The sequence below is a fragment of the Lithobates pipiens genome, unplaced genomic scaffold, assembly GCF_037356315.1.
Source record: "Lithobates pipiens isolate NorthernLeopardFrog02 unplaced genomic scaffold, aLitPip1_a1.2 Scaffold_1, whole genome shotgun sequence".
Taxonomy (NCBI): Eukaryota; Metazoa; Chordata; class Amphibia; order Anura; family Ranidae; genus Lithobates; species Lithobates pipiens.
In genome coordinates, this window is record NW_027507685.1 from 80,289,683 (window position 1) to 80,433,861 (window position 144,179).

Sequence of the window (144,179 nt, forward strand, 5' to 3'; positions counted from 1 at the left end):
AGTTGTGGATTGTCCACTTGCCACGTCACTTGCCACATCACCTGCCACGTCACTTGCCACATCACCTGCCACAAGTTGTGGATTGTCTACTTGCCACGTCACTTGCCACATCACCTGCCACGTCACTTGCCACGTCACCTGCCACGTCACCTGCCACAAGTTGTGGATTGTCCACTTGCCACGTCACTTGCCACGTCACCTGCCACAAGTTGGGGATTGTCCACATCACCTGCCACGTCACTTGCCACATCACCTGCCACAAGTTCTGGATTGTCCACTTGCCACGTCACTTGCCACATCACCTGCCACGTCACTTGCCACAAGATGTGGATTGTCCACTTTCCATGTCACCTGTCATGCCACCTGCCACAAGTTGTGGATTGTCCACTTGCCACGTCACCAGCCACATCACCTGCCACAAGTTGTGGATTTCCACTTGCCACGTGACTTGCCACATCACCTGCCACATCACTTGCCACGTCACCTGTCACAAGTTGTGGATTGTCCACTTGCCACATCACTTGCCACCTGCCATGTCACTTGCCACAAGCTGTGGATTGTCCACTTGCCACGTCACTTGCCATGTCACCTGCCACGTCACTTGCCACGTCACCTGCCACAAGTTTTGGATTGTCCACTTGCCACGTCACTTGCCACGTCAGCTGCCACGTCACTTGCCACAAGATGTGGATTGTCCACTTGTCACATCACCTGCCACATCACTTGCCACATCACCTGCCACGTCACCTGCCACAAGTTGTGGATTGTCCACTTGCCACGTCACTTGCCACATCACCTGCCACGTCACTTGCCACAAGCTGTGGATTGTCCACTTTCCACGTCATCTGCCATGCCACCTCCCACAAGCTGTGGATTGTCCACTTGCCACGTCACCAGCCACATCACCTGCCACAAGTTGTGGATTGTCCACTTGCCACGTTACTTGCCACATCACCTGCCACATCACTTGCCAAATCACCTGCCACAAGTTGTGGATTGTCTACTTGCCACGTCACTTGCCACATCACCTGCCACGTCACTTGCCACAAGATGTGGATTGTCCACTTTCCACGTCACCTGCCATGCCACCTGCCACAAGTTGTGGATTGTCCACTTGCCACGTCACCAGCCACATCACCTGCCACAAGTTGTGGATTGTCCACTTGCCACACCACTTTCCACGTCACCTGCCATGTCACCTGCCACAAGATGTGGATTGTCCACTTGCCACGTCACCAGCCACATCACCTGCCACAAGTTGTGGATTGTCCACTTGCCACGTCACTTGCCACATCACCTGCCACGTCACTTGCCACATCACCTGCCACAAGTTGTGGATTGTCTACTTGCCACGTCACTTGCCACATCACCTGCCACGTCACTTGCCACGTCACCTGCCACGTCACCTGCCACAAGTTGTGGATTGTCCACTTGCCACGTCACTTGCCACGTCACCTGCCACAAGTTGGGGATTGTCCACATCACCTGCCACGTCACTTGCCACATCACCTGCCACAAGTTGTGGATTGTCCACTTGCCACGTCACTTGCCACATCACCTGCCACGTCACTTGCCACAAGATGTGGATTGTCCACTTTCCATGTCACCTGTCATGCCACCTGCCACAAGTTGTGGATTGTCCACTTGCCACGTCACCAGCCACATCACTTGCCACAAGTTGTGGATTGTCCACTTGCAATTGCAATTGTTTAAAATATTTTTCTAATGGTTTTTCATCATTTGCAATAATTTTTGAGATTTTTAATGAAAAAAAAAGGTCACCTTTAAAAACGCATATAAACGCAAACGCGGCTAAACGCGGTAGCGGCGGTTTGCCGCGTTTTGCCGCGTTTTGCGTCTGAAGCGTGGAAATTTTTGCTTCTGAACGCATTTTTTTGCTTCTGGAAAAACGAGATTAAACGCAACTGCAAAAAAACGGAAAAAAACGAGACTGTGTGCATGGACACATAGGATAACATTGAATGAGTTCAGGGGCAGTTGAAAAAACTGTCCAACTGCATCTGAACGCGCGTTTAACTGCGTCTCGTGTGCATGAGGCCTAATACCATAAATAATATTATATTATTTTTTTTATTCCAGGACTGCATAATGCGTTTTGAAATTCTAGAGAAATGCTTAAATAATGCATTATTTAACTAAACACATTTGATTTTAGTCGACTTAAATGATTTGAGTCGATTAAAATGTACTATAGATTTTAATCTACTGAAATGTACTGGAGATTTAGTCGACTAAATCCAACTAAAACTAAAACAATTACAGAAGACTAATGCCATTTTAGTCCTAAGACTAAAACTAAATCGAAAATTTGTTGCCAAAATTAACACTGGGGCCAAGAGGTGGCATTTTCCCTTAAAGCAGCAGCAGAAAAATATCATATGTGCTTGAATAAGATGGATGGACCATTTGAGCCATCCATCTCCTGGGGCAATGTTTTTATGGACATTTTATCTACAGCTGATCACTGATTTTTACAAACTGTCTGTGAATATACTGACGGTTGGCAACACTGCCGGAAACCTACAGATTTACAGCATCTGTGCCACTGCCCTGCCTCTTTCTTGCTCTGTGGGCTCTTTGCCAGCATCAAGACATTGACGACTGAGGGCAATGGAACCAGTGACAAGCTCAGGTACATTCTGCAGCTTTGCTTCCCTGCTCAAGACATTCATTTCTGAGGCAACATTTGCAAACAACATACAGTATATCATAACTTGCACGTAAGTTCAATTCACAGTTTTTAACTTAAAATAATAGTTAACTTTTTTGAAAAAAAAATGAAATCCCCGCTCTTCTTCCTTTTATTTCTGGAGGGCTTTTGGATGGATCAGAGTGATTCTAATTGGTCAAAGTAGTCACAGGTTGGCACTGACCAATGAGTATCACTCTGATCCATTCAAGACTTTCTACAGAAAGAAGGGAAGGAACAGCTGGGATTTTAGATCCCTGGAGCTCTACACCGGCTGCACGGGGACTGACGGCTCATCACTCACAGAAATAAATACAGCAAGGACCAAAGGGGGTGGGAAGGATGTACAGTGTTAGTTCACCTTTTCATTTTTACTGAAAAGGTAAACTTACACTTTAATTATAAACATGCCATGCAAAACAAACATTATATCTTGGTGGCCTACTGTTGACAGACAGTGTTTAACTGGAAATAAGTTTTGTGACACATATTTATACTTGCTCTTGTATGATTTTTTAAAATAAATTTAAACATTTGAAGCTATGCAAATAGAGTGTTCTCAGTGACTCTGTGCTATCATGCTGTTTCTTGCTTAACTGCTGTTGTGATAATATACTGCAGTGGTCCACAAACTTTTTGGCACCAGGGATCGCTTTCATGGAAGCCAATTTTTACAGGTACCAGGGGAGGTGCACAGAGTCAGTCCTCAGACCCTCTTAACAACATCACAACCCCCCCCCCCCTTTACATCACAGTTCCCCCTTTAAAGCAGTTCCATGGTGTTCTCAGTTCCTCTTCACATCAAGCCCTCCTTTGAATTAGAGTGTCCCTTTACAGTGCAGTCCCCTTTACATTACAGTGCATAGCAGTGCCAACCCACTACAGATGGCCTGTGCGGTGGATGCGAGTGAAATGATAAAGGCAGCATTAAGGGGGGGGGAGGTTGGTTGAGTTCCTGCACCTATTCTCTGAGATTATATATATATATATATATATATATACACTCACACAGTATATAGACGACTTGACAGCAACGGTTATCTCTTGTACTGTTAGGTAGCCACTTCAAGAGTTATAAGGGAAGTGTGTGGTTTCTTATGAAATACACTGACTCTTTGCATAAGTGGCACATGGAAGAATGGGGAAATGGTGGTGGGACAACTACTAGAGCTGTATAGTTACTGACAACTAGAGTTGTATAGTAGCTAAAGTTTTAGGCAGCTCTCAGCAGACTCATATCTACAGATACCAGCCATATTCCTGCTTCAGTAAAGGACAAGTCCAGTCAAACAGACGCTGTGTCACCTGCCAAAAGATTTGTAAAATAATGCACATCCCCCCACCTATTGTGCTACAGGCATGCTTATCATTAAAAGGGAAGAAACACATCCAAGAGCCTGCAGATTTACAGCAGCTGTGCCACTGCCCCACCTCTTTCTTGCTTTGTGGTCTCTTTGCAAGCACCAAGACACTGATGACTGAGGACATAAGAATCAGTGGCAAGCTCAGGTACATTCTGTAGCTCTGCTTCCCTGCTCAAGACATTGGTAGGGCAAGAAACTTTGATTAACGGGGTGAGATTTGCAAACATTTATCTTAACAGGCATGCAAGCTCAGTTCCCACTTTTTAACTTAAAAGGTCAGTTTCCTTTTTTTGTAAAAAAATATAAAATACTGACTCTTCTTTCTGGAGGGCTTTTATATGGATCAGAGTAATTCTGATTGGTGAACTCGGTCACATGTTGACACTGACCAATCATAATCACTCAGATCTGTTCAAGAAGCTCTACAGAAAAGAGGGGGAAGAACAGCTGGGATTACGGATCCCTGGAGCTCTACACCGGCTGCGTGGGCACTTTAACAACAAGGGCAGAAGTTTTAATAAATGGAAAGATGAAAAAATGACTGAAGTTTCGCTTTTACTGAGTTGCTTGAGCCTAGGATGGGTATCCAGAAACCTTATGAATGTGAGTAGATACCAGGGGCAGCCCATCCATTAAGTCCGCATGGGCGCTGCCCCCTGTCCATCACCCCCCCATCCATGCTTCTGGCCTCTTTCAGAACACAGGCACATAGATTCATGCTTCTGGCCTCTTTCAGAACACAGGCACATAGATTCCAATGCAGGGGAGGGGGTGTTTTTTTGAAGCACCGATTAGAGCCAGAGGCTCTAATAGGCTTCAATATAGGGTGGGCTTGGGTCGCAGGGACTACGCTCCGATTCCACCCAGAATATTCGCTGTTGCAACACTGATCTTCCTACCGTCCAATCAGGAAGCCGGTTTTGACAATGGTTACCTGATTGCCTGAAAGGACAGGATGTCTAGGAGGAGGAGGGGAGGAGCTGAAAGCTGCCATGGGGGAGAGGACACAGAGCCGCTGCACCACACCGGCTGCCACCTGCCGCCAAGTGCCAGACGGCGGGGGGTGGGTGCCACTCGGGTTTGATTTGCAACCCCCCATGAAAAAAAAACACAAACCGTCACTGGTAGTGATGGGCGAACTTCCGACGGGACGTTTCGCGAACGCGGACCGCGAACGCGGCCAATAGTTCGCGAACCGGAACGTTTGCGGCGGGCCCCATTGACTTCAACTTTGCAAACCTACAGGTCAAATTCGCAGCCACAAAATAATTAATAGCTGTGCAAACATAGTCCCACCACATGGCCAATGACATACCACATGTATGAGGTGAATATGGGATCGACAACTACAAGCATTCTTTTTTTATATGGGAAATTGTTGTGACAATTCAGGACTGTGGAGCGCATAAAGGCAATGGAGGAGAGGGAAGGTCAGGGTAGGCAAAGAGGGTGCAGGAGATGATCACCAGCAGCGTGACATACAGCAATGACACCTGCACCGTGATAGAGTCATCTGACAGCAGCACCGTGATAGAGAGCACTGACATCAGCAGCGTGACATACAGCAATGACACCTGCACCGTGATAGAGAGCACTGACATCATCAGCGTGACATAAAGCACTAACACCAGCACCGTGATATACAGCACTGACAGCAGCACCGTGATAGAGAGTACTGACATCAGCACCGTGATATACAGCACTGACATCTGCACCGTAAGCAGCCCCAGGAGGAAGTCAGCATAGCACAGGGATGGTGGGAGCCCCTCATAATGAGCATAGCACAGGGATGGTGGGAGCCCCTCATAATGAGCATAGCACAGGGATGATGGGAGCCCCTCATAATGAGCATAGCACAGGGATGGTGGGAGCCCCTCATAATTTGCACAGCAGAGGTACAGCCCCAGGAGGAAGTCAGCACAGCACAGGGATGGTGGGAGCCCCTCATAATAAGCATAGCACAGGGATGGTGGGAGCCCATCATAATGAGCATAGCACAGGGATGGTGGGAGCCCCTCATAATGAGCATAGCACAGGGATGGTGGGAACCCCTCATAATGAGCATAGCACAGGGATGGTGGGAGCCCCTCATAATGAGCATAGCACAGGGATGGTGGGAGCCCCTCATAATAAGCAGCCTCAGGAGGAAGTCAGCACAGCACAGGGATGGTGGGAGCCCCTCATAATAAGCATAGCACAGGTATGGTGGGAGCCCCTCATAATATGCACAGCAGAGGTACAGCCCCAGGAGGAAGTCAGCACAGCACAGGGATGGTGGGAGCCCCTCATAATAAGCAGGCCCAGGAGGAAGTCAGCACAGCACAGGGATGGTAGGAGCCCCTCATAATAAGCAGCCCCAGTAGAAATATGACACCGCTCAACCTCTTCAAACAGGAGGGTACGGGCATATAGTACGGTGTGCTTTTTTTGGACAAGGAAGTGAGCCAAATGAAGAAAGAAGGTGTGTGTGCTCGAATAAAAAAAATTGTTTATCGACATATACATGGTCTACTGGTCACATGTGTTGAATTCCTCCGAGATCCATGCCTCATTCATTTTTAGAAATGTGAGGTAGTTAACACTGTCGTGAGCTAGGCGAGTACACTTATCGGTCACGATCCCCCCTGCTGCGCTGAACGTCCTTTCGGACAGGACACTGGACGAGGGGCAAGCCAACAGTTCCATTGCAAATTGGGCAAGCTCTGGCCAGAGGTCAAGCCTGCCCACCCAGTAGTCCAGGGGTTCATCACTCCTCAGAGCGTCCACATCGGCCGTTAACCCGATGTAGTCGGACACCTGACGGTCTAGGCGTTCCCTGATGCTGGATCCGGATGACACCTGTCGATGGGTCGGCTGAAAGAATGACCTCATATCCGAAGTCACCAACACATCTTCAAACCGGCCTCTTCTTGCAGGCGCTGTTGGATTGGTACCCCCAACTCCTTCTCTGGGAGTGGGAATTGCTCCTCTGCCAGCGCACGCAAAAGCAGAATGCAGCATTTCTCGAAGCAAGGCCTGGAAGTGCTCCATTCTGCCAGCCCTCTGTGACGGCGGTAACATTTCCGCCATTTTGTGTTTGTACCGGGGGTCTAAGTACGTTGCCACCCAGTACTGGTCCTTAACCCTTATGCTTTTTATACGGGGGTCCCTATTAAAACACTGGAGCATGAAGGCCCCCATTTGCACTAAACTGGAAGCGGTGTGGTGGCCTGGCTCCTTCTCATCATCCAGGATAATGTCATCCTCTTCATTCTCCTCTCCCCATCCATGCACAACAGGAATCCCAGAAAGGTTTAAAGCATGCTCTTCTTGCTCCTCCTCATCCGCCCCCAGCACCATCCTCCTCTGACTCCTCTTCAGACTCCTGTTGTTCACTTGTCTCAGATAGAGTAGCCCCCCTGGGAATTCATCCAGCATTGCGACTTCCTCATCTTCCCGCTCCTGCTCCTCCACAGCTTGATCAATGACACGACGCAATGCACGCTCCATAATGAAGGCATAAGGTACCATTTCACTGATGGCGCCATGGCTGCGACTGACCAGTTTGGAGATCTCCTCAAATGGGCGCAGAAGTCTGCATGCGTCGCGCATAAGCAGCCACTGGCACGGTGAAAGAAAAAAACAGCTCCCCAGAACCTGTTCTGCCGCAGAGTTCATACAGGTAGACGTTAACTGCACGTTTCTGCTGGAGCAGCCTATCAAGCATATAGAAGGTTGAGTTCCATCGCATCGGGAAATCGCAAATAAGACGTCTGACCGGCAGATTGTGTCGCCGCTGAATGTCAGCAAGGCGAGCCATGGCCGTGTAAGAACTTCTGAAATGGGCCGAGATTTTCCTTGCCTGCCGCAAGATGTCCTGGACCCCAGGGTATTTGACAACGAATCGCTGCACGACCAAGTTTAAGACGTGTGCCATGCATGGCGCGTGCGTGATTTTGCCCTGTTTCAATGCGCTAAGCAGATTGGCACCGTTGTCACACACCACTTTACCAACTGTCGAATTGAGCGGTGTTAGCCACTGATCTGCCTGTGAACGCAAAGCTGAAAGGAGTGCCGGGCCAGTGTGGCTCTTGGCTTCCAGGCACAACAGACACAGCACGGCATGGCAACGTCTCACCTGGCATGTCGAATAGGTTCTGGGGAGCTTGGGCGGTGCAGCGGAAGAGACGCTAGCAGCGGAAAAGGAGGAGTCAACCGAGGAGGATGGAGTAGGAGGAGGAGGAGAAGAAGGGCCAGGCCTGCATGCAATCCGTGGCGGTAAAACCAAATCTACATGGGTGCCATGGGTTACATGCTTGACAGCCGTCAGAAGGTTCACCCAGTGGGCAGTAAAAGTGATATACCTTCCCTTTCCGTGTTTGCTAGACCACGTGTCTGTGGTCAGATGTATCTTGGCACCGACACTGTGTGCCAGAGATACATTCACTTGCCGCTGAACATGGCCATATAGCTCTGGGATGCCCTTCTCTGAGAAATACTTCCTTCCTGGGACCTTCCATTGTGGTGTTAAAATGGCCACAAATTTGCGAAAAGGCCTCCGAGTCCACCAGTTTATATGGCAGTAGTTGGCGGGCTAGGAGTTCTGACAAGCCAGCCGTCAACCGTTGGGCAAGAGGGTTATCCGGCGTCATCATTTTTTTACGCTCGAACATTAGGCCCACGGAAGCCTGCATTTTTCCAGAAAAACGTGAGCTTGGCGTGATGGAAGGTGGAGTGGAGGACAATTGTGAGGAGAGAGGAGAAGGAGAAGTAGAAGACGAGGCTGGACGGTGAGAGCCTGGAGTGTGGCTTTGTGTGTTCCGTTGCTCCCACTGGGCTCGGTGATGGCTGCTCATGTGCCTTCTTAAGGCGGTCGTCCCTAGGTGAGTGTTGGGCTTACCGCGACTAATGCGTTGACTGCAAAGATTGCAGATGGCAACACTATTGTGAGCAGCGGACACGTTAAAAAAAGCCCACACTGCGGAGCCATGTGCCAGTGTCCTGGGAGCGCCAGATGTGACCGTACATGGTCGATGACTCTCTCCTGATACGTTTGCAGTCTGCTTTGGCCCTCCTGTGCAATGCAAGTTATTCCTGCTTCTCCTCCCTATCTGCTGATCCATATCTCCCTCTGAACTCCCCTCCTCTTCCTCTCTTGTGGGCACCCACTTGACATCACTAGACACGTCATCATCGATGTCACCTTCCCCACGCTATAAGTAGAGATCTCGAAGTAGGCAGCAACACCGGGGACCAACCTCCTCCTTGGGCTGATCTGGGTACTGTCGCCAGACTGCTGAGTAGCGGTTGTTGCTACCTCCTCTTCCTGATCCAATACCAAGAGTGGCTGCGCATCAGAAATGTCTTGATATGGATCGGAAAATAATTCCTGTGACTCAAGTGAAAGGTATGTGGTGGTGGTGGTGTTGTTGGTGGTAGTGTCTTTGGGGGTGCATATAGCAGAGAGTGAAGAAGAGGGTGCAGATCGAAAGGATGAGGAGGGTGCAGAAGAGTAAGGCTGAGTGAGCCACTCAACCAAGTCTGGTGCGTCCTTTAAATGAATTGAACGCACCTGCGGAAGGGCCTGCCTCTTCCTCTGCCTGTCATTTTTTAAATGACCCTGTGACAAAACTCTCAGTCCCTATACTGATAAAGAACAGCTGCAGTATAGGGCAGAGGTCAGCAGTAGTGCACCTCAACCCTATGTATTGTGGACCTATACCAGTCCTTATAGAATAGCAGACTGTACCTCACTCAACCCTATGTATTATAGCACCCTACACCAGGTTACCAGTCCTTATAAGGACCTTTGTGGAACAAGTAGGTTGTGTGTGACTGATTAGCAGACTGTACGTCAGTCCCTATACCGATGAAGGACTGCTGCAGTATAGGGCAGAGGTCAGCAGTAGTGCACCTCAACCCTATGTATTGTGGACCTATACTAGTCCTTATAGAATAGCAGACTGTACCTCACTCAACCCTATGTACTATAGCACCCTACACCAGGTTACCAGTCCTTATAAGGACCTTTGTGGAACAAGTAGGTTGTGTGTGACTGATTAGCAGACTGTACGTCAGTCCCTATACCGATGAAGGACTGCTGCAGTACAGGGCAGAGGTCAGCAGTAGTGCACCTCAACCCTATGTATTGTGGACCTATACCAGTCCTTATAGAATAGCAGACTGTACCTCACTCAACCCTATGTACTATAGCACCCTACACCAGGTTACCAGTCCTTATAAGGACCTTTGTGGAACAAGTAGGTTGTGTGTGACTGATTAGCAGACTGTACGTCAGTCCCTATACCGATGAAGGACTGCTGCAGTATAGGGCAGCGGTCAGCAGTAGTGCACCTCAACCCTATGTATTGTGGACCTATGCCAGTCCTTATAGAATAGAAGACTGTACCTCACTCAACCCTATGTACTATAGCACCCTACACCAGGTTACCAGTCCTTATAAGGACCTTTGTGGAACAAGTAGGTTGTGTGTGACTGATTAGCAGACTGTACGTCAGTCCCTATACCGATGAAGGACTGCTGCAGTATAGGGCAGCGGTCAGCAGTAGTGCACCTCAACCCTATGTATTGTGGACCTATGCCAGTCCTTATAGAATAGAAGACTGTACCTCACTCAACCCTATGTACTATAGCACCCTACATCAGGTTACCAGTCCTTAGAAGGACCTTTGTGGAACAAGTAGGTTGTGTGTGACTGATTAGCAGACTGTACGTCAGTCCCTATACCGATGAAGGACTGCTGCAGTATAGGGCAGCGGTCAGCAGTAGTGCACCTCAACCCTATGTATTGTGGACCTATACCAGTCCTTATAGAATAACAGACTGTACCTCACTCAACCCTATGTACTATAGCACTGTACACCAGGTTACCAGTCCTTATAAGGACCTTTGTGGAACAAGTAGGTTGTGTGTGACTGATTAGCAGACTGTACGTCAGTCCCTATACCGATGAAGGACTGCTGCAGTATAGGGCAGCGGTCAGCAGTAGTGCACCTCAACCCTATGTATTGTGGACCTATACCAGTCCTTATAGAATAGCAGACTGTACCTCACTCAACCCTATGTACTATAGCACCCTACACCAGGTTACCAGTCCTTATAAGGACCTTTGTGGAACAAGTAGGTTGTGACTGATTAGCAGACTGTAGCAGAAGGGCAGCAGTCAAGTATAATATTCTTTCTATATTTGGAAGAAAGAATATTATACGTGTACAAGCCTATTACCATACCACTGATACCAGTCCTGAAAAGAACCTTTGTGGACCTAATATAGTAACAGCTACTGATTAAACTGACCCTCACTGCCTCACACACAGCTTCCTGCCTGTCCCTATATAAACTGACAAAACAGAGGCTACTGGAACAATAACTTGAATAGCACTTTTGTGGACCTGATAGTAACAGCTAATGACTAAACTGACTGTCCCTGCAGCACACACCGTCCTGTCCCTTTCTCTAAACTGACAAAAGACACTCAGGCTGCTGCAACAATCAGTAGCACAGCAGTGCCTCAAACCTATATCCTGAACTACACCTAACACCTAAACCAGTCCTGAAAATAACTTTTGTGTAACAAATAGCTAGCGATTTGGCTCACTGCAATCTCTCCCTGCTCCACACAGCAACCTCTCCCTATAGTGACAGAAGAAAGAATGTAAAATGGCCGCCGGATCGGGTCTATTTATAAGTTAGGGGGAATGTCCAAGTGTCCATGTGCTGTAATGTCTCAATTGGCTGTCCTGTACCCCATGATGGATGTGTCATCATAGGTCAAAGTTCTTTTACACAGTAAACACGGAAGTCCGCCGGGCAAACGGCGGCAATAGTCCGCCGATCGAGCGGACCGCGAACAGCCGAAATTCGCTGCGAAACGACCGCCGGGCGAACCGTTTGGCCATCACTAGTCACTGGTATGGTTACTAAATATTTTGGTGTACTTTCCATGTACCTACAGCTAAACAGTACTCTCGCTGCCTTTTATCCCTCTTTTTCTCTTTGCCTCTACTCACCCGGAGCACCATTAGGACAAGTTAGAGGCAGGATAGATTAGCAGGGAGCATATTGTTTAAAGTGAATAAGCTGACACATAAACGTTCTCACAAACTAAATAATATAAACTTTTTTTTTCCAAAGAAATGTAGCAGAATACATTTGAGCATACACTTATGAAGAAAGATTATTTATTTGATATGTTTTATAACAGCATGTAAGAGAAACAGTTTTCTTTTCAACATTTTCAGTCTTTTTTATATATTAAAAGTGAAAAAAGCACAGTGGTGATTAAATACCACTAAGAGAAAGAAAGAAAGAGAAAAGATATATAATGAATTTTGGGTACAGTGTTATGTGATCGAGTAATTGTCAGTCAACCTATCACAGAACTGACTACTGAAATAAAAAACAAGAGTGTAATATGCTGGTATTGATGTGGTTAACATTTTCCCACTCTTACAAAATGTACAGGATACCCTCTCTCACATGTTACACATATAACATTATTTTCCTCTTTGGAGTTATACGGACAGGGGGGGGTTACATCTGATCTACGAATGCAATTAATGAGCTGGAACCTTGTGCTACTTGTAATATCACTATGGCCTGGCACCCCGCTACAGATGGCCCGCACGGTGGCTGTGGGTGAAGCGATGAAAGTGTTCAGTTTCTTGCAGTCACCTCGTATGATGAATAAACTCTTGTTCATGACGTGACCACAGTCGATGCTCGGTGTGTCTACAATGTGCTTCTCCTGAAAAGTTTTCCAGGTCTGACACGAGGACAGATGGGAGAGACCCAGGACAATCCCAAATACCAAGAGAAGAGATTTTGCACACATTCTGGCCAATGTTCCTGAAAAGAAAAATATAATAAAAATGTATCACTGTTAAAAAACACCCCAAGCCACTTTAACTTCTCTTTCATTATTGACTTCCAACGCATTTGGCCAGAATGGTGATACATTTCAAAGTCTCCAAATTTTCACCAAAATTCCAGGGAAATGTAAATTCTTAATTTTGTGCATCCCTAAATTATATTAAAATTAGATATTTATGGATAAACAGCTATGGAGGCCACATAGATTAGTCATTAGAGTTATTCTGCCCAACATATATACTACGGCTGAGTGGCCCGGCTGCACGAAATCACGTACCTGTAAGTGATTTCATTCACGAGGTCTGGGGACGTGCGTGTCCCGCCGGCAACCTACTCCTGCTGTGATTGGTGTGCCGGGAACCCACTGATCGTTTTTAGAGAGGCAGAATGGCGGTCTACCTATGTAAACAAGGCAGATCTCTGTTCTGTGAGAGGGAAAGAGACAGATCTTGTGTTTCTGCTAAGCCAGTCAAAGCACCCCCACAGTTAGAAAGCAGCTCCTAGGGACACACTTAACCCCTTGATCGCCCCGATGTTAACCCCTTCCCTGTTAGTGTCATAAGCACAATGACAGTGTATATTTTTTAGCACTGATTGTTGCATTGGTGTCACTGATCCTCAAAAGTCTTAAGCAGACATCATCTGGACCCCAAACGCGTCGGGACTTCACTGCAGCCTGAGATTTTATTGAAAAAGCGCTTATGTTCTTTGTACACGTGAGTTTGATAATTTTTAATTAAATTACTTGAAACGAAAAACGGAGTTACACTATTGTGGTCCCTGCTTCCTTCCTTTATATCTATCCCATTACCTATGATGATTTATGTGGATGGAGACATACTGGAGAGGAAATAGCCACACTTGAAAGTCTTCCAGAAAAGGACAACACCGAAAAAGCCTATGTATATCTACAAGCATATATGATCCTCCAAATATAATTTTGAGTAGGATCCATTAAATCTGGTAAGCCCCCATTTCATGTGGTGGAGGGTTCACGCGGTGATTGTGCGATCATTCCTTGGAGAAGGTGTAGGACTGTTTACACTTCATCGTATCATACACAGAAAATTTGGAGAACTTTTCACTTGTTTTCACGTTGTTTTCCTATTTTTGATATATATATATATTTTTTTATATATTTGTTTGGACATCCAGCTTTGTTTATCATATACAGCAAAGAGTGTTTAAATGTATTTATTTGTTTGCACAGTTTAATGTATGCACTGATTACATTGGTCACATTGTAATGTGGTAAAAACAAATAAGCGCTACACTGTTTTCCACAAAATTTATTATGCCACATTTGTACACCTAGATGTTGTGTTAGCTGCTGTTTGTATACCGTCTACACATTTGAATAGCGCAGTGTTTTTGGTTCTTTTAGCAAAAACATGTAGCAGAAATGAATTTTTTTTTTTCGCCATTTTTATGCTTATAATGCAAGAAATAAAAACTGCAGAGGTAATCAAATACCACCAAAAGAAAGGTTTATTTGTGGAAAAAAAGGAAATTCATTTTATTTGGGTATGGCATTGCATGACCGCGCAATTGTCAGTTAAAGTAACGCAGTGCTGTATCGCAAAAAACTGTCTGGTCATTAAGGGGGCAAATCCTTTCAGGGCTGAAGTGGTTAATGTAAATCTTGCATAGTGGTTTTCTCTAAATTTATGTGGTTGTAGAAAAAATGAGAAGTGGAAAACAATTTTGTCCGTTTTTTTTTTAAACTCCGACCAGAAAGCTGCAGAACCGGGAGCTATGTACACTGAAAAAAAAAAAAAAAAACAGCCCAACTAATTAACTTTAACATTATTCATGGACTCCACCAGACTTGTCATATTATTTGACTGTGATATAGTAGTAAATTGCTGTAAATCCAGTATATTAGTACAACAACTTTACTGGCGCTGGATATACTGGTAATGGCCAACTGCAGCCCAAATAGATTTTTTTTACTTTCAGTAGATCATATCTCTCCCATGAAATAAAATCAATGTTAATAGATTCTAGAAGGAGCTAGAACCATGCTAGAAATCCAGAACATGAATTGTAAAAGTTCATTAAACAGTCAGCGCAAAAGTCCCACACATCATATAACTGCAAATAGCTGTGTTCCAATCGTGCAACAAAGATGATGTGATTATCCCACTCTACACACAAACACAATTTTTCACAGCACGATATTATTAAAGTTTTATTACTGTATATGGTAGAACATAAGCAGAACAAGCAATTCATCATTTAAGGTATGGACCTTAACATCAATACAGTCTATTGTGGTGTGTCAGAGGCATATCTAGAACCTTTAGAGTCCCTGTGCAAGAAACCATGAATGTCCCCCCTGACCGCTTGTTTTCTTCCGATCCCAGGGGCCCCCATCACTGATCCCGGGGCCCTTAACTCCCATCACAGCACCCTTTTTTACAGTCTTGCAGTGGGGCCCTTTCACATGTTCTGCAACGGGGCCCCTCACTCCTGCTGTCTTGAATAGGGTTGCCACCCTTTTCGTCAAGCCAAACCCAAACATTTCGAATTATGGATTTAAACTCAAGAGTCCGCCCCACATCGGAGTCCACAAAGTTCCCCTTTACATTTGAAACCACAGAGTCTTCCGCTACCTCTGCAGTGAGAAATGAGCAATCAAACACAGCTGATCGCTCAGTTCTCCCCTCATCATGCCCTCCATGTCTCCTTCCTTGTTGGGTGCCAAGCAAGGGTCACATGAGAGGCCTTGAAAGGCCTTGAGAGGCCTACCCTAAGGTGGGTTCTTCTGGGTTACTCTAGGCACCTTGTACAGGGTCATGTGACTACACATTGGGAATATTCAACTTTAAGGTGGGCCTCTACTCTAAGAGATGAACATACATCTGAACCTGTTGCAGGGCCCCCCCCGTTCACACAACAACTATAACAACTCTCTGTACCACTGTCTACTGCACCTCTTATATAACACAGGACCAGTGGGCCAGATCCAGATAAGAACCCCCCCCCAGAAACCAAAGAACAAAAGGTGTTAACTTCTACCCTCCTGGCCGGGACAGAGCTGTGTGAAGTTGGCACCCCATGTTTGTAAAACCTGAATAAAAACATACCATTCGTTTGTGCCGCGTTTGTGCTGATTTGTGCCGCAAAAATTAGCGTTTGTGCCGGTTCGGTTTCTGAGATATTAAACATTCAATTTAATGCAAGCCCCGCCCACTTTGCACCCCACGTTGCTGAATTTGAAAAACAAACGTGCCATTTGTTTGTGCCACGTTTGTGCTGGTTTGTGCTGCAAAAATAAACGTTTGTGCCGCTTTGGTTGCGGAGATATTGTACGTTATAGTTGCTGAAACCCCGCCCACTTTGCACCCCACGTTACCGAATTTGAAAAACAAACGCGCCATTCGTTTGTGCCACGTTTGTGCTGGTTTGTGCTGCAAAAATAAACATTTGTGCCGCTTTGGTTGCAGAGATATTGTGCGTTATATGTTGTGAAACCCCGCCCACTTTACACCCCACGTTACCGAATTTGAAAAACAAACGCGCCATTCGTTTGTGCCGCGTTTGTGCTGGTTTGTGCTGTAAAAATAAACGTTTGTGCCGCTTTGGTTGCGGAGATATTGTGTGTTATATGTTGTGAAACCCCGCCCACTTTACACCCCACGTTACCGAATTTGAAAAACAAACGCGCCATTCGTTTGTGCCGCGTTTGTGCTGGTTTGTGCTGCAAAAATAAACGTTTGTGCCGCTTTGGTTGCGGAGATATTGTGTGTTATATGTTGTGAAACCCCGCCCACTTTACACTCCACGTTACCGAATTTGAAAAACAAACGCGCCATTCGTTTGTGCCGCGTTTGTGCTGGTTTGTGCTGCAAAAATAAACGTTTGTGCCGCTTTGGTTGCAGAGATATTGTGCGTTATATGTTGTGAAACCCCGCCCACTTCGCACCCCACGTTACTAAATTTGAAAAACAAACGCGCCTTTTCGTTTGTGCCGCGTTTGTGCTGGTTTGTGCTGCAAAAATAAACGTTTGTGCCGCTTTGGTTGCGGAGATATTGTGTGTTATATGTTGTGAAACCCCGCCAACTTTGCACCACACGTTACCGAATTTGAAAAACAAACGCGCCATTCGTTTGTGCCGCGTTTGTGCTGGTTTGTGCTGCAAAAATAAACATTTGTGCCGCTTTGGTTGCAGAGATATTGTGCGTTATATGTTGTGAAACCCCGCCCACTTTACACCCCACGTTACCGAATTTGAAAAACAAACGCGCCATTCGTTTGTGCCGCGTTTGTGCTGGTTTGTGCTGTAAAAATAAACGTTTGTGCCGCTTTGGTTGCGGAGATATTGTGTGTTATATGTTGTGAAACCCCGCCCACTTTACACCCCACGTTACCGAATTTGAAAAACAAAAGCGCCATTCATTTGTGCCGCGTTTGTGCTGGTTTGTGCTGCAAAAATAAACGTGTGTGTCGCTTTGGTTGCGGAGATATTGTGTGTTATATGTTGTGAAACCCCGCCCACTTTACACCCCACGTTACCGAATTTGAAAAACAAACGCGCCATTCGTTTGTGTCGCGTTTGTGCTGGTTTGTGCTGCAAAAATAAACGTTTGTGCAGCTTTGGTTGCGGAGATATTGTGTGTTATATGTTGTGAAACCCCGCCCACTTTACACTCCACGTTACCGAATTTGAAAAACAAACGCGCCATTCGTTTGTGCTGGTTTGTGCTGCAAAAATAAACGTTTGTGCCGCTTTGGTTGCAGAGATATTGTGCGTTATATGTTGTGAAACCCCGCCCACTTCACACCCCACGTTACTAAATTTGAAAAACAAACGCGCCATTCGTTTGTGCCGCGTTTGTGCTGGTTTGTGCTGCAAAAATAAACGTTTGTGCCGCTTTGGTTGCGGAGATATTGTGTGTTATATGTTGTGAAACCCCGCCAACTTTACACCCCACGTTACCGAATTTGAAAAACAAACGTGCCATTCGTTTGTGCCGCGTTTGTGCTGCAAAAATAAACATTTGTGCCGCTTTGGTTGCGGAGATATTGTGTGTTATATGTTGTGAAACCCCGCCCACTTTACACTCCACGTTACCGAATTTGAAAAACAAACGCGCCATTCGTTTGTGCTGGTTTGTGCTGCAAAAATAAACGTTTGTGCCGCTTTGGTTGCAGAGATATTGTGCGTTATATGTTGTGAAACCCCGCCCACTTCACACCCCACGTTACTAAATTTGAAAAACAAACGCGCCATTCGTTTGTGCCGCGTTTGTGCTGGTTTGTGCTGCAAAAATAAACGTTTGTGCAGCTTTGGTTGCGGAGATATTGTGTGTTATATGTTGTGAAACCCCGCCCACTTTACACTCCACGTTACCGAATTTGAAAAACAAACGCGCCATTCGTTTGTGCTGGTTTGTGCTGCAAAAATAAACGTTTGTGCCGCTTTGGTTGCAGAGATATTGTGCGTTATATGTTGTGAAACCCCGCCCACTTCACACCCCACGTTACTAAATTTGAAAAACAAACGCGCCATTCGTTTGTGCCGCGTTTGTGCTGGTTTGTGCTGCAAAAATAAACGTTTGTGCCGCTTTGGTTGCGGAGATATTGTGTGTTATATGTTGTGAAACCCCGCCAACTTTACACCCCACGTTACCGAATTTGAAAAACAAACGTGCCATTCGTTTGTGCCGCGTTTGTGCTGCAAAAATAAACATTTGTGCCGCTTTGGTTGCGGAGATATTGTGTGTTATATGTTGTGAAACCCCGCCCACTTTACACCCCACGTTACCGAATTTGAAAAACAAAAGCGCCATTCGTTTGTGCCACGTTTGTGCTGGTTTGTGCTGCAAAAATAAAGTTTGTGCCGCTTTGGTTGCGGAGATATTGTGTGTTATATGTTTTGAAACGCCGCCCACTTTACACTCCATGTTACCGAATTTGAAAAACAAACGCCCCATTCGTTTGTGCCGCGTTTGTGCTGGTTTGTGCTGCAAAAATAAACGTTTGTGCCGCTTTGGTTGCGGAGATATTGTGTGTTATATGTTGTGAAACCCCGCCCACTTTACACCCCACGTTACCGAATTTGAAAAACAAACGCGCCATTCGTTTGTGCCGCGTTTGTGCTGGTTTGTGCTGTAAAAATAAACGTTTGTGCCGCTTTGGTTGCGGAGATATTGTGTGTTATATGTTGTGAAACCCCGCCCACTTTACACCCCACGTTACCGAATTTGAAAAACAAACGCGCCATTCGTTTGTGCCGCGTTTGTGCTGGTTTGTGCTGTAAAAATAAACGTTTGTGCCGCTTTGGTTGCGGAGATATTGTGTGTTATATGTTGTGAAACCCCGCCCACTTTACACCCCACGTTACCGAATTTGAAAAACAAACGCGCCATTCGTTTGTGCCGCGTTTGTGCTGGCTTGTGCTGCAAAAATAAACATTTGTGCTGCTTTGGTTGCGGAGATATTGTGTGTTATATGTTGTGAAACCACACTGACTTTACACCTTGTTACTACATCTTACATACAGAACTTACAGAACCTATACTCAGCTTGGGTTTCCTTAATGTAAAGCTCCTCCCACTGTGCCGAGCACTGCACTTCATACTGTACCCTGGAAAAGGCAGCATTGGAGCTCGAACAACTTTTTGCTTGATGGTTTCATTCTAGCTCAGGGAATCCAGGGTAAATTAATTTTTAACATCTTTAATTTTACTTATTATTAATAATTATGCAATGTATTCAATTGCAGTGAAAATAATACATTTGGAATAGGTGATCGTGTGTTTGCTGTGTGTATACAAACAATTTTTTTTGCAATACTAGCACATCAATCTAATATAGTGGTCAGGTGGCAACACTAGTTGTGTTAATAACTGATGTCCCTATGTACTGTATACATCCTTTGTTCAGGGGTAGCCAGAATGTAAAATCATTGTAGTAACATACAGAAATGCTTTAAACTAGGGATGAGCCGAACACCCCCCAGTTCGGTTCGCATCAGAACTTTCGAACGGACCGCAAATTCGAACGAACGTTAGAACCCCATTGAAGTCTATGGGACTCAAACGTTTGAAATAAAAAGTGCTCATTTTAATGGCTAATATGCAAGATACTGTCCTAAAAAGGGTTTGGGGACCTGGCTCCTGCCCCAGGGGACATGGGTCAATGCCTAAAATGTTTTTAAAAATGGCCGTTTTGGCGGGAGCACTGATTTTAATGACGATTAAAGTGAAAAAAAAAGTGAAATATTCGTTTAAATATGGTGCCTGGGGGGTGTCTGTAGTATGCCTGTGAAGTGCCACGTGTTTCCCGTGTTTAGAACAGTCCCTGCACAAAATGACATTAAACGGAAATAACATCATTTAAAACTGCTTGCGGTTTTAATGTTATATCTGGTTCCGGCAATATGGATGAAAATCATTGCGAAAAATGGCATGGGTAGCCCCCTCCGCCCATTACCAGCCCCTTTGGATCTTGTACGGATATTAAGGGGAACCACGTACCCATATTACAAAAAGGAAAGACGTGGGGACACCAGGCCCTATATACTCAGAACAGCAGTATACAGGTGATGCAAACAAGACAGGGACTGTGTAGGTTTGTTGTGTTAAGTAGAATCTGTTTGTAATTTTCAACTGGTACATTTTTAAAGTGTAGCTCCAGTCAAAAAATCTATTTTTAAGCTTTTTGGAAAACATAGGGAAGGGTTATCACCCCTGTATAATTTGTTTTGTCGTCCATCTTTTTTCATCTCACTTGCTGTTGTCTCCTTCCGTTTGCAAGTAGCAGATGTTTGTAAGTTTGATGTTTGAAAGTAGGGGCCTGCCCTATATGCTCTGCAGAAATGGCGGAACAAGGTGTTGGTGTTGTCACAACATTGTAAGCCCTCAAAGTGACTCTTGGTGGGCGCTGGAGCGCCCTGCTGTGAACGATTATATCAAGAATTGTAATTACATGCCATTGTTGAACAGTGGTAGAAAAATTGACCTTTGGTGGTTGTGGTGCTGGTGCCACAACACTATAAGTCCTCACAGTTACTCTGGGTGGGCACAGGAACGGGCCCTCCTGTGAACTATTATATCAAGAATTGTAATTACATGCCCCTGTTAAACAGGGGCTGAAAAATTAGGCCTTAGGCACTGGTGCTGGTGCCACGACACTGCAACCTCTCCCATGTACTCTAGTTGTGGTGCAGGAATGAGCCCTGCTGCAAAGCATTGCATCAAAAATTGTAATTAAACGCCCCTGTTAAACAGGGGCTGTAAAATTGGGCTGGTGGCATCACCCAGAACCAAAAATGTTCTTCCAACATATCAGCGGAGGAGGAAGAGGATAGACAATCAACATAACAGGACAGTCACTCAGCATCAGCATAGGTAGTCTTGAAGGGATGTGATATTTCAAAAAAAATTATTCGGTTACATCAGCTTCAGGTGCTTGGTAGCTGTGGGTGATCCAAGACTGATTCATCTTGATGAAGGTCAGTCGATCAACTGAGTCGGTGGACAGGCGCACCCTGTGATCGGTAACAAAGCGATCCATCCTCAAGACCCAGTAAGCCAGAGGATTTTCGGTGGGAAAGGTGTCCAAGTCTGACCTTGCCCCTAGGTATTCCTGCACCATGTAAATCAGACGCTGGCGATGGTTGCTGGAACCGATCATACCTTGGGGCTGCGGACTAAAAAATTGTCTGAACGCATCGGTCAGACGGCCACCTTCTCCACCGCTCCTTCTGACCGATGCCTCAGCAACACGTTGTCCAGGACCAGGAGTTTGTAACCTCCCAGTCTCTGGGAACGCGTTGCACAGACCTTTCTGCAAGGCCTCCCGGAGATGTCTCATCCTCTGCTCCCTCTGCGACGGCAAGATAAGGTCGGCAACCCTACCCTTGTACCGTGGATCAAGGAGAGTGGCCAGCCAGTAATGGTCCCTCTCCTTGATCCGAAGAATACGAGGATCCTTCCGCAGGCTTTGCAAGATCAGGGAGGCCATGCAGCATAGGGTAGCTGAGGCATTCGGTCCGGAGTCCTCTGGGTCACTAATGACAACATGATCTGCAGCTACCTCCTCCCAGCCACATACAAGTCCACGGGTTTCTTGGGACTGTAAATCATCCCTACAAGACTGCTGCTGCTGCTGATGCTGAGTGCCAGCATCCACCTCCATGCTGACACAATCATCCTCCTCCTCCTCCTCCTCATCCTCTTCCTGTGTGATGGGTGGCACAGCAGGAACACTGTCCTGATAAAGGGGGCCTTGAGAGGCAAGGAAGTCCTCCTCTTCCTGCCTCTGTTCTGCCTCAAGTGCCCTGTCCATTATTCCATGCAGCGTATGCTCCAAGAGGTGGACAAGAGGTACAGTGTCACTGATGCATGCACTGTCACGGCTCACCATCCTTGTGGCCTCCTAAAACGGTGACAGGACAGTGCATGCATCCCTTATCATGCCCCACTGGCGTGGTGAGAAAAAACCGAGCTCCCCTGACCCTGTCCTGGTGCCATAGTCGCACAGATACTCATTGATGGCCCTCTGCTGCGTGTGCAGCCACTGCAGCATGGCCAACATTGAGTTCCACCTGGTGGGCATGTCACATATAAGTCGGTTCTTGGGCAGGTTCAACTCCTTTTGGAGCTCAGCCAGCCGAGCACAGGCATTAAATGATCGGCGGAAATGCACACAGACTTTCCTGGCCTGCTTCAGGACATCCTGTAAGCCCGGGTACCTGCCCAAGAACCGCTGCACCACCAGGTTAAGGACGTGAGCCACACAGGGCACATGTGTCAGTTGTCTTTGTCGGAGGGCGGAGAGCAGGTTGGTGCCATTGTCGAAAACCACCATTCCTGGCTTAAGCTGGTGTGGCGTCAACCACCTCTCGGCCTGCCCCTGCAGAGCTCACAAAACATCTGCCCCAGTGTGGCTCCTGTCCCCCAAACTAACCAGCGCAAGCACGGCATGGCATCGTATTGCCTGCGTACTTGCGTAGCCCCTGGAACGTCTACGGAGCACCGCTGGTTCTGAGGACAGAGCACTGGAAGAGGCCATGGAGGAAGAAGAAGAGGAGGGGGTGGAGGAGAGAGGTGTGTCACAACCAGTAGTAGCATTTTGGAGGCGTGGTGGCGGAACAACCTCCAACACTACTGCACCTTGTCCTGCATCCTTCCCAGCTGCCAGAAGAGTGACCCAATGGGCCGTGAAAGACAGGTAACGTCCCTGTCCATGCCTGCTGGACCATGAGTCAGCGGTAATATGCACCTTACCGCTGACCGCCTTGTCTAGCGAGGCAAGGACATTGCCTTCCACATGCCGGTAGAGAGCCTGAATCGCCTTCCGTGAGAAAAAGTGGCGTTTGGGGACCTGCCACTGAGGGACCGCACATTGTACAAACTCACGGAAGGTGGCAGAGTCTACCAACTGAAAAGGCAGCAGTTGAAGTGCTAGCAATTTAGCCAAGCTAGCATTCAACCGCTGGGCATGTGGATGGCTGGGAGTGAACTTCTTTCGACGGTCCAGCAGCTGGGGCAGGGACATTTGCCTGCTATAATCGGACGTGGGTGTACTGCTAGCAGAGTGCCCGGAAGCACTTGGCTGTGACACACCTAATTCTACACCTTCATTCCTCTCAGAGCAGGTTTCAGAGAGGACTGAAGGTCTAGTGGGGTTGGAGATGCCAGCTGATGAGGAGCAAGGAGAGGTCCGCTTTGTTCTTTGGTGTGGGTCTTTGAGGTACGCTTGCCAACGAGCTGCATGGCAGGTCAACATATGTCTCTTCAAGCATATGGTGCCCAAGCGGCTGATGTTTTGGCCACGCGAGATACGCTTGAGACATATGTTGCAAATAGCAGCAGTGTGATCTGATGCACTCGTCTCAAAAAAGGCCCACACCAAAGAACTTTTAGAATAACGCGCAGAGGCAGCGCCCTGCACAGGCGGAGCTCTGCGGTGTAATTCAGTCGGTGTGCTGCCCCTAAGCTGGCCCCCGGAGGGCATCCTGCCTCGTTGGACATGTGCCTCCTCCTCCTCCCTCCTATCAGGCACCCACGTGGAGTCAGTGCCCTCATCATCCCCTCCCTCTTCATCGCTGGAGCAAACCTGGCAGTATGCTGCAGCTTGTGGAACATGACTGCCAGATTGCTGTCCTTCTTGAGCATCCCCTCTCTCTGCGCTCACGCTACTGCCTTCCTCTAGCTGAGTATCATCATCAGAGCCTACAAAACACTGGGCATCCTCCTGGAGCATGTACCCAACACTGTGCTCAAAGAGTTCAGGAGACTCCTCAGGGGGACGTGGTGGGTCAAGGGAAGGAGTCACTGATGATGACATTGAGAGGCGGGAAGACGATGGGTTGGCAGCTTCTTTGCTAGTACCCTGAGCCTGGGTGAGAGAGGATGAGGAGGATGAAGAGGGCTTGGTCATCCACTCTACCAAGTCTTCGGCATGTTGCGGCTTAACATGTCCAGCTGCCGAAAAGAAGGACAAGTGTGTCCCATGGCCACGTGCTGATGATGACGATGTCTCTAGACACAGAGCCTGCTTGCCCTCTTTTATCGGCTCGTGTCTGTCTGCCTCTCCTTGTTGGCCTTCCAGACATGGTAATGGCCTGAAGAGAGATGGGAAAACCAGCATTCGGCATTCGGGTAGTGTATATTGTGCTGGAGGCACACACAACTTCCACTAACTCCTACAGATGGCTCAGTTAGAGAAGAGCTATGTAGGTGGATATAACGGTGTATACTGCGTTCAGGGCACGCAGACAGCACGCACAATCTCCTACAACTGACTGCAAGTTTTATTTAAAAAGAGCAAGATAGCTAGCTATATAGGTGGATATAACCGTGTATACTGCGGTCAGGGCACGCAGACAGCACGCACAATCTCCTACAACTGACTGCAAGCTCTATTAAAAAAAGAGAAATATAGCTAGCTATATAGGTGGATATAATGGTGTATACTGCGGGCACGCAGACAACAACCACTACAGAAGAGCAAGAACGAAAAATCGGCCGATAATAAAAGGTGTATACTGTGTTGAAGGTACACAGAACACCCACTAACTCCTACAGACGCCAATACACTACACAAGGCCACCGCGCTGGCGGCCTTATATAGTGTGGGGCGTGTACTACACAGCCTGAGCTATGATTGGCCACAGGCATCCTGCCTGTGGCCAATCATGGCTCTCCTTGCTGTCGGCGCTGTGATTGGCCAAGCATGCGGGGTCACAGTGCATGCTTGGCCAATCATGAGCCAGCAATGCACTGCGGTGGCGCAGTGCATTGTGGGCCGTGAGCGCCACACGAATTTGGCGCGAACAGCCCATAACATTTGGTATTCGCCGAACGGACGAACAGCCAATGTTCGAGTTGAATGTATGTTCGACTCGAACACGAAGCTCATCCCTAGTGAACAGTGTAGTGGACAGTATAGTGTAGTGATCAGTGTAGTGGTCAGTATAGTGTAGCGGACAGTATAGTGGTCAGTGTAGTGGACAGTATAGTAGTCAGTATAGTGGACAGTGTAGTGGTCAGTGTAATGTAGGACAGTATAGTATAGTGGTCAGTGTAGTGGACAGTGTAGTGCAGTGGACAGTATAGTGGTCAGTGTAGTGTAGTGGTCAGTATAGTACAGTGGTCAGTATAGTATAGTGGTCAGTGTAGTTCTCAGTGTAGTGGACAGTATAGTATAGTGGTCAGTGTAGTGTGTAATGGTCAGTAAAGGAATTAATCAAGTAGGTTAGTGTAGTGGTCAGTATAGGAATCAGGTAGGTCACTGCTATTGTATTTGAAGGGACTCGGGGAATGCTAAAAGTCTGCAGGTTAGGGGGTGCAAATTACTTGCCTTGACCCGGGTGCTGACAACCCATGCTACTCCACTGCCGCCCAGTAGATGGCTCACTGCGGGTCGATCAACCAGGGACAGTGTGGAGACAGACGACTGACCAGCTGAGATCCGGAAACTGGGTAGGTAGCAGGTGGATAGCAGCACGTAACAGACCGATAAGCAGCTACCATGGTGAGGGCACAAATCAGCTTTAACACGGAAATTCAGGCTCACTTAGCATATTCGCTCGGGGGGAATGCCTAGGAGGTCACAGCATCACGCTGCTGCTTGGCGCCATGTAGTAACTCCGCCCCTCCATCATCTGCACTTCTTTCTGATGAATATGTGCAGCTGGAAATATCCCCTACTTTGAGACATATGAAGGGTGGTACAGAGGATTCACTTGGAGGAACAAATCAAATATCTGCACTGTATCTCCCACCTGCAAGCTTAGTTCTTCATTTTTTTTGCTTGAAAGTTGTAGATGGCCACTCCGAACCTCTCTCTCCTGCTGGAGTGCTGTTTTTCTTGGTTAACGTCTGGTTTAAACTTATGTTAAAAGAGAACTATGTCCCAACCTTTTTTTGGCCTTAGTTCTCTTTTTGTTCACAAGGTGACATATAGTATGTTCTCCTGTGACAAAAAAACTCATGTGCATGTGGCGGGCCATTGCCCACTATATGTTGCCAGTGCAGATCAATGCTGCAACCGGTACAGATCCTGACAATACTGTCGAGATCCACCCTGCCGCCTGATTGACAACTGCTCTGGCTCACTAGAGCCAGAGCCATCTGTGCCCGCCCCCTCCCTGTCTGTTCTTCCATTCAGCACTAGAGAATCGGAAAGGGGGGGACACCTGTGGGGGTGGCAAAACTATGCATATGAAGTAAAACATGTATAATATCCACCAAATCTGCACAAACCATTAACAAATAAATCTAGTTGTATGTATGATTTAATAACGAGGTGCTAAGTTGTTGTGGTTTGACAATATATACTGCTCAATATCTCTGCAACTATACCAGCAAAAACCCGGCAGAAGCAAATGGTGTGTTTGTTTTTAAGATTCAGCAATGTGGGGTGGAAAGTGGGCGGGGTTTCAGCAACTATAACGCACAATATCTCCGCAACCAAAGCAGCACAAACGTTTATTTTTGCAGCACAAACCAGCACAAACGCGGAACAAACGAATCGCGTGTTTTTTTTGAAATTCGGTAACATGGGGTACAAAGTGGGCGGGGTTTCACAACATATAACACACAATATCTCCGCAACCAAAGCGGCACAAACATTTATTTGTGCAGCACAAACCAGCACAAACGCGGCACAAACGAATGGCGCGTTTGTTTTTCAAATTCGGTAACGTGGGGTGTAAAGTGGGCGGGGTTTCGCAACATATAACACACAATATCTCCGCAACCAAAGCGGCACAAACGTTTATTTTTGCAGCACAAACCAGCACAAACACGGCACAAACGAATGGCGCTTTTGTTTTTCAAATTCGGTAACGTGGGGTGTAAAGTGGGCGGGGTTTCACAACATATAACACACAATATCTCCGCAACCAAAGCTGCACAAACGTTTATTTTTGCAGCACAAACCAGCACAAACGCAGCACAAACGAATGGCGCATTTGTTTTTCAAATTCGGTAACATGGGGTGTAAAGTGGGCGGGGTTTCACAACATATAACACACAATATCTCCGCAACCAAAGCGGCACAAACGTTTATTTTTGCAGCACAAACACGGCACAAACGAATGGCTCGTTTGTTTTTCAAATTCGGCAACATGGGGTGTAAAGTGGGCGGGGTTTCACAACATATAACGCACAATATCTCCGCAACCAAAGCGGCACAAACGTTTATTTTTGCAGCACAAACCAGCACAAACGCGGCACAAACGAATGGCGCATTTGTTTTTCAAATTTGGTAACATGGGGTGTAAAGTGGGCGGGGTTTCACAACATATAACGCACAATATCTCCGCAACCAAAGCGGCACAAACGTTTATTTTTGCAGCACAAACCAGCACAAACGCGGCACAAACGAATGGCGCGTTTGTTTTTCAAATTCAGTAACGTGGGGTGTAAAGTGGGCGGGGTTTCACAACATATAACACACAATATCTCCGCAACCAAAGCGGCACAAACGTTTATTTTTGCAGCACAAACCAGCACAAACGCGGCACAAACGAATGGCGCATTTGTTTTTCAAATTTGGTAACGTAGGGTGTAAAGTGGGCGGGGTTTCACAACATATAACGCACAATATCTCCGCAACCAAAGCGGCACAAACGTTTATTTTTGCAGCACAAACCAGCACAAACGCGGCACAAACGAATGGCGCGTTTGTTTTTCAAATTCAGTAACGTGGGGTGTAAAGTGGGCGGGGTTTCACAACATATAACACACAATATCTCCGCAACCAAAGCGGCACAAACGTTTATTTTTGCAGCACAAACCAGCACAAACGTGGCACAAACGAATGGCTCGTTTTTTTTTCAAATTCGGTAACGTGGGGTGTAAAGTGGGCGGGGTTTCACAACATATAACGCACAATATCTCCGCAACCAAAGTGGCACAAACGTTTATTTTTGCAGCACAAACCAGCACAAACACGGCACAAATGAATGGCGCATTTGTTTTTCAAATTCGGTAACGTGGGGTGTAAAGTGGGCGGGGTTTCACAACATATAACGCACAATATCTCCGCAACCAAAGCGGCACAAACGTTTATTTTTGCAGCACAAACCAGCACAAACGCGGCACAAACGAATGGCACGTTTGTTTTTCAAATTCAGTAACGTGGGGTGCAAAGTGGGTGGGGTTTCACAACATATAACGCACAATATCTCTGCAACCAAAGCGGCACAAACGTTTATTTTTGCAGCACAAACCAGCACAAACGCGGCACAAACGAATGGCGCGTTTGTTTTTCAAATTCGGTAACGTGGGGTGCAAAGTGGGCGGGGTTTCAGCAACTATAACACACAATATCTCCGCAACCAAAGTGGCACAAACGTTTATTTTTGCAGCACAAACCAGCACAAACGTGGCACAAACGAATGGCGCGTTTGTTTTTCAAATTCTGTAACGTGGGGTGCAAAGTGGGCGGGGTTTCAGCAACTATAACGCACAATATCTCCGCAACCAAAGCGGCACAGACTTTTATTTTTGCAGCACAAACCAGCACAAACGCGGCACAAACAAATGGCGCGTTTGTTTTTCAAATTCAGCAACGTGGGGTGCAAAGTGGGCGGGGCTTGCATTAAATTGAATGTTTAATATTTCAGAAACTGAACCGGCACAAACACTAATTTTTGCGGCACAAATCAGCACAAACGCGGCACAAACGAATGGTATATTTTTATTCAGGTTTTACAAACATGGGGTGCCAACTTCACACAGCTCCGGGACAGTGCCTAACTGGCTATTCTGTCCTGCTTACACATAAACACAAGTACACCCAAAAAAGCTTTGGCTGTACTTCTCTCCACTTAAGCCCCGGAACATTCTGCTGGCCAAATACCAGAGCACTTTTTGTGATTTGGCACTCCGTTGATTTAACCACTTGACCACTGGGCACTTAAACACCCTTAATAACCAGACCAATTTTCAGCTTTCTGTGCTCTCACATTTTGAATGACAATTACTCAGTCATGCAACACTGGACCTATATGAAATTTTTCTCCTTTTTTTCACACAAATAGAGCTTTCTTTTGGTGGTATTTAATCACCGCTCGTTTTTTTATTTTTTGTGCTATAAAAGAAAAAATATCGAAAATTCGGTAAAAAAATGAATTTTTCTTTGTTTCTGTTATAAAATTTAGCATATTAGTAATTTTTTCTTCATAAATTTTGGCCAAAATTTATACTACTACATATCTTTGGTAAAAATAAGTACAAATTGGTGGATATTATTTGGTCTTTGTGAAAGTTATAGAGTCCACAAGCTATGGTGCCAATATCTGAAAATTGATCACACCTGAAGTACTGACGGCCTATTTCAATTCTTGAGACCCTAACATGCCAGAAAAGTACAAATACCCCCCAAATGACCCCTTTTTGGAAAGAAGACATTCCAATGTATTTAGTAAGAGGCATGATGAGTTTTTTGAAGTTGTCATTTTTTCCCACAATTCTTTGCAAAATCAAGATTTTTTTTACTTTTTTATTTTTTCACAAAATTGTCATATTATCAGGTTATTTCTCACACACAGCATATGTATACCACAAATTACACCCCAAAACACATTCTGCTATTACTCCCGAGTACGGCAATACCACATGTGTGAGACTTTTACACAGTGTGGCCACATACAGAGGCCCAACATGCAGGGAGTGCCATCAGGCGTTCTGGAGCACCCAGGACAATTCTGACATTTCTCTCCTACATGTAAAAATCATCATTTATTTGCTCGAAAATTACATAGAATCCCAAAACATTATATATGTTTTTTTAGCAAATACTCTGGAGAATACAATGGTGGTCATTGCACTTTTTATCTCGCACGGTATTTGCTCAGCAATTTTTCGAATGCTTTTTTTGGAAAAAAAACAGTTTTGTGCTTTAAAAAAAAAAAAAACTGTAAAGTTAGCCCAATATTTGCACAATGTGAAAGATGAAGTTATGCTGAGTAAATAGATACCTAACATGTCGCTCTTCAACATTGCACACGCTCGTGGAATGGTGCCAAACGTCGCTGCTTAAAAATCACCATAGGCGACGCATTACATTTTTTTTACTGGTTATATGTTTTGAGTTACAGAGGAGGTCTAGGGCTAGAATTAACGTTTGCTCTAACGTTCGCAGCGATACCTCACATGTGTGGTTTGAACACCGTTTTCATATGTGGGCGGGACTTACGTATGCGTTCGCTTCTGCATGCGAGCACATGGGGACAGGGGTGCTTTAAAAAAAAATTTTTTTTATTGTTCATTTTACTTTATTTATTTTAGTTTGACATTTTTTTCCCCAAAAATAAATTTTTTGATCACTTTTATTCCTATTACAAGGAATGTAAACATCCCTTGTAATAGGAATATGGCATGACAGGTCCTCTTTACAGTGAGATATGGGGTCAATAAGACCCCACATCTCACCTCTAGGCTGAAAAGCCTGAAATAAAAAATAAAAAAAGATTCTGGCTTTGATCGTATTGGCGAGTCGGTAGAAGCACCGGAGGGGGGGGGGGTGACTATGGCTGGGTATTGCAGGGTATCACCGACTATGGCTGGGTATTGCAGGGTATCACCGACTATGTCTGGGTATCTCCAAGTATGGCTGGGTATCTCAGAGTATGGCAATTTATGGCAGGGTATTGCAGAGTATTGGCGGGTGTTGCAGAGTATTGGCGGGTGTTGCAGAGTATTGGTGGGTGTTGCAGAGTATTGGCGGGTGTTGCAGAGTATTTGCGGCTATTGCAGAGTATTTTCTGGTACTGCAGAGTATTGCAGAGTTTTTGCTGGTACTGCAGAGTATTGCAGAGTATTTGCTGGTACTGCACAGTATTGGGGGGTATTGCAGAGTATTTGCTGGTACTGCAGAGTATTGCAGGGTATTGCAGATTAATGGCAGGGAATTGAGGGGTTAAATTTCTGTGAGCAGCGATGTGGGCACTGCAGATGCAGCCCACAGCGCTGCTGACACCGATCTCTTCCCCCTCCGCTGTACCGATCGGTGTCAGCAGCGCCGGTTTGTATACAAGTGATCACTCCGTCATTTGACGGAGCGATCACGTGGTAAACGGCCGCGATGAGCGCCCATTTACCGTGATCCGTGATGCGCCAGGTCCAGTCACGGATGCTCTCGAGTGCGCGCCCCAGGGGGCGTGCGAGAGCGGAATTCTGGGAGGACGTCATATGACGGCCTCCCAGAGTTAAACAACCGCCCTGTAGTTGTCATTCGGCTATGGGCCGGTTGTTAAGTGGTTAATTGACAATTGTGTGGTCATACTGCGTGGCTCCAAAACAAAATTGATGTCCTTTTTTTCCCACAAATAGAGCTTTCTTTTGGTGGTATTTGATCACCTCTGCAGTTTTTATTTTTTGCACTATAAACAAAAATAGAGCGACCATTTTGAAAGAAAAACACATTATTTTGCAGTTTTTGCTATAATAAATATCCCCAAAAATATATAAAAAAACTATTTATTTCCTCAGTTTAGGCCAATATGTATTCTTCTACATATTTTTGGTAAAAAAATCGCAATAAGCGTTTATTGATTGGTTTGCGCAAAATGTAAAGAGTCTACAAAATAGGGGTTAGTTTTATGGCATTTTTATTCTTTTTTTTTACTAGTAATGGCGGCGATCTTCGATTTTTATTGTGACTGTGACATTATGGCGGACACATCAGACAATTTTTACACATTTTTGGGACCATTGTCATTTTTATAGCGATCAGTGTTATACAATTGCATTGATTACTGTAAAAATGACACTGGCAGTGAAGGGGTTAACCACTAGGGGGCTAGAGAGGGGTTAAGTGTGTCCGGGGGAGTGTTTCTAACTGTTAGGGGGATGGGCTACGAACGACACTTCACTGATCATAGCTCCCGATCACAGGGAGCTATGATCAGTGACAGTGTCACTATGCAGAACAGGGAGATGCTTGTTTACATTAGCATCTCCCTGTTCTTCAGCTCCATGAGACGATTGTGGGTATCTCCGACTGTGACTGAGTCTGCGGAACCCGTGATCTGACTCATATAGCTCCCGGCAGGTTCGCGCGCCGGCGGCGCGCACATGACCACACAGCTGCAAATTCAGAGGGACGTACCTGTACGCTCTTTTACCCAGCGGTGTCATTCTGCCACTGTAAATGTACATGCAGTGGTTGGCAAGTGGTATATTAGAGGATATTGGAGGTCATGGTACTATTGGACCCATGGATTTACAATGTATCGGTTAACACTTGTGAGATAATACCCTTGCTGGCTGTGTATCACAGGAGTGCAGTTCGTTCTGCACTCCTGTGACCCATTTTCAGCAGACAGAGGGCTGAAGCCTGCTGTTGGCTGACCTCACAGAGCCGGTCCAGGCTCTGGAAAGGTCACGACCATATGGTTGAGATCCGCCCACATGCCTGGACTGGCATGCAGCTCAACCTCTCACCCAGCTTCTCCCTTTTCCATAGCCCAGTGCTCCAGTGAGCGAAGGAGGGGCAGAGCAGACAGCGGTGACCGACAGTCCCCAGCTCTCTGCTCGCAGAGCTCTGATAACCAAACGATCAGTGTTTGATCTCAGCCTTAGAGCCGGCAGGGGACAGATGCAGCATCAGCAGGGCCAGATTAAGAACATCATGGGCCTGGTGCTGAGGATTTTGATGGGGCCTTTTATAAACAATAAATAAATAAAAATGCAAACTATTTTTTGTTATAACAAATTAAATTAAAGAGAGAGAGGGAGGAAGAGAGAGAGAGAAAGGGGATGAAAGAGGTGTGAGGGGTAAGGGAGGGAGGATGAGAGAGAAAGGGGGGGATGGGAGAAAGAGGGAATGACATCAACGCAGCCTGGCCAAGGCAAATGACGGAAGGCACAGAACCCAGAAGGAAGACCGGGTAAAGATGGCCCGCCTGACTGATCACAGCACAGCACTGGAGGTCTGACAGGTAAGTGTACCCTAATGTGCTAATATGCTGGGCACACTTGTACATTATGGCATAACCTCCCCCAGGGCCTCTAAAAAGTAGTAATGTTAGAAAAGTTTACTACCGCTTTACTATCACCGGAGCATCTGGAGCACTACTGACCCTGTGGCCCTTGGGCAGTGCCTAAGTACATGGTTGTCAACATTTCAACTATATTTTTTTTACAAGTGCTATATTTAGAGTAGCTGACATCCCCCGTGTTCCTCTATACATGACAATAGTAATTACAAAATAAAATAAGTACTAATAATGGGGCAGAACAAATATGAGGACTGTGAGATTTCCTTTAGTTGAACTGACAAAAGTGCCTATTCTAGAGCTGGTAACATTGAGGAACATATAATTTTAACATATAATTTTAACATATAATTTTAACATAATTTTAAAGAACAGTTTTTGTGGGTAAGAGGCATAGGGGAGGAGTGTGGATGGTATAAAAGTGTGAAGTATGTGCAGGTGAGGGAGAGGAATGTGGAGGGTCTAACAGTGGGCACTATGTACATGAGAGGAGTGCAGAGGGTATGGCAGAAGGCACTATGTACAGGAGAGGAGTGTGAAGGGTAAGACAGTGGGCAGTATGCACAGCAGAGGAGTGTAGAGGGTATGAAATTGGGCACTATGTATAAGAGAAGAGTGTGGAGGGTATGACAGTGGGCACTATGTACAGGAGAGTAGGACAGTAAGCAGTAATTACAGGAGAGGAGTGTGAAGGGAGGGTAAGACGGTGGGCACTATGTATAGGAGAGGAGTATGGAGGGTATGAAAGTTAGTAGTATGTACAGGAGTGGAGGGTATGACAGTGGGCACTATGTATAGGAGAGAAGTGTTGGAGGTATGGCAGTGGGCACTATGTATAGGAGAGAAGTGTTGGAGGTATGACAGTGGGCACTATGTATAGGAGAGGAGTGTGGAGGGTATGACAGTGAGTAGTATGTACAGGAGAGGAGTATGGAGGGTATAGCGGTGGGCACTATGTATAGGAGAGGAGTATGGAGGGTATGGCGGTGGGCACTATGTATAGGAGAGGAGTATGGAGGGTATGTCGGTGGGCACTGTATAGGAGAGGAGTGTGAAGGGTACGACAGTGGACACTATGTACAGGAGAGAAGTGTATGACAGCGGGCACTATGTACAGGTGAGGAGAGTGTAGGATATGACAGCGGGCGTTATGTATAGAAGAAAAGTGTGGAGGGTATGACAGTGAGCAGTATGTACAGGAGAGAAGTGTGGAGAGTATGACAGTGGGCACTATGTATAGGAGAGAAGTGTGGAGAGTATGACAGTGGGCACTATGTATAGGAGAGAAGTGTGGAGAGTATGACAGTGTGCACTATATATAGGAGAGGAGGATGAAGTAATCTGGGAAGGAAAAATGTAGAGGTGTGTGGAAGGATGTTTAGGGACTGAGTAGTGGTTAAGCAGGCCAGACATGGATTGAAATTACACCAATTAAGCAGAGACTAGTCATAGTCGATCTATGTATGGGCTAGCTGGTTTTACACAAGTCAACCTATTAAGCAACTTGAGTGCAACCAGCCTGTCAGGTTTTCCCCAAAACAATCAGTGCTGCCAGCTATAGTTAGCAACACTAATTATTGTATTCACTGGCAGAACACAATAACACTGCGGGAGTGATTGCCCCATTCACAGGTCAGCAGGTGAGAGGGTGTGTGGGGACAGGCTGGGGAGAGATACTAGTCAGTCCCTGGGTAGGTACTGGTTAGTATCAGAGCCAGATACACACAGGTTACATACGCCAAGATCATTAGAGCGAGAGCAATAATTCTAGCACTAGACCTCCTCTGTAACTCTAAACATGTAACCTGTAAAAAAATGTAAAGCATCGCTTAGTACACAACAAAAAATCATGATAACTTTAGTGGTTTTTTTTTATGAATGAAACAGTTTCTTTCCAACATAAAAAGTTGCAAAAACCACCATTTTATTCCATAGGGTGTCGGCTAAAACAATATATAATGCTTGAGGGTTCTGAGTAATTTTCTAGCATAAAAAAATGATGATTTTTACATGTAGGAGAGAAGTCTCAGAATGGGCCTGGGTGGCGAGGGGTTAATTATCATAAGTATTATAAGCACTGTGAGTTCATCCTCTCAGTCTGCTGCAGAGTGTTCCAGCTTGTATTTATACTACCGCTCTGTATGTAACTTCTGACAGGCTGCGCAAGGAGACCTGTATCTCCGGAACCATATATGATAGCAGCCCCATATTTTAACCAGTGCTGGGGTGTGTCTTTAGTCTTTAGTCGATCTTTTTTTATTTTTTTTTATTTTTTTTTTGGGCAAATGGGCCTATCTTGAGAAAGGGGCCTGGAGCTGCAGCTCCAATTGCCCCTATGTTAATCCGGCCCTGAGCATCAGACCCATACTACACCCACCTAGGTAAGTTTAATTCTAAAATTAAAAAAAAATTCCCATACTTCTCTTTTAAATGTATTTGTTGAATATGATTAGTATAAATTCATGAAATTGACTTGGTATTGAAGTGGTTCTCAAGTCAGATGTTATTTTATATCTTAATGCATTGTATTGTAAGATAAAACACCTTCTGTGTGCAGCAGCCCCCCTAATACTTATCTAAGCCCCATCTCGATCCAACGATTTTGCACGAGAGTCTCTCTCCTCATTGGCTTCCGCTGCTGTCAGTCAAAATCAGTGAGCCAATGAGGAGAGAGAGGGGGCGGGCTGAGTCTGAATGGACACACAGAGCAGCCAGTTAGCTTATGTGTCCCCATAGCAAGCTGCTTGTTGTGGGGGCATTCTGCAAGAGGGAGGGGCCAGGAGCACCCGCGAAGGACCCCGAGAAGAGGAGGATCCAGGCTGCTCTCTGCAAACCCACTACTCATGGGAGGTGGGTATAACATGTTTGTGATTTTTAAGGAAAAAAAAAACCAAGCCTTTAGTATCACTTTAATCACCTATACAACAGCACTCAGGCTGCATTCACACCTGAGCGTAGCGTTTTCAAGCAGAAAATCGCGTGAATTTACAGCAATTTTGCTGCGTTTTTTTGTGACGTTTTTTACCGCGATTTGCAGCGTTTTTGCCGCAATTTTGTGCAGGGCAAAAGGTCACCAATGTTAAAAGAAGAAAAACGCCCAAATCTGATCAACTCGAGCGACAAAAAAGGGTCCGGAACTTGTTTGAGCTTCAGGCGACATGGAGTGGAGATGTGAACCATCTCCATTGAGAATCATAGATTTTTTCCCCTCTAGCGTTTTGTAGCTTCAGGTTTCAAGCTACAAAACGCTCAGGTGTGAATGGAGTCTCAGACTGGGAAAGAACTGGGAGCTAGTCAGGTGATTTGCATGCTTATAAGGAACATCCAACAAGTGCCCTCAAACCACCTGTCAATGCTCTTCTACTGTCCAGTGAGCAATAGCTCTCATATATGTAGATGTTTGCCTGGAGTTCAGATTTAAGATATAAGAAAGAATCCTTAAAAATTATGAAGTTACTCACCACCTTTGTATCGTATCTTGTATCCTGTTAGGTAGTAGGAGAGGCACAATAAATACCTATAAAATGATAGTAAGCTATGAGTGACTGACACCCACTGGAATTATAACATGAAACACAAAGACATGACAATATTACAATACATTATAGTATGTCCCTCTCCAGCCCCCGTACCTGATATGTAGACGGACTTTACTATGCCGAGGAATCTTCACAAACTGGCTTTTGTTTCACTTTGACTGAGTTTCATATAACAAGGAAGTAAAAAATACTGACCATAGGGGGGCGTGGTCTGGACATGGCCGTGTAGAGACGCATCTGTACAGAGCTCCCGGCCGCCTGTACTCACGCCGGCACTAGCGTCTATTGTACCGCAGGATGCACGCTTCCAAGAAGAAGAACGGGAAGCGGAACAGATTACAGACCAGCCCGGCGGCTCTGACGCCGGCTGGAGGTGACATACAGCGGCTTTTCAGGACACCTAGCGCGGACACCCGGAGATCCAAAATGGCGGACCCGCGTGGTGAGTGCTCGGAGCCTCCTGTGGATATGCCTGCACCCTCGGAGGGGTCCCGGAGTCCCCTCATCTTCCCCAGCTCGCCCATCCCTCCGGACCTAGAATCAGGGGGTCCCTCACAGCTACCACTCACCTTCAGAGCAGATGCGGAGCTGCGAGCAATTCTGCAATCATTGCCTACTAAGGCAGACATAGAGGGACTGGTGGGGAGAGTGGAGGCTGCTCACAGGAAGGAAATTCAGGCAGTGAAACAGGACGTGCGGGCTCTGGATGACAGACTTATATCTGAGGAAACCAGACTGGCAGCATTGACACAAAGGGTCATCGCTCTGGAATCCCAGCATAAAGCCCAGGCGGATACGGCTACTGAGCTTCAGCTCCGCATGGAGGAGATTGAGGACCGCAGTAGACGGAACAATCTTCGGATACGGGGCTTGCCGGAGGCTACAGGCTCTGCGGACTTACTTGCCACGGTGACGGACATCTTTAAAAGACTTGCGGGTGCCCAGCTCCCGGAACGCTTTGAGATTGACCGGGTCCATAGGGCCCTTGGCCCCCGCTCCCCGGACCCTGCCAGACCGCGAGACATTATCTGCCGCCTGCATCACTACACCCATAAGGAGGCCATAACTCGCAGGGCTTGGGAGGTTGGGGAGGTCGTTTTTGACGGGGCGCCCGTGAAGATACTGCCAGATGTTTCCAGGCCTACACTTTACCGCCGAGCCCTGTTGAGGCCCCTTCTGGAGCTGGCGAGACGGTGCGGGGCGACCTACCGCTGGGGGTTCCCCCTGTCGGTCACCTTCGTCAAAGACCAGAGGACATTCCTGCTGAGATCCCGAGAAACACTCCCGGCCCTCTTCCACTTCCTTGGCACGGATCCGATCACTGTTCCAGACTGGCTTGGCTACCTACCGAGATTCCAGGGTCGTCCGGATGCGACAAGAGCTCCCGGCCCGCAACCACAGAGAATGCCACGTTCCAGACGCCGGCGGCTCGTGAGATGTGAGTAGCTCCTATTTCCCTGGCCCACCCTGACCCCTATGTTCGTGCGGCCACCAGCGCGCTTTCACCCTCACTGTCCCCATATATGCAACCGTGGGGCCGTGGCCCGGTCCCTTTCCCTTCCAGCACGAGATATTTGGGTCTGTAGGGGTTGTTGGGATGCCTCTGCCGGACGTTGTTGCCTGCTGTACTCTCTATACCCCCTTTTTTATTATTAGCGGGCTATTGGTCGGACATTACCATCCGCTCAGATGTACAACCGGGAGGGGGCTCCAGTTTTTTGAGCCAACATAGTCTACCTGGGACTCCTGCTTGGGGGGTGTCTGCCCTCTCCGGGACCCTTTACCTCACAGACCCAGAGATGTATACGCTACTATGGAGAGCCCTTCCCTCCCCCCCTTTTTTTTTTTTTTTTTTTTTTTTTTTTTTTTTTTTTTTTTTTTTTGGAACGCCCCCATGCATTATGGACCTGGACCCCTGTTGGCCCGTACAAGTGACCGTGACTCGTGATGGGGGGGGGGTGGGCCAGCAGAAGTCCTCGGGGGTCGGGTTGGAGCCCAAGGGCCTGGTGGAGGTCTCTTTTACTTCTCGGTGGCCACAGTAGACACCTTGATAATGTGGTTGGAGTCGTTGCTGGGGAGATGGAACGCCGCTGCGTTCTCTGCTGCGCTATTGGAATCCTTTCTGTTATTTGATGTTTAGTTATGTCACTCTGTTTACATGTTTTAACCTTCCTTATGGTTTTCTTGACTGTTTTCGCTTGATTAAGTTACTAATGGTGCGTTTGATATTCTGCTTCCAGGACCACCTATATTTGGATGTTGCCGGTGGGGGTTGGTGGCCGGGGCTTTGGTTCCCAGGCTCTGTCCACCCACTCTCCACCTAGATCAGTGCGCGACCAGTTTAGGTCACGCGCGTTTCAAGTGTTAAAAGCTTGGTTAATTAGCTACCCCTATACGGGGCTGTGGGGTGTGGGGATATCTCCGACTGGTCGGGACCTCCTCCCACCCCCCCATTATTTCATTTCTTTCCTTTCTTTTTCTTTTACACCCTTCCCCCCCTCCTACCCCCCGCTCCTCTCTCCCGGTAACAGAGAGTCCCATTACCCCCCCCCCTCTGTTCGCTATCTCTTCCTTCTCCCTCAATCTCTTCCCTGAGACATGGTGGTGGATTCCATCAAGGTGACCTCTCTCAATGCTAGAGGCCTCAACACGCCCGAGAAGAGGCGTATGCTACTTCACGATCTTAAAAAATTTCGCTCGGATGTGGCCTTCATCCAGGAGACACACTTCAAGAGTGCCAAATTGCCATTCCTACAGAACAGATCCTTCCCCCGGGCATATCATTCCACATACCATGCGTCCAAGACTCGGGGGGTCTCGATATTGCTCTCAGGTAGATTGTCGTGGCAGCTAACGGACAGTTTGGCCGACCCTGAGGGACGCTACCTGTTCCTCAAGGGGCAGATATGTGGGGTGCGTTTTACGCTGGCTACGTTGTACGCCCCTAACGACCGCCAAGATAGGTTTCTCAGCCAGGCGCTGAGCAAGTTGCTGGCATTTAGAGAGGGACAGGTTTTGCTGGGCGGCGATTTTAATGTCCCATTGTTACCCGCCTCAGATACTTCATCGGGCACCTCATCCATATCTTCGGCTTGTGGGAAACGAGTGGCACATATGCTCCACGAAGCACAACTGCGCGACGTGTGGCGTCTACAGCATTCTGGTGAAAGGGATTATACCTTTTATTCGGCCCCCCACAAGTTGTACTCAAGGATAGACCTTTTTCTAATCCCCCATGACCAATTACACCTAGTGCACACCACAAATATAGGCCAGATAACCTGGTCGGACCATGCTCCAATCCACCTGACGTATACTCTCACCGACCGACCCTCACCCAGATCCTTATTCTGGCGCCTGAATGAGAGCCTCCTTCAGATGCCAGAAGTGTTGTCAGACGTGTCCAAACAACTGGACCTATATTTCAGAGAGAACGAAATCGGGGACTGTGACCCCGGGGTGCTGTGGGAGGCTCATAAGCCCGTTATACGAGGCGTTCTCATAAAACATGGGGCAAGGATTAAAAGGGATCGGAATGCAATTTTGACCACTTTACTCGACAAACTGTCTTTGGTGGAAGCTCAACATAAACATGCCCCCACACAGGCCGTGGAGTCCGAGCTGAAGACTCTCCGGTCCCAAATAGCGGACCTGCTTCAGTTCAGGGCGAAGGCAGCCCTGCAGTTTTGCCGCAGGTTGTCATACGAAATGGGGGATAAGTGTGGGAGGAGGTTGGCCCAGTCGGTTAGAGAGGTTAAGGCGGCGTCCTACATCCCACAGATAACACGACCGGATGGGTCGGTGGCCACTGCTCCGACACACATCTCGGACGTATTCGCCGAATTCTATTCTGGCTTGTATAACCTACCGAGCCCCACCCTCACCCAGCTAGCTATAACTAAATACGTTGTTGACTCGCAAATGCCGACACTCTCTTCGGAGACGAGCACCTCCCTGGAGGAACCCATAACTTTGACCGAAGTACAGGAAACGGTTGACTCCTTGAAGATTGGCAAAGCCCCGGGACCGGACGGCTTTACCGCTCAGTACTACAAGTCCCTGTTCCCTATTTTGGGCCCACGTATGGTGACACTCTTTAATGCTTTGGGTTCGGGGACTGTTTTCCAAAGGGACACTCTTAGGGCCCATATTGCGGTAATCCAGAAGGAGGGGAAGGACCCGAACCAATGTGGCAGTTATAGGCCCATCTCCCTACTGAACCTGGATTTGAAGATCTTCTCAAAGATCTTAGCCAGGAGACTGACACAACACATGCAAGACGTGATACACTTGGACCAGGTGGGGTTCATACCTTATAGGGAGGCCAGAGACAATACCATCAAGGTACTCAATCTACTTCGGGTAGCGCACACTACTAAGACACCATGTGTCTTTGTGAGTACCGATGCCGAGAAGGCATTTGATAGAGTGAGCTGGGAGTATATGTTCTCTGTCCTCCGTCACCTGGGCCTGGGTAACAAGATGCTACGTTGGATAGGCAGCCTGTACTCTAACCCCTCAGCTCAAGTAAAAGCTAACGGGGTCCTCTCGGGGGCATTTTCTATCGGGAACGGAACAAGGCAGGGATGCCCGCTATCCCCCCTTCTTTTTGCCATTTCCCTAGAACCATTTCTAAACACTGTCAGGTTGAACCCGGACGTCTCGGGCCTTGTGGTCGGGGATGTTGGCTACAAGATATCGGCGTACGCTGACGACCTTCTCTTCTCCCTGACCAACCCCAGAATCTCTCTGCCGAACCTGCTCCGAGAATTTAAGATATATGGCGCATTGTCCCATCTTAAAATAAACTTCTCGAAGTCAACGGCTATGTGTGTAGCAACCTCTCCCCAAACGCAACGTGATTTGCGGGACAACTTTGGTTTCCAATGGACTGACACGGCTCTACCGTATCTGGGCACACGACTACCTCCTGATCTGAACCGTACATTTGACCTCAATTTCCCACCCCTTTTGACAAAGACCCGAGAATTGCTAGAGAAATGGCATTCGGGATTTCACTCCTGGTTTGGTAGATGCAACCTTATCAAAATGAGCATACTTCCCAAGTTCATCTACCTTTTTCAAGCATTACCCGTTCAGATTCCGCCCTCCTTCTTTAAGCAAATCCAAGCCCTTTTTACCAGGTTTGTGTGGGCCCACAAAAAACCCAGATTACGGCGATCGCAACTGACGCTCCCCAAACATTGCGGGGGTCTGGCACTGCCCGACATCCGCCGATACTACCTGGCCTCACATTTGGGGCGCATTCTGGACTGGAGACGCAATGGGTCTACCAAACTGTGGACGAAGGTTGAGCAAGCCCAATCCCAAATACCGCTGAAGGGAGCGCTGTGGTGTTATGACGACCTCCCACATGACCTGAAACTGCACCCGTTACTGGGGGTTACTTTGAGACACGGCCACCGGGTTGCTATTCAGACGTCCCTGACATCGGGGCGTTCCCCACTGTTTCCCATCTTGGGCAATCCAAAATTTCTACCAGGTCTGCGGCCCACGGCTTACCCTACCCTCGGGGAGGGTGGACTTGACTGTGCGGGCGGGTTCGTGGAGGACGGACGGTGGCCACCCCTATCGAGACTGACCGACCCCGCGGGGCCCTTTTGTCTACCTTTCTGGAAGGCACTGCAACTGCACCATTTCCTGCATTCACTTCCCGCACCCCAGGACTTTGCCCGACAACCAACGACGTTCGAGGTCATGTGCGCGGACGAAGGCCCTCTGACCCACGTTCTGTCTCACACCTATTCTTTGCTTAATACACCGAAAGAACAGCCTCACTTGCCGTGCCTCGCCAACTGGGAGAAGGACTTATCATGTAAATTCACACCAACGCAGACGCAGCGTATTATTTCATTTGCCCTAAAGTCTTCGCGATGCACGAAGACACAGGAAACAAATTTCAAGCTGCTTACACGCTGGTATTTAACCCCGGTCAGGCTGCAGCGGTGCTTTCCCTCGGCCTCGAATCGGTGCTGGCGCTGTGACGAGGAGGAGGGAACGCTGCTCCATGTTTTCTGGTCCTGCCCTAGGTTGAGGGAGTTTTGGGGGGAGGTCCGTCGCATCTCCCAGCAATTCACGGAATACATTATACCTGATGACGCGGCTTTCTTCCTCCTGCACCATTCCACAATCTCTGCTAACATCTACAAAAAGTCGCTATTGCGACATTTGCTCAACGCAGCTAAAGCCTGCGTCCCCTTGCGATGGAAGCAACGGGCTCCCCCAACAGTGGTACATTGGCTGCGGAAGGTGGAGGAGGTAAAGAAAATGGAGGACTTGGTCCTCACCTCACAGCATAAGCAGGAAACCCACAAACAGACTTGGGACATCTGGAATGCCTTCATCTACTCAGCAGAGGGTCAGCGACTGCTGGGGCGATGACGGGACCCCCCCCCGTTAGGATCTTTCTTTGCCCATGTGCCCTCTGTCAATCTTCTGTTTTATGATTGATTTCCACCGCCGTACCTCAGCCTCATCCCCCCCTGTCTGTTCCTTTCTCTCCTCTCGTCTGTACTTTGCTATCCTTTTCCTTCTTTGTCTTCCCCCTCCCAACCCTCCTTCTCCCCCCCACTTGTCTTCTTCCCCCTCATGGTACTTCCCAATATGTCCTCTTTGTGGGCCCACGCCCACCCACCTTTGGGAGGGGGTGGAGGTGGGGGGGGGGGGTGGGCCCCGGAATCTCATTCTCCAAGCAGAGAGTTTTCTCTCCTTCACGCGATATGACCGCCCTGCTTGTGGGTACATGTGACACAGGAGATTGTTAATGACAGTTATGCTGTACTCTGCAAAGTACTTACCTTGCATATGTGATTTGACCTGCATTTGTTCGGTCTTGCTTTTTGTTGATAACTGTTCCACTGTCTGTATCGCGGGGTTCCCACCCCAGGTTTTGGGAGAATAATAATAAAGATTTATATTTGAAAAAAAAAAAAAATACTGACCATAAACCAACTACTCCGTGTGCACACACTCTCAGTATATCTGATCTTTTCTGTTAAAGCGGTAGTAAACCCGCATTTTTTTTTTTTTTTTTTTAAAAACCTGCAAAGCAAAAGGCATAATGAGCTAGTATGCACCGCATACTAGCTCATTATGAAATACTTACCTTAGAACGAGGCCCCGACATCTCGCCCGATCCACGCCGAGGAAGCCGACATGCTCCCTCGGCGTCTCTTCCGGGTATCGCGGCTCCGGCGCTGTGAGTGGCCGGAGCCGCGATATCGTCACTCCCGCGCATGCGCGCGGGAGATTTAAATCCGGCCGGACGAGCGCTGCCGGATTTTCGCGGAGAGAACCCCCTTGTGCGCATGCGCCGCTGCAGTCAGCGGCGCATACCGAGGGGAATATCTCCTAAACCGTACAGGTTTAGGAGATATTTTTTTTACCTACAGGTAAGCCTTATTATAGGCTTTCCTGTAGGTAAAAGTTAAAAAAGTGGGTTTACTTCCACTTTAAGCCTAAAGATGAAATTTAATATGCCTTTCTTGATTTCCTTCTTTCACCCCTCATCAACATGCTTATGGCATTTTAACATCATCACTGGGACGCTATGCTTCACTATGCAATGCAGGAATATCATGGTTGGTAGTTTATATCCATGTGAAAACGTTACAGAACCTGGCCTCGGCACTCTATTTCGGAGCCCTCAATACGTAAGGCATACCTCCCAACATTTTGAGATGCGAATGAGGGACACCTACTAGCAAATGTATGTAGGCATAGGACACGTCCCCTGCCACACCCCCTTAAAGGTGAATTAACCAAAAAAAAAGGTTAACTAAATCCACAATGTTTTTTTTTTAACTACTAGTATTCGTTTATATTGGCTTTCCTGTCGCATCATGGCAGCATACACTCTGGGTTGTGACTCCACCCCTCACAACCTGATAGGACCACATAGCTATAAGATGATGATACGCCCCCCCGCCCCATTATTTTCTTACTTTTCCTCACCTGTTGGGACCGCACGGATCATCACCCTCTTAGTACTTCGCCCCAGCCAGGTTCTAGCCTCTCCTGGGTGGAAGTCCTTACCGGTACAGCCTCTAAAGGAAGCTAAATGGAAGGAGTCCCACTCTGGTGATCTCAGGGGTATGAATACTTTTTCTCTGCAGCCTTGCAACAGGACAAGAGTTGCCTTTACAGCCACTGGAAGTAAGCCTTAAATAGGCTGAAGGCATACAATAAAAACTTAATCTATAAGCCTTAAATAGGCTTAGTACCTGCGGTGGTCTCTGGCAATTCCTCTTCTCGGTATCATTCTGTCCTCCATTATCTGCTTCCTTAGATGCCTTTCATAATTTCTTGCCTCATTCATTTTTTTTTCTATGTTTTTTTTCCCCTCTCTGCTGGGCTCTGTAGTCCCACAGAGCATCTGTGCTGTCTCCCGGGCGTTCTGCCGCTCTGCATATGCTCAGTGTACAGTTTGGGTGTCCTGTGCCTCTCTTTTCAATTTCCAAAATGGCGCCAGCCGCTGCTACTGTGCATGCAAGGGGAAATGTCATTTTTTTTCGCTGCTAATGCCTTTTTTTGTGTTAGCTAAGTTTCTTTGACTGCTGTGCCTCTGAATATCTGCCCCGGTGTTACCACTCTGCCTTGGTAAGTATCTTCCCCTTTCCTTCTCTTTATTCTCTCTGTCTTTCTCTGCCTGTGGCTTTATCCTCCTTCCCCTTTTGTGTTACCTGTCTCCTTAGGCTTCCTCTGTTCCCTATCTATGGAGACCACTGCTCCAGCAGATCACCGCCAGCCTAATAGGTAAGAGGGGAGGAGTTTGGTAAGTAGAGAAGATCGAAAAAGAGAGCAGGACACCACTAATGCAACCTAAATGGTTAGCCCCATCAGGTCCGCAAGATCATCTGGATCAGGACGCAGAGATTCCTCTCACAGAAGAAGCCGCTCTGGCCATAGGTGGAGCCACTCGGGCGGAAGAAGGAAAGGGAGTCGCAGAAGAAGTCGCTCCAGGTCTTGATCAAGACGCAGCCACTCCCGCCGAAGAAGACCCCCTGACCAGAGGCGTCATTTGCCAGCACACCACTCCCATCCATCCAAAAATGCCTGCTGGGTATGCGGGGCCATAGCCCTTCCAGACAAATTAGCATGCCGCAGATGCTTTGAGGAAGCCACCAGGGAGAAAGGGCAAGAACACAGAGAGCTCACGGAGTCCTCTGCCCCACGTATCGTTCCAGAATTATCTCTACGGAGTGCTTCGCCCCCCCCCCCCCCCAAGTACATCCAGAGAGCATGATTCCCCTTCAGATGAAGAAGAACTAGAGGCATCAGCAGGCTTTGACTTCTCCTTAATAGAGCCCTTCGTTAAGTCAGTGAAGGAGGCCATCAACTGGGAGGAACCCCAGGAGGCCCAACAAAAACTGAGAAAATATTTCCCGAATCTGAAAAGAGAACCCAAAGCCTTCCCCTTCATTGATGAGCTAGAGGAGCTTATCAAGGACGAGTGGCAGAGATCCGAGAGAAAAGCAAGTCTTAACAACCGGCTTGCCAAGTTATACCCCCTAAAAGAGCCTAAAATGTAATCTCTCGTTTCTCCGCCAGTTGTGGATGTATCCCTCATGCGTCTGGCCAGGCACGTTACACTCCCTATCGAGGACGCCGTGTCATTCAAGGACGTCCTAGATAGGAAGATTTGATACAGATCTCAAGAGAGCTTACCTAGCAGCAGGAGGAGCATGCAGGCCGGCCGTGGTACTTGCAGCTGTGGGTAAGGCTATTGCCAGTTGGTCAGCAAGCACGTAAAAACAAGCTTGTGTCCAAGGGCACAGACCAAGACCAGATAGTTAGAGCCCTGCAGGAGCTAAGCCTTGCAGGGGATTTTGTGGCAGAGGCATCTATGGATGCAATTAAGTCCGCATCCAGAGCTATGTTGTCCTCAGTGATGGCCAGACGAGCTCTCTGGCTAAAACCCTGGGTGGCAGACCCTGCTTCCAAGTCCAATTGGTGCCGCATCCCGTATGATGGCGAGAAACTTTTCGGCGTCAAATTGAACTCTACTATTTCAAAAGTTACTGGCGGGAATTCAGGGCTTATCCCCTCGGATAGGAAGCCAAAGCTTCAGAGGCCTCCTCCCTTTAAGCGTAACCTGCCGGATAGGTACAGGGATGCTAAGTCCTACAGGCCTGGTAGGGAGTACAGGAGGAACTGGAAGGCCCCTCAGACGTCCTTCCTAAAGTTCCAGAAGCCCAGGACCCCGGCATCTACTGACCAGAAGTCCTTTTGAAGGTGCGTCCGCCCCGCCAGCATTTATGGGGGCCAGACTCTCAAGGTTCACGCTGGTCTGGGCGGAAACAATAAGAGACCCCTGGACGTTAGCCACCGTTCGTGTCGGGAACAGATGATCATTCAGGGGACATCCCTCGGGGGACCATTTTTGCCCAACGAACCTCCCGTCATCCCGGCAAAAGAGGTTAGCCTTGACCGAATACGTCCAGGATCTGCTCCAAAAGGGAAGCAATTATGGAAGTACCCCTATCTCAAAGAGGTCGGGGGCTCTATTCCCCTCTATTCCTAGTAAAAAAGAAGTCAGGGGACCTGCGTCCGGTCCTGGATCTAAAAAACCTAAACCGCTCTATCCGGGTAGAAGCATTCAAGATGGAAAGTCTCCAGTCTATCCTCCAGGCCATAAACCAGGGGGACTGGATGCTTTCCATAGATCTACATGACGCTTACCTTCACATTCCTATCCATTCAGAATTCCAAAAGTTCCTCCGTTTTTTGGTAAACCACGAACACTTCCAATTCCGAAGCCTCCCGTTCGGAATTTCTACGGCTCCCAGGACCTTTACAAAGGTCCTTCTTCCCGTCATTGCGCATCTGAGGGAGAGGGGGCTGCGAGTCCACCATTATTTGGACGACATTCTCCTCCTCTCAGACAGCCAGGAGTCGCTGTTACAACACCAGAAAATCTTTGTCTCCACTATGCAGAATCTGGGATGGCTAATAAACTGGGGGAAGAGCAATGCTCAGTCTACCCAGAGAATGATCTTCCTAGGAGCCGAATTAGATACCCGGATGAATACAGTACAGCTGCCTCCGGAGAAGTTTTCCCTGTTCATCCGGAAAAGGGAAGAAAGCCATTTTAGCAAAATCCCTATCAGCCAGGGTATGCCTCAACCTTCTAGGCTCCCTGTCAGCGACCATCCCAATGGTCCGTTGGGCGCAGTGGAACACCAGACCTCTACAGAACTCCTTCCTACATGAGTGGGACTGATCATCTATGACCCAAACGATCCGAATCTCAGAGAGAGTCAAGCGGTCATTGCGTTGGTGGACTCGTCCCCACAACTTAAATAATTGCAAATATATAGTCACCCCTCCTCAGGAGATAGTAACCACGGACGCCAGTCTAGAAGGATGGGGGCGCATTACCAGTCCCATGCAGCGCAGGGCCATTGGCCTTTCGAAGTACGGGACTCGGTCTCGAACCTGTTGGAGATGAAGGCAGCCTTCAAAGCTCTCCCGGCCTTCAGCTCCCTTTTAAGGGGGAAGCAAGTCCTCTTGAAGATGGACAACAAGGTTGCTGTCGCATACATAAACAGACAAGGGGGGACCAGGAGCCCCTCCATGATGCAGGAAGTTCTCCCTGTGATGGAATGGGCACAGTTGAACCTGTCAGACCTGAGGGCAGCTTACATCCCGGGTGTCGAGAATATCTTAGCCGACACGCTCAGCAGGGAGTTCGCCTCCAACAATGAGTGGTCCCTGAGCCATCAAGCCTTCTCCCTCATCTGTCAGACCTGGGGTCATCCGGACATAGACCTTGCTGCGACTCTGGCAAATTCAAAGTGCCAGAGATTCCTGTCGAGGTTCCCCTTCCCCTCAGCAGAGGGGACAGATTGCCTCCAACACCCCTGGAACTTCCATCTTGGGTATATCTTCCCTCCAACTCCCCCAATAGCGAGATTCCTCTTAAGGCTCAAGAGATCGGCATCGTTGGTAGTAGCGGTGATTCCCTTTTGGCCCAGGAGGCCATGGTTCACCATAGGGATGGCCGAACGGTTCACCCGGCGGTTGTCTTGCGGCGAATTTCGGCTGTTCGCCGTCCGCCCGATCGGCGGACCATTGCCGCCGTTCGCCCTGCGGACTTACGTGTTTACTGTGAAAAAGAACTTTGACCTATGATGACAGATTCATCAGGGGGTACAGGACAGCCAATTGAGACATTACAGCACATGGACACTTGGACATTCCCCCTAACTTATAAATAGACCCGATCCGGCGGCCATTTTACATTCTTTCGTATGTCACTATAGGGAGAGGTTGCTGTGTGGAGCAGGGAGAGACTTCAGTGACCCAAATCGCTAGCTATTAGGTCCACAAAAGTTCTTTTAAGGACTGGTATCATGGTATAGGTGTTAGGTGTAGTTCAGAATACAGGTTTGAGGCACTGCTGTGCTAGTGATTGTTGCAGCAGCCTGTCTTTTGTCAGTGTAGAGAAAGGGACAGGACGCTGTGTGCAGCAGGGACAGTCAGTTTAATCATTAGCTGTTACTATTAGGTCCACAAAAGTTTTCAGGACTGGTATGGTAAAGTAGTACAGGATATAGTTTTGAGTGCTATTCAAGTTATTGTTCCAGCAGCCTGTGTTTTGTCAGTTTAAATAGGGACAGGCAGGAAGCTGTGTGTGGCAGTGAGGGACAGTCAGTTTAATCAGTAGCTGTTACTATTAGGTCGACAAAGGTTATTTTCAGGACTGGTATGGTAATAGGCTTGTACACGTATAATATTCTTTCTTCCAAATATAGAAAGAATAATATACTTTCTGCTGCAGTAGTCCTTTATCAGTATAGGGACTGAGGTACAGTCTGCTAATCATTCACAACCTACTAGTTCCACAAAGGTCCTTATAAGGACTGGTAAAGTATAGGGTACTACAGTACATAGGGTTGAGTGAGGAACAGTCTGCTATTCCTTAACCTCCTCCCACCCGCCCTATAGCCGAATGACGGCCTTAGAGCGGGCGGGTTCCTTCGCCTGGCCGTCCCTGGACGGCCTGGTGTTTACTTCCGCAATGCGCGCCGCCGGGGGCGCGCATCGCGGAAGTATTGTATTCGCCGTGTCTCCCGGAGACAGGCAAATACAGATCGCCGTGAACGGCCAATCAAAGCGGCCGTTCACAGCGCGATCGCAGCTGCCAATGGGAGATGATCTCATATGTAAACATATGAGATCATCTCCCATTGCCGTGTCTCTCCCTCCTCACACAGAGACAGCGTGTGAGGAGGGAGAGCGATCTGTGTGTCAGCCCCAGTGCCAGTGTCAGCCCCAGTGTCAGCCGCAGTGCCAGTGTCAGCCCCAGTGCCAGTGCCATCTGTCAGCCCAGTGCCATCTGTCAGCCCCAGTGCCAGTGCCATCTGTCAGCCCAGTGCCATCTGTCAGCCCAGTGCCATCTGCCAGTAGTGCCAGTGCCGCCAGTGCCACCTGCCAGCGCCAGTGCCTGCCGTCAGCCCCAGTGCCGTCAGCCCCAGTGCCGTCAGCCCCAGTGCCACCAGCGCCAGTGCCACCAGCGCCAGTGCCACCTGCCAGTGCCACCTGCCAGCGCCACCTGCCAGCGCCAGCACCACCCGTCAGCCCCAGTGCCGCCCGTCAGCCCCAGTTCCGTCCGTCAGCCCCAGTGCCGTCCGTCAGCCCCAGTGCCGCCAGTGCCGTCAGCCCCAGTGCCACCTGCCAGTGCCACCTGCCAGTGCCACCTGCCAGCGCCAGTGCCATCTGCCAGTAGTGCCAGTGCCGCCAGTGCCACCTGCCAGCGCCAGTGCCTGCCGTCAGCCCCAGTGCTGTCAGCCCCAGTGCCACCAGCGCCAGTGCCACCAGCGCCAGTGCCACCTGCCAGTGCCACCTGCCAGCGCCACCTGCCAGTGCCAGCACCACCCGTCAGCCCCAGTGCCGCCCGTCAGCCCCAGTTCCGTCCGTCAGCCCCAGTGCCGTCCGTCAGCCCCAGTGCCGCCAGTGCCGTCAGCCCCAGTGCCACCTGCCAGTGCCACCTGCCAGTGGCACCTGCCAGCACCAGTGCCACCTGCCAGCGCCAGTGCCATCCGCCAGCCCCAGTGCCGTCAGCCCCAGTGCCGTCAGCCCCAGTGCCGTCAGTGCCGCCAGTGCCAGTGCCACCTGCCAGTGCCACCTGCCAGCGCCACCTGCCAGTGCCAGCGCCAGTGCCATCCGTCAGCCCCAGTGCCAGTGCCACCTGCCAGTGCCACCTGCCACCACTAGTGCCGCCAGTGCCAGTGCCGCCAGTGCCACTTGCTAGTGCCACCTGCCAGCGCCAGTGCCACCTGCCAGCGCCAGTGCCATCCGTCAGCCCCAGTGCCGCCAGCCCCAGTGCCGCCAGCCCCAGTGCCGCCAGTGCCACGTGCCAGTGCCACCTGCCAGTGCCACCTGCCAGCGCCAGTGCCACCTGCCAGCGACAGTGCCACCTGCCAGCGCAAGTGCCATCTGTCAGCCCCAGTGCCGTCAGCCCCAGTGCCGTCAGCCCCAGTGCCGCCAGTGCCAGTGCCACCTGCCAGTGCCACCTGCCAGCGCCACCTGCCAGTGCCAGTGCCATCTGCCAGCCCCATTTGCCAGAGCAATTAGCCAGAGCAAATAGCCAGCACCATCTGCCAGTGCCATCTGCCAGTGCCAGCCCCAGTGCCAGCCCCAGCCCCATCTGCCAGCGACATCTGCTAGCCCCATCTGCCAGCCCCATCTGTCAGCCCCATCTGCCTCCAGTGCCATCTGCCTCCAGTGCCATCTGTCAGTGCCACGTGTCGTCAGTGCCACGTGGGGTCACTTTGTGGGCATTTCCATTGTCCTGGTGCTCCAGGGCCTTCAAAACTGTAATAGGGGGTTGAGAAATAAGATGTGTAATTTATGCTCCTAGAACGCCTGATGGTGCTATTTCAATATTGGGCCTCTGTATGTGGTCAGGCTGTGTAAAAGTCTCACACATTTGGTATCGTTATACTCAGGAGGAGTAGTAGAACGTATTTTGGGGTGTCATTTTTGCTATGTACATGCTATGTGTTGGAAATATCTTATAAATGGACAACTTTGCGTAAAAAAAATGCGTTTTCATTTTTTTTCCACATTTTCCCAAAACTTCTGGAAAAAAAATGAACCATTCAAACGACTCATTATGCCTCATAGATTATACGTTGGGGTGTTAGCTTTCCAAAATGGGGTCACTTTGTGGGCATTTCCATTGTTCTGGTGCTCCAGGGCCTTCAAAAATGTAATAGGTGGTTGAGAAATGAAATGTGTAATTTATGCTCCTAGAACGCCTGATGGTGCTATTTCAATATTGGGCCTCTGTATGTGGCCAGGCTGTGTAAAAGTCTCACACATTTGGTATCGTAATACTCAGAAGGAGTAGCAGAACGTATTTTGGGGTGTCATTTGTGGTATACACATGCCATGTGAGAGAAATAACCTATTACATTGAAAATTTTGTGAGAAAAAAAAAAAAAAAAATCTTCATTTTGCAAAGAATTGTGGGAAAAAGATGACAACATCAAAAACCTCACCATGCATCTTAGTAAATACCTTGGAATGTCTACTTTCAAAAAAGGGGTCATTTGGGGGGTATTTGTACTTTCCTGACTTGTTCGGGTCGCAAGAAATGAGATAGGCCACCAGTACATCAGATGTGATCAATTTTGTGCGATTCGCACCACAGCTTGTAGACTCTCTAACTTTCACAAAGACCAAATAATATCCACTAATTTGGGTTATTTTTACCAAAGATATGTAGCAGTATAAATTGTGGCCAAAATTTATGAAAAAAAAATTATAATTTGCAAAATTTTATCACAGAAACAAAGAAATATGCGTTTTTTTTCAAAATTTTCGGTCTTTTTTCATTTATAGCGCAAAAAATAAAAACCCCAGAGGTGATCAAATACCACCAAAAGAAATCTTTATTTGTGGGAAAAAAAGGACACAAAATTCATTTGGGTACAGTGTTGCATGACTGAGTAATTGTCATTCAAAGTGTGAGAGCACCAAAAGCTGAAAATTGGTCTGGTCAGGAAGGGTGTTTAAGTGCCCAGTAAGCAAGTGGTTAAGGACTGGTATAGGTCCACAATATATAGGGTTGAGGTTCACTACTGCTGACTGCTGCCCTTCTGCTGCAGCAGTCATTTATCCGTATAGGGACTGAGGTACAGTCTGCTAATCATTCACAACCTACTAGTTCCACAAAGGTCCTTATAAGGACTGGTAAGGTATAGGGTACTACAGCACATAGGGTTGAGGGAGGTACAGTCTGCTATTCCTTAACCACTTCCCGACCAGCGCACGACGATGTACGTCGACAGAATGGCACGGGCAGGCATATTGGCGTACATGTACGTCCAATATTCGTTGCCGCCGTGCCATCGGGAGCGCGCCGGCGGCGGCGCGCTCCCGCGCTGGTCGGGACCCCCGTGAGTCCGGTCGCGGGACCCGCGGTCTCGATCGCCGCGGGCATCCCCGCGATCGTCTCACGGAGCGGCCGAATGGAGGAAATGCTGTATAAACAACATTTTCCCATTCTGCCTAGCAACTAGTGACGCTGATCTCTGCTCCATGTGATTGGAGCAGAGAGCAGTGTACACTAAATGAAAGCCCAACCCCCCCACAGTTAGTAACACACCCCTAGGAACACTTAACCCCTACACTGCCACCCACTGGTTAACCCTTTCACTGCCAGTGTCATTTACACAGGAATCACTGCATTTATATAGCAGTGATTACTGTATAAATGACAATGGTCCCAAAAATGTGTCAAAAATGTCCGATGGGTCCCCGACAATGTCGCAGTCACAATAAAAATCGCAGATCGCCGCCATTACTAGTAAAAAAAATAATAATAAAAAATTATTAATAAAAATGCTATAAAACTATCCCTATTTTGTAAACGCTATAACTTTTGCGCAAACCAATCAATAATCGCTTATTGCGATTTTTTTTTACCAAAAATATGTAGAAGAATACGTATCGGCCTAAATTGAGGGAAAAAAATGTTTTTTTATATATTTTTGGGGGATATTTATTATAACAAAAAGTAAAAAATAATGCGTTTTTTTCAAAATTGTCGCTCTATTTTTGTTTATAGCGCAAAAAATAAAAACCGCAGGGGTGATCAAATACCACCAAAGGAAAGCTCTATTTGTGGGAAAAAAAGGACGTCAATTTTGTTTGGGAGCCACGTCGCACGACCGCGCAATTGTCAGTTAAAGCGACGCAGTGCCGAATCGCAAAAAGTGGTCTGGTCTTTGACCAGCAAATTGGTCCGGTCTGAAAGTGGTTAAGGACTGGTATAAGTCCACAATATATAGGGTTGAGGTGCACTACTGCTGACTGCTGCCCTATATTGCAGCAGTCCTTTATCAGTATAGGGACTGAGGTACAGTCTGCTAATCATTTACAACCTACTAGTTCCACAAAGGTCCTTATAAGGACTGGTAAGGTATAGGGTACTACATTACATAGGGTTGAGTGAGGTACAGTCTGCTATTCCTTAAGGACTGGTATAGGTCCACAATATATAGGGTTGAGGTGCACTACTGCTGACTGCTGCCCTATATTACAGCAGTCCTTTATCAGTATAGGGACTGAGGTACAGTCTGCTAATCATTCACAACCTACTAGTTCCACAAAGGTCCTTATAAGGACTGGTAAGGTATAGGGTACTACAGTACATAGGGTTGAGTGAGGTACAGTCTGCTATTCCTTAAGGACTGGTATAGGTCCACAATATATAGGATTGAGGAGCACTACTGCCGACTGCTGCCCTTCTGCTGCAGCAGTCCTTTATCAGTATAAGGACTGAGAGTTATGTCACAGGGTCATTTAAAAAATGACAGGCAGAGGAAGAGGCAGGCCCTTCCGCAGGGGTGGTAGGGGTAGGGCAGGAGCAACAGTTGGAAGTTGCAGAAGGTGCGTTCAATTACTTTAAAGGACGCACCAGACTTGGTTGAGTGGCCCACTCAGCCTTACTCTTCTGCACCCTCTTCTTCACTCTCTGCTATGTGCACCCCCAAAGACACTACCACCAACAACACCACCACCACCACCACCACATACCTTCCCGCTTGAGTCACAGGAATTATTTTCCAATCCATATCAAGACATTTCTGATGCGCAGCCACTCTTGGCATTGGATCAGGATGAGAAGGTAGCAACAACCGCCACTTAGCAGTCTGACGACAGTACCCAAATCAGCCCGAGGAGGTTGGTCCCCGGTGTTGCTGCCTACTCCGAGATCTCTACTTATAGCAGTGGGGAAGGTGACATCGATGATGATGTGTCTAATGATGTCACGTGGGTGCCCACAAGAGAGGAAGAGGAGGGGAGTTCAGAGGGAGATATGGACCAGCAGATAGGGAGGAGAAGCAGGAATAACTTACATTGCACAGGAGGGACAAAGCAGACTGCCAATGTATCAGGAGCGAGTCATCGACCATGTACGGTCACATCTGGCGCTCCCAGGACGCCGGCACATGGCTCCGCAGTGTGGGCTTTTTTTAACCTGTCCGCTGCTGACAATAGCGTTGCCATCTGCAATCTTTGCAGATTATGCATTAGTCGCGGTAAGCCCAACACTCACCTAGGGACGACTGCCTTAAGAAGGCACATGAGCAGCCATCACCGAGCCCAGTGGGAGCAACGGAACACACAAAGCCACACTCCAGGCTCTCACCGTACAGCCTTGTCTTCTACTTCTCCTTCTCCTCTCTCCTCACAATTGTCCTCCACTCCACCTTCCATCACACCAAGCTCACGTTTTTTTGCAAAAAGGCAGGCTTCCGTGGGCCTAATGTTCGAGCGTAAAAAAATTATGACGCCGGATAACCCTCTTGCCCAACGGTTGACGGCTGGCTTGTCAGAACCGATAGCCCGCCAACTACTGCCATATAAACTGGTGGACTCGGAGGCCTTTCGAAATTTTGTGGCCATTGGAACACCACAATGGAAGGTCCCAGGAAGGAAGTATTTCTCAGAGAAGGGCATCCCAGAGCTATATGGCCATGTTCAGCGGCAAGTGAATGTATCTCTGGCACACAGTGTCGGTGCCAAGATACATCTGACCACAGACACGTGGTCTAGCAAACACGGGCAGGGAAGGTATATCACTTTTACTGCCCACTGGGTGAACCTTCTGACGGCCGTCAAGCATGTAACCCGTGGCACCCGTGTAGATTTGGTTTTACCGCCATGGATTGCATGCAGGCCTGGCTCTTCTTCTCCTCCTCCTACTCCATCCTCCTCCTCCCTCTCCTCCTCGGCTGACTCCTCCTTTTCCGCTGCTAGCGTCTCTTCCGCTGCGCCGCCCAAGCTCCCCAGAACCTATTTTACATGCCAGGTGAGACGTTGCCATGCCGTGCTGCGTCTGTTGTGCCTGGAAGCCAAGAGCCACACTGGCCCGGCACTCCTTTCAGCTTTGCGTTCACAGGCAGATCAGTGGCTAACACCGCTCAATTTGACAGTTGGTAAAGTGGTGTGTGACAACGGTGCCAATCTGCTTAGCGCATTGAAACAGGGCAAAATCACGCACGTGCCATGCATGGCACACGTCTTAAACTTGGTCGTGCAGCGATTCCTTATAAAAATACCCTGGGGTCCAGGACATCTTGCGGCAGGCAAGAAAGATCTCGGCCCATTTCAGAAGATCTTACATGGCCATGGCTCGCCTTGCTGATATTCAGCGGTGACACAATCTGCCGGTCAGACGTCTTATTTGCGATTGCCCGACGCGATGGAACTCAACCTTCTATATGCTTGATAGGCTGCTCCAGCAGAAGCGTGCACCTGTATGAACACTGTGGCAGAACAGGTTCTGGGGAGCTGGGGGTTTTTTCACTGCGCCAGTGGCTGCTCATGCGCGATGCATGCAGACTTCTGCGGCCATTTGAGGAGATCACCAAACTGGTCAGTCGCAGCCATGGCGCCATCAGTGACATAGTACATTAAGCCTTCTTTATGGAGCGTGCATTGTGTCGTGTCATTGATCAAGCTGTGGAGGAGCAGGAGTGGGAAGATGAGGAAGTCGCAATGCTGGATGAATTCCCAGGGGGGCTACTCTATCTGAGACAAGTGAACAACAGGAGTCTGAAGAGGAGTCAGAGGAGGATGGTGCCGGGGCGGATGAGGAGGAGCAAGAAGAGCATGCTTTAAACCTTTATGGGATCCCTGTTGTTGTGCGTGGATGGGGAGAGGAGAATAAAGAGGACGACATTATCCTGGATGATGAGCAGGAGCCAGTTCACCACACCGCTTCCAGTTTAGTTCAAATGGGGGTCTTCATGCTCCAGTGTTTTAATAGGGACCCCCGTATAAAAAGCATAAGGGTCAAGGACCAGTACTGGGTGGCAACGTACTTAGACCCCCGGTACAAACACAAAATGGCCGAAATGTTACTGCCGTCACAGAGGGCTGTCAGAATCAGGGGCGGATCCAGAGTCTAATCTCGGGAGGGGCACTGCTATAAAATATGTTTTTTGGGGGGCAATTTATATGGGAAATGGCTGGTATTGGCGCTTCAATCATTACGGCACCATGGTTGTTATGGTGTCAGGATGATTGAAGCGCATTATTTCTATTAATACATTGTAATATAAAATTAAATGGTTCAACTCACCATAATGCAGAATCAGTGGGAGCCCTGAGGATGTCACTTGCCATGTCGCCTGCCACCAAATGTGGATTGTCACTTGTCACCAAATGCGGATTGTTACTTGCCACGTCACCTGCCACACATTGCGGATTGTCACTTGCCACGTAGCCTGCCACACATTGCAGATTGCCACTTGCCATGTCACCTGCCACACATTGCGGATTGTCACTTGCGACGTCGCCTGCCACCAGATGCGGATTGCCACGTAGCCTGCCACACATTGCGGATTGCCACTTGCCACGTCACCTGCCACACATTGCGGATTGTCACTTGCCAAGTTGCCTGACCCACATTGCGGATTGCCACTTGCCACGTCACCTGCCACACATTGGGGATTGTCACTTGCCACGTCACCTGCCACACATTGCGGATTGTGACTTGCCACATCACCTGCCACACATTGCGGATTGTCACTTGCCACGTCGCCTGCCACCAGATGCGGATTGCCACGTAGCCTGCCACACATTGCGGATTGCCACTTGCCACGTCACCTGCCACACATTGCGGATTGTCACTTGCCAAGTTGCCTGACCCACATTGCGGATTGCCACTTGCCACGTCACCTGCCACACATTGGGGATTGTCACTTGCCACGTCACCTGCCACACATTGCGGATTGTCACTTGCCACGTTGCCTGCCACACATTGCGGATTGCCACTTGCCACGTCACCTGCCACACATTGCGGATTGTCACTTGCCACGTTGCCTGCCACACATTGCGGATTGCCACTTGCCACGTCACCTGCCACACATTGCGGATTGTCACTTGCCACGTTGCCTGCAACATATTGCGGATTGCCACGTAGCCTGCCACACATTGCGGATTGTCACTTGCCACGTCACCTGCCACACATTGCGGATTGTCACTTGCCACGTCAACTGCCACACATTACGGATTGTCACTTGCCACATCACCTGCCACACATTGCGGATTGCCACTTGCCACGTAGTCTGCCACACATTGCGGATTGCCACTTGCCACGTAGCCTGCCACACATTGCGGATTGTCACCTACTGGTGGTCTTTTGTTGGGTCCCAGAGTGAACATAGGCAGCAGAGAGATGATGCAATCTCTCTGCTGCACACAGCTTCCTACACAGTGAGGGCGGAACTGGAGGGACGCAGGGCAGTGAGAGATGATGTCATCTCCCTGCTCCCCTGCCTGCTGGCTTCCTGATTGGCCAGCAGCCCTCCTAAGCCGCCCAGCTGCCCCCCCCTCACCCGTCCACTCAGCGCGGGTACCCGCGGAACCGGCCGCGCGGGTACCCGCGGAACCGGCCGCGCGGGTACCCGCGGAACCGGCCGCGACTGGACCCGCGGAACCGGCCCGCGGGTACCCGCGGAACCGGCCGCGATTGGAGCCGCGGAACCGGCCGCGGGTACCCGCGGAACCGGCCGCGATTGGACCCGCGGAACCGGCCCGCGGGTACCCACGGAACCGGCCGCGATTGGACCCGCGGAACCGGCCGTTCTGTCATCAGCTGGCGGTATTCTCGGAGGGGGCAATTGACCCGTTGCCCCCCCCTGGATCCGCCCCTGGTCAGAATGGAGCACTTCCAGGCCTTGCTTCGAGAAATGCTGCATTCTGCTTTTGCGTGCGCTGGCAGAGGAGCAATTCCCACTCCCAGAGAAGGAGTTGCAGGTACCAATCCAACAGCGCCTGCAAGAAGAGGCCGCTTTGAAGATGTGTTGGTGACTTCGGATATGAGGTCATTCTTTCAGCCGACCCATTGACAGGTGTCATCCGGATCCAGCATCAGGGAATGCATAGACCGTCAGGTGTCTGACTACATCGGGTTAACGGCCGATGTGGACGCTCTGAGGAGTGATGAACCCCTGGACTACTGGGTGGGCAGGCTTGACCTCTGGCCAGAGCTTGCCCAATTTGCAATGGAACTGTTGGCTTGCCCCTCGTCCAGTGTCCTGTCCGAAAGGAAGTTCAGCGCAGCAGGGGGGATCGTGACCGATAAGTGTACTCGCCTAGCTCACGACAGTGTTAACTACCTCACATTTCTAAAAATGAATGAGGCATGGATCTCAGAGGAATTCAACACATGTGACCAGTAGACCATGTATATGTCTAGAAACTATTTTTTTAATCGAGCACACAGACCTTCTTTCTTCATTTGGCTCACTTCCTTGTCCAAAAAAAGCACACCGTACTATATGCCCGTACCCTCCTGTTTGAAGAGGTTGAGCGGTGTCATATTTCTACTGGGGCTGCTTATTATGAGGGGCTCCCACCATCCCTGTGCTGTGCTGACTTCCTCCTGGGGCTGCTTATTATGAGGGGCTCCCACCATCCCTGTGCTGTGCTGACTTCCTCCTGGGGCTGTACCTCTGTTGTGCATATTATGAGGGGCTACCACCATCCCAGTGCTATGCTCATTATGAGGGGCTCCCACCATCCCTGTGCTGTGCTGAATTCCTCCTGGGGCTGTACCTCTGCTGTGCATATTATGAGGGGCTCCCACCATCCATGTGCTATGCTCATTATGAGGGGCTCCCACCATCCCTGTGCTGTGCTGACTTCCTCCTGGGGCTGTACCTCTGCTGTGCATATTATGAGGGGCTCCCACCATCCCTGTACTATGCTCATTATGAGGGGCTCCCACCATCCCTGTGCTGTGCTGACTTCCTCCTGGGGCTGTACCTCTGCTGTGCATATTATGAGGGGCTCCCACCATCCCTGTACTATGCTCATTATGAGGGGCTCCCACCATCCCTGTGCTGTGCTGACCTCCTCCTGGGGCTGCTTATTATGAGGGGCTCCCACCATCCCTGTGCTATGCTGACATCCTCCTGGGGCTGCTTATTATGAGGGGCTCCCACCATCCCTGTGCTGTGCTGACTTCCTCCTGGGGCTGTACCTCTGCTGTGCATATTATGAGGGGCTCCCACCATCCCTGTGCTATGCTCATTATGAGGGGCTCCCACCATCCCTGTGCTATGCTCATTATGAGGGGCTCCCACCATCCCTGTGCTGTGCTGACTTCCTCCTAGGGCTGCTTATTATGAGGGGCTCCCACCATCTCTGTGCTATGCTGACTTCCTCCTGGGGCTGCTTACGACGGTGCAGGTGTCAGTGCTGTATATCACGGTGCTGGTGTCAGTGCTGTATATCACGGTGCTGGTGTGAGTGCTTTATGTCACGCTGCTGGTGTCAGTGCTGTATATCACGGTGCTGGTGTCAGTGCTTTATGTCACGCTGCTGATGTCAGTGCTCTCTATCACGGTGTTGGTGTCAGTGCTGTATATCACGGTGCTGGTGTCAGTGCTTTATGTCACCTGCTGATGTCAGTGCTCTCTATCATGGTGCTGGTGTCAGATCACTCTATCACGGTGCAGGTGTCATTGCTGTATTTCATGCTGCTGATGTCAGCGCTCTCTATCACGGTGCTGGTGTCAGATCACTCTATCACGGTGCAGGTGTCATTGCTGTATGTCACGCTGCTGATGTCAGTGCTCTCTATCACGGTGCTGGTGTCAGATCACTCTATCACGGTGCAGGTGTCATTGCTGTATGTCACGCTGCTGGTGATCATCTCCTGCACCCTCTTCTTTGCCTACTCTGACCTTCCCTCTCTTCCATTGCCTTCATGCGCTCCACAGTCCTCAATTGTCACAACAATTTCACATATAAAAAAAGAATGCTTGTAGTTGTCGATCCCAGATTCAACTCATACATGTGTTATGTCCTTGGCCATGTGGTGGGACTATGTTTGCACAGCTAGTAATTATTTTGTGGCTGCAAATTTGACCTGTAGGTTTGCAAAGTTCGCCTCTCATTGAAGTCAATGGGGCCCGCCACGAACATTACGGTTCGCGAACGATCGGCCGCGTTCGCGGTCCGTGTTCGCGAAACGTCCCGTCGGAAGTTCGTCCATCACTAGTTCACCACCCTACTACAACTGAACATGGCAGACCCACTTCCTCTGCCTCTGTCAGCCGACTTGCTCTCCCAGGACCAGCTACTACATCCAGATCCGGGGAAACTGCACTTGATGGCCTGGAGATTGAGAGGGCTAGGTATCTAGGTCAGGGCTGCTCCCAGAAGGTAATTAATACCCTACTCCAAGCCAGGAAACCTACCACCAACTGCACCTACCGCAGGGTCTGGGAAAAGTTTGTTGCCTTTGCTCAGGACCTTGGCTGGGATCTATCCTCCCTTTCGGCTCCACTGATTCTAGAGTTCTTGCAATCAGGCTTAGACAAAGGTCTTAGTTCTAGTACTCTGAAGGTACAGGTGTCAGCTCTATCTGCCCTGACAGGGATTAAATGGGCTCATGATCCCCTTGTCATGCAATTTCGGAAGGCCTGCCTTAAACTAAGACCTCCTAGGAAGCCTTCCTTTCCGACATGGGACATATCGGTCGTCTTAGAGGCCCTATCCAAAGAGCCCTTCTTTCCATTGGAAAACATCTCCCTCTGGCACCTGATGCTAAAAGTCGCATTTCTGCTCCCAATAACATCAGCGAAAAGAGTTTCAGAGATGTAAGCCTTACTGATTAAAGAGCCATATCTGATCATCCAGTCAGACAGGATAGTTTTAAGACCCTCGGATCGCTTTATTCCAAAGGTAGCATCCTCTTTCCACTTCAACCAGGAAATCAACTTGCCAGCTCTTATCACAGACCAGGGCAACCCTCATCCTCTGGATGTAAAAGGCAACATCCTAAAGTAACTTTCAGCATCCGAATCTTTTAGAAAATCGGAGAGCCTCTTCATCATTCCCTACGGGCTTAGGAGAGGTCAAGCAGCGTCAGCCCAACCATTGCCTCCTGGTTAGTGAAGACCATTAGAAAAGCCTACTTGCTGAGTGAGCTCCAAATTCCTGAGGACTTGAGGGCTCATTCCACCAGAGCAGTGGCCACCTCCTGGGCAGCGTATTGTAGGGTCTTAGCGGAAACCATCTGTAGGGCAGCCACCTGGTCCTCCAGGAACACCTTTATCTCTCCCTACAAGGTGGACTTGGCACGGCTGTCAACAGAAGAGTTTGGAAAGTCCATTATTCAAGCCAACTCTTCTATTCCTTGCTAATAAACGTTTACCTTTGCATCTCCCACCCAGTCTGCGAGTTACTCCCCAGAGCGTATGCTGCCATGATGCGACAGGAAACCGGAAAATTGTATACTTACCTTTCCGTAATTTTCCTTTCCTGCCGCATCTTCATGGCAGCAAACAATATCCCACACGCAAAAGGTGATTCATATATACAGAGAATACCGGGGCGGGAGCGTATCGTCGTCTTATAACTATGTGGTCCTATCAGGTTGTGAGGGGTGGAGTCACAACCCAGAGTGTATGCTGCCATGAAGATGCAACAGGAAAGGAAAATTACGGAAAAAAAAGTATACAATTTTCCATTTTTTTAATTTACAAATGCAGCAATTAAGAATTTGGATGAAAGGTTTGGCATTGGGAAACACTTTTTGAAAGATAAAAAGTGCATTTTATATACAACTATATAGATCAGACCAAAATGAGGCACAAATGAGGAGGAAATAGGGATAGGGGGGACATTGCTCCAAATCAGGGACAGTCCCTCGAAATCAGGGACCCTTGGGAGCTATGCGTAAGGGCTGAGCTCATGGAAAAAATTATGCAAATACCAAAATGCCTTGAAAGGTGGATGTCTATCTGAAGAAATGGGCATTCCAAGGCAGGCTGTATTTGCATGTAGACTGCCCTAGGTAATGCCCACATTTGGTGATGAGCCTCCATGACTGAAATAATTGAAATCCAATGAATGAAAAGAGCAGGTCAGGGACAGTAGGCTGGGGAGGAAAGTACTGGATGATGCTGATGTCCTCCAGCCAGGAATTGAGACGGGCTGTATCTGACTTGCTGCAACTTCTACTTCACACTGTGGGACACTTACAATGTGCAGTGAAATTAGAGTAAGCAATTTGTGTACAGGAGAGGATCCTATACATCTGTGCAAAACCAAATGTAAGGCCAGGGTTCAGCTTTAACGTAGAGCATTGTGAGTGTTCAGGGATCTGATATTTCAGGTGCCCAAAGATTTCTTCTTCTTTGCCTCCTGAAAAAAAAAACGATCTTGATGCCATCACATGAAAATCACATTTCCCTGATGTACAGTTGTGTTCAAAGTCATAGCAGTTCAGCATCACTAACCAGATCAATCACAGTTTTTGGTATAAATTAGATTTCTACATGGCAAATCATTTACTAGTAGGTGTAGTAGAGTAATAGAAAATCAACAGACCCAACAGGCATGACATGCATGCTGCTGATTCTTTGTAATTTATTCATTAATTTAAAGGGGAGTGTTCAAAATAATAACAGTGTGGAGTTCAATTAGTGAGGTCATCCAGTCTGTGAAAACACAGGAAGCCCTTATTTAAAGCAGAGTTCCACCCAAAAGTAGAACTTCCGCTAATTTGTCTCCCCCCCAATGCCACATTTGCCACCTTTCGGTTGGGAGTGGATACCTGTCTTTCAGGTATCCTGTCCCTACTTCCGGGAGTCTGGGTTCCCTTACCCGCAATGGCGGCGGCAGCACCCGACAGCTAATAGACTCCAGGACAGATAAGAGTCTTATTATAAAAGTCAGCAGCAGTGTAGCTGCTGGCTTTTAATTTTTCCAGCGGTGGGCAGACCTCCTCTTTTTTTTTTTTTTATTATAAATTATTTTTATTATTTAAAAAAATAAAAGGTTACAAAACAGAGCCTTTTGGCCATTCCCGGGCTCGCTTAACATAAAACAGTAGGTGAGGCATAACAACCTAACTCTATCAGCCTAACCCTAAGAACAGAGAGAAAAACAAACCCCGTAGCTTGCTGCTAAAGTTGACAGGAGAAATACCTTGCACAATGTTCGACATAGGTTTATTAATTTACTGTAGGCAGTCCACCAAAACAAAAGTCCACCAGCGGGTGTCTACTGGCATTTCGGTGGCTCAGCTGCCATCCCAGATGGAACCATTAAGGGAGTTGTCTACGAGCTAGATTGGGCTGACAATCCCACAGGGTTCTCCTGTTCCGCAGTTGTTGTCTCAGACTCCAACCAGATATTCCAAACTCTTTGAAACTTTTAAAGGGCATCCCCGATTAGAATATACTTCCCTATACAAGGGTATTGCAAGGTTAACTAATGACTTCCATGCACTCAGGGTGAGGGCCGCCGAGGGGGCCCTCCACCGGAGCACAATCAGTTTCCTGGCATAAAAAAGTAACAAACTCAGTAATGTGCAGACTGCCCTCGAGGGGACTCGAGCGGGGCACCCGACAGGGTTGTCCTCTATCCCCAGCCCTTTTTTACTTGATGGTTGAGCCCTTGGCGGTTGCGCTGCGATCCTTGGGCACTGTTCGGGGGGTGCGGGTGGGGTCCTTGGAGGAAAAGATTGCACTCTATGCTGACGATATTATCCTCTTCCTCCGGGATCCTGGTCCGTCTATCGAGCTTACCAAACCAAGCCGGCAAATCTCAATCATCTGAGGTATAGGAATCGTGGTCAGTTAGTAATAAAGGAGACGACTAGTGACCAGTAATGTTGCACCTCAGGGCAGGACCAGATCATGTGGATGTATATTTTATGAAGCCTATATGGAATATATATGGAGTATAGTAAAATTTATGTAATATTTTAAATTGGATCAGCCGGTCTCCAGAGGAGACCAAGTATCTGAAGGGGGAGTCCCAAATGTCCTCCCAGTCCTCCTCATCCAGCTCCGGCAGCTCCGCCACCCAAAAGTCTCTGAGTTTTTCTAATCCACTATGAACAGAGGGCGGCAGAGCCTTGTAAATCGTGGATAAAGGTTTAGGCAATGTCTCCTGACGCAGGAGCAGTTCCATGTTAGACTGATATAGGGTTACAGGAGAGTCACCGAACTGAGTCCTGTACGCATGACAAAGCTGCAGGAACCGGAAAAAGTGTGCATTGGGCAAGTCAAATCTAGATTTCAGCTGGTCGAATGTCAGTAACGCACCATTCTCACAAATATGATGGAGATACTGAACGCCCCTCGATGCCCACACGATCGGGTCTGGTATAGAGTAAAATTCAGGTAGGGAGGGACTGAGCCACAATGGAGCATTAGGAGAGCAAGTCTGGGACTCAGCCGGCCGGCGGCCGACCACCACAGACCACACCCTCAGGACCATCTTCATTGAGGTAGTGAGAGGGTGAGGCGCTCTAGGACCCTTGAACAAAACGTTCCGCAGTGCTTCAAATGATCCCACAATGGAGGCCTCCAAGGCAACTGCTGCGTTGGTGGCGTCCGAGGCAAACCAGCCGTGGGCATGTGCAAGCATCGCCACGATAAAGTAAAGGAAAAAATCAGGACAGGCTAGACCCCCCTGTATCCAAGGTCTTTGCAGTATGGACAAGCGGAACCAGGGAGGTGTAGTACCCCACAAAAAACTAGCTATGTGAGAATTTAAGCGTTGAAAATGGATCTTGGGTATCCACGTCGGAGAATGGCACATTACATACAGGAGAGGGGGGAGCAGTTTAATTTTAATTAAATTAATTCGACCTATTAGCGTAAGGGGAAGACTGGCCCATACTTTCAGACTATTGTGCGTAGTTTGCAGGATAGGAGGAAGATTTAGTTTACAGAAGTCTTGTATTCTGGGAGAAATCATAATACCAAGATATTTAATGCTTTCCGCCCACTGCAGCAGGAGTGAGGAGTCTGCCAGCCTCCCAGCCCCTGGGTCCATCGGTAGGATCTGGGACTTGTCCCAGTTGACCTTAAGGCCAGACACAGCAGCAAAGCTCGATAGACGGACCAGGATCCCGGAGGAAGAGGATAATATCGTCAGCATAGAGTGCAATCTTTTCCTCCAAGGACCCCACCCGCACCCCCCGAACAGTGCCCAAGGATCGCAGCGCAACCGCCAAGGGCTCAACCATCAAGTAAAAAAGGGCTGGGGATAGAGGACAACCCTGTCGGGTGCCCCGCTCCACTGGGAATGAGGAAGACAGCCTACCCCCCAGTTTAATCTGTGCTGTCGGTTTCTGGTACAATAGTCGGATCCATTTCCTAAAAATGGGGCCAAAACCATATAACTTGAGTACCTCCTCCATGTAGGCCAGGGCACCGAGTCAAATGCCTTTTCAAGATCCAGGGCCACAAGAACCCTGGTGTCCTGGTCCGTAAAAGGGATTTGCAGATGAGTGAAGACTCTACGGATATTGACATCAGTCGATTTCCCTGGCATAAAACCTGTTTGATCTATGTCAACCATAAACGGGAGGATCCCCATCAGCCTGGTGGCTAGCACTTTCGTCAGTATTTTTAAATCATAATTAAGGAGGGATATAGGGTGGTATGCTGAACAATAGGAGGAATCTTTTCCCGGCTTTTTTACAAGGAATATGTGGGCCTGTGACATCGAATCAGGTAGAGATCCTGCCTCCAAACTAAGGGCATACAACTTATGAAGCCGTGGGGCTAAGTCGGCTATGTATATTTTGTACCAGTCTCCTGGGAGCCCGTCAGGGCCCAGCATCTTATTAGGTGGTAATGAGCGAATTGCCATTTCAATTTCGGCAATCAAGATGTCAGCGTCTAATAGGGCCACATCCTCACCCGTCAGGCCAGTCAGAGACAGTCCGCAAAGAAAGGAGAGGTGCTCAGGGGATAGCTGTGTAGTAGTGGATTTATATAGAGAGGAGTAAAATGTAAGAAATTCATTAAGGATGTCAGATGGGCAGGGGCATTGCTAGGTGTCAAATAGACCAGGGGCTTCAGCCCAAAGGCCGATAGTGGCACTGCGGGGGGACCCGGGGTGGTCGTGTTGCGGGTGTGTTTGGCAGAGAGATGGGGGTTGTGTGGCGGGGGTAAGCTAACTTGCTGGTTGCTGCCTGGCTTACTAGTGCTGCCCATCAATGATGCATCAATGTATGACTCACCTACCTGACACACACTGACCTCACCTACCTGACATACATATATTGACGGGCAGTACAGACATACATACACTGACCTCACCTTACCGGCTACCTGACATAATACACTACACTGACCTGGCTAACTGACATACACTGAGCTCACCTATGACGAGTATTATATATACCTATGTTTAAGTCAGTATTAATCATATGCAGGTAGCAAAAATAGAATATATGCATGGGCATTGCGCACACATATTCCCTTTGTGCAATGCACACACCAAAACACATTGGCAGAAGAGTAAACTTAGACTCAATAAAAAAAAAATATGCATACAAAATTTCTTAATAAGTTGTATTTTTATTATACTTAAAACAAAGTCATCAACATCCAATGCAAACAGATGCAGCAGGTTATACACATCAATTCATTACTTAAAAGTACAATGTACTCACTGATGTGAAATACACATCTGTTTAAATATAAACTTCCAACCAAAACTACCCATAAAATGCAGCTTAGGCCGCGTACACACGGGCGGACTGTATGGCGTACTTAGTCCGTCATACAATCCGACGGACAGTCCGTCATACTTTCGACTGAACGGACTTGACCACACACGGATGCACAAACAGTCCGTCGAAAGCTTGCACGATGACGTGTACAGCACGTACGACGGGACTAGAAATAGGAAGTCCAATACACAGCAAAGCACCCTTCCGCCGTGTAAATCCTTTCTGAGCATGCGCCATTCTTAGTCCGTCGAACTAGCCTACTGACGAGCGGATTGTCCGCTGAAACCAAAGTACGACGGACAGAATTTCGAAAAATCCGAAATACTTAGTACGCCAGACTGCACGCTGAAAAAGTCCGCTGAAGCCCGCACACGAGCGGACTGTCCGCTGAAATGTGTTTCGACGGACTAAGTACGCCATACAGTCCGTCCGTGTGTACGCGGCATAAAACACATCAATTCACTGCCTAGAAGGGCTACTACAGGCAATCGACAACAAAACTAGCTTAATCAGTTTGTGTATAGACCATACACCTTTAGGCCCGATTCACACCTATGCATTTTTAGTGTTTTTTGCATTTTGCAGATTTGCACTACATTCCATTTACCATGGTTTCCTATGGAACACGTTCTGTAGCGCAAATGTGCAAAATGCAAAAATCACAAAAAATGCCATAGGTGTGAATCAGGCCCAAGGGTCATAGAGGTAGCCTGGAAGGAGAAAATACCCTAAACATAGCATGGCACATACTATGTTTAGGTTATTCTCTCATTCCAGTCTACCTCAATGAACCCATGCCTTATGGGTGTCTTAGACAATATTTAAGAGACGTGTTATACAACACTCATTTCACACATAATGGGTTTATTCAATAAAAGCCAAACTATAGCAAAGAGAAAAATGCCGGTAAAAATAGCTAATATGGAGACATTATCAAACTCGCCTTGTACTTGTAGCCATGCCATAGCTTAGCAATTTTAGCTTCATCTTTGCCTTTTTGATTCTGGTTCACTATAATTTGGAGTTTAGTGAAAAAAAAAAGAAGTACAAGGTACTCACTTATGTGAAAAAAACATCAGTTTAAAATATTAAAGTCCAAAGCTATCCATAAGAGGCAGCTTACAAACATCACTTCACTAATAAAAGGGATATACTATAGGTAAGAGACAACAAAATTAGCTTAATCCATTTGTGTATAGACCACCCATACACCTTTAGTTTCTCAGCCAATTAGGAGTTGAATTAATCACTTTTGTTTCTGTCCATGGAATGGATGCAGGCAGCCCCAGTTACACCTCCCCTGTATGGCAGAGAACTGAGCATTGATACATAATGCAGGATTGCAAGGGCATGATTAATACACTAAAATATTTTCATTAAGCTAAAGTTATTTTGGTGCCTACAGTATATCTTTAAAGAGTGTTGATAGAAATATCCCACTTTTAGGGTCAGACCCAGAGGTATACTGGAAGGAGAGAATACCCTAAACATGGCATGGGTTTATATTAGTCAATATTTAAGACACTTGTTATAACACTCATTTAACACATAACAGTGGTTTATTCAATAAACTCCAAACGATAGCAAAGATCAAAATTCAAAATTGAGTTACAAATAACCAATATGGAGAAATTCCCCAACTTGACTGTAGTACTAGTAGTCATAGCTTGGTCTTTGCCATTTCTATTTTGGTTCACTACAATTTGGAGTTTCTGGAAATACGAAAAAAAAAAGTTTAAAACTTAATAAAAGTGCAAACATTTTTTTGTAGTAAAACTACAATTACAACTCATTAACCATATAGAAAACTGTACTGTAAAGTGCCATCATTTTTAAACTGTAGTATAGTATTACAATATTCAATTTTCAGTAACTAATTTTTAATGTCTGAGCAAGACAGAGTAGAGATTGTCTACAAAACTGACACGCCAGAGAATCTTTTTTGAAGATTCTGTTATTGGATCTGCACTTAGAACATTTCCTGGGATTTTTTTTTTTTTTTTTTAATTCTTTATTTATATCCAATTTTTTTCATAACAAAATAAATACATGTATGAAAAGGAGAGGGAACATATTCATACAAATACAATATATACAACACCAAAAGAAAAAGAGATTATTAGTTTAAACCTACTCCATTGTAAACTTAAAATACCTCTCTACTCTCCCCCTCACACCCCCCCCCCCTGCCCACCCCGCCCTTACCTTGTAGAATCGCTAGTGGGTTACCTCTTAGTGACCGTTATTTCTAACCGGGTAATATTTTCTTCTGAAGTTTATTGTGTAATTTCCTCCACATATCTCCAGGACAATTTAAATTCTTCCCACGATGCCCATTTGTTTGAGCCTCCCTCTTCTGCTATTAAGTCAACATCCCCTTCGTTATAATTTTCTATTTTTTGTATTTCATTTATACGGAAAATCCAATCCGATATTTTAGGGCTCTCATTTTCTCTCCATTTTTTTGGGATTAAATTTTTGGCGGTGTCTAACAGGATTGGAATTAATGAGGTTTTGTATTGCTTTATGGGTTCGTCTGTCCCATGAAATAGAACAATCCACGGATCCTCTCTTATTTCCTTTTTTGTTACAACTTTGATTATCTCTAAGATTTTTCTCCAGTAAGTTTTAATAATGGGGCAGTCCCACCAAATGTGGGCCATAGTCCCAGTTTTTTTACACCCACGCCAGCAATCCGCAGATTGCTCTAGTCCCATTTTGGCCATTTTATCGGGTGTCGCATACCACCTTGCAAGGCACTTGTAGTTCGTTTCTATCAATTTATTATCTACTATCCCCGAGTGAATTAGTTTAAAAATCTTATTACGAGTTTGTGTGCTACATTGTGACCCCAGCTCTAATTCCCACTTTTGGAAGTATGGCGGGTCCTCCAATTCGTCCCCCTCAGAAAGAATCTTATATAAAAGCGTTATATTTTTTTTTGATTTTTCTCTCAGACATAGACGCTCCAGGGGTCTCAGTTCCTCTTCACTACGGATTGGCTGAGGTAAATTTGAAATGAAGTGGCTAAGTTGGAGGAACCGCCACCCGTCCATTTTCATGAGGTCTGTGTCCAAACTAAGTGCTTGAAATGAAGCTATTTTACCATTGACTAATATATCTTTTAATTGTGCGGTGTCTTTCCTAATCCAATTACCCCCCACCTCCTGTTTGCCCGGTGTGAAAAAATCATTATCTTTAAGAAAAATCAAGGGTGAATTGTACCCCCACTTGTTTTGTGAATGTGTTCGGTCCCAAATCTTTAAAGCTAAACGTGTTATCTCGTGAGCGTGAGGTCCAATGGACCTGAACTGTGGAGGGTTCCATATCGTGCGACCTAATAGTGCTTGACACATTGTGTTCTCTACACTCACCCACCTCTTTTTATTTGCCTCTTTCGCCCATTCAACTACTCGAGACAGAACCACTGCATTGTAGTATCTTTTTAGATCCGGGACAGACAGTCCCCCTTGCCTTTTTCCCCTGCATAACACCCCCATGGCAATTCTCGGTTTTTTATGTTGCCAAATATACTTCGAAATTAAATTTTTCATTAATCTAAAATAAGCCGAAGAGAGCGGAATGGGAAGCATTTGAAACTTGTATATAATCTTCGGGATTAGTATCATTTTAACTGCATTGATACGCCCTAACCAAGAGAGGGAGCATGTTGAAATTTTTTTTATTTCTCTTTTGATTTCATTGAGTAAGGGGATATAATTCTTCGTGAATATTTTCCTAATGGTGTTCGACAGATAGATTCCCAAGTATTTGATCTCCTTGCGCCATGGGAAACGGAATTCTGTCCGAAGGTTCTCCTCTTCCTGGGTACTGATGTTAACATTCATAACTTCGGACTTGCTGAGGTTTATTTTCAAATTCAATATTTTGCCGAATTTTTCCAACGCCCTCAGCAAGTTCGGAATCGTGATCCTAGGTTTAGTAATGAAGAATAACACGTCATCCGCATAAGCGGCTAATTTATGTTCATCCCCTCCCAACTTGATCCCCGTTATATCCTGATTTTTTCGGATATAGGTCAATAACGGCTCCAGAGATAATGCAAATAGGAGTGGAGACAGTGGGCACCCCTGTCTGGTGCCGTTACTCATTTGAAATTGAGAGGAGGATTCTCCATTAATTTTGACAGAGGCCTGCGGGTGGTTATAGAGGACCTGGATCCATTGGATCATTCTCGGGCCTATACCCATAACTTCCAACGTTTCTATCATAAGTCCCCAGTCTACCCTGTCAAATGCTTTTTCTGCATCTATAGACAGGAATAGAGCTGGGGACCCACTATTTTTTAGGGCCTGGAGGAGGAGTAAAGCCCTCACCCCATTGTCCCTTCCTTCTCTCTCGGGAATAAATCCGACCTGATCTGGGTGCACTAGATCACTCATCTTGTTCTTCAGCCTGGCTGCCAATATTTTGGCGAATAATTTTGTGTCCGCATTCAATAATGCTATTGGCCTATAGCTTGAGCAAAGTAAGTGATCCTTTCCATCCTTCGGAATTACCGTAATTGAGGCCCGTAAAGCTTCAGTGTTCATGTCGTATTGTGTACCGAGCCCGTTCATATAGTGACATAATCTTGGGACTAAAATTTCCTTAAATTTTTTATAGTAAATAATCGTGAACCCGTCAGGCCCGGGACTTTTGCCCAATTCCGTCTCCTTTAATGCTCTATAGATTTCCTCCTCAGTGATAGGTCTGTCTATACTGTTTCTTTCACTCTCATGTAATTGGGGTAAGTTAGTATCATGCAAAAATTCTTTAGTAATTTCCTTATCCCCTTTACCACACCTCCCTTTTTGGCCAACATTATATAGGGCACTGTAGTATTGTCTAAATACCTCCGCGATTTCCTTAGTGGTATGAACCATCTTCCCGTTCTTATCCTGGATTTTATCAATAAAATTGATCTCCCTCCTCCCTTTTAGTTGTCTCGCTAAGTATTTGCCAGTTTTATTTTTCCCATAGTGTCTCTCTCTAATTCTCCCTTCAAGTGACCTCCTTGCTTCCTGATCCAAAAGGTCTTTAAGTTCCTCCCTTTTATTAATCAAAAGGTGAAGAAGTTCCGGCTGTTGGACCTTTTGTTTTTTGTGCTCTTGTTCTAATCTATGGACTTCTTTAATCAGGTACTCCCTTCTCTGGGTTTTAGCTTTTTTTTTATTTGTGCCAATGGAGATGAGGATACCCCTAATATATGCTTTATGTCCTTCCCATAGGGAGGCACCCGAGATATCCCCTGTATCGTTCGTCGAGAAGTAGAATTCTAATTCTTTCCGGATTATCTCGATGGTATCGTTGTCCTGAACAAGATTTTCATTTAATCGCCAAGTAAAGGGTTGTCTGTATAGCCCTGGTATCCTCAACTTCATTGTCACAGGAGAGTGATCAGAGAGGGAGGCTATTCCTATCCCTGTCTCTACGACGTCCTCTAACAGCCTATGGTCCACCAATATGTAATCCAATCTGGAATACGTCCCGTGCACTGGGGAATAGAAAGAGAAGTCCTTCGTTTTCTCATGTTGTGTCCGCCAAGCGTCCACCATTTGATGTTGTTTCAGGCGATGTTTCAATATTTTCAGGGTCCTCTCATTCGTCCCCCTTGCGCGGGACGTACTGTCCATGGCGGAATCCATACAAAAATTAAAATCCCCTGCTAGGATTACATCACCAGATTTAAATTCTGCTAATCTTCGCAGGATCCGTTTCATATATCCTAAGGGATTATTATTTGGACAATATACGTTAGCAAGAGTAAACACCCTGTTTCCTAGCTCACCCTTAAGGAACAGGTATCGGCCCTCAGGGTCAGTCAATCTATCGATCAGGGTAAATCGTGTATGTTTCTCGAATCCAATTGCCACCCCCTTAGCCCTCCTAATTGGGGAATCACTGTAGAACCAGGTCGGGAAGCTGTCTGAATATAACTTAACATTCGAATCCAGGGAGAGATGGGTCTCCTGCAAGAATACTACTTCAGCTCTGCATTGATGTAATTCCATTAAGAGTTTGTACCTTTTGTTTAGGGCGTTTAATCCTCTTACATTGTAGGATATAAAATTTACCTCAGTCATCCTGTACTGACTACTGGCATATTTAATCTATATTTATTTATCCAACCCAAGATTTTCATGACTCTTTCGGTCCCCCACACTACAAGGCGATTCTCCTCCCACTCCTCCCCCCGCCCCCCCCATCCCTTCACCCACCCCCCTCCCCCGCCCCTGCCCCCCCCCCCCATCCCTTCACCCACCCCCCTCCCCCACCCCTGGCCCTGTCCTGGCCTATACTTGACAATGGGTAGCACTGCCCCCCTCTGCAAGTAATACCTTCCAGGGTGTGACTCCAACTGCGGACTTCCACTTCAACACCCCCTGTCCCCCCACCCCTAGGGGGAGAGATACTCCGTCTCCAGACAGGGAGTGGTGGAGCCCGGATCCGCCTCACCTATCCATCTTCCCTTCCAACCCAACCCCGCACCCCTCCCCCGGGTCCCCCCCCCCCGCCCCCACCCCAAAAAAACCACTCAGAATAAGAGAAGAAAACAAAAACGACCAGAAACAGACAGAGAAACCAAAGGGCCCACGCGATAAGCGCTGGAAACCCCCTCTTCCCCTCCTAATAAGCCCATTAATTTTCACGAGAGTCTCGGGGGAGCTTAAGGGGTGGAATTCCCAAGTTATTACAGAAGACCTCGATTTCTTCTAGGAACTTTAACTTGAAAGTCCTTCCCTCTCTCTGAACAATCAGAGCTGTCGGAAAACCCCAGCTGTATCTTATATTGACACTTCTCAGTTGTTCCAGTAAGGGTTTGAGTTGTCTTCTCCGAGCCAAGGTCCCTGCGGAAAGATCTGCAAAAATTTGTAGGGTTGTCCCTTCATATTGTAATGAGGGCAATCCTCTTAGTTTACTCCAAATCTTGGTTTTGTCCTCGTAGAGATGAAATTTTACGATCACGTCTCGGGGTACCTCTACCCTCAGTCCTGGAGGTTTCCTTACTCTATGGACACGATCTATTTTTAATTCTTCACCTTCCACTCTTCCTAATAAAGGGTTAAATAGCTTCGTCATCTTTGCACCGAGGTCTTCTCCTTGTTGTTCAGGTAAGGCTCTAATCCTCAGGTTCTGTCATCTGCTCTGGTTTTCCTGTTCCTCCAGTCTGTATAAAATGTCCCTGTGAGCCTCTTGCATTTTTCTAGACTGCGCTTTTAAGTCTAGTAATTCCTGGGCCTGTTTGCCCATTAGATCCTCCGTTTCTTCTATTCTCCTTAACAGGTGACCCATATCCGCCCTAACGGTTAGGATCTCTGACTTAATTAAATTTTCCAGTTTCAAAAACATTTCTTGTATTTCACCTTTGGTAGGTATTTGGGAGATATCTGTCTGTTCTCTATTTTTACCATCCAGGTCTGACTCTGTTTCTTCACCAGAGGAGTCGCCTTGGATCCCAGTTGCTTTTCCAGCCTCCTTCCTCCTCTCTCGCTTGCCCACTTGTTTTTTATCCAGGCCTGGACTTTTTTGGCTTGTCTCTTTAAGATATTTCTGGATCGAGCTTGTATTTAGGCTCTCTTTAGGGGCTTTAGAGTCATTGACTTTTGGGTTTCTACCCTTCATGTTGTCCCTCTTTGGCTTTCTCCTCCCCAGAGTTCCCTTTCGCTTGGAGACACCTTAGAAAAAGGCTGTGGGATTGCAAAAAGCAAGCAAAAGACAAGGGTACAGGTAATAGTAAAACTAAAATAGTCAAGTCCTTTCCTCTGAGCTAGCTATTGGCCTGTCTATGAGACAGCGAGCTCTTCCCAGGAAATCAGTCCATGAAGCTCTCGGGTCACGGTAAGCAAAGGGGAGATCTACTGCGCCCCTACTTAGGCAAGAGTATAGGCCAGGGTGTCTCCTTTAACTGTCCATATCTTTGAGCGGTAGAAGCCAAGAGGAGAACAGAAGAGGAAGATAATACCAAAACGGGCCACTAGGGGTCCCCTATTCTCCCTTTACACACAGGTGTGTTCTCCCCCAAAAGAATAAGATTGAAAATGTAATTTTCTAGTTCTGGGGGATTACCAGATGCTATATTTGGGGTCTTTGGTCCCTCCTGCGATAGGGGAATCCTCATGCGAGACGTGGGTCCTTAAACTGGGCTACCTTTAATTTAAATCAACTCGAGCAGGAGCAGCAAAAAAAACAGGAACAAAAAAGTGCCCCACCAATCAAAATTGTATCAGAGATCAATACTGAACTTTTCAAGGCTTAAATAACATGTAAAAGTTGCTATATATCATCAGTGTCCTGGGCAGTACTTTTCAGGGCATAGAGTAGGATGTGAATCTTAATATGTGTATTCAAAGTGCTGCTATTCAATGAGTTGCATTTAAATCCATCAGCTTGCTCCTTAGTTGCTCCTACTCAGTACTTAACTGGAAGATATGTAACAGTCCAGGAAAAAACAAAGCAGTTTGGAAGGGTCTGACCTGTTAGTAGTCTTCTGCGTGTATTGGCTCTTCAGCTCACAGGGACTGTTCTCACTCAGCAGCATCTGGTGGAAGAGTATGGGGGGGGGGGGTAGAGCCGAGGACTCCGCTCGCTCCAGCGAGGTCCTCCGTGCCGTCTACCAGTGTCCCTCCGGATCACACTGTGAGTGCTCTCTGGACCGGGCAAGCGGGCGTTCGAGTGCGGGTGCTGGGGCCGGAACGGGAATCATTTAGGAGCGCCGCGCTCTCTCCCTGCGCTTAGCTCCGGATGGTGCGGCGAATCCTCCTCCATCCCGTCGCGTGGAAGCCGCCGCTAGGCCCCTCCCCTCTCACGTACGCCGCATGACGTCAGCGTCTCTTCCTGGGATTTTTTGAACTGAAAGATTTGAAAGCACTTGTGTCAGGTTGAACATTGCTTGCACAGATACGAAGTTGCTGCCTTCTTTTTATCCCTTCCTTGCTTTGTCTGCTACTACTGCATACATTCTTGATTAAATTCACTAACAATTGTACTTGTTCAGACATTGTTTTACTGTAGGAAATAAATTTTGCAATAAAGGGGTACATATAGCATCTCACAAAAGTAAGTTCACCCCCTCACATTTTAGAAAATATTTTATTCTATCTTTTCATCTGACAACACTGAAGAAATGTCACTTTGCTACAATTTGGGAGTGTACAGCTTGTATAACAGTGTCAATTTGCTGTCCCTTCAAAATAACTCAAACACACAGCCATTAAAGTCCAAACCACTGTCAAGAGTACCCCCGAGTGAAAATGTCCAAATTGGGCCCAATTTGCCACCGCCCCCCCCCCCCCCCCATTTTCATGTGATTTGTTAGTCCTTAGTGTTATAACAAGGTCTCAGGTTTAGAACCTTGCTACGGTGGCACCTCATGGGAAATCACTGAGGATCTCTATAAAGATGGCCTCCTTGGTTCCAAGATTGACAATAACCTGAAACTGAGCCGAAGCACGTGGGCAAGACCATGCAGTGGTTTAGCAGGACAGGTTTTCCACTCAGATCAGGCCTCACCAATAGTCGGCCAAAGAAGTTACAAAGAAGTAAGACTTTGGACCCAATGTTGACAATTGCACTAAGTTAGGGGTAAAGTGATTTTTGTCGTCAGCGGTTTAGACATTAATGGCTGCCTGTATGTTGAGTTATTTTGAGGTGACAGCAAATGTACACAGTTATACAAGCTGTACACTCACTACTTTTACTTTACATTGTAGCCAAGTGAAATTTCTTCAGTGTTGTCACCTGAAAAGCGTGTATGAGGTGTATGGGTACTTATTTTGTGAGATACTGTACATAACATCCAGAAAAGCCAACCATTAACTGTTATTCTTGAACTACCCTCCTATAGGTATAGTTTAGAATCTTACAGTTTCAGGAGCAAATTAAATTTATGGAGGCAGCTGAAGTATATAATGTTATGTTCTGCAAGTGCCTTTATGTCTTCTGACAGAAAAGATGAAGAAAGTGGGTTGCATGCCTCAATGCCGTTGACCAAATTTTATTTAATGCTAGAGAAATGATGGTCAAGTTCTGAGAGCATTCGGTCCAAGCAAGGGTAAAAGATTTTTGTTCTAAGATCATCTTCACTTGACAAATGATCAAGCGGTGTTGGTCTGGCTTCATACACAAAGTCTTCCATCATTTTTGTTTTTTTAATTTGCCTGGATGCTTCTGGATTCTCAGTGTCAATGTCAAACAAAGAAACAGCTTTTGAAGTATATCTCTAGATTTGGTATTGGTTCTTAGAGATCTTAATGAAGTACAAAGATCTTTTTTATACTCTAATGCAGTAGACAAATCTAGGTTTTCCTTCTGAGGCAACTTATGGAAACCTTCTGTAGTAGCCAGTAACAATTGAAACGCAAAAAGGCAGTAGCGCATTGATAACTTACGCAATTTAATCAACAAGCCAGTGGCTATGGCAGATTTCTCCTCTTTAAGACACTGCACAACAACTGGAAAGTTGCGTATTAGGGCATTAATGGAACGTATCTGGCAAGACCAACGTGTTCTGTTTCTTTTAGTCCAAGTTGCGCCTGAACATCAATGAACTTTTGGTACTGTGTAAAAGATACACTAAAAAAAGTATACAGGCTTTCTAGTGTTTGAAAAAAATCAGAAGCCTCTGTGATTGCTTTACAGGTATAGCAGAGTACAAGGTTTAGTTCATGGGCATAACAGTGAACATAAATAGCTTCAGGATGTTTTTTCTGAAACTTTGCTTGCACACCACCAATTACGCCATTCATAACTGCAGCTCCATCGTACGTTTGAGCAACACAGAGGACATTGGCTAAACCATTAACTGTGAGGCAATCTTCCAAAGATTCTGTTATTGAATTTGCACTTAAATCTTTCAGTTCAGAAAAACCCAGGAAATGTTCTTTTACAGCACTTGTGTCAGGTTCAACGTAGCGTACACAGATAGCAAGTTGCTCTTTTCTTTTATCCCTTGCTTCATCTGCCATTATGGCATGCATTCCAGATTTCTTTAACTCGCTAACAATTGTACTTGTTACTTCTTCTGAACAGCACTGTATGAGATCATTTTGTGATGAAGGTGAAGTATAAGTAGCATTGCCTGGAGGCTTGTACTTTAGAAGGAAAGGATCAAATTTACGTAAATAATTTAAGCACTCTTTGAAATTGCCTCTATTTAGGCTTCCTTCTCCTTCTAAATGACCTCGAAATGATATGCCCTGCTTGGCAAGAAGCACTGTGGTTGCAACTATTCGTTTTAGATACTCTCGCCTTTCTCGAATTTGGAGTTCAGTAGCTTTTTCTATTTGTTCTACATTTCCATGCAGTTTAGAATCTTTACAAGCTGCCCATGCCAACATGCTAGACCTGTGAAGAGCACTTCTTTCATGTTCCTTAAAGGAATCTAAAGCACGTTTCCAATTTTTAAAACCTTGTGTGGTTAATAATGCGTCCAGATTGTGCCTCTTGTCTTTTGGGGCAAAATTTCTACAAGCAAAACAAAATGCAGTATTTTTGTTACATGAATATTCTAGCCAAGTATATTTCTCAAACCACTGAAATTGGAATGATTGCTTTTGTGAACCAAACATTTCATAGGGATATTGTTTTAGTTTAGGCTGCATACAACCACTATCCACATCTCCTAGATCAGTAACATCACAAACTGCAGTCATATCAATGGATCCATCACCTACTTCTGTATCTGTTGTGGTACTAGAAGTGCCTTCCTCTGCAAGTAAAATACTGTCATCACATTCTGATAGTTGATCCGTGCTCACGGCTTCATCATGAGACTCAGGCTCAGCTCCTTCTGCTGCGTTAGACCCTTTTTTGCTGACAAAATGTCTGATATCCATATCCTATGAAGAAATTATTTTGAATTTAGAGTTTGCTTTCCTGAACTTGGTATATATTTTTTTATCCATGTTTAAATCGTCTTTTTTTACCTTCATATGTGTATTTATTGTTAGTGAGATTAGTTTCTTCTTTATATAAAAAGTATACCCCCACTATTCACTACAGGCTGCAGCCGTGGTTGCAAGAGTGCGCTGCCAACATCCCAATAGAAATTTGAAAATTGCTTGGCCCACACTGTTTCAGGTCTTTGAGCTCTCTATAAATTTTGTGATATGTAGGCATTCACTCTTTAAGGCCCAATTCAAACCTTTCCAAATGTTTATTTTATTTAAGCACATTCATGATATTTTTTTAACGGTGTTACACCAATTTAAATGGATTGTAGTGTGCTTTAGCAAACACAACAAAAAAATGCATAGGTGATGTAGGAAAATCAATTTTTTTGGTTAAATTTAATGTCTACTTACCTGTTGTCGTAGGGGTTTTTTGACTCTTTGGTGTGTCTCTTTCATTCAAGCTCAGCCTCATCAGTGCCCAGCAACTCAGCCTGATCAACATCTGATAAAGGGAAAGCAGAAAGCTGTCAACAGTTGCATTGTGTTTGGACAAAAACATTATGCAATATACAAACCACACACCGACAGGGTTGGAGTTTTTTTAATTGAGAAGGACAGAGAGGGGAGAAGGATAAGGAGAGAGAGGGGAGAAGGAGAGAGAGGAGAAAGAATGATTTGTTTGTACCTGTTTTGTTGTTGCATATTCGTATGCATTGTTGACTTGCGTTTCGCTGCCATTCCAAAAAAACACTTTGATGTTGATTGTATTATGTTGCACATAAAATACTATTAAAAAAAGAAACGCAATAAAAAAATATATTTTATGGTATTCAGCATTTCCAAGCATTAAATTGTGATTAATACATACAAAACAATGTCGCATGCCAAGTCGTCCCCATTCCCTTTGTGGAATTATGTATTTAAGTATATATTAAATGGGCAAGGTAAGTAAGGGTACCGTATGACTGTAATCAAGGTATGTAATGTTCTAATTTATTTCAGACTATAAAGACTTAGATTAAAACCAACATTCTATTTTACAAAATTATTTTTAATAAACACAGTCTGAGATTTAAATTTGACGATAGCATAGGATTTTGTTTTAACATAAATTTGATCAGACATCAGCATTTTCTCCATGCATGCTTTTTTATGGGCTTCATAATAAACAGGGTGAATACATAAGCACATGCCAATTATCTGAAAAATAGTTTTATGTATATATTTTTCTAACTTTACTTCACCAATTTATATCTGATCCATCACATATAATTCAGATTAAAAAAAACATTGAACTAAAGGCTGTAATGTAACAAAATAGGTAAAAAGCCAAGGGGGTGAATACTTTTGCAAGACACTGTATACCCTACCCCAAAAACACAGAAAACATTTCCATGGATATCACAAATCAAACAATTATCAAAATCAAACAAATAAAACAATAGAACATTATCAATATGTAAAGTTATGCTGGCTATTTCCCTCCTTTAAAAAATGGACCTACAGTATATTAATGACAAGTCACACTGCTTAGTTTAATACACTATATTACCAAAAGTATTGGGTCACATGCCTTTATACATACATGCACTTTAATGGCATCCCAGTGTTCGCTCATAGGGTTCAATATTGAGCTAGCCAACCCTTTGCAGATATAACAGCTTCAACTCGTCTGGGAAGGCTGTCCACAGTGTGTCTATGGGAATGTTTGACCATTCTTCCAGAAGTGCATTTGTGAGATCAGGCACTGATGTTGGACGAGAAGGCCTGGCCTGCAGTCTCTGCTATAATTCATCCCTAAGGTGTTCCATCGGGTTGAGTTCAGAACTCTGTGCAGGCCAGTCAAGTTCCTCCACCCCAAACTCGCTTATCCAGTAAAGGGAACGCTTAGGGCATCAGCATACCGATACATTTTGGACAATTTCATTTTCCAGCTTTGTGGGAACAGTTTAGGTTGGGCCTTTCCTGTTCCAATATGACTGCACAACAGTGCACAAAGCAAGGTCCACAAAGACATGGATGAGTGAGTTTGGCATGGAGGAACTGCGAGTCAGGCCTTCAAGTCCAACAACAGTGCCTGACCACACAAATGTGCTTCTGATAGAATGGTCAAATATTCCTATAGACACACTCCTAATCCTCGTTGACAGCCTTCACAGAACAGTTGAAGCTGTTATGCTGTGGGATTGTTGCGACTGTCAGGAGTTAGACAATTTATTTTTTGGTGGTGGGTCATGTTAATGGGATAAAAATATATAGGATAAAATTTAAATATTTTTTTATTTTTATTTTTACTATTTTTGACCAGTTTTCCTTTGATATGAAAAAAATTAGGAGATATACAATAACTTTTACAACAAAATAAAAAATAAGGTATAATTCAACTGGATACACTAAGTATTTGTGATGACATGTACCGTTTAATTACAATCATTTTTATTGGAGTTGAAAGAAGTTGTACATAAGGGAAAAATGTACAGAAGAGAAATTCTTCTAACTTCCCCATTTAAAGAGTTGGGTCCAGTATGATCCGACAATTGGCAGTGCCATAGGATGCGTATCATGGAGCAGCAGGATTTTCTGAAACTGCTCCCATTGGTTAGTACACTACATACATTTATAGATCGCCCCGATTGTTGCTTTCCAGGAGGAATCCTAGGAAAGTTAGGCCTTAGTCATGTTATGGGATTTGCTTACTGTAGTATAGAAGAGGAAAAATACCCCTTCTTAAAGGTTAGCTGGGTCATTAAATGGAGATATTGTGGTATCTAAGTTAGTTGTCAGGGGGATTTTCTGAGTTTTACAGAGGTGTGCTTTTTGTATATTTCTATAATGCTCAGAAAGGGGGTGATTGCAACAGAGTTGAAGCTCATTAAGGGATAGTAAGTTATGCCCCATAAATAGTTCTCGTAGATTTTGAATTTCTGCCCAATACCAGGAGGAAAGATTTAGTTGTGTGATGCGTAATTCTATGTTGGGATTTAGTTTTAATAAGAAACATTTTTGGTATAGATGGCGGCGCTTGGGTCTACAGGTGGTTGCTGCCGCCCTAAAATATCTACAGCCCCCACAACAAGGCTGTTGATATGAAAATGTTATATGTATAAAAAATAGGGCCTGGGGCGCTACCTCCTGCCGTATAAGATATATCAGAATGAAAGGGGGAGGGAGAAAAGGGGGGGGGGGGTTCTCCAGGCCCGATTGTTCCCCAATTAAATATATATATATATGTATATAAGGCCTCCACAGCAAACAGCCCTCTGGGTGGGAGAGAGACAGTCATGCTATGTCTCCTCTAATATTAAAAAACACAACTAGAAACATACAGTAGTGTATCCCCTCCCACAGAATTAGGTATATTAAATTATAATATCCAACACTGTGCATGAAAGTTTACCCTGTATTGATGCCCACCATATACTCTAAAAAGTCTGAGAGTGAATCCCCTCTTGTGTGCTCACACTGCTAGATCGTACTATATCAGGCCATTACAAAATCCACAAAGGTAAGTAAAGGACAACAACAAATAATAATAGAAATAATAATTAATATAAGAAATTAACCACATCAATACCAGGCATTTAAACACCTTCCCGCCCAGACCAATTTTGAGCTTTCTGTGCTGTCGCAATTTCAATGACAATTGCGCGGTCATGCTACACTGTACCCAAATGAAAGTTTTTTCCTTTTTTTTCCACAAATAGAGCTTTCTTTTGGTGGTATTTGATCATCTCTATGGTTTTTATTTTTTGCTAAACAAATAAAAAAAAGACCGAAAATTTTGAAAAAAAAATGTTTTTTTTTGTTTCAGTTTCAAAACGTAAATAAGTAAGTTTTCTCCTTCACTGATGGGCACTGGTGGGGCGGCACTGATGGGCACTGATGAGGTGGCATTGATGGGCACTGATATGTGGAACTGATAGGTAGCACTGATGGGTGACACGGATGGACACTGATAGGTGGCACAAATTGGCACGGATTGGCATGGATAGGTGGCACGATTGGGCATGGATAGGCGGCACAGATGGGCATGGATAGGCGGCACAGATGGGCATGGATAGGCGTCATTGTATTGTACTGATGGATGCCAATCAGTGCCAAACAATAATGCATGCCAATCAGTGATGCCCATTGTGGGCACTGATTGGCATACATCGTAGGCACTGACTGGCATCCCTGGTGGTCTAGGGTGGCACACCTGCTGCTGGGCATCCCTGGTGGTTAGGTGGCATCCCTGGTGGTCCAGTGTGCAGCACAGACCCCCCCTCTCAGAGCAGCAGCCGATCGTCTCTCCTCTACTCGCGTCTGACAGACGCAAGTGAGGAACAGCCAATCACCGGCTCTTCCTATTTACACTGTGATCAGCCGTGATTGGACACGGCTGATCACGTGGTAAAGAGTCTCCATCGGAGACTCTTTACCGAGATCGTAGTTGAGGGGTGTCAGACTGACACCCCGCAACAATGATCGCCGCGATGCGCGCCCCCGGCTCAAAATCCTGAGGACAGTCTATGACGTCCAGTCAAGATTTTGAAACCACTTTGCCGCCATCATTTGACAATGGGCGGGTGGCAAGTGGTTAATGTGGACTAGAATATAAGTGTCTTAAATATAGTATATTGTATATAACATCCAACGTTAATCAAGGATCAATAAAAGTCCAAAAATAGTGCAAAACTGTAAATCCCAAAAATATGTACAAATAGTGCAAAAAATAAAAATAAAAAATTGTATATGCAAAAAACTGTGAAAAAAACTGAGCAAAGCAAAGCTGTTTTATATATGCCACATAAGGCTACCAGCTATATAAATAATGCGCTCAGTCAATATGTATCAGTTCACAGGAACCATGAGGTAGATTAAAAACAGATTATAGGTGACTCACCTATAATCTGTTTTTGATCTACCTCATGGTTCCTGTGAACTGATACATATTGACTGAGCGCATTATTTATATAGCTGGTAGCCTTATGTGGGCATATATAAAACAGCTTTGCTTTGCTCAGATTTTTTCAGTTTTTTGCATATACAATTTTTATTTTTTTTAACTATTTTTACATATTTTTTGGATTTTTAATTTTTTTTGCACTCTGAACTTTATGGGCACAAGAGATATAATACTGATTTGCACTATTTTTGGGCTTTTACTGATCCTTGATTAACGTTGGATCAGAGCTAAATAATCCTCCAGGCTCCAGCTAAGTTATTAATTATGCTTACCAAGCCATCATGCCGCCGTTCGTGCTCCTTCTCTCACGGTTTTATAATTAATAACTCCCACCAGTCCCCTACAGTCACATGTGGTATCGACGTCACACGTCCCGCCGGCCGACGCTCGCTCCTTCTCGCTCATGCGCAGTGCGGCGCCACCGACACTCCTTCTCGGCCATGTGCAGTGCGGCGCCACTGACACTCCTCGCTCATGCGCAGTGCGGCGCCGTGGGGACTTGGGGCTAGTAATTATAAAATAAACGTACCAGACTCTGGACTTTTCAATAGCACATTCGGGGGTTCAGCCACTGCTAGCCACCCCCTACCGACGCCCCTGCAGATGGGTTAGAAGTCACACCCCCTATTTCAGTGTGTATTATGGGTACGACCGTTTGAAATTTGGGGTCAGCCACCAGGCCAACCAGAAGCCTTCCGTTCTTGTCCCCCGATTCAAATATTCTGGCTCTGAATGACCTTTCCGAGGAGTTTGTCACATTAGATAAGTATATAGAGAGCGCCCTTTGAGCCTGTGGCAGGGAGGAATATGCCCCAGGAGAAGGATACAATGCAAACTTCTCTTCAGCCGTACACACCTCAGATTCTAGGTCCCTAGTCTCAGAGGCACAGTCCACCCCGGAAGCCTTTATTGCAGATCTGTAATCCCCACTTATAGTCGCCTTAAAGGTGTCCCACGTCACCTGTGCAGTGGACACATCATCATTACAGATCCAATACTGATCAATCTTACCCCGCATATTCTCCTCTACCCTCTCATCTCGCAGCCAGCATGTCGCAAGTCTCCAACCCCCTCTGCCCTCCCTCTCTCCAAGCTGCAGAATGACCTCTAGAGGGGAATGATCTGATATCCCCGCAGGCAAGTATGCTGCCGAGGCTACATATGGAAGCATAGCCAGGGAGCAAAAGGCCAGGTCAATTCTGGAGCCCGAGCGATGGACCGCAGACAGATGGGAGAATCGCTGCACCTGTGGATTTTTCCACCTCCAGACCTCCGTGAGCTGCAAGGCCGTGGCCCAATGTCCCAGATCTGGATCCGGCAGTCTGGTTGGGTTGGAGGTGTCTAGAGTCCGATCCAGTATGCCGTTGAAATCACCCGCTATGATAAGTCTCGTGACCATATGAGGAGCCAGCTTGTCACACACCACATGAAGCACAGATGTTGAAAAAGGGGGCGGAACATATACATTCACAAACGCAAACATCTGGGCCTCTACAGTCAATAATAGTATGACAAACCGTCCCCCCGAATCCAAGACAACTTGTTCCACCTGCCAATTAAGAGATCTGTTTCGAAGAATGGACACCCCCCTAGCATGATTAGAATATGTGGCGTGAAAGGACTGTCTCACCCCAGACCTCCTCTTTAAGGCAGCAAATGTTGTACATGCTTGGTGTAGTGCATTTGGATCCTTTCACACAAGCTTTCTGCCCAGTGGACTCAACATTTCTCAGCGAAGGATTGATCTGCTATGGGGAGATCAAATGAAAATGACCTGTCCATTTTCATCCAAACTGATCTGCCAGGCGGATGGAAAATAGAGTCTCCATCCATCTGGATTTCATGGACAGGACTAGATCTGAAAGCAGTGGGTGTCAGCGGACATGTCACTGCTGACATCTGCCGCTCCATAGAATTGCATGGAGCATCCGATCAGATCAACCTGAAAAACTGACAGATGGACCTGATCGGAAAGCCAAGAAATGCAGAAGAATTGTGGAATGTAGTGCAATCGTCCTATCAACTGTATGTGTTTTCTAGAAGCTTTAAGGCAGCGGATTAAACTGAAGCCAGTTGCAGTTATTTCAATCATAGCTCATCCTCTCTATTGATTGAAGGACTCCAGCTTTGAGGCAGCAGTTGATGCATTAGACCTCTGCAGAAAGACCACTGCTTCCACACAGAGCACCTGCAGGATGCAAAGGAGAAATTAAGGCGGTGGACCATTTATTCATCCACTCGACCATCATTCATAGATCACTTTTCATTCATGGAATGTTTAGTACAGCTTTTATGAATGGAGGAGGGGGGTGGAAAGAGTGAGCATAGTTGATACTCCAGATGAGAACATATGACAGATCCCATCAACCTCCAAAAGATTATTGCTGCGAGAGATCAGAGGACTGAAGATTTTAACGAAATCCGCAACCAGCATTACAAGAGACACTTCGCATTGATTGTAAGTAATGTCCCATGTGCTGAATTATTCCTTTTAGGGCTTGTTCCGGGCCTCAATAAATTTGTTTGTATTGTTCCTGCTGTGTTGAGTTGCCAGGTACAGATGGTTCACCACTGGAAGCTGCAGGAGGACTAAGGTTGCCACCTTTTCTTCAAGTCAAACCCGAACACGGCACACAACAATTTTTTTTTATTGTATAAACTATACATATATATTGCTATTAAATAACATTTCTAATCATATGAAGTTAATAACAAGAGTCCTCTTTGCATCAGAGTCCACAGAGTTCACCTTTTACATCAGAGTCCACAGAGTTCACCTTTTACATCAGAGTCCACAGAGTTCCCCTTTTACTTTTGAACTTGCAGAGTTCCCTTACACTGTAAGGGGGGACTCTGCAGACTCTGATGTAAGGGAGAACTCTGGGGACTCTAACATAAGGGACGCTCTGGGAACCCTGATTTAAGGGGGAGCACTGAGATGTATGGAGAATCTGATGTGAAGGGGAAACACTGGCCTCTGGTGTAAAGGGGAACTCTGATGTATAGGATGCTCTGAGAACCCTGATTTGCCTTCGTCCATGGCCGAGCTATGGCCAGCAATGCCCTCTTCTCCAATGGTCAGAGACAATAGGTGTGTTGGTAGAGAACTGAACCCAAAACTCAATTTAAGGGATGCTCTGGGAACCCTGATTTAAAGGGAAACACAGAACTCTGTAAAGGGGGACTCTGATGTAAAAGGTGCTCTCACAACCCTGATTTGCCTTAGTGTACTCACTCAGAGGCAGAGGAGAGAAGGGGGGGAGGGACTTCAGACACAGATAGCTCACTCACCCCTTGGCAGTGAGCAACTCTCATCCAGATGTAACTGAGGCTGCTGGACTTCAAATTTCTGGCCCCAACTATCCATTTCTAAAGGCACAGCGCTGAAGAATGGAGTGTGGGCAGACATAGAGGGATAGGGGTGGGGAAAATAGGTGCAGATGTAGCCCTCTCTCCTCTCCCATCTGTGTGTGTGTTTGGGGGGGGGGGGGGTTGTTAGTGCTGACTTTGGGCAGTGTGAAGGAGTGTAACAGACAGTCTCAGGTTAGACAATTGCAGCCAGCAACTCTGCTGGGAAGCCATAGTCCATTCTGAATAATGTGTCTGGGTTTCAGGCAGTCTGAAACCCAGACGCATGATTCCAAACCCAAACTGTCCAGATGAATCCTGGACAGGTGGCAACCCTAAGGAGGACCCAACAATCCAGCAGCTCCTTAGGGAGTCAGTGCTACAGACATACAATATGATTTTATGGGAAGATTTAGCAAGAGTCTTTAATTATATGCTTCCTGTTTTCGGGGTTAAATATATAACCTGATGCAGTATGTGCTATCTATTTTAATGATTTATGACCATATAAAGTTCCTTTTTTTACCAGGGCATGTAATGCTTTCAGAATGAGAGTCCATGGTTATGCATAGTTTATAATCATAAATGTCAAAAGTATGTACACAAACCAATGCAGACACACAGGAGTTGGGTCCCTATAAGGATGTCTAGCTATAACTCTAGTCCTAACGAACTGGCTTTGTTCTTCTGCTAGATCTGTATGCTGGTTACTTTTAATTAGAGATGGACGAACTTCCGCCGGGGACGTTTCGCGAAAGCAAACCGCAAAGTTTGTGGCGGGCCCCATTGACTTCAATGGCAAGTGAACTTTAAAAACCTACAGGTCATATTTTCCGCCACAAAATACTTACTAGCTGTGCACACATAGTCCCACCACTGACATAACACATGTATGAAGTGAATATGGGATCGACAACTACAAGCATTCTTTTTTTATCTGTGAAATTTTGACAATTCAGGACAAAGGAGCACATTAAGGCAATGGAGGAGAGGAAAGGATCTGGGTAGGCTATGAAGAGGGTGCAGGAGATGATCACCAGCACCGCGATATAGAGCACTGACACCAGCACCGTGATAGAGTGCACTGACAACAGCACCATGATAGAGTGCACTGACACCAGCACTGTGAGAGCACTGACACCAGCACCGTGATAGAGTGCACTGACACCAGCACCGTGAGAGCACTGACACCAGCACTGTGATAGAGAGCACTGACACCAGCACTGTGAGAGCACTGACACCAGCACCGTGATAGAGTGCACTGACACCAGCACCGTGATAGAGTGCACTGACACCAGCACTGTGAGAGCACTGACACCAGCACCGTGATAGAGTGCACTGACACCAGCACCGTGAGAGCACTGACACCAGCACTGTGATAGAGAGCACTGACACCAGCACTATGATATAGAGCACTGACACCAGCACCGTGATAGAGTGCACTGACACCAGCACCGTGATATAGAGCACTGACACCAGCACCGAGATAGAGTGCACTGACACCAGCACCGAGATAGAGTGCACTGACACCAACACCGTGAGAGCACTGACACCAGCACTGTGATAGAGTGCACTGACACCAGCACCGTGAGAGCACTGATACCAGCACCGTGATAGAGTGCACTGACACCAGCACCATGATAGAGTGCACTGACACCAGCACTGTGAGAGCACTGACACCAGCACCGTGAGAGCACTGACACCAGCACCGTGATAGAGAGCACTGACACCAGCACCATGATATAGAGCACTGACAGCAGCACTGATACCAGCAACTCGCTGCTGGGCTATGACACCGCTCAACCTCTTCAAACAGGAGGGTATGGGCATATAATATGGTGTGCGTTTTTTGTACAAGGAAGTGAGCCAAATGTAGAAAAAAGGTCTGTGTGCTCGATTAAATAAATTGCTTATAGAGATATACATGGTCTACTGGTCACATGTGTTGAATTCCTCCGAGATCCATGCCTCATTCATTTTTAGAAATGTGAGGTAGTCAACACTGTCGTGAGCTAGGCGAGTGTGCTTATTGGTCACGACCCCCCCGCTGCGCTGAACGTCCTTTCGGACAGGACACTGGACGAGGGGCAAGCCAACAGTTCCATTGCAAATTGGGCAAGCTCTGGCCAGAGGTCAAGCCTGCCCACCCAGTAGTCCAGGGGTTCATCACTTCTCAGAGCATCCACATCGGCCGTTAACCCGATGTGGTCGGACACCTGTCGGTCTAGGCGTTCCCTGATGCTGGATCCGGATGAGACCTGTTGATGGGTCGGCTGAAAGAATGACCTCATATCAGAAGTCACCAACACATCTTCAAACCGGCCTCTTCTTGCAGGCGCTGTTGGATTGGTACCCGCAACTCCTTCTCTGGGAGTGGGAATTCCTTCTCTGCCAGTGCACGCAAAAGCAGAATGCAGCATTTCTCGAAGCAAGACCTGGAAGTGCTCCATTCTGACAGTCCTCTGTGATGGTGGTAACATTTCCACCATTTTGTGTTTGTACCGGGGGTCTAAGTACGTTGCCACCCAGTACTGGTGCTTGACCCTTATGCTTTTTATAGGGGGGTCCCTGTTAAAACACTGGAGCATGAAGGCCCCCCATTTGCACTAAACTGGAAGAGGTGTGGTGACCTGGCTCCTGCTCATCATCCTGAATAATGTCGTCCTCCTCGTTCTCCTCTCCCCATCCACGCACAACAACAGGGATACCAGAAAGGTTTAAAACATGCTCTTCTTGCCCCTCCTCCTCCGCCCCGGCACCATCCTCTTCTGACTCCTCTTCAGACTCCTGTTGTTGACTTGTCTCAGATAGAGTAGCCCCCCTGGGCTTTCATCCAGCATTGCGACTTCCGCATCTTCCTGCTCCAGCTCCTCCACGGCTTGATCAATGACACGACGCAATGCACGCTCCATAAAGAAGGCATAAGGTACCATGTCACTGATGGCGCTATGGCTGCAACTGACCAGTTTGTTGATCTCATCAAATGGCCGCAGAAGTCACTGGCGCGGCCACTGGTGCGGTGAAAAAAAACCAAGCTCCCCAGAACCTGTTCTGCCGCAGAGTTTGTACAGGTAGACGTTAACTGCACGTTTCTGCTGGAGCAGCCTATCAAGCATATAGAAGGTTGAGTTCCATCGCGTCGGGCAATCACAAATAAGATGTCTGACCGGCAGATTGTGTCGCCGCTGAATGTCAGCAAGGCGAACCATGGCCGTGTAAGATCTTCTGAAATGGGCCGAGATTTTCCTTGCCTGCCGCAAGATGTCCTGGACCCCAGGGAATTTGACAACGAATCGCTGCACGACCAAGTTTAAGACGTGTGCCATGCATGGCACGTGCGTAATTTTGCCCTGTTTCAATGCGCTAAGCAGATTGGCACCGTTGTCACACACCACTTTACCAACTGTCCTATTGAGCGGTTTTAGCCACTGATCTGCCTGTGAACGCAAAACTGAAAGGAGTGCAGGGCCAGTGTGGCTCTTGGCTTCCAGGCACAACAGACGTAGCACAGCATGGCAACATCTCACCTAGCATGTCGAATAGGTTCTGGGGAGCTTGGGTGGCGCAGCAGAAGAGACGCTAGCAGTGGAAAAGGAGGAGTCAGCCGAGGAGGAGAGTGAGGAGGATGGAGTAGGAGGAGGAGAAGAAGAGCCAGGCCTGCATACAATCCGTGGCGGTAAAACCAAATATACACGGGTGCCACGGGTTACATGCTTGACGGCCGTCAGAAGGTTCACCCAGTGGGCAGTAAAAGTGATATACCTTCCCTGCCCATGTTTGCTAGACCACGTGCCTGTGGTCAGATGTATCTTGGCACCGACACTGTGTGTCAGAGATACATTCACTCGCCACTGAACATGGCCATATAGCTCTGGGATGCCCTTCTGTGAGAAATACTTCCTTCCTGGGACCTTCCATTGTGGTGTTCCAATGGCCACAAATTTTCGAAAAGGCCTCCGAGTCCACCAGTTTATATGGCAGTAGTTGGCGGGCTATCAGTTCTGACAAGCCAGCCATCAACCGTTGGGCAAGAGGGTTATCCACAGTCATAATTTTTTTACGCTTAAACACTTGGCCCACGGAAGCCTGCCTTTTTGCAGAAAAACGTGAGGATGGCGTGATGGAAGGTGGAGTGGAGGACAATTGTGAGGAGAGAGGAGAAGGAGAATAATTCCTGTGACTCCCGCGGAAGGTATGTGGTGGTGGTGGTGTTGGTGGTAGTGTCTTTGGGGGTGCACACAGCAGAGAGTGAAGAAGAGGGTGCAGACCGAGAGGATGAGGAAGGTGCAGAAGAGTAAGGCTGAGTGAGCCACTCAACCAAGTCTGGTGCGTCCTTTGACGTAATTGCACGCACCTTCTGCTGCAATTTGCCACTTTGGCTCAAGCCTGTTGCTCCTGCCCTACCCCTACCACCCCTGCGGAAGGGCCTGCCTCTTCCTCTGCCTGTCATTTTTTAAATGACCCTGTGACAAAAGTCTCTAGAGAAGTGCAGTATGTATGTGGAAGAAGGTATATAACACCCCGCTTCAATCTGTCGTTTTTGGGGGCCACTGGTCTATCACACCAGTTATAATACTTTTTTTTATTGCGTTTGTCACTCTTTGTAGTATCGCTGCAGAACCGTTGGAAATGCAAAATACTATGCTTTCTATATGTGCAAGTATTTTATACGTGTATTACACACCTATATACTGCACACCAAATAGTACACCTATACCAGTCCTTAAAAGGACCTTTGTGGACCTAGTAGCTAGTGATTTGCAGACTGTCCCTCAGTCCCTACACTGATAAAAGACAGCTGCAGAAACTAGCAGTAATCTGCAGCACAGCAATGCACCAACACCCTATATATTGTACACCTATACCAGTCCCTAAAAGGACCTTTGTGGACCTAGTAGTAATAGCTAGCTAGTGATTAAACTGACTGTCCCTGCTCCACACAGCGTCCTGTCCCTACACTAACAAAAGACAGCTGCAATCACCAGCATAGCAATGCACCAGCACCCTATATATTGTACACCTATATCAGTCCTTAAAAGGACCTTTGTGGACCTAGTAGTAATAGCTAGCTAGTGATTAAACTGGCTGTCCCTGCTCCACACAGCGTCCTGTCCCTACACTGACAAAAGACAGCTGCAAACACCAGCACAGCAGTGCACTGAACCCTATATACTGTACTACACCTATACCAGTCCTTAAAAGGACCTTTGTGCAGGGGCGGACTGACCATTGGGCTACTCGGGCACTGCCCGAGGGCCCCATGCCACTAGGGGGCCCCATCAGGGTTGCCAGCCTCAGTAAAACCCAAGATTATAGTTGCCCCACCTCTCCAGTACCTTCTCAGCCAATAGAAACATGTCTGTGTGTACTGTGTGTGTGATATTATACTGTGTGTGTGTTTGTGTATACTATCTGGCCCCATAATCTCTGATTGCCTGGGGGCCCCATAATCTCCTATTGCCCGGGGGCCCCATGAGTTGTCAGTCCGCCCCTGCCTTTGTGGACCTAGTAGTAATAGCTAGCTAGTGATTAAACTGACTTTCCCTGCTCCACACAGCGTCCTGTCCCTACACTGACAAAAGACAGCTGCAATAACCAGCACAGCAATGCACTGAACCATATATACTGTACTACACCTATACCAGTCCTTAAAAGGACTTTTGTGGACCTAATAGCTAGTGATTTGTGTCACTACAGCCTCTCCCTGCTGCACACAGCGTCCTGTCCCTACACTGACAAAAGACAGGCTGCTGCAAACACCAGAAAAGCAGTGCACTGAACCCTATATACTGTACTACACCTATACCAGTCCTTAAAAGGACTTTTGTGCACCAAATAGCTAGCGATTTGTGTCACTACAGTCTCTCGCTGCTCCACACAGCATCCTGTCCCTACACTGACATAAGACAGAATGTAAAATGGCCGCCAGATCAGGTCTATTTATAAGGCAGGGGGAATGTCCAATTGTCCATGTGCTGAAATGTCTCAATTGGCTGTCCTGTACCCCATGATGGATGTGTCATCATAGGTCAAAGTTCTTTCACACTGTAAACACATATGTCCGCCGGGCGAACAGCGGCAATAGTCTGCCGATCGGGCGAATCGCGAACACGCAAAATTCGCCGATAACCAACCGCCGGGCGAACAGTTTGGCCATCCCTACTTTTGAGACCAATTTTTAATCATCTTTTGGATTAATATTTTTATTTCATTTTCATTTTTTCATCTTGATTTTTTATTTTATTTTGTACATTTTTTATTTTAAATATTATTTTTATAATTTTTTTCTTGTGATTCTGTTTTTTGGACTGGTTGTATAAAGATTTTTTTATATTAATAAATCAATTCCTTGGTGATAAACATACTACACTATGGGAACTTTTTTTTTCTCCTCTGAAGAACCGTCTATCTGCTGTTAACCATCGCAAAAAAGGAGGACCACTTGGGACATTAATACACAGTAAGAAGGTGGAGGAATTCGGCATAAGGTGTCTGCAGGTGGAGATACTACAGGCCCTTAACCCCTTAGGGGGACAGGAATCTGGTGAGTGGGGACCCAAAGGGGTGCGAGCACAGAAGTCACTGAATTTATGTGGACACAAAAGTCACCTCTTTGATTCGTCTGGAACTTTATAATATACTGACTGAGCACTTTGCATTTATTTTGCAGCTTAATAGACACTTAGCACTTTAATGCAATTTTGAATATTGTTTTCTGAGATTTTTTGCACTTTTTATAAAATGTTTTAGAACTTTTTACAATTTTTTTATGGATTTTTCAGGAATTATTGTGCCTTAGGCACTTTCTTTGCACTTGTTTGCACTTTTTCTGCTATTTTTTGCACTGATAATATAGACATATAGTATAAATCAACCCTTATCCCTGATGACATTACACTATATTGACAGCGCTAAAATAAAAATATTTTACAATCCAATGTGCATAAAAAGTATATAAAAACAGAAACAGAAAAAAAGAGATGACAGTTTCTCAAGGAATAGAATGCACCAAAAAAAGTTTTTTTTAAAAGTCCAAACACAGGTGTTTAAATGTCATCCATTGCAGTATTCCCGAGGTGATGAAAAAGATAGTCCCAGTGAAAGACACCAGTGCGTAGTAACTTCCCACTAAGTGACACCCTATATGGTAAAGCACTTACCAGAACTTAAAGGGTTACAGGCACATCACAAAACAAATTGGTTGCTCAGATTCCTCGTAATAATGCTTCCAATCAAACCAAATGCCAACACGGTTGTCAGCACTAATAGTTTAAACTCGCTCTGTCTTTGGTTCAATAGTACTCCATTCAGCATAGATTCACATGTAGGAAAAATAAAAATATTTCATAGTGCAAACCATTTTATTTATTTAAAATTCTCATGCGCTTAATAAAAACATACATACACAATGTACAATCATCAGGTCATTAATCATACGCAGAGCGATCAGGTTTGTCTCACCGCAGTCCTGAGATGCAAAGCTTGTAATCGTTCTCAGCGTCCACGGCGGGTCCCGGGTAAAATTTCAAACCTTCTCCCCTGCGATGACGTACGGCTGCTTAGTCAACGCTTACGCGTTTCGTCACTACGTCTTCGTCTGTGGGCGTGACCAAGCAGCGCAGCTCATACGTTTATGTACAAGACCGGCGGCGCGCTGATAGGGGGACATGGCTCAAAGACACTCCTCCATCCAACCTCTCAGTTGATCAGCACCGCCTACCTTCAATGATAAAACTCATATGCTTATGTACAGGACCGGCGGCGCGCTGATAGGGGGACAAGATACAGAGGCAATCCTCCTTCCAACCTCCCAACTAATCAGCGTCGCCTCACCTCAATAGTAAACACTCACTCCGGGAATTACAGGATACGCTGTTACCAAGACACCGAGACTCACAGCATACTGACCCGCGTCAGATAACATGATCCTCAGTGTCCTGCTGGAGCGTTCAGTATAAACAAAAGACAGATACTAAGACCATCCATTGTAAGGCAGTCATATATCTATGATACCCATTGTCATTCCCGCTCACAGAGCATTGATTAATAATTCGTCCTGCCCACAATTAAAAATCTGATAAAAAAGCTGGCAACAATATATATCCGATGATTCAGAATAATACATTAAACTTATAATAAACCGCTTCAATTGAAAATGACAGCAATTTAGCATTTACATTACATAAAATATTTACAGAAAACATTGCTATTCGTACAGTGACTAATATACAAATATTATAAATAATAGAACAATAAAATAAAATACAGTAAAATACAAAAAGCAGGGGCAAATACATTCCTAATCCCCTACATATCAAAACCTCTCAAGATTTGTCACTGAAAATCAATGATAGTTGTTTTCCACAAATATCACTGAAAACAGTATTATATTTAACACCGAAAGAATCAATACCAATCATCCCTCAGTAATTATTCTAATAGATTACTCTTAATAAAAAGAAAATCCTCCAAACCAAAAATATATAATGAAATAAGAAAAAGAAAAAATAAAAATAAATAAAAATAAAAATAAAAATGAAAATAAATAAAAATGAAAATAAAAGTAAAAAGAAAAAGAAAAAGAAAAGAAAAATAAAATAAGAATAAAAATAAAAATAAGAAAAGAAAAATAAATATCAAAGTAAATATAAAAATAAATAAAATAAAATAAAAATAAATGAAAATAAACCAAAAATGAAAAATAAATGGAAAACAACAGTAACCTCACTAGAACCCCAATAGAACTCCCTTGTCAAAACAAATGACCATAAAATTCCCTAAGCGAGGGCTGGATACTACCATTAATCATCCATAAAATTCCTTAAAAGAGGGCTGGGTACTACCTTCAGTAGTCACTGATGAAGCAGTTCACGTCCACCTCTATATTTAAGCCGTGGGGACTCAACGTATTAGCACGAAAAATCCATTCAGTTTCTCGTTTTGATATTTCTCTGACTAGATTACTACCCCTCCATACCGGAAAAATCGTATCTATGCCCCAAAATGTTAACCCTGTAGGATCCCTATTATGCTTAAGTCTGAAATGTAAAGAAACGCTGTGGTCTCTGTATCCGATAGAGATGTTATAAATATGTTCAGCCACACGCTTACATAACTTCCTTTTCGTTCGCCCTATGTACATTCCAAAAGAGGCTGTAGAGCCGGAAGACGTCTCCAGCAAAAAAAGAAGAAGGGAGATGGACTGACAGATGGACTGACAGGGATTTATAATCTGACTAATGTAACTTTATCACAGAAAGAGAAAAATATCCTGAATGCAGGCCTGAAATGCTCTGTTTGGCGGCCTATGAATAAATTTGATGTTTATATTGACGTACAAAAATATGTGCGGAAAATTAACATCAAAAAATATATGCTCTTGAACAGTAGTATGATGAAAAATAACAATAACACTGAAACAATAGGTATTAATAGTGGGCTTCGTAATAAGTCTCTTTTTAATCCTCCTCTCCCTTCGAATCATCAAGTAGAGGTGTTTAAACAATCGGTTTTGAGAGATCTGAATGATCTCCCTTTGAAGAAAAATATTTGTCCTAAACATATTAAAGAAGGGATTATGGCCTTAGAAGAAAGAAAGATATAATAGTTCGTCCTGCAGACAAAGGGGTGGGGGGGTGTGGTGCTGTTAGATAAACAGTTTTACCACTCCCAACTCAGTGGGATGTTATCTGATCAAGTAACATACACACTATTGGAAAAAGACCCCACTAAAGAATACCAAAGTGATTTGGCGAATTTGGTGGATTTTGGGTATTATATGCGGATCCTTACAAAGAAAGAAAAATTATTTCTGGTTCAGAGTTTCAGCAGAATTCCCAACATCTACACGCTGCCTAAGATACACAAGAATGCAATTGAACCACCAGCTAGGCCGATTGTCAATGGAATAAATTCTGTGACATCTAGAATAGGCCAATATCTAGATCATTTTTTACAGATGAGTGTGGTAACGACCCGAGCCTATTTGAAAGATACCACAAGTTTCTTACAGTTGCTGCGAGAGGTTGAATTTTCAGAAGAATCTGAAATCTTCCTAGCAACAGCGGACATGTTGTCTCTCTATACAATTATACAACATGAGGATGCCCTGTTGGCACTCAACTGGGCATTCTCGCAGAGAGACGACCTTCCTTTCATTCAAAAAAAGTTTTTACGAATGGCTTTAGAATTCTGCCTCTCGCACAACTACTTCTGGTATGATGGTAAATTTTACAACCAGAAGAAAGGGGTAGCGATGGGCTCTAAGTTTGCGCCAAGTCTGGCGAACTTATTTATGAGCCAGTGGGAGGACATACGTATCTTTGCAACTAGGAGACAGGAATTACTTTTCTACCAAAGGTATATAGACGATTTATTCTTTATTTGGCAGGGCACTGAAGAAAGTTTGAAATTATTCGCTGATGGTCTGAATATTAATAATAATAATATCAAATTAGATTTTAATTGGAGTAAGGAATCAATCCATTTCTTGGATGTTATGGTAATGAGGGAACGTACCCATTTATCTACTAAAGTGTTTTTCAAGCCAACAGACAGGAATAGCTACATTCCGATCCACAGTGGTCACCATCCACTGTGGCTGCGAGGTATACCTAAGGGACAGTTTCTCCGTATTCGTAGAAACTGCACCTCTGACAAGGATTATTTGACACAAGCATCTCTTGTAAGAGAAAAGTTTCTAGAGAAAGGATATTCCTCTGATATTCTAGATCGGGAGTTATACCAAGTCTTTCAGATACCTCAAGAGACATGCCTTCAACCAAAAGTAAGATCTGCAAGTACCAGTCATGAATGGGGCTTTATCAGTACTCTACACGGACAATATAAGGAGGTTGAGAATATCACCGGGAAATATTGGAACATCCTTAAATTGGACAGCACCCTTAAAGAGGCTATTCCAGAAAAACCCAGATTTATATATAGGCGTAGCCCTTCTTTTGGTGATAAAATTGTTTAAAAAGTTTTGGATCCACCGTCTAGGCCACATATGTTCTGGGATAGAACAGGTTTCTTTGCCTGCCGTAGGTGTAAGGCCTGTAAATCGGTCGGTACCCAATTGAGAGGTGTTGACCAATTTATTTCGACTGGGAATGGACACAATTTTAAAGTGGAGCATTTCATCACATGCGTGACTACGCATGTGGTGTATGCTCTTCAGTGCCCATGTGGCCTCATGTACATAGGGCGAACGAAAAGGAAGTTATGTAAGTGTGTGGCTGAACATATTTATAACATCTCTATCGGATACAGAGATCACAGCGTTTCTTTACATTTCAGAATTAAGCATAATAGGGATCCTACAGGTTTAAAATTTTGGGGCATAGATAGGATTTTTCCGGTATGGAGGGGTAGTAATCTAGTCAGAGAAATATCAAAACGAGAAACTGAATGTTTTTTTCGTGCTAATACGTTGAGTCCCCACGGCCTAAATATAGAGGTGGACGTGACCTGCTTCATCAGTGACTACTGAAGGTAGTACCCAGCCCTCTTTTAAGGAATTTTATGGATTATTAATGGTAGTATCCAGCCCTCTCTTAGGGAATTTTATGGTCATTTGTTTTGACAAGGGAGTTCTATTGGGGTTCTAGTGAGGTTACTGTTGTTTTCCATTTATTTTTCATTTTTGGTTTATTTTCATTTATTTTTATTTTATTTTATTTATTTTTATATTTACTTTGATATTTATTTTTCTTTTTATTTTCTTATTTTTATTTTTATTCTTATTTTATTTTTCTTTTATTTTTAATTTTATTTTTCTTTTTATTTATTTTCATTTTTATTTATTTTCATTTTTATTTTTATTTATTTTTCTTTTTTCTTTTTCTTATTTCATTATATATTTTTGGTTTGGAGGGTTTTCTTTTTATTAAGAGTAATCTATTAGAATAATTACTGAGGGATGATTGGTATTGATTCTTTCGGTGTTAAATATAATACTGTTTTCAGTGATATTTGTGGAAAACAACTATCATTGATTTTCAGTGACAAATCTTGAGAGGTTTTGATATGTAGGGGATTAGGAATGTATTTGCCCCTGCTTTTTGTATTTTACTGTATTTTATTTTATTGTTCTATTATTTATAATATTTGTATATTAGTCACTGTACGAATAGCAATGTTTTCTGTAAATATTTTATGTAATGTAAATGCTAAATTGCTGTCATTTTCAATTGAAGCGGTTTATTATAAGTTTGATGTATATTTCTGAATCATCGGATATATATTGTTGCCAGCATTTTTATCTGATTTTTAATTGTGGGCAGGACGAATTATTAATCAATGCTCTGTGAGCGGGAATGACAATGGGTATCATAGATATATGACTGCCTTACAATGGATGATCTTAGTATCTGTCTTTTGTTTATACTGAACGCTCCAGCAGGACACTGAGGATCATGTTATCTGACGCGGGTCAGTACGCTGTGAGTCTCGGTGTCTTGGTAACATCGTATCCTGTCATTCCCGGAGTGAGTGTTTACTATTGAGGTGAGGCGACGCTGATTAGTTGGGAGGTTGGAAGGAGGATTGCCTCTGTATCTTGTCCCCCTATCAGCGCACCGCCGGTCCTGTACATAAACATATGAGTTTTATCATTGAAGGTAGGCGGTGCTGATCAACTGAGAGGTTGGATGGAGGAGTGTCTTTGAGCAATGTCCCCCTATCAGCACGCCGCCGGTCTTGTACATAAACGTATTGGTTATGCCCACAGACGAAGACGTAGTGACGAAACGCGTATGGGCGTGACTAAGCAGCCGTACGTCATCGCAGGGGAGAACGATTACTAGCTTTGCATCTCATGACTGTGGTGAGACAAACCTGATCGCTCTGCGTATGATTAATGACCTGATGATTGTACATTGTGTATGTATGTTTTTATTAAGCGCATGAGAATTTTAAATAAATAAAATGGTTTGCACTATGGAATATTTTTATTTTTCCTACATGTGAATCTATGCTGAATGGAGTACTATTGAACCAAAGACAGAGCGAGTTTAAACTATTAGTGCTGACAACCGTGTTGGCATTTGGTTTGATTGGAAGCATTATTACGAGGAATCTGAGCAACCAATGTGTTTTGTGATGTGCCTGTAACCCTTTAAGTTCTGGTAAGTGCTTTACCATATAGGGTGTCACTTAGTGGGAAGTTACTACGCACTGGTGTCTTTCACTGGGAGATGGACTATCTTTTTCATCACCTCGGGAATACTGCAATGGATGACATTTAAACACCTGTGTTTGGACTTTCAAAAAAAACTTTTTTTGGTGCATTCTATTCCTTGAGAAACTGTCATCTCTTTTTTTCTGTTTCTGTTTTTATATACTTTTTATGCACATTGGATTGTAAAATATTTTTATTTTAGCACTGTCAATATAGTGTAATGTCATGAAGGATAAGGGTTGATTTATACTATATGTCTATATTATTGGTAATTTAATTAATGATAGCAGCTGTTAATTGGATGAGATTTTGAGAACTTGCTTTCCTTTTGGGCGCTGGGATCAGTGAGAAATAGTTCATATTGTTCAGTGATATTAGAATTGTATTTTTTGCACTGGTTGTATTTTTGCACTTGTCGGATAAGGATTTGGATTTATTGTCACATGCAATATATTAGGATTTTTCTCTATGTAGATATTGAAAATATGTGGACACATTAAGGCATACAAAAAATCCTGCATGAAGAGTTATATCATTAATATCAGATTTATATAGCTGTTTACATTTCATATTTAATTGTTTATTTCTCAGTTGAAAACATTTTATGTCACCTTTATTTCATTTCTATTTTCACTTTTATAATCTTTATAATCTACTTTGTACACTTGATTACTATAGACTTACCTGAATTGTAGTGCCCCGGTTTTAACGTACATAATTTTACGTTCCACTTACCTCCGGTTTAAAATATTTCATTATATAACAATGGGCTTTATATATAGGGGGTATGCAAGAAACGTGTGGTAATTGCTATTGTGGCGTCTCCTGGTGGGGATCTTGGTTCCGAATCCCCCCTTTCTCTCCCTCTCTCTACTGCCTCTCCTGGGCTATCATTCCTTTCTAGTAACTAGTACATATATACCCAGCATAGTGGCCTGCCGTATAAAATAATCCAGTTTTTGTATATTGTAAGTCTCCATAGATTGGGGAGTCTAAGGCCGCGTACACACGGGCGGACTGTTCGCCCAACTTAGTCCGCTGAACAGTGTTTCAGCGGACAATCCGCTCGTGTGTGGGCTTCAGCGGACAGTTTCAGCGGACAGTCTGACGAACAAAGTCTTTCGGAATTTCCGTAAGACAGTCCGTCCAAACTTGGTTTCAGCGGACAGTCCGCTCGTGTGTAGGCTAGTTCGACAGACTAAGTTTCGCGCATGCTCAGAAAGGATTTACACGGCGAAGGTTGCATTGCAGTGTATTGGACGTCAAATTTCTCGTCCCGTCGTACGTGCCGTTCACGTCATCGCGCACGCTTTCAGCGGACTGTTCGTTCATCGTGTGTGGTCAAGTCCGTTCATGCAAATTTTGAGCGGACTGTTTGTCGGATTGTCTGACGAACTTAGTTGGGTGAACAGTCCGCCCGTATGTACGCGGCCTTATTTGTACATTACAATTAGCACAGAATAGTGTTTTTTTTCCCACAAAGTATGGATTCACTCAAAATATCTTGTCTGGTATAGGTAGCACCTAGAGCCCCATATTATTATTGGAAACGGTTAAATGCCCACAGCCTCCAAGTGGGGGCTGAGGACCTGTAGGGCGGCAGCAACCTAACACATTCCTGAGCGTGGCTTTTCTAATCTTTTTTGTACACAGGAGTTACCCCTCTTGACTTATTTTTTAAGATGCAGTTGTATTATATTTTCTTATGATGCATTATAGTTGCTCTGATTTGGCTGCCCTGAACCCGAAAGAAAGCAGCAATGTACAGGTATGTTACGGTGCCTGTACAAGCTGCTCTGCCGCAGGATAGGTACTGTGATGGGTCAGCAAGTGGTTATATTTTCTTCTGGTGCATTATAGTTGCTCTGATTTTGGTAAAAAAACAGCAACAGGGCGCCAGGATAAATGTATGACAAAACACAGCCACTACTTTATTGTAATGGAACACTTACAATAAAACTTTACTCCAGCTCCACTGGCAGCGAGTGAAGATGGTAAGAAAGGCAGTCACCCAGATGCATGTATTGGCAGCTGCTGGGACACAGCCAAAGACCTGCCAAATAGATTTGTGGCATCCATGGCAGTCAGCTCATACCACTGACAGGTGGAAACACACGTCTCAGGGGGTTGGGGCACTACGTGTTTCTGAGGCTCTGCTTCCTATTTAAAGCTAGCCCGCAGTGGAGAGGTTAAGCGCCTGGGGGTCCTAGTAGATCAGGGGTCTCAAACTGGTGGCCCTCCAGATGTTGTGAAACTACATGTCCCATCATGCCATTGCCTTTGGGAGTAGGGATGAGCTTCGTGTTCGAGTCGAACGTACGTTCGACTCGAACATTGGCTGTTCGGCCGTTCGGCGAATTCCGAACGTTTGGGCCGCTCGCGTCAAAATTCGAGTGGCGCGCGCGGACCACAATGCACTGCGGTGGCGCAGTGCATTGCTGGCCCATGATTGGCCAAGCATGCACTGTGACCCCGCATGCTTGGCCAATCGTAGCGCCAGCAGCGAGGAGAGCCATGATTGGCCACAGGCATCCTGCCTGTGGCCAATCATAGCTCAGGCTGTGTAGTGCACGCCCCACACTATATAAGGCCGCCTTTGAGGCGGCCTCGTGTAGTGTGTTAGCATCTGAAGCAGTGGGTGTTCTGTGTACCTTCAACACAGTACACACCAATCGTTTTTGGCTGATTTCCTATCTTGCTGCTGTGTAGTGGTTGTTGTCTGTGCCCTGACCGCAGTATACACCACTATATTCACCTCACCTATATAGCTAGTGATCTAGCTTTAACCACTTAACAACTGCCCATTGCCGATTAACGGCTTCAGGGCGGTTGTTTAACTCTGAGAGGCCGTTAATTAACGGCCTCCCAGAATTCTGCTCTCGCGCGCCCCCTGGGGCGCGCACTCGAGAGCATCCGTGACCGCCGGGTCCACAGGACCCGGCGCATCACGGATCACGGTAAACGGCCGCTCGTCGCAGCCGTTTACCACGTGATCGCTCCGTCAAATGACGGAGTGATCACTTGTAAACAAACCGGCCTCATGTTATGACGCCGGTTCCTCCCTCCCCTCTCTGTACCGATCGGTACAGCGGAGGGGAAAGAGATCGGTGTCAGCAGCGATGTGGGCTGCATCTGCAGTGCCCACATCGCTGCTCACCGAATTTAACCCCTCAATTCCCTGCCAATACTTTGCAATACCAGTGCATACTCTGCAGTACCCTGCCATTACTCTGCAGTACCCCGCCATTACTCTGCAGTACCCCGCCATTACTCTGCAGTGCAGTACCCTGCCATTACTCTGCAGTACCCTGCCATTACTCTGCAGTACCCCCATTACTCTGCAGTACCCCCCAATACTCTGCAGTACCCCCCAATACTCTGCAGTACCCGCCATTACTCTGCAGTACCCCGCCATTACTCTGCAGTGCAGTACCCTGCCATTACTCTGGAGTACCCTGCCATTACTCTGCAGTACCCCCCATTACTCTGCAGTAACCCCCATTACTCTGCAGTACCCTACCATTACTCTGGAGTACCCCCCAATACTCTGCAGTACCCTGCTATTACTCTGTAGTACCCCGCCAATACCCCGCCAATACTCTGCAATACCCTGCCATAAATTGCCATACCCAGCCATACTCGGAGATACCCAGCCATACTCGGTGATACCCTGAAATACCCAGCCATAGACGCCCCCCACCCCTCACCGCCCTCCGGTGCTTCTACCAACTCGCCAGTACGATCAAAGCCAGAATCTTTTTTTTATTTTTTATTTCAGGCTTCCCAGCCTAGAGGTGAGATGTGGGGTCATATTGACCCCCAGATTTCACTGTAAAGAGGACCTGTCACCCCATATTCCTATTACAAGGGATGTTTACATTCCTTGTAATAGGAATAAAAGTGATCAAAAATATATTTTTGGGGAAAAAAATGTCAAACTAAAATAAATAAAGTAAAATGAACAATAAAAAAAAAATTTTTTTTTTAAAGCGCCCATGTCCCCATGTGCTCGCATGCAGAAGCGAACGCATGCGTAAGCCCCGCCCACATATGAAAACGGTGTTCAAACCACACATGTGAGGTATCGCCAAGAACGTTAGAGCGAGAGCAATAATTCTAGTCCTAGACCTCCTCTGCAACTCAAAACATGTAACCAGTAAAAAAAATTTTAAGCGTCGCCTATGGGGATTTTTTAAGTAGCGACGTTTGGCGCCATTCCACAGGCATGTGCAATTTTGAAGAGTGACATGTTTGATATCTATTTACTCAGCATAACTTCATCTTTCACTTTATGCAAACATTGGGCTAACTTTACTGTTTTTTTTGTTTGTTTTTTAAGCACAAAACTGTTTTTTCCCCCCAAAAAACGCGTTTGAAAAATTGCTGTGCAAATACCGTGTGAGATAAAAATTTGCAACGACCACCATTGTATTCTCCAGGGTCTTTTGGTATGCATATGCTGTGTGTGTGAAATAACCTGATAATATGACAATTTTGTGAAAAAAAAAAAAAAAAAGGAAATAGGCCGTCAGTACTTCAGGTGTGATCAATTTTCAGATATTGGCACCATAGCTTGTGGACTCTATAACTTTCACAAAGACCAAATAATATCCACCAATTTGTACTTATTTTTACCAAAGATATGTAGTAGTATGAATTTTGGCCAAAATTTATGAAGAAAAAATTACTAATCTGCTAAATTTTATAACAGAAACGAAGAAAAATTCATTTTTTCGCAGAATTTTCGGTCTTTTTTCTTTTATAGCACAAAAAATAAAAAACTGAGAGGTGATTAAATACCACCAAAAGAAAGCTCTATTTGTGTGAAAAAAAGGACAAACATTTCCTATAGGTCCAGTGTTGCATGACTGAGTAATTGTCATTCAAAATGTGAGGGCACCGAAAGCTGAAAATTGGTCTGGTTATTAAGGCTGTTTAAGTGCCCAGTGGTCAAGTGGTTAATAATAGAGCTTGCAGTCAGTAGTGTTAGGAGATAGTGCGTGCTGTCTGCGTGCTCTGTATCCAGTACATACCGCTATAATATAGGGCAGGCCCCTACTTTCAAACATCCAACTTACAAACATCTCCTACTTGCAAACGCAAGGAGACAGCAGCAAGTGAGATGAAAAAAGATGGACGACAAAACAAATTATACAGGGGTGATAACCCTTCCCTATGTTTTCCAAAAAGCTTAAAAATAGTTTATTTGACTGGAGCTACACTTTAAAAATGTACCGGTTGAAAATTACAAACAGATTCAACTTAACACAACAAACCTACACAGTCCCTGTCTTGTTTGCACCGCCTGTATACTGCTGTTCTGAGTATATAGGGCCTGGGGGCCACACGCATTTCCTTTTTTTAATATGGGTACGGGGTTCACCTTAATATGCGTACAAGACCCAAATAGGCTGGTAATGGGCAGGGAGGGCTACCCATGCCATTTTTCTCAATGATTTTCAACCATATTGCAGGAACCAGATATAACATTAAAACCGCAAGCAGTTTTAAATGGTGTTATTTCCGTTTAATGTCATTTTGTGCAGGGACTGTTCCAAACACGGGAAACACGTGGCACTTCACAGGCATACTACAGACACCCCCCAGGCACCATATTTAAAGGAATATTTCACCTTTTTTTTTCACTTTAATCATCATTAAAATCAGTGCTCCCGCCAAAACGGCAGTTTTTAAAACTTTTTTTTGCAGTGACCCATGTCCCCTGAGGCAGGAGGCAGGTCCCCAAACCCTTTTTAGGACACTATCTTGCATATTAGCCATTAAAATTAGCACTTTCCATTTCGAAAGTTCGAGTCCCATAGACTTCAATGGGGTTCTAACGTTCGTTTCGAACGCGGGGGTCGTTCGCAAGTTCTGGTGCGAACCGAACCGGGGGGTGTTCGGCTCATCCCTATTTGGGAGTCTTGCTCTTAACTGTCAGCCTTGCAATGCCTCATGGGACTTGTAGTTTTTCAACAGCTGGAGGGCCACCAGTTTGAGACCTCTGTAGTAGATGATAGGCTCAGCAATGGCATGCAATGAAAAGTTGCTGCAAGCAAAGCCAACAGAATACTGGCATGCATTAAAAAGGGGATTGACTCCAGAGATAAAACAATAATTCTCTCGTTCTACAAGACTCTGGTCCAGCCGCACCTAGAGTATGGTGTACAGTTCTGGTCACCAGTCCTCAGGAGGGATGTGCTGGAACTGGAGGGAGTCCAGAGAAGGGCAACAATGCTAATAAAGGGGCTAGATGATCTCAGCTTTGGGGAAAGACTGCAAGCACTGAACTTATTCTCTCTGGAGAAGAGACGCTTGAGAGAGGATATGATTTTAATGCACAAATTCCGTACTGGTGACCCCACAATAGGTATAAAACTTTTCTGCACAAGAGAGTTTAAAAAGACACATGGCCATTCACTAAAATTAGAAGAGAAGTTTAACCTTAAACTGCATAGAACGAATGAATGAATGAATGAAATACTTGTATAGCGCACAATGCGAACTGAATCGCGTCTAGGCGTAGAGGGTAGACTTGTGCACAATGGAAAATTACGTTTAGTTTCGGTTCGTTGTCATCTGTAAAATACATCATTTCGTTCTGTTATATTCGTTATGTTACGTTAATAAATTTTTGGATAATTCGTTATTATTCGTAGAGTATCAAATTTATTCGTTCGTATTCGTTGAAATTCGATATTTGTGTATGTATACACATTCGTGATAATGATTCGTAGTTTGGAAAGTCTCTTTGTTTATTGAATCTTTTAACACACACAATGACAACGTCTCTTCTCCTCGGCTCAAATACAATACAACACCCTTCTCACTCAGTTCTCAGGAATGCACTTTGCCAGTAATCCATCCTCCGGCACAAAATTAATTAGCTGATTGGACTATAAGATTTACTTTGAGCTGACCTTTTGTTTCATTAGCTCTTTAAAGAATTACCGAATCATGTCGAATTCATTCGTTATATTTCTTTCGTATTCGTTGTTATTCATTATTTTTTTATTCGGATGCAAAATTTGGCCGAATTTCGATTCGTTATGAAACGAATTGCACAAGCCTAATAGAGGGTTCTTTACTGTAAGAGCGGAAAGGATATGTAATTCTCTTCCACAAGCAGTGGTTTTGTCGGGGGGCATCAATAATTGAAAAAAACTATTATATAAGCACCTAAACGACCACAACATACAGGGTTATACAATGTAATATTAACATAAAAGCACACACACAGGTTGGACTTGATGGACTTGTGTCTTTTTTGACCTCACCAACTATGTATATTGTGTAACTATGTAGGGATATTTATAGTATAATGCTGGCACAATATAACAGGAGGCAAAAACAACAAATTAAGCAGGCTAATTGGCTGTACCACAATAGTAACGATATGGCGAGAGGAACAACAAAGACCAGCATGGTGAACTGAATGGACAAGATAATTGGCAGTACCACATTTATAACAACTTGGCCAGAGGGACAACAAAGAGCAGCATGGTCGGTCATAATGAAAATGAAAAGGGAAAGATTTTACAAATATATAAAACTGGTACAAGTATAACACCGGAATGTGAGATGGACACACAGAATTAATCTATGGCAATGCAGCTGAACGATACAGCCAAGGGGTAAAACACAAAAAACAGCATATTTCTGACAGGCTTCAAGCTAAATATATGTCAAAATTAGATGAATATACGCAATGTTACAAATATTAAAACTTGATAGAAAAATCAATTATGAGCATAAATGTTCATTATATACTGTATTAAATAGATGATAAAAAATTGTATCAAGAATATGTAAATTCTATGAAATATCTTACAGCTTTTTATAAACAAATAAAAGTCCACTAAAGATTCTCTCCTATGCTGTATATCCTAAACCATGATTAAACAACGCATAAAAAACCCCCCCACACACACACACACACACAAATACCCCCCACCCACACGGAATGTGTGCATGCATGTGTCCATGCCTGAAAGAATATTGTATAAAGGAATCCAACAAAACCACATACCAAATGGAATGAACATGATTTATTTAACCACTTCAATACCAGGCACTTTCGCCCCTTCCTGCCCAGGACGATTTTCAGCTTTCAGCGCTGTCGCACTTTGAATGACAATTACGCAGTCAGGTAACACTGGACTCAAACTACATTTTTATCATTTTTTTCCCACAAATAGAGCTTTCTTTTGGTGGTATTTGATAATCTCTGGGGTTTTTATTTTTTGCTAAACAAACTAAAAAAGACCAAAATGTTTTTAGTTTCTGTCATAAAATTTAGTTTTCTCCTTCACCAAGGGGCGCTGATGAGGTGGCACTGATGGGCACTGATGAGGTAGCACTGATAGGCACTAATGATGAGGCACTGATATGCGGCACTGATATGCAGCACTGATGGGCACCAATAGGTAGCACTGACATGCAGCACTGATGGGCACTGATAGGCAATAACCGGCGGCACTGATTGGCACTGACAGGTGGCACTGACTGGCGGCACTGATTGGCACTGATGGGCAGCACTGATGATGAGGTACTGGCAGGTGTTACTGATGGGCACTGATTGGCACTGTGATGGGCACAGATATTTTTTGAGGGGGCACTGACTGGCAGCTGTTGGGCACTGATTGGCAGCTGATGGACACATCTCAATGTGCTGATTATCAGCAAAAACTCCCCCTCTGAAAGGGAGAGCCGCTGATGGGCTTTCCCTGCCAGCGCGAACCAAGGAATGCCGCTTACCGGCACTTCCTGGTTCACGTGATGATCAGCTGTGATTGATCACAGTTGATCACAGGGTAAGAAGCCTCTGTCAGAGGCTCTTTACCACGATCGGACAGATCAGACTGACACTCCGCACTCGTGGGCGCGCGCTGGCATGTTATCCTGCTGGACATCACATGATGTTAATCTGCTATAGGCAGGGCGGGAAGTAGTTAATTCTTATACCTGAGAGGCCTTGCCAGAAGAAGAGGGGGGGATACAGAACAAACTAACTAGATGAATTAAATAATAGTGTAGCACACTCCTAAATAGGTGCTAGGATTAGGTAGATTTAGGTTGTGACTGCAATTTCTGGGTTAGGCAAATTTAGTTTAGCACACTGTAATCAGTGCAGCTGTATGTGATTAGTTAGATCCAGGGGTCAAGTCCCGGGGAAAAAAGTGAGGGAACTCCCACCCACTCCCCCACCAAAAAAATAAAATGATACGCTCATATGCACGAACGCTTCAAAAGTGGTATTTTTCATCCAATTTTCGTCTTGTGTATGAAGCTTAACTGTTAGTACATGAAAAAAACATCCTCAATAAACTACAAACTACAAACATAAATACGGTAATTCTCTAAATAATCAGCATTCATTCAATTGTGCTTCCATGCAAATGTGGACATCATGTTCTGATCTTTATTGGGGAATGTTATTTTGTATATAGAGTGTTTATGTGGTGAGTTTACACTTTTCATTGAACAAAGTTTGGATAACACAGGGTTAAACGGAAAGGTCATAAATTAACTGCACATTATCTGGACAGAATGCTTAGGGAGATAGTGATGTGTTCCTGCTTAGGAGATGTATGTTGGCTTGGGGGGCTGCAGACTCTGCAGGGCTCCAACACACTCGCTGCTATTCCAACCCTCCACATATTTCCACATAAACTTCCTTCCTGGCATTAAACTTTGGCAGGTATTGTGCTCAGCTTACCACCCCAAACTGATGTTCCTCCCTCAGCTCACCTCTCTCCCTGCATGTCCTGTGAGCAGAATAGCTGTGCTCCTCCTCTGGGTTCTCTCATCACATGGCACTGAAGATAGAGGAGGGGGTGATTCAGCGGGACACACAGAGCAAGTATGCAGGAGATTGGGGGGGGGGTAATGAAGAGACAGAAAATCAGGAGGGGCCAGCGGGGAGGAGCGCATCACGAGAGGTCTGACTAAATATAATCTCTTTTCAACAGGGACCTAGCTAGCTGTGATTGACAGGTAGATTGAAGCGGAAGCTGTAATGGGGCCCCCTACTGGCAATGCCAGAATGGTCAATCCACCCCTGGTGTGCGGCACTTACTATTGCGAGCTGTGTCGGCGGTTGCTGGTGTAGCACCTGCCACACAGTTCGCATACTTCAAAGTCTTGCAGGACGCGGCTGCTAATGGGAACTGAGTGGAAAAAGTACAGGAACTCCATTCCCATGCTTTCCCGCAGGACTTGAGCCCTGGTTAGATCTGTTTAGTGTTTCAGCTGCTGCAGTTTACTTGCCCTCTCTGCTTATCAGATAACTGTGGATCTCTCTGGAACCTAGATGTGGGGCAAGGCAAATAGGCAGCATGAATATTTATACAGCCCAGGCCAATCCCAGGGAGGGTGGGCCTGAAGGCAGCTGGAAGTCTGTAAAATTACTCTGGGGCACAGAGCAGTCTTGTCCCGGAGAGGAGTAGTCCAGCCTGGAGGGCTTGCTGCCCTCTGGGCAGCCCTGCCATGTACTTGCTGTTCATGAGTACAGTAAATAGAAAAGTTGTCGCTTTACATCAGCCTTGGTGGAGATCCACCTGTCTATTACACACCTTGGTATAAAAAGAAAAGGGGTAAAAACGTTTTTTGGAAAATGTGACTAGATACAGTCTATAAAGTCTGTAATGGAGCACTTGAAGACAGCTCAATGGAGATTAGAAGCAGAACTCTGTGAAAGTTGGAAGAGAAAGCACAAAGGCGCCACTCTAAGTGCAGTATTGTAAACAATTTATTCAAGCACAAGACATTTTGTACTCACAAAAGTATGTGATAAGTAGGCATGTCAGAAATGGAAAGGTGAGCTGTCCAGGAGGGAGTCCATCAGGCAGTCCATCAGGAGCAGAGACGTGGAAGCCATATTAGGGCCAATTTAGACAGGACACAATTAACCTACTGGCATGCCTTTGGAGTGTGGGAAGAAACTGGAGTACCAAGGGGAAACCCATGCACAGGGAGAACATGCAAACTCCAGGCAGGTAGTGCCATGGTTGGGATTCAAACCAATGGACTCTGGTAGACAAATGTTCCAACCATGTAGCCGCTGCAATGCTCATTATTTGTGCATTACCATTTACTTTGCCTTGCGACTTTTTTTATACTATTAAATAGCCTGGTGCCTATTTCCTATATGCTAGTGTAGTTGTGGGTAGTATACTAGTACTTGATCTCATAGATGTTTACAGCATCTCATTACCTAACCATGTGTGTCAGAGAGGACATTCTCAAATATTCACATTAATCATACCAATTTATAGTATAGTATAACTATAGCAGTTTAGGGAGTCATTTTATTTCCTTTTTAATGTGTGGGTGATGGGAGTGTTTGGTATTGTTAAAATGCTATTTATTTTGCACTTCCTTCATATTTTTTCATCAACGCTGTACTATGAGATATTTGCATATTTGTGTAAGCATATCCCCATCTGTAATGAATTGCAGAAAAATACATTTTATGAATATTTTTTATAAAAATAATGTAATAAAAGTAGCCATGCATAAATCTTTCCACGTTCATTAACATACCTTTGTGTGTGCTCTCTATTTCTAGGAAGTGGAAAAGGGAAATCATGGAAAGCAAAAGTTTTATTTTTTCTGCACATGTTCCCCCGTAAATTTTCTAGTGGTTATATATATATATATATATATATATATATATAGAGTGAGGATTTTTAAGTTAAGTTTAGGTAAATTTAGGCAGGCCTGGCTAGCCCGTTGATTTTGGTCCTAGCTGGGCTGAGAGTGGCTCAGGGTAGCAGCTGGTGACTCACAGGCAGCATCACTGAGACCTCCCTCTTCTTTCCAGAAGATTCTGAAAGGTGAGGTGGTGCTACCTGGGGTATAGAGGAGGAGCCCTGACCAATCCCCAACCTGGATTAGCAGGGGGCAGGCCTCCTTAACCACTTGCCGACCGCCTCACGCCGATCTACGTCATCAGAATGGCACGGGCAGGCATAAGCACATATATGTACGTCCTTTGCCTCCCGCGGGTCGGGGGCCCGATCGGGCCCCCGCCCGGTGCCTGCGGCGGTCGGTTTTCGTTCGGGAGCGATCCCGGACGAGGGGACGGCCATTCATTCATGGCCACCCCCTCGCGATCGCTCCCGACGAATGGAAATCCCCGGTGACATCACTTCCTCTCCTGTAATGTAAACACAGGAGAGGAAGTGATGTATTCTCTCCTCCGTGTCGGTATTTTTCGTTCCGACACGGAGGAGAGCGGATCAGTGAGTTGCACCAACACATCCCACACACAGTAGAACATGCCAGGCACACTCACACCCCCCCTTTACCCCCCGATCACCCCCCCAATTACCCCTGCCCCCCAGTCACAGTGACACCAATGTCATTTTTTTTTTTTTTTTTTTTTTTTTTTGCATTGGTGTCATTTGTGACTGTAATAACTGTTAGGGCAGTTAGGGTTAGCCCCCTTTAGTTCTAATGTACCCCCCTAACCCCCCCAATAAAGGTTTAACCCCGTGATCACCCCCCGTCGCCAGTGTCACTAAGGCTGGGTTCACATTGCAGCGGTTTATGAGAACGAATGTGATTCGCACCGCACTGCAGTGCAAATCACATCCGATCTCTGTGCGATTCGAGTTCAGCCATTCGCCGCACCCGCCGCACCCGCCACACCCGCCGCACCCGCCGCAAATTCGCACGGGACCCTTTTTTTGGCCCGCAGCAGAATCGGATCGCATGGGTGTTCACACCATGCGATCCGAGTTTGCAGATCGCACTGCGATATGCGAACTGATCTGGGGGTGTCAGTAACATTTCACTGACACTCCCAGCAGTTCGCATAGGGCAGTGTGAACTGCCGCCGGGAGGCATGCGATGCGGGAACCCGCCGCGGATTCGCGGCGTTTCCGCATCGCTCCAGTGTGAACCCAGCCTAATAAGCGATCATTTTTCTGATCGCCGTATTAGTGTCACAGGTGACGCTAGTTAGGCAGGTAGGTATTTAGGTTCGCCGCAGCTTTTTATAGCGCTAGGGACCCCCATATACTACCGCATAAAGCCCCCTGATTGCCCCCTAGTTAACCCTTTCACCAGTGATCACCATATAACTGTTACAGGTGACGCTGGTTGGTTAGTTATTTTTTTATAGTTTCAGGGCACCCGCCATTTATTACCTAATAAAGGTTTAACCCCCTGATCACCCGGCAGGTGTCATTTGTGACTAATAACTGTTAGGGCAGTTAGGGTTAGCCCCCTTTAGTTCTAAGGTACCCCCCTAACCCCCCCAATAAAGGTTTAACCCCGTGATCACCCCCGTCGCCAGTGTCACTAAGGCTGGGTTCACATTGCAGCGGTTTATGAGAACGGATGTGATTCGCACCGCACTGCAGTGCAAATCACATCCGATCTCTGTGCGATTCGAGTTCAGCTATACAGATAGTATGGCTGAATTCGTGTCGCACCCGCCGCAAACTCGCACGGGACCCTTTTTTTGGTCCGCAGCAGAATCGGATCGCATGGGTGTTCACACCATGCGATCCAAGTTTGCAGATCGCACTGCGATATGCGAACTGATCTGGGGGTGTCATTAACATTTCACTGACACTCCCAGCAGTTCGCATAGGGCAGTGTGAACTGCCGCCGGGAGGCATGCGATGCGGGAACCCGCCGCGCATTCGTGGCGTTCCCGCATCGCTCCAGTGTGAACCCAGCCTAATAAGCGATCGTTTTTCTGATCGCTGTATTAGTGTCACAGGTGACGCTAGTTAGGCAGGTAGGTATTTAGGTTCGCCGCAGCTTTTTATAGCGCCAGGGACCCCCATATACTACCGCATAAAGCCCCCTGATTGCCCCCTAGTTAACCCTTTCACCAGTGATCACCATATAACTGTTACAGGTGACGCTGGTTGGTTAGTTATTTTTTTATAGTTTCAGGGCACCCGCCATTTATTACCTAGTCTCACTAGTGTACCCCTAAATTTAGGGGTGTCTACTTTCTAAAATGGGGTCATTTGGGGGGGGGGGGTTTGTGCCATCTTGGCATTTTATGGCCTTCAAAACTGTAACGCCCTTAGAAAGCCTGAAGGCGGTGCTTGGTTTTTGGGGCCCCGTACGCGGCTAGGCTCCCAAAAAGTCCCACATATGTGGTATCCCCGTACTCAGGAGAAGCAGCAGAATTTATTTTGGGGTGTCATTTCACATATGCCCATGGCATGCGTGAGCAATATATCATTTAGTGACAACTTTGTGAAAAAAAAAAAAAGTTTGTAATTTTCCCGCAACTTGTGGCAAAATATAAAATATTCCATGGACTCAACATGCCTCTCAGCAAATAGCTTGGGGTGTCTACTTTCTAAAATGGGGTCATTTGTGGGGGTTTTGTGCCATCTTGGCATTTTATGGCCTTCAAAACTGTAATAGGTAGTGAGAAGTGAACTCAAAAAATTACGCCCTTAGAAAGCCTGAAGGCGGTGCTTGGTTTTCGGGGCCCCGTACGCGGCTAGGCTCCCAAAAAGTCCCACATATGTGGTATCCCCGTACTCAGGAGAAGCAGCAGAATTTATTTTGGGGTGTCATTTCACATATGCCCATGGCATGCATGAGCAATATATCATTTAGTGACAACTTTGTGAAAAAAAAAAAAAAAAAAAAAAAGTTTGTAATTTTCCCGCAACTTGTGGCAAAATATAAAATATTCCATGGACTCAACATGCCTCTCAGCAAATAGCTTGGGGTGTCTACTTTCTAAAATGGGGTCATTTGTGGGGGTTTTGTGCCATCTTGGCATTTTATGGCCTTCAAAACTGTAATAGGTAGTGAGGCGTGAAATCAAAAATTGACGCCCTTAGAAAGCCTGAAGGCGGTGCTTGGTTTTCGGGGCCCTGTACGCGGCTAGGCTCCCAAAAAGTCCCACATATGTGGTATCCCCGTACTCAGGAGAAGCAGCAGAATTTATTTTGGGGTGTCATTTCACATACGCCCATAGCATGTGTGAGCAATATATCATTTAGTGACAACTTTGTGTAAAAAAAAAAAAAAATTTTTTTTTTGTCATTATTCAATCGCTTGAGGCAAAAAAATAAAATATTCAATGGGCTCAACATGCCTCTTATCAATTTCCTTAGGGGGTCTACTTTCCAAAATGGGGTCATTTGGGGGGGTTTTGTACTGCCCTGTCATTTTAGCACCTCAAGAAATGAGATAGGCAGTCGTAAACTAAAAGCTGCGTAAATTCCAGAAAACGTACCTTAGTTTGTAGATGTGACAACTTTTGCGCAAACCAATAAATATACAATTATTGACTTTTTTTTTACCAAAGACATGTGGCTGAATACATTTTGTCCTAAATGTATGACTAAAATTGAGTTTATTGGATTTTTCTAATAACAAAAAGTAGAAAATATCATTTTTTTTCAAAATTTGCGGTCTTTTTACATTTATATCGCAAAAAATAAAAATCGCAGAGGCAATCAAATACCATCAAAAGAAAGCTCTATTTGTGGGAAGAAAAGGACGCAAATTTTGTTTGGGTACAACATTGCATGACCGCGCAATTACCAGTTAAAGCAGCGCAGTGCCAAAGTGTAAAAAGACCTCTGGTCATTTACCAGCAAAATGGTCCGGTCTGAAAGTGGTTAAATACCCACGGGTCAGCCCAGCTGGGGAGGAGTTTTCAGGTGGAAGAGCTGGAGTGAGAGAGTGTGGAGACTGTCGGGGCCTTGAGGGAGCTCTCCAGTCTGGGGGGGGGGGTGACCTTGGGCCTGGGCTGAGGTGCAGTCAGGACCATCTTCAAGAATGCATGAAAAGGTCCTGGACCGGAGGCACAAGAGAGAGCAAAGAGAGGACAACAGAGAGAGCACTGCTAAGAGACTCCAAGGAGGAAAACTGGTCGCAGCCAGGAGGGCTGGGCAGCTGCAGCCAGGAGGGCTGGGCAGCTGCAGCCAGATGGGTTACTGGGCTCAGTAGCCGCATGTTAGGACAGCTAATACTAAAGACTTTCTACTTGTTATACTTTAGGGGCCCACGATCCCTGCCTGCAAAAGGTAATAGCTAGGGCCGGCAGAGTCAGTGTCAGACCTAACTACTTTGTGCTAAGCTGTTCCTGAGAGTTCATAAAGGAAGTGATGTTCTGGTGGATTGAGGAGAAATTTCAGAAAGGAAGCGATGTGCAGGGGAAAGCTTAATGAGGAGCTGCACCTAAAAAAAAAATATTAAAAGCCAGCAGCTACTAATATTGCAGCTGCTGACTGTTAATAATATCACACTTACCTGTCCCAGGTTCCAGCGATGTCGGCGGCAGATAACGAGCGATCGCTCGTCTCGCTGCAGCCACCGCCGCCATCCTCTGTCAGGGAATCGGGAAGTGAAGCATGAGGGCTTCACTGCCCGGTTCCCTACTGCGCATGCGCGAGTTGCGCTGCGCTTCTCTTATGGTCCCCCGCTGTGTCTCTGGGAACTGTGTGAGCCATGCGGGGGTGGGCGGAGCCATGCGGCGGTCTGGCCGGAAGTGGGTGCAGATACCTGGATTATCCAGGTAACTGCACCCCCACCCCCGAAAGGTGCCGATTGTGGCACCGGAGGGGGGGAGGGATAAGACTAGCGGAACTTCCCCTTTAGGGTGAAGAACCGCTTTAAGGAGTATTTACAGGGAGTGTACATAGTTGTCCCAAACCTAATTGCATTGATTCACATTGGGCATCCCATCTCTCCTAATCCCATCCAAGTTATAGCCCTCAATAAAACAAAAAAACAAAGTTCACTGACTAATTCATGTCTCTGTATGCCTGAGAGTGAATGCAGGGCTGGGCAGGGTGAAAGACGAGCCATAATCTTCAGCAGCCCCTACGGGGGTACTGCTACACTAGTATGGATGTCTCCACTCCACTAGGCAACATGCTGTGCCCAGTGTTCTCCGATCACAATATATACAAAGCACAACACTTAAAAGAAAATTTAAAAATATATATTATATATATACAGTGTATATCTATATATACTGTGACAGTGAGGGGTCCTGCCACTGTGTAAAAATAGGGGAAAGGGACACAGGAAAAAGGGAGTTCATTACACACCTTAGTAAAAAAGGAAGTTTATATGGCCACTAATTATTACAATAAATAGTGCTGACTGCATCAGGTTATACAGTATCTCACAAAAGTGAGTACACCCCTCACATTTTTGTTAATATTTTATTATATCTTTTCATGTGACAACACTGAATAAATGACACCTTGCTACAATGTAAAGTAGCGAGTGTACATCTTGTATAACAGTGTAAATTTGCTGTCCCCTCAAAAACAAGCAGTTCACCCATGCTGTGCGGGAACAGCCCTACTGCATTAGGAAAACAAATGGTTGGAGTTCAGCTTTAACAGAACAGAGAGATAGAGGATGTGTGCACACGGAGCCATTGATTTGTGGTTAGTATTTTCACGTCCTTTTTGGACTAAAGCCCATGCAAAGTAAAATAAAAGCCAGTCTGTGAAGATTCCTCAGCATAGTAAAGACCATCTACATATCAGGTACGGGGGCTGGAGAGGGACACACTATAATGTATTGTAATATTGCCATATCTCTGTGTTTCATGTTCTAGTTCCAGTTGGTGTCAGTCACTCATAGCTTATTATCATTTTATAGGTCTTCATTGTGCCTCTCCTACCTATCAGCCTACAAGATACAATAAAAAGGTGGTGAGTAACGTCATAATTTGTATGTTTTCTTTCTTATCATATCTTAAATCTGATCTACATATATATATATTTTTTTAATTCGTTTTACAATGCTATAATGTATAAACATACCAGTTTTGAGATGATTTTTATTTCATTTTTTCATGTTTTGTTCAGTACTTATGTTCTGTTTTTTTTTTGTGAAATTTTGACACTTTCATTACTATTGACTGGTTTTAATTATGAACCCGTTCAGGGGATAGTATACCGATATCAGATTGATATCAAAATCTTCTTTCTGGCCCTATTGAATAGAAAGTACTAGGACAAACAGGATTTTTCTTGGTACCAGCAAGGACATTACAACATGATTAAAAACATATAAGGTTTATTACATATGCCAATTATGACAGACGACTCATTGTTAAAACTCATTATGAAAGTTTTTCCCTCTGAAGCTGTCTATACTAAAGTTCCAGCAAGATGTCTATATTCATCACTGAGTGTTCAAAGCAAAATGGAATAAAGTGAATATATAGTATTAACCAAATCTCAACATGTTTCATGGATACCAGCTCCTTCAGGAGTTCAGTGAGGGAATGAAATTCTGTAGAAAAGAACATAATAGTAATAATAACCAATAAATATGCAAAACTAATTGTGTAATTTATGTGTATTTGGTGAACATGGTGACCAGTAAGTACTCACCCAAGATGTCAAATGAAGTAGGTTAGACACAGGCCATATGGAGGCACCCAATCAATCCCCTGGGGCAAGCATGGGAGAAGGTGCATAAGCCATATATTATCTGTATAGATCAAATAGCATTGAAAAGGCAGAGTAACAACACCAACGGCACACTTGCCTTGTTAGCAAAGATATTCCAATGTTGTATCAATTAACCACTTGCTTACTGGGCACTTAAACCCCCCTCAGTCCCAGACCAATTTTCAGCTTTCAGCGCTGATGCACTTTGAATGACAATTGCGCGGTCATACAACACTGTACCCAAATGAAATTTTTATCATTTTTTTCCCACAAATAGAGCTTTCTTTTGGTGGTATTTAATTACAGCTCGGAGTTTTATTTTTTGCTAAACAAACAAAAAAAGATGCAAAAAAAATAAATAAAAAAATCATGTTTTAATAGTTTGTTATAAAATTTTGCAAACGGGTCATTTTTCTCCTTCATTGAAGTGCGCTGATTAGGCGGCACTGATAGGCTGCATTGGTGGGCACTGATGGGCTGCATTGGTGGGCACTGATAGGCTGCATTGGTGGGCACTGATAGGCTGCACTGGTGGGCACTGATAAGCATAGTTAAGGCGGCACTAATAGGCACAGATAAGGCGGCACGGATGGGCACAGATAAGGCGGCACTGATGGGCAAAGATGGGCACAGATAAGATGGCACGGATGGGTGGCACGGATAAGTGGCACGGATGGGTGGCACGGATGGGCACTGATAGGTACCACTGATAGATGGGACTGATGGGCACTGATAGGTGGCACTGAAAGGTGGCTCTGATAGGTGGCACTGCTGGGCACTGATGGGCGGCACTGCTGGGCACTGATGGGCGGCACTGGGGTGCAGCACCTTTGAGGCAGATTGTGGGCACTGTGGGTGGCACTGTGGGTGGCACTGTGGGTGGCACTGTGGGCACTATGGGCACTGCTGGGTGGCACTGACGGGGGGCACTTACTTTTATTCAGGATGGCACTTCAGCGGGCAGGTGGGCACTGGCAGGGGGCAGGTGGTGGCTTGTATTGCTGGCCGTGATCGGGACTGATGTCCCGATCACGGCCGCCGGTGATCGGCTTTTTTTTTCTCCTCGCGCTGTCAGCGCGAGGAGGAATAATAGCCGATTACCGGCTCCGTTCTATCACATGATCAGCTGTCATTGGCTGACAGCTGATCACGTGATAAGGGGTCGGGATCGACCCCTTCCACAGATCGGTGATCAGGCGAGTCTCATGGACTCGCCGATCACAGAGCGCGCCGCGCGCGCCCCTCAGGGGGCGCACAGGCCGCTCGTGCACGGGACGACGTCAATAGACGTTGTCCCGGAAAAGTAGATCCGCGATAATGCCGTCATTTGGCAATAGCGCGGATCCCAAGTGGTTAAAAAACAGACAATGGGGGTTATTTACTAAAGGAAAATCCACTTTGCACTAAAAGTGCACTTGGAAGTAAAGTCGCTGTAGATCTGAGGGGGACATGCAAGGAAAGTAAAAAACAGCATTTTAGCGTGCACATGATTGGATGACAAAATCAGCAGAGCTTCCACTCATTTCAGATCTACCCCTCAGATTTAGAGCCACTGCACTTGCAAGTGCACTTTCAGTGCAAAGTAGATTTGCCTTTCGTAAATAACCCCCAATATATGTCCATAAAGTAGCAATATCTGAATTGGAACACAAATAATATGTATAGACCACATACCAAATATAGATACAGACATTGATGGAAATTAGGAAGAGCCTTACATACCATACACATTTCCAATCTCAAGTTCAGATGGAGACATTGAAAAAAAAAACAGCAGGCAGATACCTCATGCAGCCACCATAACAAGTAAAAACCAAGCCAAGATGATAAATGTTTTTTTATTGAACTATTTATTATCTTGGCATGGTTTTTACCTACTATGGTAGCGCAATAGCTGCATGAGGTATCTGCCTACTGTTTTTTCAATGCCCCGCCTTGCCTCCATCTAAACTTGAGAATGTAAATTTGTATGGTATGTAAGGCTCTTCTTAATTTCCATCAATGTGCTAGATATATGTCTGTATCTTAACCACTTTCAGACCGGACCATTTTGCTGGTAAATGACCAGAGGTCTTTTTACACTTTGGCACTGCGCTGCTTTAACTGGTAATTGCGCGGTCATGCAATGTTGTACCCAAACAAAATTTGCGTCCTTTTCTTCCCACAAATAGAGCTTTCTTTTGATGGTATTTGATTGCCTCTGCGATTTTTATTTTTTGCGATATAAACGTAAAAAGACCGCAAATTTTGAAAAAAAAATGATATTTTCTACTTTTTGTTATTAGAAAAATCCAATAAACTCAATTTTAGTCATACATTTAGGCCAAAATGTATTCAGCCACATGTCTTTGGTAAAAAAAAAGTCAATAATTGTATATTTATTGGTTTGCGCAAAAGTTGTCACATCTACAAACTAAGGTACGTTTTCTGGAATTTACGCAGCTTTTAGTTTACGACTGCCTATCTCATTTCTTGAGGTGCTAAAATGGCAGGGCAGTACAAAACCCCCCCAAATGACCCCATTTTGGAAAGTAGACCCCCTAAGGAAATTGATAAGAGGCATGTTGAGCCCATTGAATATTTTATTTTTTTGCCTCAAGCGATTGAATAATGACAAAAAAAATTTATTTTTTTTTTTTACACAAAGTTGTCACTAAATGATATATTGCTCACACATGCTATGGGCGTATGTGAAATGACACCCCAAAATAAATTCTGCTGCTTCTCCTGAGTATGGGGATACCACATATGTGGGACTTTTTGGGAGCCTAGCCGCGTACGGGGCCCCGAAAACCAAGCACCGCCTTCAGGCTTTCTAAGGGCGTAAATTTTTGAGTTCACGTCTCACTACCTATTACAGTTTTGAAGGCCATAAAATGCCAAGATGGCACAAAACCCCCACAAATGACCCCATTTTAGAAAGTAGACACCCCAAGCTATTTGCTGAGAGGCATGTTGAGTTCATGGAATATTTTATATTTTGCCACAAGTTGCGGGAAAATTACAAACTTTTTTTTTTTTTTTTTTTTTTAACAAAGTTGTCACTAAATGATATATTGCTCATGCATGCCATGGGCATATGTGAAATGACACCCCAAAATAAATTCTGCTGCTTCTCCTGAGTACGGGGATACCACATATGTGGGACTTTTTGGGAGCCTAGCCGCGTACGGGGCCCCGAAAGCCAAGCACCGCCTTCAGGCTTTCTAAGGGCGTAAATTTTTGAGTTCACTTCTCACTACCTATTACAGTTTTGAAGGCCATAAAATGCCAAGATGGCACAAAACCCCCACAAATGACCCCATTTTAGAAAGTAGACACCCCAAGCTATTTGCTGAGAGGCATGTTGAGTCCATGGAATATTTTATATTTTGCCACAAGTTGCGGGAAAATTACAAACTTTTTTTTTTTTTTTTTTTTTTTCACAAAGTTGTCACTAAATGATATATTGCTCACGCATGCCATGGGCATATGTGAAATGACACCCCAAAATAAATTCTGCTGCTTCTCCTGAGTATGGGGATACCACATATGTGGGACTTTTTGGGAGCCTAGCCGCGTACGGGGCCCCGAAAACCAAGCACCGCCTTCAGGCTTTCTAAGGGCGTTACAGTTTTGAAGGCCATAAAATGCCAAGATGGCACAAACCCCCCCCAAATGACCCCATTTTGGAAAGTAGACACCCCTAAATTTAGGGGTACACTAGTGAGACTAGGTAATAAATGGCGGGTTCCCTGAAACTATAAAAAAATAACTAACCAACCAGCGTCACCTGTAACAGTTATATGGTGATCACTGGTGAAAGGGTTAACTAGGGGGCAATTAGGGGGCTTTATGCGGTAGTATATGGGGGTCCCTGGCGCTATAAAAAGCTGCAGCGAACCTAAATACCTACCTGCCTAACTAGCGTCACCTGTGACACTAATACAGCGATCAGAAAAACAATCGCTTATTAGGCTGGGTTCACACTGGAGCGATGCGGGAACGCCACGAATGCGCGGCGGGTTCCCGCATCGCATGCCTCCCGGCGGCAGTTCACACTGCCCTGTGCGAACTGCTGGGAGTGTCAGTGAAATGTTACTGACACCCCCAGATCAGTTCGCATATCGCAGTGCGATCTGCAAACTCGGATCGCATGGTGTGAACACCCATGCGATCCGATTCTGCTGCGGGCCAAAAAAAGGGTCCCGTGCGAATTTGCGGCGGGTGCGGCGGGTGCGGCGAATGGCTGAACTCGAATCGCACAGAGATCGGATGTGATTTGCACTGCAGTGCGGTGCGAATCACATCCGTTCTCATAAACCGCTGCAATGTGAACCCAGCCTTAGTGACACTGGCGACGGGGGGTGATCACGGGGTTAAACCTTTATTGGGGGGGTTAGGGGGGTACCTTAGAACTAAAGGGGGCTAACCCTAACTGCCCTAACAGTTATTAGTCACAAATGACACCCGCCGGGTGATCAGGGGGTTAAACCTTTATTAGGTAATAAATGGCGGGTGCCCTGAAACTATAAAAAAATAACTAACCAACCAGCGTCACCTGTAACAGTTATATGGTGATCACTGGTGAAAGGGTTAACTAGGGGGCAATCAGGGGGCTTTATGCGGTAGTATATGGGGGTCCCTGGCGCTATAAAAAGCTGCGGCGAACCTAAATACCTACCTGCCTAACTAGCGTCACCTGTGACACTAATACGGCGATCAGAAAAATGATTGCTTATTAGGCTGGGTTCACACTGGAGCGATGCGGAAACGCCGCGAATCCGCGGCGGGTTCCCGCATCGCATGCCTCCCGGCGGCAGTTCACACTGCCCTATGCGAACTGATGGGAGTGTCAGTGAAATGTTACTGACACCCCCAGATCAGTTCACATATCGCAGTGCGATCTGCAAACTCGGATCGCATGGTGTGAACACCCATGCGATCCGATTCTGCTGCGGGCCAAAAAAAGGGTCCCGTGCTAATTTGCGGCGGGTGCGGCGGGTGTGGCGGGTGCGGCGGGTGCGGTGAATGGCTGAACTCGAATCGCACAGAGATCGGATGTGATTTGCACTGCAGTGCGGTGCGAATCACATTCGTTCTCATAAACCGCTGCAATGTGAACCCAGCCTTAGTGACACTGGCGACGGGGGGTGATCACGGGGTTAAATCTTTATTGGGGGGGTTAGGGGGGTACATTAGAACTAAAGGGGGCTAACTCTAACTGCCCTAACAGTTATTACAGTCACAAATGACACCAATGCAAAAAAAAAAAAAAAAAAAAAAAAATGACATTGGTGTCACTGTGACTGGGGGGCAGGGGTAATTGGGGGGGTGATCGGGGGGTAAAGGGGGGGTGTGAGTGTGCCTGGCATGTTCTACTGTGTGTGTAGAGTGTTGGTGCAACTTACTGATCCGCTCTCCTCCGTGTCGGAACGAAAAATACCGACACGGAGGAGAGAATACATCACTTCCTCTCCTGTGTTTACATTACAGGAGAGGAAGTGATGTCACCGGGGATTTCTATTCGTCGGGAGCGATCGCGAGGGGGTGGCCATGAATGAATGGCCGTCCCCTCGTCCGGGATCGCTCCCGAACGAATACCGACCGCCGCAGGCACCGGGCGGGGGCCCGATCGGGCCCCCGACCCGCGGGAGGCAAGGGACGTACATGTATGTCCTTATGCCTGCCCGTGCCATTGTACCGACGTACATCGGCGTGCGGCGGTCGGCAACTGGTTAATATGGCACATGATCTATAACTATTTTTTTTGTTTCTCTTCAGATATGACTACTTTATGGACATACTGTACAATATATTACCAAAAGTATTAGGACGCCTGCCTTTACATGCACATGACCTTGGAATGTCTACTTTGTAAAAAGGGGTCATTTGGGGGGTATTTGTACTTTCCTGACTTGTTAGTGTCTCAAGAAATGAGGTACACCTGATGTACTGAAGGCCTGATCAGAAGTGATCAATTTTCAGTGATTGGCACCATAGTTTGTAGACTCTATAACTTTCACAAAGACCAAATAATATACACTAATGTGGGTTATTTTTACCAAAGATATGTAGCAGTATAAATTTTGGCCAAAATTTATGAAGAAAAATTACTAATTAGCAAATATTTATGACAGAAACAAAGAAAAGGGCATTTTTTTTACAAAATGTACGTTTTATTTTATTTATAGCACAAAAAATAAAAAACCCACTAGTGATTAAATGCCACTAAAAGAAAGCTCTATTTGTGTGGAAAAAAGGACGCAAGTTTCATATGGATACAGTGTTGGATGATTGAGTAATTGTCATTCAAACTGTGAGAGCGCTGAAAGCTGAAAATTGGTCTGGTCAGGAAGGGGGTGTAAGTGCACTGTATTGAGGTGGTTAAAATAGAATTCTGGTCAAGCCCTAACTACTTTTAAAAATACTTCCTCCCTCCCTCCTAACACCTATTCTGACTAGCCTGTGTATGAAAAGATCTGTATAATTTACCTATTACCAAAAGTATTGGGACTCCTGTCTTTACATGCACAGGAACTTTAATGACATCCCAGTCTTAATCCGTAGGGTTCAATATTGAGTTGGCTCACCCTTTGCAGCTATAACAGCTTCAACTCTTCAGGGAAGGCTGTCCAAAGGCATAGAAGTGTGTCTATGGGAACGTTTGACCATTTTTCCAGAAGCGCATTTGTGAGGTCAGACACTGATGTGGTCAAGAAGGCCTGGCTCGCGGTCTCCATACTAATTCATCCCAAAGGTGTTCTATCGGGTTGAGGGCAGGACTCTGTACAGGCCAATCAAGTTCCTCCACCCCAAACTCGCTCACCCATGTCTTTGTGGACCTTGCTTTGTGCACTGTTCCAAATCATTTGGTGGACCTCACAAATTCCCTTCTGGAAGAATGGTCAAGCATTCCCGTAGACACACTCCTAAACCTTGTGGACAGCCTTCTCAGAAGAGTTGAAGTTGTTATAGCTGCAAAGGGTGGGCCAACTCAATATTAAACCCTACGGACTAAGGCTAGGATGCAATTAAAGTTCATGTGCATGTAAAGGCAGGCGTCCTAATACTTTTGGTAATATATTGTACAGTATGTCCATAAAGTAATCATATCTGAAGAGAAACAAAAAAAATAGTTATAGATCATGTGCCACTTTAATTGCATCCTAGCCTTAGTCCGTAGAGTTTAATATTGAGGATATTTCTAAGACATAGCATATATATAGCAAAAATTATACCCCAAAACACATTCTGCTACTCCTCCCGAGTATGGCGATACCACATGTGTAGGACTTTTACACAGCCTGGCCACATAGAGAGGCTGAACATTGAAGTAGTACGTTCAGGCGTTCTAGGAGCATAAATGACACATCTCATTTCATTCCTACCTATCACACTTTTGAAGGTCCTGGACCACCAGGACAGTGAAATTACCCACAAAATGACCCCATTTTGGAAAGCAAACACCCCAACGTATATTCTATGAGACATAGGCTGCAAATAGGTACTCGGGTACTCTGATGGGCTGGAGATAGGTACTCTGGTACTCTGATGGCTTGGTGACAGGTACTCGGGTACTCTGATGGCCTGGTGACAGTTACTCGGGTACTCTGATAAACTGTGACAGGTACTCGGGTACATAGATGGGCTGGGACAGGTACTCGGGTACTCTGATGGGCTGGGACAGGTACTCGGGTACTCTGATGGGCTGGGACAGGTACTCGGGTACTCTGATGGGCTGGGACAGGTACTCGGGTACTCTGATGGCCTGGTGACAGGTACTCGGGTACTCTGATGGCCTGGTGACAGGTACTCTGATGGCTTGGTGACTGGTATTTCGGTACTCTGAAGGGCGGTGACAGGTACTCATATGGACTGTGACAGGTACTCGGGTACTAAGATGAACTGTGACAGGTACTCAGATGCACTGTGACAGGTACTCGGGTACTCAGATGGACTGTGACAGGTACTCGGGTACTCAGATGGACTGGAACAGGTACTCGGGTACTCAGATGGGCTGTGACAGGTACTCGGGTACTCAGATGGGCTGTGACAGGTACTCAGGTACTTTGATGGGCTGTGACAGCTACTCGGGTACTTTGATGGGCTGTGACAGGTACTCGGGTACTTTGATGGGCTGTGACAGGTACTCGGGTACTTTGATGGGCTGTGACAGGTACTCGAGTACTCTGATGGACTGTGACAGATACTCGGATACTCTGATGGACCGTGACAGATACTCGGGTACCCTGATGGACCGTGACAGGTACTCGGGTACCCTGATGGACCGTGACAGGTACTTGGGTACCCTGATGGACCGTGACAGGTACTCGGGTACCCTGATAGACCGTGACAGGTACTCGGGTACCCTGATGGGCCGTGACAGGTACTCAGGTACTCTGATGGGCCGTGACAGGTACTCGGGTACTCTGATGGGCCGTGACAGGTACTCGGGTACTCTGATGGGCCGTGACAGGTACTCGGGTACTCTGATGGGCCGTGACAGGTACTCGGGTACTCTGATGTGCCGTGACAGGTACTCGGGTACTCTGATGGGCCGGGACAGGTACTCGGGTACTCTGATGGGCCGGGACAGGTACTCGGGTACTCTGATGGGCCGGGACAGGTACTCGGGTACTCTGATGAACTGTGACAGGTACTCGGGTACTTAGATGGGCTGGGACAGGTACTCGGGTACTCAGATGGGCTGGGACAGGTACTCAGGTACTCTGATGGGCTGGGACAGGTACTCGGGTACTCTGATGGGCTGTGACAGGTACTCAAATACTCTGATGGACTGTGACAGGTACTCTGATGGACTGTGATTGACAGGTACTATGAGGGGTGGTGACAGGTCCTCTTTATTGGGGGGGGGGCAATCAGTGTGATTGGTGTACACTGTAGGCGGTAACGAGATGTTACCGCAATCTCCTCCTCACACATGATCGGTGTGTGAGGAGCAGAACCCGGTAACATCTCGTTACCGTGGTTTGTTTACATTTTAGTGATTGGCTGTGAAAGGATCACAGCCGATCACGTGGGTAAACAGCCGGCCAATGGCTGTTTACCAGCGTCGGTGACGAGCAGTGTTCCCGGGGAACACACCACCACCGACGTGCACACGCACTGCGCTCACGATCGCGCGCATGCGCCGTGCACAGTCGGGGTGTGACCATCTGTGATCGGCTGTGACTTCATCACGGCCGATCACGTGGTAAACAGCCATAACCAATGGCTGTTCACCCCCTTCTGTGGCGAGCGGTGTCTCCGTGACACGCCGCCACCGAAGAAACAGGGATGCGCGCGCATGTTTGCTCCCGCCGCAATAGGTGCGCCACCTGGCCATCATTTGACAGCCGGCGGTCAGCATCTAGTTAAAGTAGAAGTCCAGTCAAACACCTACTATACTTAAACATGTTTCCCCCATTTTAAGCCCATATACCTACCTATTCTAAAGGTGCTCTGGTCCAGTCACATGACCTCCCCATCGGCCGGCTTCAGTGAAGAGGAGTTACAATGGCTGCAGAGCCTGGGCAATGACATCACCCATATTCTTGCTATGGGGCATCCATTGTCTGCTGTCCTTCCTCTATACTGAAGCCAGCATGGGAGCCTTTGATTTAACTGGAGTAGAGCTCCCAGCTCCTTTTTACATTTTTACCAGGTTGTTCTTATCTACATTATTGTAAAAAGCCTGGTGTTTATGGAGCTCTTTGGCTTAACTACTTCAGGCCTGGAGGATTTGGCTGGCCAAAAACCAGAGCACTTTTTGCGATTCGGCACTGCGTCGCTTTAACTGACAATTGTCGTGCGATGTGGCTCCCAAACAAAACGAACGTCCTTTTTTTTCCCACAAATAGAGCTTTCTTTTGGTGGTATTTGATCACCTCTGCGGTTTTATTTATAAAGAGCGACAATTTGGAAACGCATTCTTTTTTACTTTTTGCTATAACTATCCCCAAAAAATGTATACATTTTTTTTTTCCCCTCAGTTTAGGCCGATGTATTCTTCTACATATTCTTGGTTAAAAAAAAATCACAATAAGCGTTTATTGATTGGTTTGCGCAAAAGTTATAGCGTCTACAAAATAGGGGATAGTTTTATGGCATTTTTATAACTTTTTTTTTACTAGTAATGCCAACGATCAGCGATTTTTATCATGACTGCGACATTATGGCGGAAACATCAGACACTTTTGGTGCTATTTTGGGACCATTCACATTTATACAGCGATCTGCGTGATTAAAAATGCATTGATTACTGTGTAAATGTGACTGGCAGTGAAGGGGTTAACACTAGGTGGCGCTGTAGGGATTAGGTATGCCCTAGGGAGTGATTCTAACTGTGGGGGGGGGGGGGGGGGGGCTGGGCTTGTGTGACACATCACTGAGCAGCGCTCCCTGTAATCAGTGACAGTGTCACTGGGCAGAACGGGCAGATGCTTGTTTAAATTAGCATCTCACCGTTCTTCCTCTCCGTGAGGCGATTGTGGGTATGCTCGTGGACATCGAGTCCGCGGGACCCGCTGTAGGACTCATGGAGCTCACGAAGGGCACGCGCAAGCTCCCGCAAGCCAAGCCTCACGAATAACGTGATTTCATGCAGCGGAGCCAACCTGCCGCAATAAAACTGTGGCGGCTGGTCCGCAAGCGGTTAAGTGTTTTCTGATGATATTCATTTTGTTGACATCTAGCCCTGATGACGAGGATGCACATCCTTTAACTGCAGTTGCATCTTGGGTCTTACATTTTTTATCCCATTTTCAGTCAATTGTTAGTCACATAAACACTTGGCTGTGTGTGCTGTTTAGTGTCATTCTTTATCAATGGCACCCCAACACACTGTATAGTCAGGGCCAGCATACCACAACACATACTGTGTTTTGTGTTGTGCCACATTGTGGTGCATCAAGTGCAAGTGCAGTTGTATTATGTAAGGATATTTTTCCAGAGCTTAGGAAAGAGGGAAAGCTCTGCTGACTTCCATCATCAAATCCTGCGCACGCAAAAATGCTGTTTTTTTATTTCCTTGCATGTGATTGGGTATTCTTTGCAAAGTGAAGTTCTACCTCATTTGCTAAGCTCTGGAGTAACTGCACTTGCAGAGTGCAACTGCATTTGCAAAGTGCACCGTCTATTTGCCTTTGGTAAATCAACCCCACCGTTGGTCTATTAGCCACCCAACTCATTGCCCTCCCGTGTTGCTGATATTTAACAAGCGGTTGGGTTTGGTGAAAATTTGGAGATATGGGAAATTTTCACCATTCTGGTAAAATTTATTGGAGTCAATGCTGAAAGAGAAATGAAAGTAGCTTGTGCTGTTTTTAAGGGCTTTAAATGGTTACCCTTGTTTTTTCACAGAGAGAATACACAAAGAATAGTGATAGCAGGGAAATAATAAAAAGAAAATACAAAGAACATTAATAAAATAAACAACTATGAATACACATTCCATCAATCCCCCCCCCCCAAAAAAAAATTAAATATGTTCTCCCTGAAACAATTCTATCTTCATTGTCTTTTTGATATCTTGTAAACAGTGATACATTTTATTGTATCTCTCTTTTCAGAAACATTGGACAGAATGTGTGCAAAATCTCTTCTTCTGGTATTTGGGATTGTCCTGGGTCTCTCCCATCTGTCGTTGTCTCAGAACTGGGCAGCATTTAAGAGCAAGCACATTACAAGCACACCGAACATCAACTGTAAAAATGTCATGCACAGCAATATATTCATCATACGTGGTCAATGCAAGCAAGTGAACACTTTCATCTTTTCAACCGCAGCCACCGTGCAGGCCATCTGTAGAGGGGTGCAAGGCCCTACAAATGTATTAAGTAGCACAAAATTCAAGCTCATCGATTGCATTCGTACATCCATTGTAAACCCCCCTTGTCCGTATAACTCCGATAGTCAAAATAATGTGATATGTGTAACATGTGAGAGAACATTTCCCGTACATTTTGTCAGAAAAGGAAGATGTTAACCAGTCACTTCAGTACTAGCATGTTACACCCCTTTCCTTTTTTTTTCTTCAGTGCTGCCAGTTTGATTGTCAATTTATTGGTCAAGCAATGCTTTACCCAGATGAATTTTATATCTTTTTTTTAATAGATAGAGATTTATTTTGATGGTATTTAATCACTATTCACTGCATCTATTGCTATATAAAGAAAAACGACAAAAAAATGCTTTTCTTACTTTCTGTTATAAAAACACCCAATAAAAAACAAATCACAAAATCATGCTCAAATGTATTCTGCTACATTTTTTGTAAAAAAGCAAATAAGTGTAGATTATTTACGCTGTAAAAGTCTACAAACTGGTACATGCATTTGAAATGTATTAACCCTGACTATTTCTTTGGCTCTAAAATGCCAGAACTGTACAAACACCCCCAAAGTGACCCCTTTTCAGAAAGTACTTACCTCAAGGTATACAGTAAGATGCATGGTGAGTATTATAAAGATCTAACAAATTTTTTGGGGGGGAAAACTAAGCTAGTACGGTAAAGTCAATTGAAATTAATTTCACGAAATTGTAATTTTAACAAGTTATTTTTCACACCTCCCGGCCACACCCTAAACCATATTTTGCTGCTCTTCCTGGGTATGGTGATACCACATATAAGGCTTTTATGCTGTCCAAGAAGCACCTTCATGCTTTCAAGGGGCATACATTAGGTATTTCATTTCTCCACTACCTACAACATTTTTGGAGGCCCTGAAGTGCTAAGACAGTATAAACACCCACAAAATGACCCCATTTTGCAAGGCGGACATTCAAGGTACTTGTTATAAAGGCATGATTAGTAATTTTCAAACATTAATTTTAATACATATGGTCCACTGTGATGTCACCATCATTGTTGTATCACCACCCCACCTCTCTCCCTTGCCCAATCAGAGAACGCATTGTATTCATTCAAAAAATGAATGGCCCCTGTACTGAGTGGACGACCTCCTGTGTGCACAATACATTAGGCTGGCCGCTCATCATCCTACTCGGAAGCAAGTGGAGACCACTGTAGTAGCGTTTTCTAGTTCAGTGATTTTCTAGCTTCCAGGGGCATTGGCCGTGTATGGTATATACATAGTTTTATTAATCCAAGCTGAACCAGTGTAGCTATTTAAAGAGGAAGTAAACCCTGATAGGTTTACTTCCTCTTTCATTCCCTGCAAAGGCAAAGCATAATGGACTACTATGCATCGCATAGTAGTCCATTATGTATCACTTACCTGACACAGGAGCCAGCGAAGTCACCGCTGTCCCCTGTAGTCCGGCGCATCCATCTTCTCGGTGGGGTCTCGCAGCTCCGCCGCTGTCATTCGGTGAAGCAGTGATGACGTCCCTCCCACGCATGCGCGCGGGAGCCGACACGGGTGGCATCTTCGTCGTTGACGATGCCACGCTCAGTGCGCCTGCGCGCCGCTGTCTACGGCCGTAGACAGAAGTGCCTGTCTTCGGGCAAATATCTCCTAAACCGTATAGGTTTAGGAGATATTTCTTGGACCTACAGGTAAGCCTTAATCTAGGCTTACCTGTAGGTCAAAGTGTGTTGTAAGGGTTTAAAACCACTTTAAAAAATATAAAAATATATTTTATGTGAACCTGTGCATTTCTCATGCAGGGTATAACAACTACACTTACAAGAGAAGTATGGCCAAAGCTTTTTTTGGCTATACTTCTCTTGAGGGTCACAGGAGTGCACCTACTTTTGCTCAAACACCAGAGGGGAGAGATTATTGTTCCCTAGGAATACCTGGATTGGAGATACAGTTTACTACACGCTCTTTACCCCTGCTAGGGTGGGGGCTTCTGGTGAGTGCATATACCTGAGGGGGGGGGGGGGGCACAGAAGTCATCTTATTTTAATGAAGTCACTTTATTTACAAAAGATGATATAAAGTTCTTATTATTAATAATTTACATGTACAGTATATTATTAATCATTTTCACTTGTCACTTTATTTACTTTAAAATTAGGTATTCACCTATTATTAATTAACATTACCAGTTATTGTTTACTCTCTGATGATGCATTATATTTGATGTGGTAAGAGATTTTTTTCACTTATCAATAGTCTCTATTAACCTCCCTGTCGGTATGATTATTTCAGATTGTAGGTGCTGAAAGCGGTACAATTATTTTTCATGGAAATTTGGTGTTTTATATTGTAGTCCGGTAATTATTAAGAATAACTTAATTAAATCTGTCCAAACCAGAGACTAGCAGACATCCCTGGTATGATAAAGTTTGAAAAATGAAATCATAAATGATAATATAATAAATAACTATAAATAATTATACCAAATAATAATATAACAATAATAACAATTATTCAATAATGTTATCAAATCAAAAACACAGAAATTTTCTCAGTTGCAGAATTGTCACTGTCATTACTTTTCAGTATTTTATGACAGATCTCCCCACAAATCACTATCGCTCAATTCTGCGAGTGATTCTAATTTATTATTGCTGTTTTCTAGCTGGTCTAAAACCATTTTTGATGTAAAGGGACAGTTTTGGTTGCTATGGACAATCTCCAGTTTCCAGGCATAAAGAACAGTTTTTATAATATAAAACTGCATGCAGGACACCTGACAAAACACTAGGGACAAAGGGGAAATGAAATAATTTCATACAGTAATGTAATCTGTAAGATTATATTATACTGTATGTACACTGTGTGTTTTACTTTTTGAATTTGGCGCCGTTCTCCATCCCCGTGTGTCCCAATGCTCGCAGGGAATGGAGCCCAGCTCAGTGATAGATCGAGCGGAGAACGGCTCGCTCGTACAGCGGGGGGACATCGCTGGATCCAGGGGATAAGGTAAGTAAGCTCTCCCTGGATTCAGCGATGCGGTCCCGAGTCTGGCTCGAGGTTACCGCTAATGGTATAAAATTTTCACCCCGAGCCAGACTCGGGAATACCACCAGGGGGGGTTAATATTGTTTAGTAACTTGCACTTTCAACATTTATTTTTATGTATTTATTCTGTACAGATAATACCACAACCAGTAATCCATCAGAGTTCCAGTTTCATAGTGGTTCAAGATTTATTTACTAATATTGTTGTACACTCTCGCTGTGGTCGGGGGATACTCTATTATACCTATCATTAGTAGGGCCAACATCCCAGGTTTTTATTATTTTTATTAAGAGGTACTCTTGATGAAAACAAGAATTGGCCTTGCTTTAAAAAATTGCAATGATATGCACGTCAAACGGGTGCAGAAAAAATTACTCTTTGGTTGTCGGGGGTGCCTTCCCGCCATAACCCTATCTTGATGAAAGCAAGAATTGGCCTTGCTGTAAAAAATGGAAAAGATATGCACCTGTCAAACAGGTGCAGAAAAATTGGTCCTTGGGTGTTAATTGTGCCCATGAAACCTATACCAAAAACATTCTTGCAGATGAAATGATTGAACACCCTCAAAGCTAGGCAGCCTCAAAGTCCTACAGAGATTCCACATCCCAAAAAGACTTAATCGGTGACATCGGCATCGGGGTCTTCATAGCTGGTAATCCAGGACTGATCCATTTAAAAAAAAGTCAAATGGTCCACGGAGTCTGTGGACTAGGGATGAGCCAAACAGCCCCTGGTTCGGTTCGCACCAGAACCTGTGAATGGACCAAAAATTTGCGCAAACTTTAGAACCCCATTAAAGTCTATGGGACGCGAATGTTCAAAATCAAAAGTGCTAATTTTTAAGGGTAATATGCAAGTTATTGTCCTAAAAAGGGTTTGGGGACCCGGTCTTGCCCCAGGGGACATGTAATAATGCAAAAAATGGAAAATTGTATACTCACCTTCCGTAATTTTCCTTTCCTGACGCATCTTCATGGCAGCACACACACTGGGTTGTGACTCCGCCCCCACAACCTGACAGGATTGGATTAGCTATAAATTTGAAGGGGAGACCCCCCGCTGCATTCTCTGTATATATCATCACAAAGAGTCAGGGAGGGAATCGTGTGCTGCCATGAAGATGCGTCAGGAAAGGAAAATTACGGAAGGTGAGTATACAATTTTCCATTTTCCTGACGCCTTCATGGCAGCACACACTAGGAAATAACTCGCCAGTCGGGTGGGTGCAAGTAAAAAATAAACTTTAAATCCTTATAATGCAGAAGAATTTGCTCTAATGATAGATCTGCCGAAGTCAGTCATGGACAAGTAAGCTGAATCCACTTTGTAATGGGAAATAAAGGTATGCCTGGAGGACCAAGATGCTGCTCTGCATATCGTCTCCGGAGATACTCTACAATATGCTGCCCAGGAGGTAGCCACTGCCCTTGTAGAATGAGCCCTGGAATTGTCAGCTGCTGAGAGGAATATGCTTTTTTAATGATCCTAACCAGCCAGGATGCGATGGTGCGTGAAGAGGCTGCTTGACCCTGCTTGGAGCCGTGAGGGATGACCAAGAGAGAATCTGTCTTTCTGAACGAGGTAGTAGCGGATACATAATTGATGATGGTTAACCTCACATCCAGAGGGTGCGGATCCCCCTGATCATTACGGAAGGATGGAAGAATGATATCCTGATTGTAGTGGAATGGAGTGGCTACTTTGGGTATAAACTGCTCCAAGGGTCTTAGAAAGGGTCTTAGAACCACTTTGTCAGGAAAAAGGACTAAATGAGGCTCAGAGATCATTAATGCCTGTATTTCCGATACCCTTCTTGCTGATGTAATAGCAATCAGGAAAGTCAGTTTTAAGGTCAGGTTCCATAGAGAGATCTTTTCAGATGGAATAAATGGAGGTGAAGACAGGGCATGAAGAACTACTGATAAATCCCATGACGGAAAGAACGGCTTCCTGAGAGGTTTGATTTTCAGATAGGCTCTTAAGAACTAGACAACTAGAGGATGAAAGGCCCACTTCGTGTCTGTTTTAGCTGATAGGGCAGACACCTGAACCTTAAAGGTACTTAGACTCAGGCCCTTGTTGACTCCTGACTGGAGGAAATCCAGAATGTGAGCAGGCTCTGGAGAAACGTTATTCCATCCTTTCAGTTGAGCCATGGAGCAGAATCTTTCCCAAATTCTAGAATAAATAGAATTGGTCGTGAATTTCCTAGCTTGCATTAGAGTCGATATGACCTCTTGAGAACATCCCTGGGCTTTCAGCCTAGCCCTTTCAATTTCCAGGCCATCAGGTGCAACTTCTCCGGAGCTGGGTCCAGGAACTGACCTTGGGACAAAAGATCCGGAGATATCCGAAGGGGAATAGGAGGTTGAAGGCTGAGTTGGAGAAGTGTCGTGAACCATGGCCTCCTTGGCCACAGTGGTATGACTGTGATTACCGTCGCTGAGGATCTCCGGAGTCTGGATAGAAACCTCGCGATCAATGGAACTGGAGGAAAAATGTATCCCAGCCTGAAATTCCATGGGTGACTCAGACAGTCCACTCCTTCTGCTGACTGGAATGACCCTCTTGACAGGAACCTGAGGCATTTGGTATTCGCTGGGGTAGCTGCAAGGTCTATCTCTGGCATTCCCCAAAGTTCCGTCAAAAGAGTGAAGGTTCGAGGGTTCAGGGACCACTCGTTGTTGGAAAAAGTCTCTCGACTCAGGTAGTCGGCTAGCATATTTTGTGCTGCTGGAACATAAACTGCTTTTAGGCTTGAAAGATGTATCTGAGCCCAATCTAAAATGAGAGTGACACTCCTGGTACCTCCCTGCCTCTGACTATAGGTCACTGCCACTTTGTTATCCATGCGGATAACTACACTTTTGCCTCTTAGGAGTGGTGCAAAGGCTCGCAAGGCTTGGAAAGCCGCTCTTAGCTCCAGGATGTTGGAGACTAAGCCCAAGGTCTGAAAAAGCCACTGCCCCTGGGCTGCCAGGTCTCGAAAATGGGCTCCCCAACCCCATGTCAAAAAAAAAATTATTCGGTTACATCAACTTCGGGTGCTTGGTAGCTGGTGGTGATCCAAGACTGATAAATTTTTATGAAGGTCAGTTGATCAACCGAGTCGGTGGACAGGCGCACTCTGTGATCGGTTACAAAGCCTCCAGTAGCACTGAATGAGCATTCCGAAAGAACGCTGGACGCAGGACAGGCCAGTAACTGAATTGCATACTGTCCAAGCTCTGGCAAGTGATGCATCCTCAAGACCCAGTAACCCAGAGGATTTTCGGTGGGAAAGGTGTCCAAGTCTGATCTTGCCCCTAGGTATTCCTGCACCATGTAAATCAGACACTGGCGATGGTTGCTGGAACCGATCATACATTGGAGCTGCGGATTAAAAAATTGTCTGAACGCATCGGTCAGATGAATAAATAGAGTAGTGCCGCGCTATATACGGGGATGGGAGGGGTGTGGGAGTGAGGAAATATGAGGCTATTTGACACAAGCAGAAGTATATATAAATAATATAAATGAATAAAGTGACTGCAGTATTTCCTAATATCTGAAAATTGGATAAAATAGAGTTTTGCACATTTCTAAATTGTTTGCACGGACATTATTATCATTACAATTATTATCACCAACACTTTATATGTGTTATATTGGGCCACTATAAGTTTGCACTTTATATCTTTTGCAATGTTTTGCACGGACATTTATATTGATCCTTTTATGGACTTTTTTCACGATTTACTGTAATCAAATGTTCCTCAATAATATTTATAAGCACTTTCTATATTTTGGAATAATATTTGAAAACATTTTTATTTTATTTTTGATCGTCTTTGCACCAGAAGAGGTACTTTCATATAGATCAGGGATATGCAATTAGCGGACCTCCAGCTGTTGCAGAACTACAAGTCCCATGAGGCATAGCAAGACTCTGACAGCCACAAGCATGACACCCAAAGAAAGAGGCATGATGGGACTTTAGTTTTGCAACAGCTGAAGGTGCGCTTATTGCATATTGCATGTCATGGTTATGCAGTGATCTTCCTCTGGTTGCTTACCTCCCCTCATGTGTTCTGACTAAGAGGCCAGCCACTTCCACCTGGTGGTCTTTATAACCTCTCCTCTAAGCATGGCTCCACCCCAGGCCCTATCAGGGAACCCTATATTAACCTGTGCACTGCAAGCCAACAGTGCTGATCAACCATTGTGTATTCATTGTGTGTTTGGCTTCCTGGTTCCTGCTTGCCATGTGCTCTATGTTTGACACTGTTACCGACCTTGGCGTGTTCTCAACAATTCCTGTCTGCTTGTGACCTTGACCTTTTGCATGTCCCTGACCATCCCTGTCTGCCTGCGACCCTGAACCTTTGGCGTGTACTCTGTTGTTCCTGTCTGCTAGTTGCCCTGACCTCTGCCGTATCCCCTTACTATCCTTGTTGTTCCAGCCTGCTGCTTCCTTCTCCTGTAGTCTAATGTGAGTGTGAGCTGTGAGACCCTAGGGGCCGCGATCTGGAGCCAGACTGCAGCAAAGTCCATCCTCACCACTGGAGGCTCTGGCGAACACCCGCTGGCTCTTAAACTCGGCGCCCTGGGGAATCTATGCTCCAGCTCCCATTGGGATCTGTGTTCGTGATCCTGTAGACCTGTGTCCTGAATCTCCCTGGGTACAATCTGCAGCAGCCAGTCCTAAGGTACACTACCTAGCGGTGCACTTCCAACTCCTACGGAGTGCATCTGTCACCTGGTCTCAGGTGATCTGACATTGCATATATTATAGATAGATATCAGGGATATGCATTTAGCGGACCTCCAGCTGTTGCAAAACTACAAGTCCCATCATGCCTCTTTCTTTGGGTGTCATGCTTGTGGCTGTCAGAGTCTTGCTATGCCTCATGGGACTTTTAGTTCTGCAACAGCTGGCGGTCCGCTAATTGAATATCCCTGATCTATATGAAAGTACCTTTTCTGGTGCAAAGACGATCAAAAATAAAATAAAAATGTTTTCAAATATTATTCCAAAATATAGAAAGTGCTAATAAATATTATTGAGGAGCATTTGATTACAGTAAATCATGAAAAAAGTCCATAAAAAAATCAATATAAATGTCCGTGCAAAACATTGCAAAAGATATAAAGTGCAAACTTATAGTGGCCCAATATAACACATATAAAGTGCTGGTGAAAATAATTGTAATGATAATAATGTCCGTGCAAACTATTTAGAAATGTGCAAACTTAAAGTGACCAAGGATATCACAAATAAAGTGCTGGTGCTGATAGGTTTTTCTTGTAATGCAATGCTGGTGATAGGTGATTTTCTTCCCTTTTCCGTAATTAAATGGATGAGTGTACATCACTTCCGGTATCTTGTTTCCCAACGCGTGTTCGTCACAGTCACGGGACTTCATCAGAGGTTAAACAGAGGTAGTGGAAGTGTCCTTTATATGTGTGTAAAAAAATGTATGTGGCAGCCATTTTATTGAAGCCCCGATCGCCGGAATTAGAATTGCGGCCATTTTTTTTTACTTCTGTTGCCAGAAGTCTATTGGTGGCCAATTTCTTGGAAGGTATTAGGCAGAAATAGACTCGCATACTTCAAGGCGCTCGTGTCGCCGGAAGTCTATTAGTGGCCATCTTTTTGGCAGTTATTGGGCGGAAAGATGTAAACATCTGGAACAGGGCATTTTTGCTATTAGATCATAATGTGTACTCATGCACTTTATTTGTGATTTATTGTTTGTCACTATTTGAGTTGTTAGTCACTTTTGTGTATATTTTATTAATTTTACACTCAATCATTCACGTGGTTTATCAGCATCATATATCACGTTTTTGTTTATCTTTATTTAACCTCCCTGGCGGTATGATTCAGTCTGGAATTAGGTGCTGAAAGCGGTACAATTATTTTGCACGGAAATCTGGCTTTTATTTTGTAGTCCTGTAATTCTTAGGAATAACGCTCTTAAATCTGTTCAAACCAGAGTCTAGCAGACATTCCGGGTATGATAACGTTTATAATATAATAAAGAATAATAAAATGTATTCAATAATGTAATAAAATCCTAAAACACTGAAAAATTGACACTTTTTGGTTGCTATGGACAATCTCCAAATTCCAGGCAGTAAAAAACAGTATTTATAATATAAAAGTGCATGCAGGGCATTGCACAAACCACTAGGGACAAAGGGGGTGTGTATTTTTTAATACAGCACTGTAATCTGTAAGATTACAGTGCTGTGTGTGTTTAATGTGTTTTAACTTTTTTGAATTTGCCGCCGTTCTCCGCTCCCGTGCGCCGTACCGCTGCAGGGAACGGAGCTCGGCGGCATTCGGCACTGTGAATCGAGCGCAGGACAGCTCGATCGCACAGCGTGGCGGACATCGCTGGATCCAGGGGACAAGGTGAGTAACGATCCCTGTGTCCTCCCCTGCATCGAGCGAAGCCATCCCGAGTCTGGCTCGGGGTTACCGCTCCTATCAGTATATTCCTACCCCGAGCCAGACTCGGGATTACCGCTAGGGGGGTTAATAGTGGTAATTTAAAGTGGTTTTATTATCACTTATTTTAGTTTCATTATTACATGGTTCATATCACGTTTCTAGCGCAGCTCCATTTGCTTTCATTTGTCTTGTAGTGCTGTATATCACTTTGAGTTGCAGCTTTTTTTTAGTTAATTTATAGCGCGTTTTTTCTTTACATACATATTAATGCCGCTGGCCGCTGCAATTTACATATGAATGTCGCCACAATTTACATGAATTTCAGTAATTTACATGTAAATATCTGCACGTGAGTCATCTGTACACCACAATAGGGCAGAGCTGGGCAGCATTAGTAGCAGCACTTCACACTGAGATATCGGGACACAGCACAGGACTAAAACCTCAAGGGACGAGGGAATCTAAATCAGGATAGTTGGCAAGTATGAGGCAGCTGCTTTGGGCGCCACAACAATGCCCTGCCTTAAAAACGACCCTGATTAGGGCTCACACTCTTGGCAACTAATATACAGGGTCTTGTTGGCAGCAAGATTCAGCATAAAAAGTGCTCTAAAGGCATGTAACATTTGAGCAACATTTATACAACATTATAATGTACATTGTCCCGTTGATAGGATGCCGGCGGGTTGTCATTGAAGCTGCTTAGTGTCTTTCTATTGCTATGATGAAGGAAGATTCTCTATGAAGCCACCTAGTTTCCCTTTTGCTGCTTGGACCCAGGCGGCTTCCCAATGAAGCCATGTAGTGTCCTTCTGTAACTGGGAAGAAGGAGGCTCCAATAGAGTGCATCTGTACTGCAAACCAATGTAAATTACTGTCCACAGACCCAGATTTTTCCTTATGTTTGTTTTACAAATCTGTAAGAATCGTGCATTTAGGCTGCATTCACACCTGAGCATTTTCAGCTCATAAAACACTCCTAAAACACCCGCAAAAACACCTGTAAAATGCCCAAAAAGCAAAATCCCATTCATCTCAGTGGCTCCTGTTCACATCTGAGCATTTTGTCAACTGAAGCAAAACGCCTGAAAAAACGCTTTAAGCTCAAAAAAGAACATGAGCTTCCTTGGGGCAGATTAGAGGTGTTTTTCTTCTTTTTACATTGGTGACCTGTGCAAAATCATGGCAAAAACGTGGTTAAAACCCAGAGTGAATGTAGCCATACTGATCTTTACATAGCTATATGTTTTCCATCTGTTTATACAAAACTATACAGTTGCTTTCAGTTCTGTAAGCCCCCGTACACACGGTCGGACATTCTGACAACCAAATCCGTTGGATTTTGTCCGACGGATTTTGTCAGACGGATTTTGTCCAAAACTGTTGCATACACAGGGTCGGACCAAGTTGTCGGATTTTTCGGTTGCCAAGAACGCAGTGACGTAAGCCGTGTACGGCGGGACTAGAAAAGGGAAGTTCAGCACCACGTCCGGCACCCTTTGGTCTCCTTCTGCTGATCTCGTGTTAGTAGAAGTTCGGTGAGAGACAATTTGCGCTTTTCAGATTAGTGATTCAGATCGCTACTGCTCTTCGGTTTGTGCTTGTGTGTGTGTATCTGATAATCAGTGCGTGCAGTCAGTAAGTATTTGTTTCTCATTGTGGACTATATCTTGGTATAGTACGCTTTGAAAGGCATTTCTTATTGTCTGCTTGCTTCTGCTATTCAGGTCGTTCTTTCAGGCCTTGCTGTTTATCGGTGCTTTCTGTTGTCCGTTCTGACCAGCCGACCGTTTTCAAACCATGTTTCCTCTACATACTCGTCGTACAGTTTGTGCTGTGCAGGGGCTTTGTGTTGGGGTTCTTACTTTGACACAAGCCCGGTCCATGAACAGGGAGGGGAGGCGTTTGTGGACCAAGAATTGTTTGCGCCATCGTGACCAGTTCTCGCACATGCCTTTGCTCCGTGAGAATAATCCTGATGATTTCAGGAATTATCTCCGGATGACGGACCCCATTTTTCACCGTATGCTGGCTTTGCTGACCCCTTATATCACCAGGCAGAATACCTGTATGCGGCAAGCCATCACTCCGGCGTAGAGGCTCATCGCCACGTTGCGCTACTTGGCGACTGGGAGAAGCCTTCGGGACCTCAAGTTCTCTACAGGCATCTCCCCCAGGCTCTGGGGATCATTATTCCAGAGACCTGTTCTGCCATCATTCAGGTCCTGCAGAAAGACTATATGAAGCTAAATTTTATCCTTAAACATCACATTCTATGTATTTCATGATTGCTAATGTCTTGCATTTCTTTCCTCATTCCCTAATTACCATCATTGCAATATGCTCTAATTCATATGCTCTGCCCCTTTGTCCTCAGGCATATTTGCCTCACTAACTTCCCCACCATGCTCTTCTTGGCCCATAAAACTATAGTCTAATCACTTACCAATGTCTTTTGTCAGCTCCATAGTATTGTTTTCCCCTAAACACCCCCTATAATGTCTACAAATGTGATGTGTGTACTTCAATTCATGCAGAGTCACATGTTTTTAATTTTTGGGGTTGTGCCAAACTCATTAGGAACCCCCCTCCCCCCAACTGCTAGCTCAGCTGATAGCAATCCTCTATCTGATGACTTTACCAAACCCAATACACACTATACCTACCCTTTTGATGATCACATTTATGGATGAATTCACCTAAGCATGTAGTGCAAGGGCCTGCCTCAATACTTTCAAATGCTATTTTTATTTTGTTTTTTAACCTATTAATTATCTGGATATGTAATAGCAGAATGTCAAAATGTGCTTCCATTTTGTTATCTTTTTGGGATTATGACACTTCTTACCTGTCCGGTGGGCTGCCAATAGTGTAACTAAGGAGGGGCTTCCCAAAGTATCACATATTATTTAGGCATTCAGCTCTCAATCAAGTGGAGAGGGTTACCTGTCCTAAACATCCCCCCTCATTTTTTTAGCAAGGGCCCATCAGATGGGGGGGGGATGGGGGGGTGATGACTCTGATAAGGGGACCTTATACTTTAGGCTTTAAATACTCAGTTCCCAAAATGTTATACTAATTTTGTCAAAAAATGTTGGTATCTA

At 45.6% G+C, this 144,179-nt stretch overlaps 1 protein-coding gene and 1 long non-coding RNA gene across 4 annotated transcripts; one reads left to right on the forward strand and one right to left on the reverse strand.

Moving 5' to 3' along the window:
• Nucleotides 1-12,237: 12,237 nt before the first annotated feature.
• Nucleotides 12,238-80,423, reverse strand: LOC143938994 (uncharacterized). Of its 3 annotated transcripts, XM_077460937.1 has the most exons (4): nucleotides 80,297-80,423; nucleotides 79,667-79,831; nucleotides 36,875-36,930; nucleotides 12,238-12,921 (listed from the first exon to the last, which is right to left on the reverse strand). In XM_077460937.1, the coding sequence occupies exons 1-4, from the start codon at nucleotides 80,339-80,341 to the stop codon at nucleotides 12,744-12,746; spliced, it is 444 nt and encodes a 147-aa protein (XP_077317063.1). In that variant the 5' UTR covers nucleotides 80,342-80,423; the 3' UTR covers nucleotides 12,238-12,743. The 3 variants fall into 3 exon arrangements, 2 of the variants coding, with proteins under 2 accessions (XP_077317063.1, XP_077317070.1); XR_013263758.1 differs by lacking the exons at nucleotides 79,667-79,831; nucleotides 80,297-80,423 and adding an exon at nucleotides 37,046-37,151; XM_077460944.1 differs by lacking the exons at nucleotides 12,238-12,921; nucleotides 36,875-36,930 and adding an exon at nucleotides 67,817-69,703.
• Nucleotides 80,424-118,714: 38,291 nt separating this feature from the next.
• Nucleotides 118,715-132,004, forward strand: LOC143939311 (uncharacterized). The gene is made up of 3 exons (XR_013263759.1): nucleotides 118,715-118,862; nucleotides 118,978-119,030; nucleotides 131,330-132,004. It is a non-coding gene; the product is annotated as an uncharacterized LOC143939311 (long non-coding RNA).
• The last annotated feature ends 12,175 nt before the right edge of the window (nucleotides 132,005-144,179 follow it).

Coding starts and splice junctions, on each gene's coding strand:
- LOC143938994 (XM_077460937.1), bottom strand. CDS start 80,341: ATGAAAGAGACACACCAAAGAGTCAAAAAACCCCTACGACAACAG. Junction 79,832..80,296: donor AAAAACCCCTACGACAACAG/GTAAGTAGACAT, acceptor ATTTCTTCATAG/GATATGGATATCAGACATTT. Junction 36,931..79,666: donor GTACCACAACAGATACAGAA/GTAGGTGATGGA, acceptor ATCATTTTATAG/GTATTTATTGTGCCTCTCCT.